At 41.4% G+C, this 144,179-nt stretch overlaps 2 protein-coding genes and 4 long non-coding RNA genes across 7 annotated transcripts; 3 read left to right on the top strand and 3 right to left on the bottom strand.

Moving 5' to 3' along the window:
• Window positions 1–18,170: 18,170 nt before the first annotated feature.
• On the bottom strand, window positions 18,171–20,286 carry LOC134473901 (uncharacterized). The gene is made up of 2 exons (XR_010044381.1): window positions 19,892–20,286; window positions 18,171–19,202 (listed from the first exon to the last, which is right to left on the bottom strand). It is a non-coding gene; the product is annotated as an uncharacterized LOC134473901 (long non-coding RNA).
• Window positions 20,287–60,511: 40,225 nt separating this feature from the next.
• Window positions 60,512–107,483, bottom strand: Ido2 (indoleamine 2,3-dioxygenase 2). The gene is made up of 10 exons (XM_063239733.1): window positions 107,229–107,483; window positions 96,329–96,424; window positions 87,134–87,253; window positions 84,605–84,723; window positions 81,741–81,755; window positions 80,172–80,271; window positions 78,852–78,969; window positions 69,018–69,069; window positions 62,792–62,940; window positions 60,512–61,595 (listed from the first exon to the last, which is right to left on the bottom strand). Exons 1-10 carry the CDS (start codon window positions 107,481–107,483, stop codon window positions 61,156–61,158), a joined length of 1,464 nt encoding a protein of 487 aa, XP_063095803.1. The 3' UTR covers window positions 60,512–61,155.
• LOC134473900 (uncharacterized) lies at window positions 61,529–82,592 on the top strand. Its single transcript, XR_010044380.1, has 2 exons — window positions 61,529–61,665; window positions 82,470–82,592. It is a non-coding gene; the product is annotated as an uncharacterized LOC134473900 (long non-coding RNA).
• On the top strand, window positions 92,836–110,222 carry LOC134473899 (uncharacterized). Of its 2 annotated transcripts, XR_010044379.1 has the most exons (5): window positions 92,836–93,001; window positions 99,939–100,044; window positions 100,531–100,636; window positions 101,472–109,543; window positions 109,669–110,222. It is a non-coding gene; the product is annotated as an uncharacterized LOC134473899 (long non-coding RNA). The 2 variants fall into 2 exon arrangements; XR_010044378.1 differs by having other exon boundaries at window positions 101,472–110,222.
• A 9,217-nt stretch (window positions 110,223–119,439) lies between these two features.
• Window positions 119,440–122,205, top strand: LOC134473947 (uncharacterized). Its single transcript, XR_010044453.1, has 3 exons — window positions 119,440–120,102; window positions 120,606–120,708; window positions 121,258–122,205. It is a non-coding gene; the product is annotated as an uncharacterized LOC134473947 (long non-coding RNA).
• Window positions 122,206–124,696: 2,491 nt separating this feature from the next.
• On the bottom strand, window positions 124,697–135,990 carry Ido1 (indoleamine 2,3-dioxygenase 1). Its single transcript, XM_003464634.4, has 10 exons — window positions 135,827–135,990; window positions 133,834–133,929; window positions 133,606–133,725; window positions 131,388–131,506; window positions 130,548–130,562; window positions 128,822–128,921; window positions 128,305–128,422; window positions 127,182–127,233; window positions 126,414–126,562; window positions 124,697–125,697 (listed from the first exon to the last, which is right to left on the bottom strand). The coding sequence occupies exons 1-10, from the start codon at window positions 135,923–135,925 to the stop codon at window positions 125,348–125,350; spliced, it is 1,218 nt and encodes a 405-aa protein (XP_003464682.1). The 5' UTR covers window positions 135,926–135,990; the 3' UTR covers window positions 124,697–125,347.
• Window positions 135,991–144,179: the final 8,189 nt, after the last annotated feature.

Raw genomic sequence — 144,179 nt, 5'->3', positions numbered from 1 at the left:
GTAAGCACAAGCCACACACTCAGTCCAGAGAAATTTTAAAAATAGCAGACTATCCACCCAGCAACATGTAAATGATAAACAAAATGTGGTACAGGAACACAACGGAGTACCACTCAGTCAGAAAGAAGGATACATTTGAGTCATTTGCAGCAAATGGATGAGGCCTGGGTCCATAGTGTGAAGTAAGATAAATCAGACACAGAGGTTAAATATTGGCCTGTTTCTCTCAAGTGAGAAACCTAAAGTATAAATAATGTCAAGAGCAAAATAAAAGACAGATAGGAGGAAACGGGAGATAGACTTGTGGAGATGGGAAGGCGTGTTGGGGAAGTGGAAGAGATGGAAGGGAGGGGAGGAGAGGGGAAATACAGTATTGAAGGATGCTACGCACACGGCCCGGTTCCCTGCTGTCAGTGTATTTAGTAGTAGTACAAACATAGATATATTGGACACAATACATCTTTTGGCAAAAAGATCTTTTGCAACTTGACATGCTTTTCTTGTGACAATACCATACTCTCCTGTGAAACCGAGAGGGACTGCACTGGGCTTTACCTAAAATAATGAAGAAATTAATAAGTAAATAAACTTGGAAATAGCCATGCATCTTATCCTATTTCTGATTCTTTTCACTGGCTTATTCTTTGAAAAAGCTCCCAGAAATGCTTGAGCTTCAACATTCTTATCTACTTAAGGGAGGACAGGGAAGAGGCATGGGAGAGGAGCTTTTTGCTTTTTCTAACTACTGAATAAAATCTACTGACAGTTATCTTACATAAAAATCAATCCATTCTGACTCAAGGAACCTTGTTAAAGAAAAATGTGATCTTTAAGTTGTAGAATCATAAAGGAGCTGATGAAGAGAGCACGTAGTCCCTAGTGACCCAAGGTAGCTCACCCCTGAGTTGTGTAAGCTATCATTGTACACCCTCAGATTAACTGTGCAAAGTCTTGGATCATGTTGAGTAACACCATTCCGTGCAATCTGTTGGAAGGAAGTGTGAGGAGGAAGGAGGAGGAGGAAAACAGGAGATGGAATATTACAGTTTAGGACGTGGAGACTGGAGGGTATACGGTCACCACCTTTTTGACACTGGCCCCTCCTAACGGATGCGCCAGACTGAGCAACCTTTCTTTCCTCCACTTCTCAAGGTGCACCCATTCGTCTAGGTGCAGCTGAATGTCCTCTTCTATGCTTTTCCCAAACACACTGATCTCTTTTAATTTCTGTCTTCAAAAACTTTAGTCATCTTAACTGCAACCCTTTGGTAACTTAGAAATTAAGCAGCAACAAAGGAACAGGTGCCACCACCTGCTGTGTGCCTCGGCGATGAGGAGATGAGCAGGGCCACTCATGCAGAATGCCTTGCACTTCGTTCGTTTTCTTTTCGAGTGTCTGTAGCAGCAGCGGCTCTGTGTACAGGTGCTCTCTGAATGCTCACCTGGTGAACACACAGCCTGATGAATGCACGGATGTCACAGTTGCCCACAGAAGTGGAAGACGCACAGGAAGAGCCACGCAACAGAGCAAAGAACTGGGCAGGAACGCATTTACTGTGTTCACTCTCCTTCCCGCAGAGCTCTGCCCTCTTCAGGTAGCAAACCTTGGTAGCTTTGAAACAGTCGAAGCAGAGAAAATAAATATTATTTTTAAGGACTTAAAAATAAATATTTCCACAAACACAGAGCCCTGTATTACCAGCCCTTTGTGGCCATAAAACAATGTCCTAGGAAAAAAACCTAAAATAATTTTCTTTTCTTCAGCTCAAGGAAAACTAATCATTAAACATCTTTTTTCAAACAAGTCTACATTTTCAGTGCTTAGAAAGCTCCATGTCCTGTTTATGTAAAACCTTTTGTCCCTGGATGTAAGAAACATTAGCCATCCTGCTGGCCTTTCCATAAATGTAGCCCCATTCATGCCTCACCTATTGTTGAATGTGACTGTCTGTTACCCAGACACCATTGACACAAACCTCGGCTTTCTTAGTGTTTTTCAATTCCATCATGGAAGAAATTTCAACTGTTTGATACTTCACCATGGCTTATGCGCAGAGTTTTGGTTTGGAAAGTATTATTAAATCAGACTTGGAGCCAGAGCTACAATAGGCCTGTGGTTTTACATTGGTTCAATTTTCTGGAGCAGGTCTGTCCCATCGGGACCTTTTAGAGGTCTCTTTTGTTGCCATCGAGCCAAGATTAATAACCGTTTGTATGGCATTTGTTTTCCTGCCTTCAGCTGGCAAAGGCCAGCGCTACCCATTTACTCAGATTCTATCCTGGTTCTGGAGCTCTGCAGAGATAGCATTACCGAAGCCCAGCCGTGCTACCCAGCCTCTGCCACTCAGGGGAAGGGCACAGTGTGCAACTTTGCTCTTGCTAATCTGCTTGGGATGGGAATTTTATGGCCTGCATCCTTTATCTTACTGTGCCCAGATGTAGGATACTTTGCCAGGAATGCATATTTTAAAGAATCTGTCTTAACTATTTGTTTTGAGATAATCTTGGACCTGTGCCACATTCATTTTTTTTATGCTATCATTTTCTTTGTGTATATGGAAAAAAAATGTCTGAAATATGTGAGAATAAGTTTCGAAGATAATGTAGTGTTATTTTAGTGCACGTTTCCTAGAGCCAAAGAGTTCTTATAAAACCAGAAGGCAAGCATTGTACTCCTGGGCTACATACCTAGCCCTACAATTCAGTTTTCTGATCTACAGACCATAGTCCAATATTCTCCTCTTCTTTTCTTTTCTCTTTTATTTGTTTTCTTCTCCTTTTCTGCTCTGTTCTGTTCTTTTCCTTTCTTTTTTGTCTGGGACCAATCACGGATTCTTTTTTGGGGGGTTAGGGAGGACTAACCTGATCTGACTCCTCTCTCCCACCTCTTTCTCCTCTTTTCTCTTGGTGCATGTTTGCAATACAGAATAATGACGCTTGTCTTCTACACATGTACAGAATATCTTGATCACTTTCAAACTTGGAGCCCTCCTCTTCCTCAGGACTTCTCCCCAAGCGCCTTCTCCATCTCTGAGTATAACTTACGGTTTCCTGTGATTGTTCTTTTTATAATATTTATCCAATTACTTATATTTTTCAGTTTATAATTTAAGAGAAAAAAACGGGTTAACTTTCTGAGTCTGGCTTATCAATGAATTTAATCTCATAATCCTGAATTTCTTAAAAATCATCCCTCACTTTCTCTGTCTTTCATAATTCTTGTTTCTTTTGAGAAGTGGTGGCCACTTATCTTGCAAAGTAGCATGTAGTTTTGGATTTCGTGCGGCCTCTGTGTGGTCGTAGAGAGTTTCTAGCAGAAACACTCCCCCACCATCGTTCTCAGGGGTCACGTGACGGCACCTCGCTCTATGCTTAATGGTGAGGCGAGCTCTGTTCCCTTGTTACAGTCTCTCTCACAGTTTAACCAATTGCTGATGTTTTCTAATGCTACTGGAAAAAGGGTAAAACAAAATTTCATAACAAAATAATAGTAGACTAACAATAGTGAATACATGTTTTTATCTTTTTAGTAGCTGCTCAGGGTACAGAATATGGGCATACAAATTTCTACAATTGACATTAGCACAACTCCTTAATGAACTAAGAGACACTAATAGTTAATAAACCTGCATTTTTCTTCTTTTCCCTCCTGTCCTTTCCCTCTTCACCCATCCAAGTTCCCTTTTCCTTTTGAAAAATATCTTCCCATTTCACCATATCTTTTCTACATTTTAGACTATATTCTTTCAGTTTCTCTCACCACAGCAATAATATGATATTTACACCTGTGAGTCTGATTTATATCACTTATGAGTATGATCTCAAGTTGCATCCATGTGCCTGTGAAAGTCTCCAGTTTATGCCTCTTTATGGCTGAGTAGTACTCCACTGTATAAAAGTACACCTTTTTTATCCATTCCTCAGTTGATGGGCATTTGCATCTTGTTTCCAAGATTTAGCTACTACGAGTGGAGCTGCCATGAATTTAGGTTCACATATGTCTCTGTGATATGATTTTTTAAAATTTTTCTTGGAAGATGTCCCATTGTTGATATTTGACTAAAAGAACTACAACTATGGTGACTGTTGAATGGTGACTTTTTAAATTTACATCATGCTGTTCATATTTAATGTGGATTGTAGATTGCTGTGAGTTAAAACTAATCATTATTTATTTACTTTTGTGTTCAGATTACTGAGAATTACATACTGATTCTGGGGTTTCTGCTAGAAATTCGCTTTGTGAATCTGACCACACAGAGGCTGCAGACATCCATAACTGCATGCTATTCTGCAGGTTAAGTGGCCACCACTTCTCAAAAGAAACAATAATTGTGATAGACAAAGAAAGAGTGAGGAATAATTTTGTTCAATAGGACAAATTCAAGTAGTTTTTTGCGTCCTTTGACACAGCTCATCATTTTTTCAACATTTTTTTTAACTTTGGAGCTTAAAAATATACTCTAGGATGACCTTGTATATTTTCAGCCCCAGCTATATATATACAAATTTACATGTATATTTATATTTATTTGAAATTCTATGCATTTGAAATTCTATTCAATTTCAATACGAGACTTACGCTTTCAAAATAAAAAACCTATAGGACTTCAAGCCAAAAATATTTTTTCGTAGATCCCATTTCATCCATATTTAGAAGCATTTCCACAAACATTTTCCACCTGTCAAACAAAATTCAAAATGAGATTTGGCAGAATGTTTCAAATAAAAATTAAATTGGACTTGAAAACATAGAGTGTAACAATTCATATCTGTATGTCCCTCTAAAGCATCATGCACTTGTGGGTGGGGTTTCAGAGGTGGCTGAGCCTAGAATGGGTGACTGGTTCGTGCTGCAATGTTAAGAGTTCGGGGACTAGGGGAAGGTGGCACTAAGTCAGTCCACTCACTGGCCTGGCATCTTCCTAGTCTGGGAGCCTGGATACAATATAAAGGACAGAAAGAGGCTTGTCTTGCCCCTTACTTGCCTGTTTTGCTGCCCTCTGCCCTCTGTATGCTGTTTCTTCTCTGAAATGCTTACCAGACCACCCTGTCTTGGAGCCAGCCAATTATGGACTGAAATCTCTACAGAGTGTGAGTTAAATTAGCCTTTTCTCCTTTAACTTTGAATGCTGAGTGTTTTGTCTTAGCAACAAGAGAAGCATAACGAAGACAGAATTTAGTCCTGGGAGTGGGCCATTGTAACTGTACCTGACATGTAGTTCAGGAGCTTTTGAGAATAGCTTGAAGGAAGAGCTTGGAAGGCTTACAGATGCTAGTTAAAAACATAGATCTGGAATGCCTTAAGTGTTATGTGATGGGAGATTCTGATCACAGCTCAGAAGACCAGAAGTCTGACAGAAATCCTGCCAATAAAGACCAGGCTCAGCATCTTCCTGCTGGGAAGAAGGATTGCATTGAATGTGGGACTCCAGATCATAAGTCTTATGGCTTGGCAGAAAGTTTGTCTGCATTGTTTGTGTCCAGAAACTTTGTCTGAGGCTGAGATTAAAGGCAGCAGACTAATTTTGCAGAAGAAATTTTGAGGCAGTCTAATGTTGAGGTAGTGACATGGCAACTATTGGGGGATTTTAGCCAGAGAATCAAAAACAAAGAGAGCAACAGAATGATTCAAAATTCTATGAGTTTTACCAGAAAGGAAGCTGCAGTGAAGTTGTGGCCTATAAAAACAGAACATAGGAGAAATTGGTCACTGAAAATATTAGCAAGAAAAAGCCACGTATTTCAGAAGACAACAGATAAGATGGCCTGAGAACATCAGAAGAATCAACAACCTCCGACTTTCAAATGTGAAAGACCCCTCCCTGAGAAAAGGGCCCCGGAGCGCTGTGCTCCAGTCTGGAAGCAGCCTAAAGAATGTCCTGGCAATTTGGTTTATAGACACTGTACCCCTACAGGCAAGGGAGAAGGAACTACTGCTTCAGCTAGTGTCAGACTTCGGCATCACTCATGTGGTGCTGGTTCTAGGCACATGCAGAATGCCACATGTGTGGGGTCTGGGAGGTTTCCACCCCAATTTCAGAAGAAGTCCTGGGAGGTCAGGCTGTGTGCCCCCGTGAGGGCAGTGTGTAAATCTGTGAGGGTGAAGCCAAAGGTACAGTGGAGACCCCAGAAGTTTGGGATGTAGATCATAGATTGTCTAAAACTGTAGAGCAGGAATGCTTTAGGATTGTCTGGGGAAAACTGAAAGGAAGTAGAAGAGCCAGCCCAACAGAGAAGCCTTGGGATGTACAACCACGGCAGGTGCTGTAGTGGTAGAGGCACCCAGGCCCCTTGGCATCACATCTCACCAGCTTGCTTCAGGGGCCGGGCTTGGAGCTACAGGACTCAATGTTTGCTCTGCTGAATTTTGGACTTGCTTCCACCCCATTCCTTTCCCTCCCCCTGCTTTTGCCTTTTAGAACATTAATGTCTCTTGTGTCATCGAATTTTGGAAATGTTTAACTTCCTTTTCATCTGTATGAGGTCTCACAGCTAAGAGTTTGCCTTCAATATCAAGGAAGAATTTGTATTTATATATTTTTAATTTTAAAGAAAAAGAAATAAAACAAAATTTCAAAACAGGCTAATAGAAGAGTAACAAGTACATTGCATATTGTTATCTTTAGCTTGGTTACTCAGAGTACAAGATATAGACATTTAATTGTCCAAACAATATTAGTGCAAACCTTTCTTTTCAATGAATTAAGACAAATTAGCAGTATAACAATCTTAACTATTAGATAGATAGATAGATAGATTGCTTTTCTCTTCCTTCTTTTCTCCTTTCCTCCATCCTAATTTCTCTTGTTTTCTGAAACATTTATTCCCATTTCATAATATCTGTTGTATATTTTGAATCTTATTTACTATCTCAGCTTCTTATACTAGAGAAACAATATGATGTTTACACATGTGAGTCTGATTTATTTCATGTATGAGTATGGTCTTGAGTTATATTCATTACCAATGAAAGTCTTCAGTTTATCATTATTGATGGCTGGGCAGTACTCCACTGAATAAAATGATCATCTTTTTTATCCCTTCCTTGGTTGTTGGGCATCTGGATTGTTTCCAAGATCAGCTATTAAAAATTGTGCTGCTATAAACATGGGTGCATATATACCACTGTGCTATGATGTTTTTAATTCTTCTGGAAATATGCCCAGAAGTGAAATAGCTGGGTCACAGGAGACCTCTAATTCTAGCTTTTCAAGTAGTTGATTTGAACAGTGGTTGCACCTGGGCTTGTGCTTTTGAACAATGTCATGGCTTGTGTCTAGATAGACCCCCAAACCCTCAAGTGGTCTGGGGGGCGGGTCTCAGAGGTGGCTGAATCTAGGGTGTGTGATTGATTCAATATGGGACTGCGCAAAGCTAGGATTAGGTGTGAGTGATTAGTAAACCAGTATACCCTGATTGATTCGGCCCTCCCTTAATCCTGGGAGCCCAGATACAGTAGTACATGGGACAGAAAATACTTGTCCTGCTCATTTCTTGCTTGCTTTGCTATATTATGCCCTCCGCGAAGTATTTCTTCTCTGTGAGACCTGTCTGCCATGCCACCCTGTCTCTGAGCCAGCCAGCTATGAATTGAAACCTCTACAAACTCGAGCTAAACAAACCTTTTCCTCTTTAACTTTGGGCATCCAGTATTTTGTCTCAGCAATGACAGAAAACTAACTAAGACATGAAGCTATTGAAGGAAAAATAATAATTTTGTTTGTACTTCTGTACCCACTAAAAACTGTAAAATTCAAGGTCACTGATATGAATATAGTCATGGCAACTGAGGTTGAGAAAAGCAAGAGGTAGTTTATTTACCAATATAGGTTATTTCCCACTCTGAGTCAACTTACATGAGAGAAAATATTGAAGATACTAAGTTCAATATAGGTTCAAATTTTTGTAAGACAAAATGCAAGATAAAAAATAAAATTTTAACTCATGAACTATAGGAAATATTGGAATAATATTTAGAACAGAAATTCTTAAATATCAATTCAGAATAGCAATGTTCAAAAAACCTATATAGCAATTGAATGTGAATATGAAGAAGTAGTTGAAAAAAGACAAATAAATAGCTAATGAACAGATAAATAATGAAAATGTTTGGTTTTTCTGTGATCCAAAAAACTGCAAATAAAAATAAAAGTTACTTCTTTCTTTACTAGACTATCATTAATTTAGAAGTTTAATAATAGAAAATACTGAGAATTATGATAATGTAAATAGGTGTAGTCACTTTTGTTTAAAAATTTAAAATATTTGCTAAAAGAAAATATTTGCATACTTGTCCCAGCATTTCTATTCTCCACATCTGACTTGCAGAATAACTTGCATTTCAGAACAATGAATAAAATAATATTAAGTATAAATTTATTTGATATAGAAAAATATTAAAAGTCTTACATGTCTATCAATATGGAAATTGCTACAAAATGCTCTAAAATAGCTATCATGTGTGCCTTTCTAAGGTATATTATTTTCTGGAATTGAAACTCTAAATGTAATATAATAATCTTCACAGTAAAAAATAATTTATGACACAAACAAATGTATAAGATTTATAGAAGAATATGAATACATCTCATGGTTTTAAATTCCACATGGATTAAGGTATGTCAGAACAAAGGCTCAGTCGGAAGGGAAGGCTTAGGTCAACGGAAGGCTAAAACAGGTTATTGCCTCATCAAGCACCGATGAAGCTGCCGTCAAAGGAACAGAGGAGACAGGGACAGGACAATATCAGAGAAGCACAGGGAAGAGTGCTCAACATGAATAACTGTCTGAACTTCTGTTAAAGGGATAAAACTACCCATTCTTTATCTAAGAATTTATCTACTTTATCTAAGAATTCCAATAACCCCATGTGCCCATGTGGTCACATAGGTCAAATTAGACACTCATATTTAACAGAAGTTTACATCAAATATCCTAAAAGTTTACACTTAGACTCTTAAACAAATATTATTATTAAAAGAACCATCTGTTTATAGGAAAGATGTGCTTGTTAGTTTTCCTGTTGCTGAAACTAAGTACTCAACACTCACCAATTAAAGGAGAAGTATATATTCACTCACGGTTTCAGAGGTCCAGTCTATGGTTTTCTGGCTACAAATTAAAGACATCCTGGTAGTGCAACACTACACAGTTCATGGTGGCCGGGAAACAAAGCAGCCACAGCACAGAGAGGAAGGGGTCGGGGACTAGAACTAGACTCCCTGGGTCACGTCTTCCTGACCTGTCCAGACACACCCAGAAGTGTATGCTGAATCAAGTTGACCTTTAAATCTCACCTTCACCAGTAGAGACTGTTTGCTCTGGTTTTAAATGAACTCCTGTGTCTTCCAGAATTTCCTGAGCAAGAAGTTAGATGAAAACATCTTCTCAGTGTCTAAGGAAGGAACATTCTTCGAAGTGCCTTTCTCAGATGCAGTCAGGGAGGAAAAGAGAAAGGAAAGAAGAACTAGAAAGTCATAGCAAATGGTAGGCCAGTGAACAAAACTTCTAACCCCAGACGACTAAGGGCCTCCTCAAAGAGCACTCAACACTGTCCTGGTAGAGGCACTCTTAAATTCTTGCTAGGGAAATTTAGGAATTGCTGTAAACCCTTGTTGACTGTGTGCTTTCCATTCTTTTCCTTTCTGAACAGAAGTGCTTATGATTTCCCATGCTTCTTCTGGTCCTACCAGTTGGCAGTGTGTAGGGAGAGCTTGGTAAAGCATGCTTTTTGTAATCTTCCTAAGTCTCTGCATCATCAGGGTCTTCACTTGGGCTTGAGAAAGAGATGCCAGCACAATTGCTTAGAATGAGACTCCTCAGCATCTTCCAAAGATTCCGGATTCTGCCCTTGATGCAGTGATTGTACTTTTGACTGGTTTTCTGATTAGAATTTGCCTGGTTTCCTGATTTGAAGAGTGTGTTCTTTCCTTCTGGGAAGGAAAATGGAAGAAAGAACTGTGATGGGTCATTAAGGCTACTCACAAATATTCAGTTCCCTTCCTTCCAGCCATAGAGCAGGGATGGATTCTGCATTCCATCCACATGCTTAAAGTTAAAATCCATTTCAGTGTCCCGTGTTGGTTAATTAAAAGTGAAGCAGAAGTGTGTGTTTTCCCCAGTACAATCTTAAAAGTGCCCTACTCAGTATACATCTTTTCTCTGTACGATGAATCTGTCTGGTCTAGGTTTGTTGTGCCAACAAGAACCCATGTTTTAAAGGCTCAATATTCAGCCCTCAAAGCTAATAGGATGCAGTGGCACCTTTGAGAGGAAGGACCTAGCAAAGGAAGTCAGATCACAGGAGTTTGCCCTAACATAGAGTAGCTCTGTCCTCTTCTTCCTCTGTTTAGCACACTGTGGCGTAAACATTTTGCTGCACCATCCATTCATGCTGTAATATGCACCTCATCACAACCCCAAAACAATAGGGCCAGCTGACCATGGACTGAGCCTTCTGAAACCGTGAGCCAAAGTAAAACTTCCTTCTTCATAAATTGATGGTCCTAGGCATTTTGTCAGTGTGAGAGCACTAACTAAACACAGTCTCAGCTGCAGGTTGCAGCCTCGCCATTCTTGAGTGAGGAGTGAGGCAAAACAATTCAAGTGGCCCTCGGAGCACTCATATTAGGAAGAAGAAATAAACAGTGTTTGGTGCTGCTTATTACTGCTGCATAGCCTGACCTGTTTGACGAGTTCAGACAATGATGTGTATTCTTTGTTAAAAAGTGCAATTAAAGATTATCTGCATCGTTACATTTGTAATAAAGTAAAGGAAGAGCAGGGAGATGTCTAGAAATCAATTAGAAGAAAATGTAGAAATTGGCCAGGGAAACAATGATGAGAATCTGTCCAAACTGTTCTGTAAAAATTTTATGTTTATCCAAAAATGACTAAGTTACCCCTCGGTAGCTCAGGTCATGTAAAAGAGGACTCATTATAATCCACTAAACTGGAAAGACGGGAAGACAGGATATGAGCCAGTTCTCTAAATAACAAGGATTAACTTCTTGGACATTTTCTGACTTAATAGCTCTTGGTGTTTAAAAAATTAGAATGAAAAAAAATAAGTATCTTTTTCTATTGGTACCAGTGACCAAAACTTCTATGTGACATAAGAAAGTTATTGACCTTAGGATTCCTCAATACATAATTATTAAATAGAAAAAGTAAGCAAGTTAATAGACAATTGAACAAATCTATATCATTGATTTGAACTGAGAAAATATCATTTTTATTATGTGCAACACATTTTAATAGTCAAGTAGAGGAAGTTAACACTTCCTGTTACACACATATTACACATAAGCATTTCGTTCTTTCTGATATTTGTTGATTCCATCATTAGAATTGCCCATATGAACCCTGGTCTCCGACTCCAGGGGCTGAGTTTGAAACTTTATTGTCTCGGCTTCTATGAAAGCCGTTGCCTGCTAATTGGGCTACAAATCTTCATCTTTTTTTTTTTTTTTTTTTTTTGTCTTTTTCATTTTTATCGGTACCGGGGATCGAACTCACGACCGCCTGCTTGCAAGGCAGGTTCTTATGCCACTGAGCTAAACCTCCAGCCCCAAATCTTCATCTTTACACTGGAATCCATCTCACCATATCTTTGAATGTAAAATAGCTTGGGCCACTTGCCAGTTAAAAGAAAAACACATGGCTTTAGTTAGAACAGAATCAAGATCAATTCCTTAGCTAGTTAAATGAAAGGTCATTTGTGTATTTATATTTTCCAGGGGAATTTTAGTCAGGTACTGAGTTCCTTCCATCATTCAGCATACTCACTTCTGGTGAGTATATCATGATCATGCATAAACTGTTCATCTTAGCACATACGATTCATTCGGCAAATGCCTAGACACATGCAGGAAGATCAGTTAGCAAAACATAGTATTACTTGACTACTAGAAGTGTCCACTGGAAAGTGAGGAAAGTGAAGTCCAGAGATAAATAAGTCTGTGTCTGCACAAGGAATAGCTCTGAAGGCTCCACTGGAACCTGAGACTGCCTGACTCCAAAGTCACAGCAGGTAGGACAGCAGTGACTTTCTTGGCATCTGCAGGCCAAGCTATAACTGGACAGCTTTACCTAAAACTCACCTAGTTAAAGGCATTACAGTGATTTGTTATGCACCTCTTGCCTTAAGGAGGTTGAGCTCATGGAAGATAAAGTATGTAGCTTACTGAGTGTTAGGGATTCTTGAATCTGGTGATCAAGCAAGATAAACGTTCAGGAAAAGAAAGGTGGGTACAGGAGAAGGAGGGAAAGGAGAGGTGCTGAGTTCACTGTGTGTGGGAGAGGAGAAAGAGAAAGGGAGTCAAGGCAGATTTCAAAGCACAGGCATGTAAACAATGTAACATTCCTTAAGCATGTAAATTTTAGAGAGCTATTTTTATATTCCTAAACCATTGCAGAGGACCTGACGGACATCAGACATAACGAGAAGGCAGAAGGTTATTGTGGATGAGAATAGAAATAACTGGGCATTTTTATTTCACTTAAACAAGATAAACGCATCTTTGTGAATACCGCAGCTTCCATGGCTGCCTCTCTAAGGTGTGATGGTGGTGCAGCCATGTTTTAAGTAGAGTCAGAACTAACTGATGGGGGAAAGGTTGCCAGTGCAATACATTAAAAGGAAGAAAATAAAATTCAGAGTGCCAGGACTGACTCACAGAGGAAATACACACTGGCTTTGAACAAAGAGTATTTGTATGAAAGCATTATTCGAGATACTTTAAAATATTACTAGAATACTATTGGATACTTCATTAACATTGATCAAAGAATGCTTTCATAACTGCAGAATGTCTTCAAGCACTTAGGAGCTAGGTCAAATATAATATTGATTAATATCAGGGATTGTGATTTTTTAAAAAGTCCCAGGGTAAACCTGGTTTTAAAAACTGGGGCAGTCAAGGATTTAGCTCAGCAGACTAAGCGCTTGCCTGGCAAACACAAGGTCATGCGTTTGATCCCTAGTACAAAAAAAAAAAAAAAAAAAAAAAAAAGCTAGGGCAGAAGTGCATTCTGCACAGTTTCCCAGAAAATAATGACACTCTCCACAAAGGCTGCATTGCCTGGCATATCTATGTACATATCCTGGTTGTAGGCAAACTGGGATGCATCTAGACTCTAAATGTTTCTCCTCAGTTCCATTTCAAATAACAATGGGTATAAAAGCAAAAGAAGAGACTGGAGAAGCATAAACTCTCTCTCTGGTTTTGTGCAGTGTGACTGCAGGAAGTGTTGAATACCCTGAAGACATCAAATGGAAAAGCCATCAGGATGAGCTCCGCTGTGAGCTATGGGAACAATTCAGAGGCAATGGATTGTGCTCAGAATGGAAATTTATCTTTGTGGAATTCTAAACAGGGAGAAAGGGCATCCAAGGTTAGCCAAACAGGCTAAGAAGTGGTATTAGCTCAGTATGTGAGCCAAGAGGGAAATGCTTACAGGGTAAACAAGCACCTAAGGCTCTCCAAAGATCTATTTTAAGAGCACAGTTTGCACAAACTTTCTAATCTATTTTACTACAGATAAGAGTAAAATCAAGGCTACCAGTCTTTTTCTTCTGTTATACCCAGGAAATCAGTTTTGTGCCAAACCAAAAATACCAGTTAGGCATTTTCAGAGTGACCGTGGTTTAATTTGGTTTAATACCAGATTGTGATTGACTGATAAACAGCTGTTTACTGAGAACCCACATGGACACAGCCACACACCACCTAGATGATAATTCCTTAGTGGGAATGCCTGAGAATGGGCTGTCCTGGATCTGTTCAGTTAGTGCTTACCTGGAAGAAAAGCACTGAGAAAGAAAAAGTTGTGAACAACCTCTAATTCTCAAGCTCCAGCAGCCTCATTAAAAGTGGTATCAACTTTGGTTTTCAGAGTGCTCCATAGTCATGGACATTACTTCTTGGTTTCCTGCTTACTCTTCAGGAATTTGTGTTTTGCATCCAGTTTTAAAATATAAATATTCAGGAAATGTTAACTATTTTTAAAAAAAGAAAGAAACAGACACACACACACACACATTTTCAGCAATCGGATTTATGATGCTTTTGTTCTCTAATACTTGTCATGTGGCATTTAAAATAAACAAAGGTAGCACAGGAGCACAAGGGAATTTAAAACTTTGCCTATCCCATTGCCTGCTTCCGAGATGTAAACATTACTTTCTAGCTGTTACATATGACATTATAAATTTATCTTGATAAATTTACTGAGTGCGTGTATAGAATTCTTTCCATAAACTGCCATCGAAGTTGGGCCACAGGCTTAAAAACAAGGAATCCAGCCAACCGTGGACTGAAAGTGCTAAACCATGAGCCAAAACAATCCTTTTCTTAAGTTATTTATACCAACTTTTTGGTCATAGCAATTCATGTATTTTTAGTGTAGTTTCTGGGACTCAATATATTCTAATGATATTCCAGTCTCTAGGTATCCTAATTATCATTTTGATTCCTCTTTGACTTAGAAAATACCTAAATACTTAAAATTTTAAAATGTTATGCAAGGTGTTTGGATGTTTTGGAGGGTTTTATAATTTATTTTTAATGTCTGTCACACATCAAATTCTGGCTTAACTTTAGACATCGTAGATTTTTATCAATATTTTCTGTCCCCTAAAAATGACACTTGCTATTGTGATTGTAAAAAGCCTAGGAAGTCAGGAAGGGATATTTCTGGGGGCCCCTGGGGTGGGGGTCTTTCTCAGCTCCCAGTGCCTTCGGTTCTCTCTCTCTCTCTCTCTCTCTCTCTCTCTCTGCCTCCCTCCCTCCCACCCCGCCTTCTGCTCCTGCCTGCCATAGGGGAATGGGTTTCCTCATCCTTGTCCCCAACCCTCAATGTGATGTTTCTGTTTCACCAAAGACCAGAGAGCTAAAATAAACCATTCCTCCTGTGAGCTGCTCATGCCAGGTGTGGTCACAGTGACAAAAAAATGACCAATGCAAACGAGTGCCTTAAACGCGGCAGTAGTGTTTAAAGTGATGAACTGAGTAAACCTGATGATTGTGTGCTTTGCTGATTTTTATATTTTTCCCATTTTTCTCTGATTCACTTCTGACAAATAAGCTGAAATCGGTTAGAGTTTTGCTTGATCAGTTTTCTTTATAATTTCATCTTTTGTCTTGTTTTATGCATTTTGAAGTTATGCCTTTAGAGGTGGATAATCTTAGTGTTGTTTTATTTGTCCGAAGAATTTTTAAATTATCTCAGTGATTAACTGTACCATTCGTGTTTCTGTGTACATTTAAATTGAATGTTTCCTTTAATATTCCTATACCACATAAACTAATCATTTTAGATTAGCTTTTGCTTATTATTTCCTTTTTAAAAATATTAGTATCCTTCCTGTATAATCCTTCCTATAGGTTATGTATAATTTAACTTGTTATTTTTTCATTTATAGGATTTTTTTTTTCAAAATTAGTGGCATGTGTTTGCAGCCCAGGAAATTTATATTCACTTGGGGGTATTGGCCTATATATCATATCCTCATTATCTCAATCCCCTCTATTCCCCAACTACAAAATGTTCACCTTTATTTGACTCTTTAATTTGTTAATAACTGTTTCTCATGTGACAGAAACTGTGATTTTAACTTTGTATGTCTGCCTTATTTCAATTAACTAGAGATACATCCATTTTATTGCAAATCTCTCAACTTTATCCATCTTAATGGCTGAATAAAATCCCACTGTGTATATATACCACATTCTGTTTACCCATTCATTCACAGATGGGCATCTAGGCTTCTTCCACAGCTTAGTCGTTGTAAACGGAATGCTGTGAGCATAAGCATGCATGTATCTCTATAGCACAATGTCGTAACACTTTCAGGAATATCCCAGGAGAAGTGTAACCGGGCTATATGGAATTTCAGTTTTTAGTTTTTTGAGAAATCTCTCTACTGATTTTCATAGTTATTGTATTAGTTTTGCACTCCTACCAACAATGTAGAGGGACGCCTTTTTTCTACAATTTGTTTTTTCTATTATTTGTGACAGTCATTTTGGTTTGAGTAAGATGAAATCTTAGGGTTACTGTGGTCTGCATTTCTCTTACAGTTGGAGGCACCTTTTATGTACGTGCTGCCCACTTCTTTTGTAAGTGTCTATTCTGCCCATTTGTGAGGTGGGCTATTGGTCTGGGGGAGTCGAATGTTAAGTGCTGTGTGCAGTCTGCGTGTCGGTCCTCTGTCAGGAGAGTAGCTAGCGGTTCCCTCCCTCCCGCAGCTGTCTTCAGTCTGCTGCCTGCACGCGTGGCTGTGCCAAAGCCTTTTAATTTCAAGTAGTCTCATTTGTTAATTGCACTATTAGACCTTTGATAAGGAAAGCTTTTCCCTGTGACTTGAAGTGTTTTCTTATAGAAATTTTAGTTTCTGTTTTTATATACAAGTCATTGAGGACTTTATTTTCTGACTAACGAGTTTAGTATGTGTTTATTGTGGTCATGCTTGTGCTTGGAATTGTTTGTAGTTTTTGATTATTCATGTATTTATTGATTGCTTTCCCAATCATTATTGTTAGAATGTCATTCTTCTTCCCTCCTCTTTGCTATAATAGAAGTGTTTTAATTTAATGTTAAAATGTATACCTAAATTAACAGGCTTCTCTTAGCAATAATAAGGAAAGTTAAGTGGCTTTGTCTTCCATAGTATTATTGTCCTCTATGGGAGCTACATACTGCTTCATTCTTCCCTTTAAGGCATTGTTTCCATTCTAATCATTAGTTTTTACAATAATTTTCACTTGTATTTATTCACGTCATAGTAAGTATTCACATTTTTCCTATTTACTTCCTACCTTTTTGTGTCCTCTATTTCTTCCCTGCTGGGCTCACTTTCCACCTGTATGAGATACACGTTTGACAGATCTTTGGGCAGAATCTACAAGTGGTAAAGTTAGCATTCATTTAAAAAAAAATACACTTTATTCTCCCCCTTGAAAGAGATATGTAATTGGGCATAGAAGTCTAAATTCACATGATATTCCTTAGAAAGTTCAAATTTTAAATCATCTCTGATTTGTTTTTGCTCATAAGACATCTAAGATACAAGTTTGACCTACCTGGAACTGATGCTTTGTGGATGGTGTACGTGAGTCATATTTCATTTGTCTATGTGGGAAACCCAATTATACTAAAATATGTATCAAAAAAGTTGTAATCCTATTATGTAATGAGTGGTCACCTATTCACAGCCCAAAATAATATTCTCTGTTCTGTCGCACTGCACTATCCTATTGCAAATATAAAGCAGTTCTTATTAGTATTATAGCTTTATGAGAAGCCTTGAAATCCAGTACAGCAACTTCTGGAAAGATTCTTCTTTAAGGGTACTTTTTTCTTATCTGAAAGTTGTGTTTCTTTACTATTTTTTATTACAGAAATCTTAGAATACCCCAAAAGAAAATAACAAACCACAGTGTTCGATTGTTCCAATCATTGCATGGATTTGCTTAATCCGGGGCCTTCCAAGTCATCTGTGCAGTGTATTGCTTCTTTTATTCAGGCTGTCTTTGGTGTCTTTCAGAAAGATTTAATGCCTCAGAATTTCTCCATAGAAGTCTTACATGTGTTTTTCTTTCAACTTTTTTTTTTCCTCCTTAGGTCCTTCATATTGTTTTATGTTACACTTTACACATAAATATTTGTTCCCAAACATATTTACTAAGCTTTATAACATTTAATTTCTAAACATTCATTGTTGCTGTAGCACATACATGTTGCTTTACTATTTGGCTACCTGTCAAGATGACTTATTAGTTCTATAATTACACATTAATAGTTTTAGACATTCTACATATGAACTCACACGTCTTCTCAGTAACCGCTCATTACTGTCTTTCAGTGCAGCCCTTAGTATGTTCCCCTCTGTGTCCTGTGTCCTGCTGACATAATGCTGCTGACACCTCATGACGGCATATACACCATTTGCTTCATCTTTTAAAGGGAAAGTCCTTGTTTCACTAGTATGAAGTTGCTTTAGGTTTTATACAAATTTCTCTGAAAGGAGTTTTCCTTTGAAGATAATTGGACAGTTCTATCATGAGTGAAGGTTTTTTTATATCAAATGTTTCTCCCCAAATAACTTGAAAAAAACGCATATGACTTTTACCCCTTAATCTGTTAATACGGTAAATGAGGTCAAATCTGGGGCAAACACTTTATTAATCTTTAGCATATAAGTTATTCCTAAAGGCAAAGGAATTCATAAGCACATATGTGGAAGAGTGCAGAGACAAAGAAAAAGCCAGGACAGAACCCTGAGGGAATTCAGGCTTCTGCAAAGCAGGGGTTGCTGGCATCCAATATTGGCAAAGAATATTTGGAGAAAGAGAAGAAATATTAGAGAACCATGCAGTCAAATAAAATATGTATTGGTTGGCAGCAAGATGGTCCTTGGCAACATTTGCAATAATATCTCACAGCATTGGGAAGGGATTGATGGTTGAGCCCAGAGAGTCCACCATGGGTCCAAAGTGGATGCTGAGACAAGGTCACTGAGTCAGTACACGCAGTAAAAGAAACTACAAAGCGGGGATAAATGTTTTGGAAATCTCTTTTAAATGCACTCAAGAGCTTTGACAGTGCAAACTTCTTAGAAAAGTTGTGGGGAAGAGCTGGACTTCAGATTTAACTTAATATTGAAAGTAAAAACCAACTTTTTCTGGCAACATTTTGAGGGTGATGACCGAGGACAAAATATGCCATCTAAGAATTATCCATGGGCCCGGCCTGTCCTCGGAGTGGGGAAGGAAGATGGATATTCTGCACTTTCTGCTACTCTTTATCTTCTTGTCAGTCTGGCAAGAAGGAAGCTCCCTGGACACCACCCTTTGCAATCCCACGGTCAGTACTGACATAGCCCTCTCATCACTGCTTAGATCTGCAGTTCGGCTGTTGTATCTTGAGAAAATGCTTGCACATCTGTGGCCCTATGCCCTTCAAAGAAAAGGCAGGATTTTCTCATATTCCATAAAGATTCAAGAGCTGCGGCTCTGTGGACGTGAGTGGGGGCCATAGCAACAAGGTGGCTTGAGTGAAACAGTTGCTTAGATAAGAGAAAAGCTGTATCATTAACTTGTCCAACTCTGCCCCTCGGCACGAATGTAAGAGGCTTCTACATTTTCCCAGAAACATCTAGTGTCCAACGCTTTGTTTCTCTTGGGTTCCAATTATGGCTTCGGGGAACAAAAATGGAATACGGTATTAGTAAAAATTGGAAACAGTGTCTGAGGAAAAATTTTAATATTAAATAAGTCCTATTTCTCTGAAATTTAAGTATGTTGTTGGAAGTAAAGTGTTATTTACCCTTGCAAAGACATGGGTAGCAGTGTTAGAAATTTGAATAATCACAGTTTCACAAAATTATTTATAAGAAAGCATTAATATTTCACTTTTAGCTAAATAATTTGCATTTATGAAATGTAATAGCATTGACTTCCTTTTCTATTACTGGTTTATATCTATAAATATTAGAATAGTAAGGCCATGTGTGTTAAATCATGATACCTTGTCATCATGATAACAACCTTGAGTTATCCCTTAAGTGACAAGAAACTATGACAACATTTTAAAGGAGAAAAAAGATAGCAGCTGGCTTTGAATGTAAAGAAATGATTCTCAGTGATATAAGGACATATTTTAACCAAGTACTTGGCTATGAAATGTTGAACATATTCAAACAGTAAAACATCATCTATGACAATTGTACATACTCTGTAGTGATTACTACAATCATGTTGGTTAACACACCTATCACACCCACGCAGCACACTAGATTCTCAGAAATTGCTCTGTTTATCACCCAAAGCTTGACCATTATCTCTCTTCTCCTCCCCCAACCAGCTGACTGCAGCAGTCGACTCACATTCTGCCTTTATGATGCCAACTTGAAAGACTCCTGTATTGGGGAGGCCACACAATATTTGTCCCTCTGTGTATGGTTGTTTCACTTAGCATAATATCTTTTTTTTTACTTAAAGAGAGAAAAAAAGAAAGGAAATAAAATTAAAAAAACCAAGCAGTAAAAGGGTACAAATAATACAGAATTTCAAGGAAAAAATACAGTAAGCTATCACTAGTCAATAGGTTACATATTATCATCATCTTTGAAATAGCATGTAAAGTGAACATTCATACAGTGAGATTGCAGACAGTACTGATCAATGATCAACAAAAGTTCAGTAACATGGATTTCCATCCTACACACTCAAACATACATGCAGTTATATCCCTTAGACCACCTTCCTTTCCTCTCTTTTTAATAACAATTACACTTTTTGGTTTTTTTTACTCCCACAATTCTTATTATTTTTTTGGAGAGAATAAAACCTAACGTGGCTACTTAGCATAATATCTTCCAAGTTCATTCATGGTGCTGCAAATGGCAGGATTTTTCTTTTTATGGGTGAATAATATTCCACAGTGTATCTGTAGCTAAGTGCCTTCATCTATTCCTCCGTGGATACTAGGCTGATTTTACCTATTGACTAAGTGGTGATACACATGGGCACACAGACATCACTTTGATATACGCATTACACTTCCGTGATATATGTGCAACAATAGGGCTGTTTATCAAATGATTGCTCAACTTTTTGAGAGATCTCTAATTGTTATGCATAGCAGCTGTGTTAATAATGCACAGTCCAGTCACAACATGCAAGGATTCCTCTTTTCACAGCCTCACCACGCTGGTTATACTGCTGTCTGATGAAAATGACCTTTGCAGTTTCTCTCCCTTATCAGGAAAACAGAGGTTAAAAAAACCACATAGTTTAGTGGTATTTTGGAAACATTAAATGAGTTAAACAGAACACTTGCAATTCTTCCTCGCACTCAGCAGATGCTTTCTAAGGCTTAAGAATATTTACAAATATACTGTAGGGAAAGCAGAAGGTGATTTAGGGCAATCATGAGGGTTTTGTTTTTTAGCTCAACCAATAAGATTAGTGATGATGTTATTTGCCGCAGTCATGGGGCTCAAGGAGTTGAGAGCCGGGAGAAGCCATGCATGTACAAGACAGTGTGCTGGCTGACCTTACCTAAGGGAGTTCCATGCCTGGGATTCTGTGACAGGCGAGAGTGGGAAGAAGAGGGGTCCAGCGACAAGGAAGGAGAAGAGCAATCAGCATGGCAGGAGGGGAACCCGAAGGGAGATGTGAAAGCCACCTGAGGACATGTCTTAAGAATGAGTCGGCGGGCACTCTTGGACTTTCATGAGGTCAGGTGAGATGACAGAAAGTTGACTATGGCATCGGACCATGTGAAGGTCCTTGTGACTCAGGATTAAATGGTTTCAGAGAAGTGCTGGGAGTGTGGATATACTGAATAGACTCAAGAGAAAGGGCAGAGGGAATGTCAATATAAACACATTTTCCTTCATCTGTCAGCTTCTCAAGCTTGTTTTATCTTAAATCTCTTTCATTAGGGATAAGGTCTAATATGTTCCTCATTAGATATGCAGGGCTCAACATATATTGGGTGTTTAACAAGTACTTTTTGCCTAATGAATGTCAAATAAATTAGTGAATAAAAGTGACTGACTTCAAAGCCATGTTCAGCCCTAACACAGCTGACCGTCGGCCTCTTCTTTCCTAGAAACTATGCTTTCTTCTTTCCACAGCTACTTTTCACTTTTTTTTTCTTACCCTGGTGATACTCTGGGATTTGTGAACCAGAAATCACTATTCTTGTTCTCCTGTCATATTTTCCTCCTAGCGCAAACCCTTAGAAAAGCCTGGGGGACAATTGGCTCATTCTGGGATTGTATAGATAAAGGGTAGAAATCATACGACAAAACTAAAAAGAACTCTTAGGGCAAGATCAAATCATGCTATGCTTTAGATCAGCAAGTCCATGCCACCACTGAGTCAACTTCTGATGATACCACTATAAGGTGTGGTCAAAACTTGGTGAATGTTTAAATTTTTAGAAATCATCACAGTAAGAACACATGTTTCCCATAATCCCTCTTAAAACACTCCACTGTGATAGCAACACACTCGTCCCATCATTCTTGACACTTTCTGAAACAGTTGTGGAAGTCCATCCTCATGAGTGTCTTTTAAGAGGTGTTGCAAACATAGAGTGAATTCAGATGTTTAGTACTATCCAGAGAAAGGCAGGCTCATAACACATTACAGTGAGTCCTCATCCAGTTCATTTACTGGATCTGGTACCTGCCAACTTCGGACCCTTCATCAAAGTAAAAATGCCCATGAAAAGTGAACATTTTTAATCCATTCAGGATATCCATGCAGCCAGGACAATGCAATTAAAGACACTTGTGAAAGAAGAATTCCAGAATTGTTTTCAAAAGAACAATGGGCAAATGTGTTTGAAGAGTCTTTTGAGGGGGATTAGTGGAAATAGGTATTTCATTGTAAAGCCATTTTAGATTTAAGCAGTCACTGTACCACCCATTCTTATTTTTATAAGGAAGAAATAAATCCTTTGTTACACAGTTAGCCACACCTGCTGCTGCAAGAAATACCATGCACAGTCTTGGAGAGGTCAGGGATAGATTAACACCTTGTTTTCTTCCTCTTTTTCTTCTGCCCTTCTAACTCCAGCTCCGAGGCATCATGCTGCTTTGGTAGGAGGGCTGTGGGTCTATGTGAGACTAGGGAAGATGAACCTGGCAATATTTTCTAAATATGCATGTGAGTACTGAGGCCCAGAATCACAGGTGCTACATAGGCTTTCCAGGTTGTGTCATAGACCTGCCCCTGCCCGTTGGGAAGTGAAGGCTGCCTTACGTGCAGTCACCAAGCTGAGTCACTAATGAGCACTTTCTCGGAGGAAGTGTCTGTAGACAGGCCAGCCAGTGTTTGTTTTGGAGACTGTATGCCCGGGAAAAAATGAGGAAAACATGCCTGAGACTGAGTCCTCTCTAATGACCAGGTACAGTTTCTGGCCAGCTCACTTGTGAGTATAGGGGCTGTGATTTATTTTCTTTCTTTCTTTCTTTCTTTCTTTCTTTCTTTCTTTCTTTCTTTCTTTCTTTCTCTCTCTTTCTTCTTTCCTTCCTTCCTTCCTTCTTTCCTTCCTTCCTTCCTTCCTTTCTTCCTTTCTTTCTTTCATGTTGAAGTCCGAGGAAAGAAGCGGCCCAGTGTTTCTGCTTAGCAGAGTGGTTCTGTGTGAGTGGTGCAGTGCCCCTCTCGGCTGATCGGCTGATGTAGTACCTTAGAGGCTCAGAGCTGAGAAGCTTCCGAGGAGGAATTTCTCACCCACGGGTCTGAGAAGCACCAGCAGTGCAGGGTGCCTGTGCCCTATGAAGTAATACACTTTCTATTTTGCATTCCACAAAAAACCTGAGGCCACTTGTGCCATTATATTTGGTTGAATATAGAATGGGCATGGTGGAGAGGCCAGGAAATGTGCTTGCAGAGTTACTGGGTGGGGCGCGAGCCTTAGCTGACAAAAACTTCAGGGGAACAGGGACAAGGCTGCCTCCTACAGCCCTTCCCAGCCCCCTCTGGCTTTGCACGATGCGGTGGGGCAGTGGACAGCTTCCGTCTGTCCTGGTCTTCCTGGAGTGCCAGTTCTGTACCCAGTTGCTGAGAGCCACTGGATGCCTAAATGGGAAGCCCCATGAGGTCCAACCCACAGCAAGGTGGAGGAGCTCCTAGCTGGAATTTGGTGTCCTGGGGTAGCTGGCATTTGGGACATGTTTTCAGCCCAGGCTCAGTCACCTACGGCTCTGCTACTGGCTCTCAAATAGCTTAGTAATGGTCTGGAATATTAACTATCACCATTTTTTCTACTTAAGCTTTTAAATTTTTATTTTTCATACTTTTGATTTTTGATGAACATGCATTAATTGTACATATCAGTGTGTTCAGTGTGATGTTTCCACACGTGCGTAGGCTGTGCACTGATCAAATCCAACCTTCCTTTGTTCATCCACACCCGTGCACACCCATGTCACACTCTGCAGACTCCAGCCACCACAAGTCTACATTCAGGCAGAAATCAAGGAACACGCAAGAACCATTCTGTTTCTGTGATTTTTTTGGTTTTTGTTTTTCGGAGGATTTTTTTAGCTTCATATGAACAAAACATGGTACTAACCTTTCTGAGTCCAGCTTGTTTCATGTAGCAAAACACCCTCTATTTCCATCCATTTCCTGAAATAACAAGATTTCATTCTTTTTTATGACTCACTAATATTGTCATATATGCATATATTATATGTATAATATATGGAGATATATAATATCTCCATAAATGGGATATTATATATATATATATATATATATATATATGTATGTATATAGTTTTCTTTATCCATTCCTCTATTCATGAGCCCTTAGGATGATTAAATGTATTTGCTAATGTGAATAATCACATTTTTAAAAGTCACTTTTAATAGAGAAGTGTGAACACTGTAAGAATAGAATAGTAAGAAGGCTACATACTTATTTTTCTTCCGCTAATAAGAAGTGGTGTTAGCCCTGTGAGACCTGGAGCCCAGTGTTAGGTCCACAGCCCACACTCTTTCCCTCAGTCCACCCTGCTGCTAGGAAAACAGCCTCTGACAGGCTCTGATAAAGACCCCCAAAATCAGAGAACAATGCCTCTTGCAAGGTTCTATATATTCCCTAATTACAAAGAAAAGATATAGTGTATAAAACTGGTCAAACATAGTATGAAAACAGGTTAAAGTTTCAGAGTTGAGCCTGGCAGGGGGCTCACACCTGTGTTCACAGAACTCTGGGAGGCTGAGGTCAGTGGATCCAAGTGCAAGCCCAGCCTGGGAAACTTGTCATCTTAGTGAGACTCTGTCTCAAATAAAATAATTTTAAAAGGGCTGGGCTGTAGCTCAGTGAGAAGGCTTTGGTACAATCCCAAGTGTCACCAAAAAGATCCAAATGCAAATAAGGGACTCAAAGAGATATTTGTGCATCCATATTGATAGCAGCATCATTCTCACTTGTCAGGACATATGCAAGCCACATGTCCAAAGTGTATGCTACAACGGAATTTTATTCTGCCCTAAAACGTGAGAAACTCCGGTACAGAGTTATTCCCTGGTTGGATCCTGAGAACATCTTGCTAGGTGAGATAAACCTATCATTTATTGATGCATCACAAAAGAGCAAACAGTGCATGAGGCACCTGGAGCAGTAAAGGTAGACACGGAAAGAATCGCAGCAGACGGGATGAAAGGAGGAGGAATAAGGAGGCAGTGTTTGATGGGTGAGAAGTTTTGGCTGTGCAAAATGAACTCTGTGGATGGGCGGTGGTGATGACTATGTGACAGTGAAGGCTATTGAATTGGTTAAATAGTGCATTGTATGTTCCCTGTGGCACAAATATCCTCCAGGACTCAATTGTGACATCAGCTACACACACACACACACACACACACACACACACACACACACACACACACCAGCGAGCTTTCCTGAACTCCCTTAGCCTGGATAATGTGTCCCTACTTGAGTCGCTGTCATGGTTTATGTCGGTGGCCTCCAGGCCTCGTGCATTTACATTGTGCATTTGTGATGGTTCATTGTCTAGAGCTCAAATTTGGGATGTGAGTGCTACACTGGCCTAGGGATGGAGCCAGCATACAATGTAGTGGTGGGAAGAAGGCGTGTCTCTCTCTCTTGCTGGTTTCTGCCTTGCTGTTTGCAGCCGCCATGAACTGTGGCCCTGCCATGCCCCCCCGCCTTGGAGTCAACTGAGTATGGACTGAAACCTCCAAAAATTGTAAGAAATAAACCTTTCCCAACTTTGGGCTTCAGGTATTTTGTCTCAGTAGTGAGTAAAAAGTAACTAAGACAGTCACTATCTATGCAGCCTTACAGTAACCTGTATTTCCCCCACCCCAGCATGTACTGTACTTTATTTAACTTGGTTTTTGTTGCTGTTGGTGTTTGTTTGTTTATATCCACCCAAAGCTTACCAGCTCCGTGAAGGAATAACCTCTGTGACCTGATACACTGCCTGGCACAGTGCCTGACCCCTAAGGTAGGCAATCACTAATACTGATAGAATAAATAAACCAATGAAGGATCGTATTTCATTCTGTGCAGATATCTGTGCAGAATTTTTCATCTGGCCTTTTATGGGTCCCATGAGGAAGACTAAGCAGATCGTGAGGCTTCCATTCAGCAGCTATAGAAAGTGAAGTCTGAAAACCTCACAAGACAAGCATGTAGATCCACACAGACAGAAAGCAGTGCAATCACCCATGTGATGAAAAAAAAAATTAAATAAAACCTTATAACCTTGACCTGCCAGGAACTTCTCCTGCCTAAAGGCCTTCTCTTGTGTCTGTTGGAAAGCAAACTGCACCAGCACACTGCTGCCTCCTCCTGCTCCCAAACCACCCTGCCCTTGTCCAGAATTCACCTGAGGTGGCAAGCACTTTCCAGGTTAATAAAGTCTCCTCTACCCACATCCTTATGCTTCTTTCCCTCACGACCCACTATTTGTTTCAGCACAATGTAAGGATGTGGTCTGCAAGCTCACGCACCCAAAAGCCAGTGCAGGGAAGAAGCTGATGTCCTCAGGCAGTGGCATTAGACCTCACAGTCTTCTAGGACACATCAGAAGTGCTTCCCTTCTGCCTGGTTGCCTGGCGCGCCTCACAGGGCTGCCCCTAGCTCCCCCAGAGTTAGTGTCGTGCCAAGGCACCTGCTGAGGGTAGCTTTTCTCCACCAGGAGCTGAACCACTGTCCCAAGTCTGCTTCTGATGCCAAGAATTATTTCACAAATCAATCATTGCACTCTGATCCTTATCTGAAGGTCTTCTTTTGTTGAAGATCTGCTTTTGGGAAAACCAATCTAGAAGACTGACAAATTCACTTCAGATAAAGACAGGAGGAAAGAACAGTGCTATTCAGACCACCAGGTGCGATGGAGAGCATGCTGTCCCAGCCTCAGTCTAGCCTGGGGCACAGACTCGGAAACCATTGCTCTGCGCCCACGTGGTCTTCCCACGGCTCCCGGCTCCCCCAGGCACTGACCTGCTGCACACTGGCAGCAGATGCAGAGCCACCGGTTTCCAATCTCCATGCTGGTTCCTTCTGTGCTTTGTTTATCACAAAGGATGGAAATTACTGACCAGAGTCCCCTGGGGAGACAGAAGTTGCGTAAGATCCAGGGTCCTCACTCCATTAGCCCGCAGATAAAGCCAGCGGGGAAATAACACATTAACTCCCAGACAGCCACATGCAGCTTGGACGGCTGAGAAAAATGGAAGGAGGACTGGTCTGCACAGCAGCATGCGAACCACAGGCAGCACCAGATGCCCTTGTGCGCTCTTGCACAAGATGTTCCTGAAACCAGTCTTCCCAGACTTTCTGACATGTGTGTTTATCCAAGAGACTTTCCTCTGAGATCTAAAGGTCAGCTGTGCAGTCCGTGCCAACATCACCACCTCCTTGAAGTGCCCAGGTCCACCGTGTCCTCTCTTCCCCTTTTGCTGGCTGTGAAGATGGTTTTCTCACTGGTGCCACCTGGCCACCAGCTTCCCCTTTTCTTCTCCTGCTGACTGCTCTGCCAAATGCTCCAGGATTCCGAGAAGAATCATAGATCCAGAGGTTCCCTGACCACTGGGTTGCCCTTGATGAAAATATGGGAACACTAGTGACTCCTGTCTTTCCTCCATACCCCACACTAAGTGGGGTGCCAGCCTCTCAGCAGAGGCTCACTGAATGTTGGAGTTCTTGAATGTGGGCACGAATGAATTAATGAGCAGGTGCATAATTCTTCCAGCCTGAAGAGTTCAGGCTTATGCTATGAATATATTTCCTGAATAACTAGCTCTGGACAAAGTGGGTGCTCAACAACTGTGAATTAATGTGTAAATAATGGGCCTGAGAAGACTTGGCTGAGGCTGAATCGCTGCAAGGGCCTGCAGATGTTCCCTGGCATTGCTGGGTGAATGAGCTGAGTTACTGCAACCTCATATAAGCGAATCTTTATGAGCACGCTGAAGAGACTGGTAAGACATCTTTTCAGATGGGTTTTCCATTCTAGAGAGTACTACTTTCCTATACCTTGTTGTATGTTAGTTTTTGAGGTAGTAACGTAAGGCTAGACCATAAGAAAGAGCCAGAGCTGCTGCTGGGATTCAGATACATGCCTTAAATTACTAGCCATGTCCATGTGGTCTTAAATGCAGGCCGCTGGTATCCAAGGGGAGTGTCTAGCCATGTTACCTGTAGGACACTCTGGACCTTCAGTACACGTTATAAAGCCTTCATAAAGTAATAGGTACAACCATTCATTGTTGTCTGTAAATATTTGAAAGTTTCAAAATGCTATATCAAATAATTTCTTATTTTGCTTTATAATGATACTATAGAATTGAGATAGTCTGGTTTTCTACTTTCATAAAGCATTGACTATTTCAGGAATTTGTATAAATAATGTACCTGAGTCAACATTTCTTAGACTTCATAATGATGTGAAAATAATTTACATACCAGTAGCTATTTTTTGAGCATTTAATATGTAGTGAACTTTATCAAATGCTTTATGTACACTTATATATTCCTCAAATGTTGAAGATTCTTAATATTTTTAGCTTATATATGAAGACACAAATATTTATAAAGGTAATTCCAGCAATGTATTTGTCTAGTTGTGAATCGGAAAACATAGTCTCACATTTGAGTCTGTCTGAATTAAAACCCTTCACTGTTAATTACTCTCCTAGCATGTGAGTGGAACACTTGCACAAAGCTAAAATTAGAATCATCATTTAAAGAGAGACTTGGAACAGTAATAACTATCATCACACTGTGCTAAGTGCATTATGCAAATTAGATCACTTAGGGTTAAGCTGTGTATCATACAAATCATGTCTTATCTCCCTCTTATGTCAGTGTAAAAATCTTAGCTCCTTAAGGCCTTGTGACTTGCCCTGGGTGATCAGCAAGCAGGTGATAGGCCTCAAGCTAGCTACCATACCCTTAACATACTCGTGTCTCAGAAGGTGGGGAGCCCATACTATGATGAAGCTGAGTAATCTCCAAGTGTGTTCAGACAGAGGGCACACATCACTGTCAGGCAGGCACACATCACCCCAGCGCACATGATGCCAGTGGAGATCACACGAGAGCCTGGATCCACCACCACACGAGAGTGCTAAGCTGCCTCTTCCTCATTATGCTGTAGGGGTATCGGGGCACACAGCAGCCAGTCTCATCTAGAAGTGAAGAGACCTCCTCATCATGGTCTCTGTGAGGAGAAGTCACAGGGCACTGTGACTCTGTCCAATCAGGACTTTACGGGCAGACACAGTTGCAGGGCAAAAGCTCTGTAGCCACAATGGAAACAAGACTTTACTCCGGGAGGAAAGGTGGATTTCTAGCTTCCCAGCAGGAATGGGAAGATACTCTTCTGATGAAACAGCATCAGTGGGGATTTGCCACCCTCGAAATTTTAAATAAAAGCCAGAGGCATTAATATAATTATGAATTTCATTATAAGATACTTGTAATACAAATACCAGTGAAATATCAATTTGAAAACATTAACAGATGCAAAAAAGGAGGTGACAGAAGCATCTGACAGAGGTTTTAAAGCAGCCGTCACAAGTAACATAACTCAACAGCAAGTCCAGACATACTTAAACAGAAGATACAAAGTAACAGTAAGGAAATAGAAAAAGAGCCTACTGAAAATTATACAACTGAAAAATAATCAAATTCTTAAAAACAGTGGATGAGCTCATAGCCAGAATAGATGAGAAACTAAATAAAATCTAAGCTAGAACACCAGAAATTACCCATTCCATAGTAAATAAAGTGATGGTGAACAAGAGAAAAGAAAAAATATAAACAGAACCTTCGGAATAATAAAAATGAATTTTTGATAAGTGTATCATTAGAATCCTGGAAGATGAGGAGAAAAATGCTAGGGCCAAAAAAAGACACTCAAAGGAATAGCGGCTGAATGCGCTCTACAGTCAGCTGTGAACACAAACTTGCCGACTCGAGAAGCTGCGCCCACCTCAACCTGAATGCAAAACTCCACAGCAGACACACAGCATGCGACCTTCTAAAACCCAGAGACAGAAAGGTTTGAAAAGCAGCAAGACCTGACGTGTGCTAAAGAAGAAAATGAGTAGACAGACAACGGATTTATAATCAGAATATAAGGAGGTCAAAAGGAAGTGAATCACCGTTTAAAATTTTTAATTGTTTATTGGTGTGATTTAGACACCATGCTCACATTCCTCACAGGAAAGCCATGTACGCTGTGTCCTTTTTTCTTTCCAATCCCATTGCGCCCCTCCAACCGCTCTGCCTCTCTACATTTATGAAGCTTTGTTTTCATTTTATCCTTCTTTTATTCTTTTTCTCCTTCTTCCTTTCCTTCCCTCTTTCTTTTGAACCATTTCTTCCCATTTCACTGTCCTGTTATATGCTTTGGTCCTTATTTACAGTTTCAGTTTCTTGTGCCCAAGAAACAATACAATGTTTACACGTGTGTCTGATTTGTTTCACTTAAGAGTATGTGCTCAAGGTGCATCCATTTACCTAGGAATGTCTCAAGTGTATTCTTCTTTGAGTAGTAGTCCATTATTTAAAAAAATCTTTTTTTATCAATCGGAAGTTGATAGGCTTTTGGGGTGTTTCCAAAATTTAGCTATCACAAATTAGGTTGCTATAAGCATGGATATACAGATATTGCTGTGGTATGATGTTTTTAATTCTTCCAAGAAGATACACAACAGAAGGATTACTGGGTCAAATGAAACCTCTACTTCCTAGTTTTCTGAGGAATCACCACACTGATTTCCACAGTGGTTGCACCACTGTGCAGTCCCACCCACAGTGGAGAAAGATTCCTTTCCCCTCAGAATCTTGTCAGCATGTGTAATCCATTGATTTCTCGATAATTGGCGGTCTTTCCTAAGTGAGGTGGGATCTGCGTTGCCTCCATTTGCATCTCTTGAATGACCATTGATGCTGAATATTTTTTCATATGTTTATTTGCCATTTGTATTTCTTCTTTTGAGAAGTGGGTATTCATCTCATTTTTGAATTTGAGTCTTTAACTTGGGGGGCGGGTCTAATTTTTTTCACTACTTCATACCTTCTAGATACTAGTCCTCTGTCCGAGGGACCACTGGCTAAAATTTTTTCCCACTCAGGGTTGTTTTCTCACTCTGTTGGTAATTTCTCTTGCTATTCAAAAGCTTTTTAATAGGATGAAATCCAGTTGTTGATTCTGAGTATTATGTGATCAGGGTTTTGTTCTTGCAATCTTACCTACAGCTAAGTCTTCAAGCGTTTTACCTATTCTTTCTTCCAAAAGATACAGCGTTTCTGTTTTAGTATTTAGATCTTTGATCCATTTTGACTTTAGTTAAGTGCATGGTGAGAGATGTGTGTCAAGTTTTGATCTTTGGCATCTGGGAAGCCAGTTATTGCAACATCATTTATTAAAGATGCTATCTTTGCTTCAGTGAATGTGCTTGGCCTCCTTAACAGAGGTAAAGTGATTGAATTGTTTCTGGACCTTCTGAACTGTTTCATTGATATTCAGGTCTGTTTTGTTTTTGCTAGTACCATGCTAATTTTACCATAGCGGCTTTCTAGTATAATTTCAAGTCAGGGATTATGATACCCCCTACTTTGCCTTTGTTGCCTAGGATTATTTTTGCTATTTTAGGTCTCTTCTGCTTCCAAAAGAATTTTAGAAATATTTTCCCCTAGCTCTGTGAGGTATGCTAATGATATTTTGATTGGGATTGCATTAAGTCTGTGTAGCAATTTTGAGAGTATTCCATTTTCACTATATTGTTTCTTCCTACCCAAGAGCAAGGGATATCTTTCCATTTTCTGATATCATCTTTGATTTCCTTTTTTATGTATAGATTTTTAACTCCCTTTGTAGGATTTTTTCCTAAGTATTCCATGTTTTTCAACGCTATTGTGAAGGGTATGGTTTCCGTAATTTCTCTCTCAGTGAGTTTTTTGTTTGTGTACAGGGATGCTGTTGACTTTGTATCCAGCTACATTACTAAATTTGGTCATCAAATGTACAAGTTATTTTGTGGCATTTTGGGGGTCTTCTAGGTAAAGTATCATGTCACCTGCAAATAACGGTAATTTAACTTATTCCTTTCCTATTCTCACTCTCTTTATCTTTTTGTCTTATCTAATTGCTCTGCCCAGTGTTTTCAGAATGACATTAAATAGAAGTGGTGACAGTGGACACTCAAAGCTTTCAGTTTTTGTTCATAAAGTATGATATTGGCTGTTGGTTTGTCCTAAATGGCTTTTATCAGATGTAGATAAAGACCAGCTATTCCAATTTTCCACAGGATATTTATCATGAATGGATGTTGCATTCTGTCAAATTCTTTTTCTGCATCCATTGAGATGATTGTGTGATTTTTGCATCTCACTTTGTTAATATGGTGTATTACATTTATCAATTTGTGAATGTTCAGCCAGCCCTGCAGTCCAGGATGAATCGCATTGGTCTTGGTGTGTAATCTTTTTGATTACTTGCTGCGTTGTGTTCGCCACCATTTTATATAGCACTTTCCCATCTATGTTCATTAGGAAGACTGGCCTGCCGTCCTCTTTTTTGGTTGGATCTTTCTCAGGCCTTCGTATCAGTATAATACTTGCTTCCAGGAATGATTCTAGGAGTATTGCTTCTCTTTCAATTTCATTGAAGAGTGTTAACATTAATAGCATCAGATCATTGAATTTCTCATAGAATTCAGCAGTGAATCCCTCAGGACTTGTGATTTTCTTTATTTTCAGCTACATTTTTGATGTCATTAATTGATACTGGATTATTCAGAATATTTACGCCTTTTTCATTCAGTTTTGGCAATTCATATGTGTCTAGGAATCTGCCCATTTCTTTTATGCTTTCCATGTTTTCATAGAGTACAGGTTCTTGAAGTAGGATCCATTCTGGATTTCCACAGGATCTGTTGTGTCTCACCTTTTTCATTCCTACTTGTAAGAATTTGAGTCTTTTCTTTCTTGTTTTTGATGAGGCTGTGTAAGTGTTTATCAATTTTAGTCTTACATAGAACCAGTTTTTTGACTCATCGATTATTTTATTTTTTTAGTCTCACTTGCATTAATTTCTGCTCTTCTCTTTATAATTTCTTCCCTCATTCAAGCTTTGGGTTTGTTCTGTTTCTTTTTCTTTTATTTTTTCTAGAAATGGTTCAGCATAAAGTTGTTTATTTGAGCCGATTTTGTTTTCTGATGTGAGAATTCACTGCTATAAATTTCCCTCTTAGGATTGCTTTCATTGTGTTCCATAAATTCTTGTATGTTGTACCTGAACTTTTGTTTAATTGCAGACATCATTTAATTTCTTCTTTAGTTTCATCTGTGTCCCATTGGTTGTCCAGTAGGGTTATATTTAATTTTCAGGTGGTTATGGGTTTTTCATTTTGTTTTGTTTTTGCTTGTTAGTTTGTTTATTTGTGGTTTTGTTTCTTTTACCAGTGATGTTCAATGTCATTGTACTATGGTCAGATAACATGTATGGAATGGTTTCAATTCCTTTGTGTTTTCTTAAGCATTTTTTATGTGTTAATATGTGGTTTACTTTGAAGAATGTCCCATGTGTAGCTTAGAAGAATGTGTGTTCTGATATTGTGGAGTGGAACTCTCTGAAAACATCTACTGAGTCCCTTTGCTCAAAACTTTGGTTTTGCCCTGATATTGTTAATTTTTTTGTCTAGTATATCTATTCATGTATAAGAGGGGGATATTAAGGTCCCCTATTACAATTGTGTTAGTGCTTACTTGATTTTTCATGTCCATTAATACGTGTTTTAAATAGTGGGTACACTGGTATTTAGTGCGTATATATACATTTATATTGCATTTTCCTGTAGTATTTCCTTAACCAGTGTGCAGTGAGCTTCTTTGTCTCTTTTGATTAGTCTGGACTTTGAAGTTCACACTGTCTGCAAATAGAGTACCTGTGCTTTTTTCTGGTACCCTGCCCCATGGAGTAATGTTTTTCATCCTTTGACTATGAATTTCTTTTTGAGTTAAAAACATTTTTTGTATGCAGCATACTGTTGGATCTTGCTTCTTGATTCATTTTGCCTGTTTCTTTTGATTGGTGAACTGAGACCATTTACATTGATGGTTACAACTGATAGGTGTTGGCTCATCCTTGCCATACTATTTTCCTATTGCTGATACCTTATCTTTTCCCTTCTGTTTAATTGCTTTCCCTGCCTCGTGACTTCTTTCTGTTAGTGTTCTTGGAATTGTGGTCTTCTTTATCTTGTTCTAGAATATCCTTCAGAGCCTTTTGGAGAACTGGTTTGGTGGTCATGAATCTCATCAGCTGTTCTTTGTCATGGGAGTGTTTTATTTCTCCATTAATTCTGAAAGAAGCTTGCAGGATTGGAGTTTCTTCTCTTTCAGAGATTGAAATACTTCATGCTTTCCTTGATTTGAATGTTTGTGCGAGAAGTCTGCTGTGATTGTGATGGGCTTTCCTTTATATGTGATTTGTTTCTTTTCTCTAACAGCTTTTAATATTCTGTTCTCGTACTGAATTTCTGGAATCTTGATTATTATATGCCTTAGTGTAGATTTATTTTGATCACATCTAACTAAAGTTTGACACATTTTGCTTATTTGTATGTCAAATTCCTTGACCATGTTTGGGACGTTTTCTGTCATTACTTCTGTGACATTTGCACCATCTCCAGCTTTCTTATTGACTCGATCAATCTTATGTTGTTCTTTCTTGCTTCATCTTGCTGCTGTTGGATTGATTTTTATGGTGCCTTGCTATTTTTAAGAAAGGGAAGCTTTCTTAAATATAGTACTAACTGCAATCCTGTCTTCTAAATCTGACATTCTATCTTTGCCTTTTTTCAATTTGTTTCACATACTTCCGGTGGAATTTCTGATCTCCTGGATATCTGTTTAGGTCTATTTCTTGGCTTCCCTTGCTTTTCTATGTTGGGCATTTATGGCTTCCACCATTTTCCTGAACTCTTGTGTTTTATTATCTCTGTGTACTCTAGATTTCTTGGGCAGAGCCTTCATGTTAGTCATTTTTTTTTTACTTGAGAGATTATTTCTTCCATAGCCACTTGGTTTTTCACTTGTGCTGCCATCATTTCAAAAAGTTTCAGTGTGTGGCTTTCTATTTCTTCTAATTCACAGGCCTCTGGACCTGTCCGGGGTGCGCTAGAGGTCTGAGGTTGCATCTGATTTTGCGTCTTCTTGTTTTCTATTTTTTATTTACTTTACTTTCTATGTTAGTGCTAGTAGAGTTCTTACAGTAGATAACTTTATCATTATTATCATGGCTTCCCTAGGAAGAATCCATTCCTCATGAAAGTCTCTAGGTATAAGTGGTTCTTGGTCTTTGTTTCTATCCCAAGAACCTTCCTTCCCAAGTTACTAAGGAAGGGAGATGCTATCTACTTGACTCCACACTCTCTTCTTTTATACTGGAGTGTGGTGACGGTTATTACCTCAGACAATCAGAGTGTTGTTACTGGTTTAAGAGAACCTGATTACAACATGTATAACATCTTGGCTAGAGTAGTACAATTACCAATGACATCTACCATGGTATAGCGACTGATCAACTGTGGTAAATATTAATTTGATATCTTTAAAAATAGTAGCCAGCTCTATAGTTTTATAAAAAAATCCAACATATACCAGGAATTTGTATGCAATGAGTTTCCTCTTCATAGATTTTTTTTTTTTTTTACCTGCTGACTCAGCAGAGTGATAGAACTGTGGGGGACTGGCGGCGGCTGAAAAGATAATAAGTATGAAATATAAATGACCTTTATTTTGAGAATGCAGGGAGAGACACCCCGATCCCCTGGGGCGCAGCATATCCACCCCGGGGGGTTGGTGATCTCTCTGTGGAACACTTGGAGTGAGGCACATAAGTAGCCTCCATTTGGGGTGGAACCTAAGCGGGCATTAGGGATGCACAGGTAGCCCACTGGTCTTTGTTTGGTGCCAGAGGTAAATTCCTAGGGGTGGGGGAGGTGGAGTCACAGGTAAATTCCTAGGGGTGGGGGAGATGGAGTCACAGGTAAATTCCTAGGGGTGGGAAGATAGGAGCTCCTTGGTTCCAGCAGAGGCTTTTCCAGCTACAGTATCCAGCCTGGGACAAAACCCTTTCACAGAGCACCTCAGAAAACAGTGTCCTGTCACAGCTGGTCATTCCCACCAGTGCCCATGTACTATGGGCTCCCGCTGGTGCCCCAGGTGGTCATAACATCATGTTTTAAATGATGAAAGCAAGGCAATGTTACACATTCTTCAGGAATAAAAGAAAGTAAAAACTTGAAGCTAAAACAGTTTGTCAGCAGATCGCCTGCAGTAAAAGAGTGCTTAAAGAACTTCTTTGAAAAAAATGAAAAAGAAAAGAATACACCTTTTATTTTAGAGTAAAATTCTATCTTGGGATACATAAAGAAAGCAGAGGTCAATGCTACTGGTTTCCTGTTTTTCTTTTGAATTTTATAATTTTGTTGTTGTTGAGTCAAGGCATTGAACTCAATATGTAGGCCAGGCTGCCCTCAAACTCAAAGTGATTTCCTGTCTCAGCCTCCCAAGTACTGGGATTCTAGATGTGTGCTCAGCTGTGTTTTCTAAATTATATTTTTAATTTTCAACAAACATTTTAACACTTTCAGATATGGTCTTCAAAATACTTAAAAAGATATATTAAAAACAAATATATGACAAATGGAGAAAATCAAGGTACATAAAGTCAGTGAGGATTTCTGTACTTAATTTGAACTATTATATTTCGTATCAGTAGACTAAGCAAAGTTGAGCATATAGAGTATATTACTTAAAGAAAACAATAAAAATATTGTACAGAGAAATAAACTAAAAGTACTAAATGCTCTAAATAAAAGTAAAAGTTTAGAAGTGCTCACACAGCCTACAGTAAAACAGAGAAAGACAAAAAAGAGATTAGAAAGACAGCAGAAAATAGTGTAATCTCTGACTTGTTAATAATTATGTTAAATGCAAATGTTACAAATATACTAAAGTTTAAAATGTATCAAAGCTGATTTTAAAAAATACATAATCTTAGTTTGTCCTCTGCTCTAGAAACTCTAAATATAACAATATAAATAGGCTCAAACTAAAACAGTGGAAAAGATATATCATAAAAATTAATCAATAAAAGTAAGAATGGCCATGTATAGTCACACTTTAGGACAGACAAAGTGATCAGGGACAGAGGGGCGTTGAAAGATAAAAGGGTTGGGGCTGGAGATTTAGCTCAGCGGCATAAGTGCCTGCCTTGCAAGCACATGGTTGTGAGTTTGATCCCCAATACCAATTTAAAAAAAAAAAAAAAGATAAAAGGGTCAGTCCACCAAGAAAACACAGCAATATTAACTGTGAATGCTTCAAACAAAGTCCTTGCAGAACATTGTAAAGAAAAAAATTGATAGAACTCAGCAAGAAATTATACGTGTGTGTGTTCACAATTATAGTTGATAATTTTAGGACTCTTCAATTACTCACAGAACAACTAGAGAGCATCAGCAATTATACAGAACTCAACAACATCTCCAGATCCTATATACACAAACAGCTTCCTTTAAACTTGTACGGGAAGGAAAGAAATCAGCATACCCTAACACTCCTTGGAAAGGAGTAGGAAGTGGGGGGATAAGTTCTGCCTCATTCCCAGAGTTACTTTTATAGGTATACATGACATGAAATTGACGGTTTACAACCAGTGAAGCAATACATGGAGTTTCAAGTTCCCACAGAATACGCCCTAAGACTGATTGTGTTCTGGACCATAAACAAGCCTCAACAACTTTAAAATATTTAAAATCATACAGATTCTCTTGACACAATGCAATTAAACTAGAAAGAAAAGAAGAATATCTCCAGTTAGAAATTAAAATGAAGATTTTCTAAAGAATTCATGAGTTGAAGAAAGGGTCTTAAAGGAAGCAGAAAATACATATTGGATGCATTGAAAACAAGAATCTAACATAAGGAAATCTGTATTATTTAGGTAAAGCAGAATACAGAGCAATTTGCAGCACTAACCACTCATGTTAGAAAATGTTTTAAATCAATAATATAAGCTCCCTTTAAATCTAGGGGGAAATTCCATATTTATCCAAAACATGAGCAAAAAAGGAAGTGACTAAGACCAAAAATCAATAAATCTGAAAGCAGAAAACAAGGCAAAAAACAAATAGTAAGCAAGGCAAGCCTGAGTCACGGCAGGAAAATAGATGTTCCTACACACCAGAGTGTTAAGAGAAATGGATCAAACCTACCATGTTCAATACCACATCACTTCTGTATATGAGAAACCCAAACTATGAATAAACACCAAAATATAAGACAGAAACAGGAAGTAAAGAGATTCAAAGCAGATCAAGAGACCGAGGGAGGGGGAGAGAGATGAAAAGAGGAATTTAGACATGCTATGTGCATGCTCTAAGTCTACACAGGGAGGTAAGCACTATGTACCCCACACTTGTACTAATCAAAGCTTTACAAATTGATAAAGTTAACAAACAATCTTCACCAAGACTAAGGAAAAAAGAAAGAGAACACAAATGGCTAAGAACAAGCATAAAACAGGCTACCACTCCAAACCGCTTAGCTAGCAAAAGACTAACGAGAGCACTATAAGAAGACCACACACACACACTGTACAATTTAGGTTGAAATGGGCCAGTTTCTTCAAAAGTGTAAACTGCCTCAACCTCTAAATATGAAAAAGATGACTGGATATTTCCACCGCTGTTAATAAAGTAAACATTTCCTTAATAAACAAACAAATTCAACAAAGTAGCAATTACAAAATCAACATTCAATAATTAATAGCTTTTTGTAAACACAAAGAAATAAATCAGGGAAACAATTCCATTGTCACCATGGCCTCAAAAAACAATACCAAAATAAATAACCAAATTGGTGAAAGACTTCTCCAGTGAAAATTGTGAAATAGAGTTTTGAGCCTCTAAGGAATCAAAGATACTGGGAGAAAGCCTCCTTTCAAGAGTATATCTCTGACCAGTTATGTTTCTCTGGAAAACCCTGCCTTACACACAGGCTAAATAATTTTCCCCTCAGAATAAAAACAAAACAATGAAGACCACCACTGTTAAACATCAGTATAATAAAGCAAAAAAAGAAACTAAGAGGCACAGAGACCGAAAAGGAAAAACGAGAATTGTCCCGATTTTCAGATACCATTGTCTTCATAAAAACTCCAAGGAGTCTGAAAAAGAAATCCTAAAACTAATTAAATGAATTCAGCAAGTTCAGAACACAAGATCAGTGTACAAACATCTGCCAACCGTGCCCCTTGCCCTGCCTCGAATGTAAAGGCCCCTCAGCCACTTAAGCCATGGAACTGTGCAAATCCGGCTCCTGGGGTCCCCGGTGGAGGGGATCGCAACTTCTTTGGACAGGGACCAACACAGGAGCCAGCAGCCCTGGGAGGTGAGTGCAGCAAAACCAGGGCTGCAAATAAGTCACCCAGCAGAGGGGATGACAGAGGAACACTTCAGTCAGCCGGCTGGAAATGCTCACCAATGTACAACAAGAGTAGAACTAAACAAATCTTCTGGATGTGACACTTGGAAATGGTATGGTTAGAGCATCTCCGGAGGGGACAGCAGGAGTGACATTCCTCCATGGCTGCTTAGAGGGCAAGCATCCAGGAGAAGGAAGAGGACATCTTGAATCATGCTGACCACCTGTGTGTGGAAAATGATTTTTGCTTTATAATCTTTTTTTGTATGTGATTTTATTCATTTATATACCATGACAATGGCAAGTTCTTCTTTTGAGCTATTTTCTCTTTCTAGAGGTTCACATGGACTGGTGAAACAATGCATTTGTAAGATTCCGTCTATGGAATCTCACATGAAATGCTGCTCCGTGGGGGAAGGCAGACCCCTTTGGAGCTGTTAAAACTAGATTCCTGCCCTGCTTCTGGGGAAGACAAGGACAAGCCAAGTGCTGTGCCGGGGAGCTTCCAGGGAGGCGGGCTGAACACCGGTCCTCACATCTGTGCATTTCATTTTACTTCTCCATGTGTGCAGTGCACATAAAATACAAGTAAGTCTGCATTTACAACCTCTAGTCTTCCTAGATGTTAGAGAAGTTGCCAGTGTGTGACAAAATTAGAACTAAAAGATGAACAAATGTTGTGTGTTTCATGTTAAAATTCCTAGGAAAGAGCTTCTTAAAATTTGAGCATTGTAAACCACTAGGTTGTGGATAAGGAAAAAGTTCTAGGTCAGAAATTCAAATTACAAGTATTGTTACATATTTAAATTGTTTGCAAAACTGTAGTATATATAGTAGGCAAATTGAGTACTTTGGAAACACCTAGTCTTATTTAAATGTGTAGATGTGTTTGGCACAGGTTAAATCTAGAGGTAGTAAGGTATTGCTTATATTTGCTAAAATTCATATGAAAAACTGTCTTTTGGGAATGAAATTATTAAACCACCTCTGTGAACACTCGTTCAGTGTTTTATAGGAGATGGAGGGGGAACCAAAAGAAAAAGATAGTAAGTTACAGTGTCATGCTTGCGCATTTTTAGACACCGTTTTTCTGTCTGTTTTGTTTTGCAGTATATATAGTACATGTAATCAGTGAATAAGTTGAAACTTTGCAGTACCAAGTCCCTAGATATCAAGGAGGTCGCCAGTGTGTGACAAGGTATTAAAGCCAGCGCATTTTCTACACCTTGTGGTGAAACTCAGGAAAGCTTGGTCTCTGTAAGTGAATTTCAGGTACGACTTTGTTCAGCCACCTCTAAGCAGGATGCCTGCCTGCACCTGTCCACTGGGCTGGAGGCAGAGAGATGGGCATGAGGAGGGAATGGTCCAATGTCATGTGGGCAGGGTTACAAGATAGCTCCAGTGACAGCTGCTACTTCACTGGTGCTGCAAGCACAGCAGACAAGTTCTCATGTGAAAAACCTGATGTAGAAATTCATAAATGCCAATAGATTTCAATGCAGTAGAATAACGCTTTTTGTATGTAACTTTTAAAAACCTGGTGAGAAACGCTGTGCATAGAAATGAAATCAATAAACAACTTCTGTGGTTCAGGGAGATGGAGGATAGAAACCACGAAGGAGTTTTGTTATTCTGTGTGAGAGCATTTCAGCATATCTACTAACTTTATTATATGCACGCCATGTAAGTGTGCTGTTCTGTGTGCATTGTGCATATACTAGATAAGTGCATCCTAATTATATAGTGTTGAGTCTCTAAGTACTGAAGAATTTGCCTTGGTATCACACAAGGAAGTCAGTAAATTTAACATGTTTTGTATACTTTGGGTTAAAATTCATAGAAAGGCTGCCTTCTGAAAGGGACTTTGAAAGTGAAATTGTAATGTCACATCTAAGTGATGCATGTGCCTATATCACATAGGACAGAAGGAACTTGAAGACATAAAGGATGCTAGGCCAGAATCTTCCTGTTGAGAAAATACTTTTAGATCGATCCATTGTTCTCTGTGTACTTGACCTCACTCTACTGTGGATATAGTGGGACAGCTTGAAACAGCTGCTCTTTCTAGATGCTTAGAAGAGCACAAACTATATAAAAGTACACTTTGTGGATACTGGCTTCTTAAAATTAGCACTCAGTGCTGTCTGTTGGAAATGGAATGAGGAAAACACTTCTCTTGCATTCATCCTCGCGACTGTATTTGTGCTGGTTCCAGGAAGGAGGGGAAATGTGAAGCAGGGAGAGAGCGGAAGACCTGGGAGAATGAGCTGTGCGCCCTCCACACAGGCACAGGAGGACCCGAGTTCCACTTTCTGAAGTTTAGGTATCGTTCTCCTAATGAGAATCACACAGCAGTGATCAAATTGATCAGTTCCGGTAAAAAACAGCATGTATAGAATGTGTGGAGGCGGCCCAGGGGCCTGGGGCAGGTGAGAGGGTTTCTGAGTGATGCTGGCCCATGGGGAGGGAGTGTGGGGTGGATTCTGGCATGGGCGGGGGCTCTGCAGGCAGGACAGGCAGCCAGGCAGGCAGGACAGGCAGCCAGGGAGGAGCCCAGCAACAGCAGAATTGGATGAGTCAGTGGGGGGCGTGGTGGCCAAGGCCAGGGCTCAGAAGGCTCAATACACAACGTCCTCATTAGACTGCTGGATTTTCTTACCCTTGCATCAAATAAAACAAGGTGATAGAGAACCAGTGCCACCCGCCTCTCCATACCCTTTGAAGAGACATGTTGTTCTGCTAATTTTAGAAAAGCTGGATGCTTTGTACTCCCTGCTTGTAAGCCCACAGCTTGAATTAACCTCAACTTCACTGAGATGTAGAGATTTTTGCGTATAAAATCCCCTAGATAAAAGAGTTCCTATGGAAATCCACTGGGGTCCCCTCCCCGGGGTTCAGTACCTGGGCTTTCTGCTTAGCTTTACAATAAATGCTGCTCTCGGCTTACACTCTACAATAAGTGATCTTTCTCAGTCTTCTCTTGACTCTCTTCCTCATAATTCTTTCTGGGTCGAGAGAAGAAACCACCAGGCAGCCAGCCACAAAAGGGAAGTGCAAAGGGTATTAGCCTGCACATCTTGGGGAGGCAAGATTGACCATTTCTCTTACATTGCTGCATTTTTTTTTACTTTGCTGTGTACATAATCATATTTCTATACAGAGTCCTAATTTATAACATCTAGTCTTTCTAGGAGTTAAAGGCATTAGGCTGCCGATGTGGAGTTACTGAACTAACAAGGTGTTAAAGAGTCATGGAAAAGACTGTTCTTAAAGTCAGCAGGAAGTTAAATTGTTAGCCTCCTCTCAGAATAACATAGGTGTGCATCTGTCCCCTAGGTGGACAGAGGGGGTGGAGGAAAGGCTCTAGGCCTGAGTGTTCTTATTTAAAAGACACTTACAAATTACAGCCTTTGTTAAGCCTATGCTTGCAGTTTATTCAATGCTACTCCACACAGAGTGAGGAATTCAAGGCCTTGTTGGAAACATCCAGTCTTTTTAGATGTTTAAAAGTACATAACATGTGGTAAAAGTCAAGAGCTAAAATAATACCCTTGAAGTATTTTTGCTCTCTCATAGACTGGTGCATTTGGCATGGAATTGTCACACCTGACGTGTTGGAAAGACACTGGGTGGTGAGGGGGAGAGTGTACAGATGGGGAATTTGCTTTGCTGAGTTCAGATTGTCCAGCCATTGTTCCACATGTGCATTTTAGTCGATATTTCTGGTTATCAAAGAATAAGTCCTAATATTCAGTCTATTTGGAAGTAGAAAAACAACTCCAATATACAAAGTATGACCCAAAAAATGTATGATGAAAGCATAAATTTTTAAAATTATAGTAAAAGACATATTGCCATTAATCATCCTCAAAATCCTCACCCTCACTTCAAAAACAGTCATCCCATCCTCCCTGCCACTTTCCAAAGCAGTGGTGGAAACCTTCTTTCACGTGTGTGTGTCTAAGAGGTGTGAGCAAGAATCTGGTGAATGCACCTGCCAAATGCCAGCCAACAGAGCTGCACGCTCTTAGAAACATCATCATGTGTCCTTGTCTACCTTAGTCACCAAATCTGGGACCTGGTGCCTTTTGGCTGTTGCTCAGAGTCAAAAGGAACACAGCAGGTAAACATTTTGAATCAATTCAGGACATCAATTCAGGCAGCACCGACCATGCAGCTGACGGCACTCATGGAAAACAACTTCCAGAATTGAGTCAGAAAGTGGCGAGAATGATTGGATAAGGGTGTTCAAAGCAAAGGGAAGCAGTTTGAAGGGGACTGGTGGCCTTATGTCTTTTATTGTAATAATTCCTTTAACATTGAAAATTCACAATATTTTTATCATGCCTCATCAATGTCATTTTGATACTTTTCGGGGAAAAACTGTCTTCTCGAAGTGGCCTTTTTTAAAGCCCTCTTTTGGAGCTAGAAGTGGTCGTATCTTGGCTATTGAAGTGTGTAAAGCAGGAAGGGAGGGTGAGAGAAGGGCTCTTCCCAGGAACTCCACACCGAGCTTATAATCTACACCTGCACGTGTGCTTTTGGTAAAGTGTTTGGGCTTATTGTGAACAAAGTTCGTACCCTATTGTGCAATATCTAAACTTTATAGATATCCTGAGGCAAAAATGGATGGTTAAAAAAAGCAGAATGAGTAAACTTTTAAATACCAATTTGTTGTGATTGACAGAAAGGATGCATCTTGAGTTGGGAATTGTGGCACCCTCCCCGGCAGTGTGTAACAGGGCTCATGATTTGGCTGGAGAGGGCCAGGAAAAAGGGCATGAGGAGAGAGGCATGTGATATGTTCAGATTTACATTTCAGTGAGAGCCACTAAGGTAGTCACATTTTCTGGCTGTATTATAGGAATATGTTAACAATTCAATGGCAACGTGCCTTCTTCCTAATATTTTAATAGTAGAGAGCTGATCTACCACACTTGGTGCTTTCTGTTGCTTTGTTTCATTTCAAATTGAGCACTTAAGATGTGTACTATTTTAATTCTAACACCACCAACACATCTATCTAGAGGCCTGTTGTCATTTTTGTCCCCAGAAAAGACAGGATGACAATTCTTTCTCCAACAGATTGAGCGGGTATGTTGTCTGTTTGGTTCTCAAACATACTTCTGTAATTTCAGGGTGACTGTGCATGCCATGTGAGGAGGCCTGGCCTGACCTGAGCCTCTCAGAACAGCACAGAAGGACATGTCCAGCAGAGCGGCTGTGGCGGCAAATCAACTTGTTCTTTGCCACTGGTTTCTGTTTCCTTCAATGACCTAGTAGCTTTTAGAAAATAAAGATTATCGTAACCCCTCCTCAAGGTCATAAAGTTCAGTGGGAAACAGAAATTATATTATTTTTTGAAGAAAAAGATTTTGGGACCTAGAGCTTGACTTAGAGTTCTTAAGCATTAGAACAACACATAGTCCCTAAAAGGACAAAAACACACTGGATTTTATCAAAATTTAAAACTTTTGCTCTCTGAAGAGTCATGGTAATTATGTGAAGGGAGAAAATATTTGCAAATCACACACTAATGACATACTCATATGTAGATATTTGTATAAGAAATATGAATATTCAACAATAAACCAAAAGCACTGACACACACCTGAAATCCCAGCACTCAGGGAGGCTAAGGCAGAAGGACTGGAGGTTCAAGCCCAGTCCCCCAAACTCAGCAATTCAATGCTAATCAGTCTTAGAATTAAAGGAAAAAGAGATTGAAGAGGGCTGAGGCTGTCACTCTGTATGAAGCTGGGTCAATTTCCAGTAGGGGAAACAATCAACAGAAAAATATTAAACGATTCAACTGGAAAATGGACAAAGATATGAAGAGACATTTTACCCCAGGGATGTAAACATGGCACTGGAAAAGTTGATGCTCAGGATCATTGAGTCATTAGGGAAATTAAGCCACAAAGAGCTTCCAGTACATGCCTGTCAAACTGACCAAAGTTAAAAACTATAGCAAAATGCCATGTTGACCAGTATTGCAAAACTAGCATGTCTCTCACACATCACTGGTGAGGATGTGAAATGGCGTTGTCCTTTTGGGATGTATTTGAACAACTTCCCTAAAATTCCAAATACACATTTACCTTACCTAGGAATTTGTGCCAGAGAATTGAAAACAATGCCCATACACAAATGTTCGCAATTATTCTTAGCAGCTTGACTTCTAGTAGCCCCAAACTGGGAACAATTAATATGTCCCACTATAAGGAACTGATTTAAAAACATAAAAAAACTATGTTACACTGATATCATGGAATACTACACAGTGATCAAAAGAAATTAAGCACTGATACATCAGCAGCCTCGATGGACCGGAGGGCATTAAGCTAGGTGAAAAAATCTCCAAAAGCCACCTGCTGTGTGGTTTCTTTTGGTTTGTGGCTTAAGGGAGTCAAGGAATAGAGCTGGGAAATATTTGTTTCTTTCATGTTAGAATGATTTTAAAAATAAGTTTTCAATGAGTATTAAAAACCAACCTCTTCATAAAGTTATTTGAAATCAAAGTGATTATTCCTGGACTCTCTTGGTCATCCTATAGCATTCTTGCTTGGGCATGGATCAAATATTTATGCAGGTGCAATTGTTGGTTTCTTTTCTTTTCATCTACGTGACCTCGTATCCTGAGAGGACTGATTCATGCAGAACAAACATGGCCCATTAGGCAGCAAAAACAGCAGGCAGAGAAAATTTCCTTAAAAGGGAACGTGAGCAGAGCAGGAAGGATCACCACCATGACCGACCTTGGCTTGGCTCTAAGGTCAGTGGGAATGTTTCGTGCCCTTCTGATCCGCCACCCTGCTTGATACCTCACAGTGGTTCTGTCATACTTAGCACATCTGCAAGTTCAAGCCGCCAAGGGGAACCTGACTCCGGAACAAGGGTGCGAGTCTTCCCTGGAGCAGCGGCCTGGGGCTGACCAGTACCCAGCCCCAGCTGCGTGCCAGGGTGGTGAGCAGATGATTTTGGGAACGGCCTGGAAACCAGGCTCCAGCAAGGTGAGACTGGGAAGGCCTAGGACACCAGGAGTGGGACTCTGAAGTCTTTTTATTTAGCCAAAAAGAACCAGGGGCATGACAGGCATGAGAAACCTACTCAGCCTTAGAGAGGTTATAAAATCCGAGAACCTCTGTGCATGAGAGACTGAATAGCCTCGAGCTGGCAGAGGTCAGCACGGAAGCAGTTACAGACGTCGGGCCAGGTAGTATTAAGAACAAACGTAGAGCAATTCAGCAGGTCTGCGCTATTGTTGTTTAAAGCATGACATAATTCACTGGCTAGGAAATCTGTAAATTCAAGGCAGAATTGGCGTCAGGACCAGCGATTTTGAAAACATCACCTAAACTTTCCTCTGCTTCCTTCTCCTCCTCCTCCACTTTCTCTCCTCCTCTCTCTCCCTTCCCTCCTCTCCTCTCTCTCCTCCCTCATGTCCCTTCCCCTCCTCTTCATTTTTCTTCTTTTTCCTCTTCTCTCTCTCCTTCCTGTAAACCTTGGACACTCAGCTTGTTTTCTTAGCTCTTTTCTCAGGTGTATTCTTTCCCCAGGCACCTTCAGTTCTACGTTTTCATGAACCTCTGGTGTCCACACATGTAAGGATGGTCATTTGGCACACATCGGGGAGGAGGCTGACAGGCTTCCTTTGGGTCTCTGCTGGCCAAGGCTGTCTGAGGTGTGGGGGACAGAGCACCACTCCCAGTGGGACCCGCTAATGCCCCTCTCCCTAGGCAGGAGAATGAGGTGGGGGCCCCTCTGGTAATATGTAAAATAGATAAAAGCCGTCTGTCTTTGAGACTGAGCAGCTGAAGAAGGGATGTCCCTGTAGCTCAGACTGAACTAGGTAGCCATTATGGGGCCATATGGGGGACCAGGAGTTGGGGATACAAGCTTAGAATGTTCCAGAAAGGACTGCAAATAAAGAAATGCAGTGGGAGGCAGCTCAGGCAAACCTATTTATTTAGAAGCCTGTCAGGAAAGGCAGGTGAGAGATCACACAATTGAAAGCTTCAATGTGCAGAAGCCAAATTTCCATTCTTACACAAAAGTCAAAGGAGGGAACCACAGCAAGCCTGTCTCTGGACCTGTTAGCTAGCCTTAGCAGTTACTAAGGAGGAGTGAGAAGCCAGATTTCCCAGGAAGAAACGGAAAACGGATTGTGGGAGGTCAACCTTACACCCTCTGCAAGATTAAGAAAAGAAGCTAAAAATCTTGGACTCTGAAATAGCCTGTAGCTCCCTTAAAACTCATGAGTGAAGTAGCAAAAGCAATGGATCAGTAATCCCACTCACCTAAATAATTAGTACCCATGGAGCGGATGATGTTCTGAGGGTTTTTGTTGTTGTTGTTGGTAGCCCTGCTGTGTTATTGCTTCATCTGGAGCTTGAAGCTCAGTGTCTGCAGACAGCAGATGTGGTCACAAGTGCTTTTCCTCCTGAAAAGGTGCTTTGTCACAGGAGGAGTACAAGCCTACTACTTACCTGGTTTTCTGTATGAACTAACAGCTCCTGGAAGATGTCTTGAGGCCACGTGCAGTATTTGCACAGAATACATATGTACACAGAATACATACATATACATATGCATGTGCGTGTGTGTGCGTGTGTGTGTGTGTGTGTGTGTGTGTGCTACTTATTGCATGCCTGGAATACAAAAGATGCTTCAAAATTACCATGCGATTGTCTAGAAATAAGCACAATGAGGATCAGGCATCTGAAGTAAGTGTTCGGTTCTGGAACCATAAACTCTAGTCTCTATTGTTTTGATCTCTTCATAAAACCTGGCCATTATTCTGCTGTGTTACACATACAGGGTTATATGCTCGCACTGATTCAGCCCCTTAGCTCTAGGCAGCAGCCCCATCAGGCATCTCTTTCACTGTGCTGCTGAGAATGTCAGCTGGAGTCTGTTGCTCTTGGTCCAGGATGATACACCAAGCCCGCTTCTCCTCTTCAGAAAACGAACCTAGTGATGGCTTTAGACTTTCAGAGATGAGGGCTAAAGGAGCAGCAACCCAAAACCTGTTGTTGTGGATTGAAAACTGATGGTCAGTTTAATGCTAGCTGAATTAAATGGTGCTGAGCATAGACGTTTCACCTGAGGAAAGTTGCCAGCAAAGATGGAGACATGGAGAAGGAGAGGTTAGGCGTTGAGGTGTTGAGGCATTGTGAGTTCTCCTACATGTTGCTGTTTGAGCCTCTGGTTCTCCTGGAGGAGCTTGTCATGACTAGCTTCCCAGTGTGAGTTCGACCATTGTCTTTGGACGAGCTTGGGACCTTGTTGGTGAGAGTGGCTCCACTTTGGGGGAGCTCCAGTCCTTACACTGAGCATGGCTTCATGGCTCTGGAGGGAAATACGTGTGCCATTTAATCTCCAGGGCAAACTCATCACACTGGCTTTCTGGCATGCACTCGACTCTGCTTATTGTTGGAAGAGCTCGGTACCTCCCTGTGGCTGAGGACAGCTGTGGTGCTTTTCAGGGCAGCTTTGGCCTTTATTATGAGCATGACTTCTTGACTCCAGCATGGAACCCTCAACCTACTAGCACAGATCCTTCACCCCATTGGCATGGACTTTGTGCTTCCATCATTGACCTTTGGGCCTTCCAAGTGCAGATTCATAAAACAGACTGGTGTGAATCCTTCTTCTGGGCTCTAGACCTCCAGTTGGACTCATGGGAAGCATTGACATGGACTCTAAGTTTTCATCTGGACTGAGGTAGGACATTGCTCTGGGATCCAGGCCCTTGGCTAAATATTCTGTCTTTAGTGTTGTGGACAGATTTCCTGTACTTTCTGTGTTTAACTCTAGGTGACCATCATAAAAAAATGTTATAAATTCTGTGTCCTGATTCTAATTGTTCTCCTCACAACCCCTGACTATAACCCTGTTTTGTTTCCCCTAGGAAAATCCTGTTGAAAGCCCTTCACACCACCACATCTGCTTCAGTTTCATGGAATCCCTGTGTCCGGACTAACAGAAAGGATGCGAGGTAGATAAACAGCAAATGCCATTTGTGTTCTTCCCTTTTTCACCTCAAGAAGCCCTGGCAGTGACAGTGAGAGTGGGGCAGTAAAAAAGGGTGACATTAATGGCATTTTTTTTGAGAACAAAAGAGGATATCTGCTTTCATTGTCTGCTCCCTTTTTTCCCTGTGTGAGAACTACTGTAACCATTCTCCCACCTACCCTAATCTGGCTTTCAAATTAAATATTTCTAGAGTAAGTGGAATTATTTACAAAGTATGAATTAAAGATTAGTGTTAAATGGCTTTTACTCACTGGCCATTGGAGTTGCCTTACTCGAAGGGAACTTTCCACCATAAACCACTAGTGCAAATTTGCCAGCTAAAACCATCACTGTGGATTTTTGTGCCTCCAAGTTTTTGCTCCCAAAATGGCACACAAGCTCAGAGATGAAATGCTAGGACAGGAATAACACACATGAAAATACTACATACTTAAACACATCTTCTACTGTTATTTTAAACCCCGAACACTTTTATCCATGCCATCCCTGATGTTTGCACTGCAGGTCTTGGGGTTCAAATCTGTGCTTAATATGAACTTAAATAAGATGCTACTGGCACACACAATAAAAGATGCTAGCCCCAGGCTAATGATCCTCTATCCATAAGTAGGCTTTTATGTGCACAGGGGCAGGATGCACCTTTGCCCCATTTACATCAGATATTTGAAAAACTTGCTATCTTGACTCTAATGGACCCTCTCAGCTTACTTATGTTTTCCCTCACTCCAGAAATATTAAGTACTGTCTTTCAAGGCCTAGATATGCTGGGATGACTTTCCAGGGCTAACAGCTAAGTGGAGGAGGGAGGTACCTAAATGGGATTAGGAGGTCAGTGTGACCATGGCAACAAGAAAGTGTGACAGGCAACACATTTGTGGAGATGTGGAAGAGGTGGTGTCATGAAGGGGCTCCAAGGGCTCAAACCTCAGTTGAGACTTTAAGGATTTATAGGAGTTCATCAGGAAAGGTAGAAATTAGTACTGGGAATTACACAAGAAGAAAGCTGCCTTGAGGGCATATCAGGAATTAGCAAACTCTCCCTTTTCAGGGACAAGGGTGAAAAACTGTCAAATCCTTTGAAAAACTGCATCAAAATGCCCTTGGGAACTCTGCTTGAGAAGGACAACCTAGGGGATTAGTTCTTTCACCAAGCTCAGCCCTCCATGCACTCATATGCTGCTGCAGCCATGCTGCAAGGGGGCTTGGCTACTGCTTGAGCTGAAAGCAGACCTTGACGTCACCTGAGAAATGCTAGTTGTTCAGGCAGACAGAGGCATACAAGGACTGTGACGTAATGGTGATTTCCACATAGATTTTAAACAAAGACACGGAGAAGGCCAGGCAGTGAGAATCAGAGTCCTTGATGAAGCCCCTGACAGATGCCTGAAGCTGTTTAGAAAGTGAGCCAAAGCTGCAGTGAAGAACCTTAGAAGTTGGAGATGTCAGAAATATGGAATATCTGTTGAGGAAAGCCTCAGGCAGTGAGCAGAATCAGACCAAAAGAAGCTATGTGGCCTGCAAGTAGAAAGGCCACAGAGCTAGAGCTAACCAAATTGTTTGGAGCTCACATCTTACCATGCCCAGCTCGGTGCTCAGAGTTCTCAGCAGCCTTGAGTGTCAGAATGGAATATTAATTTGGATTTGTGATCTTTGCTGGAAATACTGGGACTGTAGGGAAGGAACTAGCGCATTTCTGGTCACAAGCAGGATAATTATGTCATGTTGGGCAGAATTATCACCTTGTTATTGTGTTTATTTGGAGATGAAGTATGGTATAAGGAGATGTGATTGGATATCACATTAACTTAATGCCGGTCATTTTTTTCAGCCTGGCTGGATTAAGAGACTCCTGGGAAGGTTCCTCTGTGTGTTGGCTGATAGGTACATTGCTGAGTGAGCTCTTGGTGGGGTTTAGCTGGAGGAGTAGCTGGTGGGTGTGTGGCACTGGGAACTAGATCCATTCCTTGGGGCTCTTCCACTTCTCTTTGCTTCCAGGGTTCCAGAAATCCAGAATCCTGCTTCTGACACTTGTCCTCCACCATGACATCTCTCCCTTGATGTCAGCTCACCATGGGCGAAACTTTTCAAGCCGTGAGCCAAAAGTATGCTGGGTATCTCATTCCATCCATGGAGCTCTGACTAACAGACTCTATGTAGTCTTTAATCCCATTAAAATGTGGGTTCATTAAATAATGTTAACACTCTATCTATCAGTCTCTCCTGGAACAAAATGAATTTTTAGATTTTTTTCTGAGGAAAGTGTTGAGGACCAGGAAGGACACTGAGAAAACTGGGCCAGACAAGAAGGATGTAATGTACTCAGGCTTTGCTGCCCATCCGGATATTCATCTACCCTCCTTCTTTTAAAAATATAACACTGCTTTTTTTTAAATCACAAATAAACCTCTCCAGTTAAAGGAGAGCATTGTCTAGGAATTTGATGTGACTAAGATGTAGCCACCAGAAAAGAAGGTACTTTTTGGAAGTTTCTTTAAGAAGGAAAAGGTCACTGCTTCCCTGTTATTCTTCCCATGGCCTAGGAGACTGGAGTTTCAGAAACCTTTTTTTTTTTTTTTTTTTTTTTTTTTTAAAGAGATCAAGACAAAAACAGGATATAACAAAGTAGATCAGAACAGAACAAAGTAAGCAACACAGTATTTCAACAGAAGACAACCGGTAATTAACAGTGACTACCACGATGTCTCTTTCTTTGACACAGTTGAGTATAACTTCATATACAATACTATCAAATATAACAAAATAGTATAAAAACATTCAGGAGAATGAGAGTGCAGGGCATTCAGAAGCTGCATGGTAGAAGAAGCCTCCTGAGTGCCTCCCTGCAGGCACGGAACAAACTCCACCCCTGATATTTCAAGACATGAAAGGCAAACAAATCTACACCCTGGAACTGTGCTAGTATTATGTAAAATACAACATTGGGTTGGTAGAAGAACTGTTACCACCTGGGGACTGGCAGCACAGAAGCAAAGGTGAGAAGTGGCCAGTGCACAGCTCAGCTGGTCTCCTCAGCCTCGGGATATTGTGTACCTCTACCCAGAAAAGTAGCTGCCCCTTGCCCATATCAATAGAAGGTTTTCCAGCTGGAGTCCTAAATCTGGCTTTTCAAATTCTATAGTATCTCTAGTAATGTGCACACACAGGTTGTGTGTGTGTGTGTGTGTGTGTGTGTGTGTGTGTGTGTCTGGTGTGTGTGTGTGTGTGTGTGTGTCTGGTGTGTGTGGTGTGCATGTGTGCACCTGACCCTGGTCCTCACACCTAGCAGGCAAGCACTCTGCTGCTCAGCTGTGTCCAGCCCTCAACAGTCTTTTGAAAGACTATAGCAATGCCCCACAACAAAGCTGACATGCTTTCAGTGTGACTTAGAAAGTACATAGTTTATGTGGGATTGTAGAAGGTCTTCCATAGTGAACGTGACAAGTGGTCAAACAGTGGTGGAAAAATATATCCCTTAAGAGATGAGAAAGCAGTATGTGATCAGTTCTTAATCTTTCCAAAACCTTTCTCTGACCAAAATTGTACTTCTGAAGGAAGCCTGAGAGAACAGAAATGCAGGGAACTCCTCAGTGACTCTATGGCTTGGGTAAGAAAGCAAACTTTCCCTCCATGCTGTTCAAATGTGCATCTAACAGTCCTTAGACACGAGTAATAGCCATAATAGCCCAGCAACCGGCTCTGTAACATTTGCTCTACAGAAATACTCCTCTAACGTTTTCACATGTATTACTTCTTATAACCACCAGAACCTACAATGTCAGCACTGTTACTGCGCTCAAAATTGACACGGGGTGATTCACAAATGAGTCAAATGGAGGGACCCGAATTTGTACCCAACCAAATGATATAGAAAAAAGGGCCACGGGAGGTGGGTGGATGGGCGGGGATTTGTGTGGACCTCACACTCCACTGCAATCACCACCATCAAATGTATTTTTAGTATGCGGCTGTACAGATTGCATGTGTTTAGTCTACATCTGTTGTTTTGGGTTTTCTATGGGAATTTGTAATTCGCTGGTCAGAATTCTAACTAGTCACTGGATGGGAATGAATAAGAAAAATGATCCATACTTCGTCTATTTCCTTTATGGCTTGTTTTCTAGGTTCAAAGAAGATGGGATTTGGGGACAATGAGCAGTGTAGGTAGCTATCCCACGGTGTCGGTTAGGACAGTGCTTCAGTGACTACCATAATAGGACATTTCAAGCAGCGGTCCATCTGCATGTGTCGGACACAAAACTGGGCTTTGCAATATTGAGTGTGTCATGAGAGTGTGTCGCTAGGCCGGGGTAAGATGGAGGCAATGGGGAGAAAGTTTAACTCAGTGATAATATTTGTCTTTTCCTGCAGACAAAAAGCCCCTGATCTCTGTCAAAGCCCAAGGCAGTGACTCGGCTTTTCCTGTTGGATGTTTCATACGATCTTTGTTCAATGCTCAGTCTTGTTACAGATCTTTTTGCAATTTGTCTCCAGGTAAGCGGTTCTGACAGTAAGATTCGCAGATAACACTGGATACAGGGGTGGAGTGAAGAAGTCCTCCCCAATTAAAAAAAAGTGTTTGTCTTTTTTAATTAAACACAAAAATATGAATTCTAAGTTATATTCACTTTTAAAAGCTTTTGAGACCAAAAAGACCCCTCTGGATTGATTTAATGTGGCTCTGCCTGGAGGTAGGACCGTGGGTGAGACAACTTCTTCAGGTTTTCCCAGTCCTCCGAGGAGAGAGATTTCAGAAAACCAGGGCCAGGCCCTCAGCCCTTGAGAGGAATCAGGACCCATAGCTGTCTCGGAACTTGGGGCTGAGTAGTGCAGGTTGCTATCTCCCCCTTGTGGTCATTTGCCAGTCCTACAAGCATAAGGAAAGTGTCTCATTCCCTGCTCCCTGATGGCCTGCGTGGGCTCAGAGAACAGCTGGGCAGGGGCGTCCACGCCTGCGCATCCCTAAAGGCATGATTAATCTAGAGCACTGCTGAGTCGTGCGTGTTCTATCACATTACATTCGTCATGAGCTAGAAGCCCACTCTCGAGGAAAATTCTCAGACTCAGAATTTTGTGCCTGGCGTGAAGACACAGGGTCCTTTGTGCTTGGCCCCCAGCACGCTGCTGCGCTAGGCTCCCAGAGCCGCCCCAGTGTGCCTTTGACCCACAGTGCGTCAGGCTAAGTCCCCCTGCACACTTCAGGGAGCCCTCCCCTCATGCAGTCACTGTACCTCAGTATCAGCAGTGGGGCTTGGAGCAAACCCTGGCTGAGGACTGCAGGCTCCAGAGTGACCCTCGAGACAATGTTTGCAAAGCAAGCTGGGGTCCTGGGCATCCGGAGCAAATGGTGAAGGAGGTGGCAGTGATATGTGCTCAGCCGAGGCATCTGGGGCACGCACACCAGCGTGGCTAGATTCTCCTGGTGTGGCACTGCCAGCCCGCGGTCCTGGGAAGCCCTTTGTCAGCACACCCAAGCCTCAGCTCTACATCTTGCATCAAAAAGTTAGGAAACGCATTGACATCTATAAAGAAGCCCCGCCCGGTAACAAAATGTGACACAGCTTTTAGCACTCAGTGGGTATGACACGGACGGTCTCTCTTCCATCACCGGTGTCACGTTTTTCTCTGCCCACTGAGACTGACAACTGATTCGTGGTCTTCAAGACTAAGTCTCACCTTTTTGTTCTCTGGGTGACACAAGCGTAACTTTCATGCACTACAGTTGTGAGCCATGGCCGTCTGTCCTTGACTCTGCCAGCAGGTAGACGGCTGTGCTGTATCCCAGGAGGAGGAATTTGAAGTTTTACACGCTGGGTAACTGTGATTATGTTTTCAAACCATCTCTATAATTTTAAATATCTAAAATGAGGGAACTGCATATCATTTATGGAATTAGTCTGATGATTAATTACTGCTAATTGTCACAGTAATTGGCAAAGGATAAATTTTAAATAAAAGAAAGGTAATGCAGAGTACAACTTCAAATAGATGTTTATTTTTCCGTATTTTAACGATACAATAATACTGTGATTGGGGAAGTTGCTGTGGTGCCAAGATGCCTCCCCATGGAGGGGGGCACAGACTGTGGGGTGGGATGCCTCTGGGAGCCTGCTGCTCTTGGGTTCTCACAGAGAGCAGGTGCAATCTCTGATATCTTAAGAAGGAGCAAAAGTCTTTATAGACAATTAAGAGGTAACTATGCAATAGAAGTTGGTTTGATGTCTCTACAGCTGGCTTAGAGTGTGCAGTCCCATAGATTTGTGAGTTTACAAAGAAAATGACTTTGCAAAAATTCATTTATTTTTTGATGATGCCTACACTCAAGAACTTAGGTTTTTAATGTTCCTGGGGAGCAGATGCTAAACTGCAAAAATTAACTGGCACTTGCATTTCAGAAAGCAATCATATCCGACTTCTTTATTAAGTTTACTGATAAGTGAGCAAAGAAAAAAGTATTTCTTCCATTAACAAAGCAAATAAAACATCTGTGCCCGTGAAAATGCAAGACAAAAGTCTACGTGTAAATTTGTTCTTGTGGAAGGGACAGTTAACTTGCAGGTATGGAAAGTTTCATATTCCAGCCAGGCATGGTGGGGCATATCCCTAATCCCAGGATTCAGGAAGTCAAGGTAGAAAGATCACTGTAAGTTCACAGCCAGCTTGGAGTACATAGACCAAAAAAAAAAAAAAAAAAAAAAAAAAAAAATTCTTTTGTGGATAGTAAATTGAATAGGATCTCAGGATTTAAGAAACTTCCCTTCCTTCCTTCCTTCCTTCCTTCCTTCCTTCCTTCCTTCCTTCCTTCCTTCCTTCCTTCCTTCCTTCCTTCCCTCCTCTCTCCCTCCCTCCTATCATCTCTCTCTCTCTCTCTCTCTCTCTCTCTCTCTCTCGCTCTCTCTCCCTTTTCTTCTTGGTCAGTTTTGGAGAAAACACAAAGTGAATTTCAGACTAACCCTGCGGATGGGAGCTCATTTTGGCTTCACTCTGTACAGTGAGCGATCTCTGTGTCTCATGGAGGCAGTACCACGCAGGATCAGCCCAGAGTGGGGCAGTCCGGGCCTTGAGTTGCACATTACAAGTTGCCATGTTTTCCACCTGCTATTTCTTTAATGTTTGTGTATGTGCCTGCTTTTAAAATCATCCTAGGAAGTCTCCTTAATTTCACCAAGTAGAGCCTCGCTGCATATGGACATGAGCTTCATTAGCCTCAGTGTCTCCTCCTCAGCCCTGGTAGTGACGGGCAGCATGGTGGCACAGGCAGTGGTGAATGTGTGCACAGGTGTGACCTTCAAGACCTTGAATTCCTCCTTAGTGAGGTCCAACCTGCATTCCCAAACTCAGGAGCACCATGTTCTCCTTTACATGAGACAGTATTCCTGTGGGCCAGCTATGTGGCTTGGCGGTAGAGCCCAGGTGGGGACAAGGCCGTGGACTGGGTCCTTAGCACCAGAAGGCAGGGGACTGACTGACTCGTGAGGGTGAGTGTGCATTACCTGCGCTGGGCCACAGCACTGAGATGTTTAGATAACTGTCGTGTGTGTGTGTGTGTGTGTGTGTGTGTGTGTGTGTGTGTGCGTGCTTGCGGGGCCTTTGTGGATGAACTTATGCTTTACCTGACTCTGAACAAAGCAGATTGCCCTCCCCAAGGTAGGTAGGCCTCTTCCAATCAGGCATGAAGAGCACAGGGACTGCCTGCCCTCTGGGAGCCAGGAGCAATGCTGCCAGCAGATGGCCAGGGGCCTGAAATGCAGCATCAGCTGTTCTGAGTCCCCAGCGTTCCAAACTTGTCTCTCGTGCTCTCTTCTCCCTCTTCCCTCCCTCCCCCATCTCTCCTGTTACTTCTATTTTCTGGAAAACACTAATATAAGTTCAAATTAGGTAATCTCAAGAGAGCATACATTTGATGAACATTATCATCAAACACGTAAGTAATACCTATTCCGCACAATTAAACTAAACTTTGGCAATAATCAAAATGCAACCTCTCTCAGGTATGAAGAAAACATGCATGTTTTTCCTCACATTCATGAGGACTCTGGGAATAAGACTAAGTTTTTGTACCAGGAATCAAACTCATGACCTCGCTCTTGCCAGGCAGGCACTGAAGCCACTGGGCTAAATCCCTGGCCCCTAACCCTAACCCTAAGACTAAGTATCTTGAAGGAAATCATTTTCTGGAAGCAACAATCGTAGATCTTGTCTCTATTTTCTCCAGGCTGGGTGTTGTCCTTTAATTACTGCAAAATCCTGACATGTGGGACAATACAATTTTTTTTATCACATCTGGATGAAAGTATAATCCCATGCCAGCATCTTCCAAAGCCTAGATGAGAGGCCTGTTCCACTCAGAGCCAGTCATGTCACAAATGTATGTGAGCTTCACTTTGCCCAGAAACGCTGCAATGCAGCTATTATCCTCAATGACAATTGTGTTTGCAATGACTTGGGAACGTTTAACCAGGCCAGCAGCCTCCACTGGAAGCAGACGTCTGCACTAAACAGACAGCACTGGACCTGGACTGTGACTCTCCCACTGTCGGCATCCCCAGCTTGGCTAGCATTCTCATATATGACAAATCCTTTCTGCTTTCAGTCATTTGTCACTGATACCCATACCCTCAGTGCCTAAAAATCTTGGAAACCTCTGTTCCTCTTCCGCACCAGATTATTTACTCTCATCATGGCACCCTGAGGCTGCAAATGGAACTCTAGTTCACTGGTTCATGCTATTTATTACCAAAGACAGAAAGACTCCTGTTTGTATTTGTTGCATCCTTCATCAAGGCTTCATTTGCAACAAGCAAAACATAATCTGTTCGTTCTGAAAGATGGAATTTTTAGAATCCTCTTCCACTCCATTTAAGTCAGCTCTCCAAGGATTCGACGCTGATGAAGATGCAGTCCTCTCCTGCCTTCTGTGGTGGCTCAAGCCTGCAGGAAGCAAAGCAGCGAAGTTTCGTGCTGGCCTGAGGCGCGAGGCATAGCACACTGTCTAGTGCCAGCCAAGGCCAAGGGCTGCAGAAGCTGGCAGGCTGTCCTTTCCGTCCTTAGTCGGACTCTCTGGTCCCTGTCCCCACTTGCTCCTCCATGATCTGAAGAAGCATCTTCACTTTGTTTTGTGTTGTGGCTTGTTCTAGGGTCCCACTGTCCCCTTTCTTCATGTTCTGGGAGGTTGATGCTCACTTCCAACTGCTCTTCTGTCTTGCAGGGGGACCTTGATAAATTCCTCAGTATAAATCCATGCAAATGCTAGCCATACAGTCACCAATTATTTATGTCTCCATGCAGAGACAGCCCCCAGTTTAGGACTGAGGGATTTCGAAATGATGGGAAAACAAAATGCTTTCAGTGGAAACCATGCCTCGAATTCTGAGTCTTGACTGCAGTCAACAGCATGCCATAGGATCCTCTCCCACCATGGGAGCCACTGGGTGCAGCAGCTTCTGGGCTACCAGGGCTCACTATGGATTCTCTGCTGCGGACAGGGTAGCTAAACTGTGCTGTATCCTAGGCTGGGTATATTGAATACATTTTCAACTTAGGATGTGTTTATTGGAATGTAACTCTATTGTAAGTTGAAAAACATCTGCTTAAGCTCCAAGCAGTAATTAGGATGTGTCTTCTTTTACGACTGGTAAATTGTGGCTCGGAATGGCTAAACAACGTGTGCATCAGTTTAAAATGGGATGGTGCTGGAATACAAACTGGTACAAACTCCTGGAGCCCACGATTTTTCTGGGTTTCTGCTCTCTAACACCCTTACATGATAAAGGATGATTTTAGGGCTCTGCAGACTAAGAGTCCCGGTGCTGTGGGGAACACCGTGTTTCCTTCCAGCTAGGATCCTTACCAAACTTGGAGGCCGGCTTCACACCCATTAATTTGCTTGCTGTTTTTCCAGAGAGGACTCCTTCTGCTATCTATATCCACCCGGAAACTGGTCTGATCAACTTGATTTTATAAGAAGTAGGAAACAGGATTAGGAGCTTTTGAAGTAGACTGGCAGTCACACTGTTTAAAAGCAGGGGGAAGCTGGAATTCAAACCCAGGTCTTATTCTTATGGGCGCATTTTTGTCTCTTGGGAATAGCAGCCAAGAGGAACAAGGCTCTGCACCCCCAGCCCTGGGCTTCTCCCCTCTTTCAGGCATGCACTTGGCAGTGCCAGGTGGCCTGATACAGAGCAAATCAAAGGGGAAGAAAGATCACCATGTTTCTACTTTGAAGTTCAAGGTAGACCTTTCAATCTCAAGACAGGAATGGCGTTTGGGAGGAAAAGGCTTTGTGAGTGACAGCAGACAAGCTCTTTAGAGCTGAAGCTCTGACCCAACAACAGGAAGAGAGAACCCTGTTAGAATTAGGGCTCCCCCTTGGTCACCCACATGACACAGGGGTCTTCCTTTTTGTGACAGGTGTTGCATGTTTATCGTCATGCCCCACCTCCCCATCTTCGAAGGACTAAGCACAGGGAACAGGAGACAGCAAGGACCTCCAGTGCTTGCATGCAAGATGCGGCTCAGGTCCTCTCAGTGCAAGCCCCTGGCTCAGCGTGGTACAGGCTTGTGCGGTCAGTGCTAGAGAATGGAGGCGGCAGGGACCAGCACTGGGCAGAAGCCCCGAGCCAGCCCTACACAGACAGTACTCTGAAGAAATATGGAAGAACCCAGCGGTTTTTTACTAGCACTCCAGGACTTTGAGGCATCTGAGAGATCTTCATGCAGGATGAGCTATGCTGCCACCTGCCCAGTGTCCCCATGGGGAGGGGACTTTCAGACAGAGGCTGCTTAGTGACCATGTGTTCACCACTCGTGCCATATTTACATAGGCCTCCTGGACTGCAGATGCCATCCAGTATGCGACCATGCACAAGCAGGGCGGGGCTTAAGTTAATGTCATGTATTATAAATTAGCAGGATTAAAGTCTGGCTTTCTAGTGTTATGTGTTAAGACTTTGAGACAGAAACCAAGATGATAAAAACCATTACATTTATTTGCACACTTAAACGTGAATTTACTATATAATCCTACTTGGCACATTCACTTTCCAGGGGTCAGTTAAGTTATTTTATAAGTACAAACTTGCAGTGTATGGAGAATAAAACATTCTTCTAAAAATAAAGAATTAAAGAAGTCAATAAAGAATTAAAATAGAATCTGCAAAACAATGTAACACGTGGAAAAGTATATCTGGTCCTCATATCGTTAACTATTCATTTTCCCACTGTGACTTCCAAGTTTTGACTGTCCACATTCTCCACCCACACATCTCCATGGGTGATTCCCACCCTCCTGCCACTAAATTCACAGCTTGCAGGGAGGGAAGGCTGCCCTGGAGTCAAAGGAAACCCTGCTCTAATCCTTGAGCAACTCACTAAAGTGAATTTGCCCTTTGAAAATACTGTCAACAAGATAATCTGTTTATGGGAAATCTGTTGGGGGTTTCAAAATTTAGATTGGTTTTCTCTAACCTGGCACAGCTACTCTGTAGGATTCAAAATAGGGCAGTGTCCACAGCTGCTGGCTGCTGGGCAGTGAGGAGCCAGGGCAGGAATAGTTACAGCTACACAAACCCTGTCCAGGGCAGTGGCTCTCAGCAAAGGAACGCATGGTGCTCTACAGAGCAGAGCCCAGACCCTCACTCTCCAGCCCACCTAACCCCTGCTCAGGGTTCCGCCTTGCTGGGGAGAGGGTGGCCCCCTGGTCCTGGAGACATAGCCTGGCTTCCTGAGTCTGATCCCTGACACTCTTCAGGAAGCTCAGGACTGCTGACCCACCGGTGCCTCTGTTTTCTAGAGCTCTGGGAGGTCCTGGGAGATGGCTTGTCCCCTTGCTCCTGGCTTTGGCTGGAGCCGTGATGAGGTATTTGGTCACCATGGTGATGTGGTAGCTACGCAGCTCCACCAGGGCCTCCAGGCACAGATTATAAGCTTCCAGACAGCGGGCATGGCCGGGGGACAGGACATAGTCCCTCAGTGAAGGGGCTGCGTGGATTTCTTCTATGAAGGCCTTATGTGAGGGGGGCATGTAGTCCCTCATTCTGCACAGAAAGTCAGCTGAAACAAACCAACCACAGGAATGCCTCAGATGCGTACAGACCACAGCACAGCCTCTCCAGAACTGTGGGTAAGTCCTAACTCAATCTACTTGATTCAAATGTATATTCCTGATTGTTGAAAGGAAAGAGACAAAGAAGTAAGTGCATCTCAGAGCACTGAGACAGAATTTGGTACAATTTTCAGCTACCACATAAGATAAAAGTGTAAGATACAGATTCCTAACCTGATTAGCTAAATACAGTGATGGCTTTTGTTTCTTATGTGCTTCTTTGTTTTCCTGAAGGGAATGGTAAGGAAGAAAAGAAAGTATGTATGTGGACAAAATATAAAGAGAACTGTTTTAGTAGTAATCACCTGAAGCTAAGTTACTTAAAACTCTGAGACCTGGGGGAATAGCTCAGCATTAGAGTCTTTCTCTGGTAGGAGCAACAACCGCCTGGGTTCAATCCCCAGTGCTAAAAGTTTCACACCAATAGATATGATAGGAGATTCACTACATGCTTAATACTATCTGTAGTAAATCTGTGGGTAATATCTCTAAATACTAAACTCATGGAAAACTATTACAGGTCTAGAGAATTGACTTTTATGGATGAAACTAAACTCTACGCTACTAAGGTAAAAATGACCAGAAGGTCATTTTCTTTCCTAATCCAATTGAAAGCTTCAGGGTAGGAAATGTCTTTGCACAGCTGTTGAGCAGGTAGCTTGACGCAGGCAGGGGAGGACAGTTTCAAGCTCCTGAAATAACACTCGTCCTGCCCCTCCAGTTAAGTGGATTTAGCTGGAAGCTGGGCCTTCCCTTGGGGAATGGGACTTGGGTGGAGGAGTCAGACTCTGGACCAGCCAGCTCCCCACAGGGCCATGTGACATTATAGCGTCCAGCTCTAGCTCCAGGCTTCGATTCAGAAAAAGGAAGCACCTGCCTAAGGATCCAGAACAAAATTACAAGAACAGCTGGTATTAGAGCCGTGCTTGAAGATCTGGAAATGAAACCCAAGAGCCTGCTGAGATGTGCTACTCTGATATTAATTGATTTGACTAACAGATGGCAGGCACAGTTTCTCGCTGATACGGGGAAACTACAGGCGTCATGACATTTTAATTTATACTATAGACTTCATCCGTTGGATAAAAACACCTCTTTGCTCCTCTTACCTCCCTCTTAAGAAGAAACAGAAGCACCAGCTCACCGCTTTCCTTGCTGTGACGCACGCCTAGGAGTTCGTCGAAGGCGTGGAGCACTGAGCTCTGAGCCGCGCTCCCTCCTGAGTACCCCAGGGGCTCTGCGGAGACTCCTTCGTACACCAGGCCCACGGGCATCGCTGGGTTGTCCTTCCATCTGTGTGGGGACAGAGACCGAGAGAGAAGAAGCAGGCCCTAGGAGCGAACTGTCCATTTTCCCTTAGGGAAGCAAGCAGGGAAGGGGACCGTGGCTTCCATGCTGGATTTAGAGCAGAGGACCCAGGACCCTTGTAGGGTGAGTACAGAAGATCATGTGGGGCTCACACTCCTACAGGCCCTGAGGCCGCAGGCTTTCTCTTCCTCATGTAAAGGCTTCTCCCAGAGAAGCAGGGGCGATTCAGGGCTACTGAGGTGGGATCTTTGGCGCATGCCAGACGCACTGAAACAGCCGGGTTATAATGGTGCCATCAGTGCTGACCAACGCCACAAGTCAGTGACCCCGGGAAACCCTCCACTCCTGTACCAATCTCAGTCTTGATGATTTCGTGCTTGCAGTTCAACAAATACACACGCAATCACACGCACTCCTCCTCCGCTCTCTTCTAAAACACGATCGCTGTAAGAATCGTGGCGTGCAGCGCTCAGACCCAGGCAGGGCCGGCTCCGGCGAGACGCCCTCATAGATGCTCTTGGCCGCCGGCACTGCTAACCGGGAGGGTGGAAGGGAGAGCACAGCGACCCCCGGCTCAGGGTCACGGCAGGCCCGGGACTGAGCACATGAGACTCCCCGCCTCCCCGCCCCTCCTCTTCACCCCCTCCACCCCCTGGCTGTTTTGTCTGAGCCCCCTCCTCCCGCGCCTGCTGTCGCAGTCATTTTCCTGGAGCCGGTTCCCACCGAGGCTGCAGAGGCCTCCTGAGCACGCAGCAGCCCACAGGCCTGCAGGACCTAACAGGCGCTCCACTGTTTGCACGCTGCTTGCCCGCTCCTTTCCTGCCCACCCGCCCGGGAGTAGAGCCTCGCTGAGGGTTTCTGCTCCCATCCTACAGCCCGAGGAAGGAAGACTCAGAAAAGTGAAGTTTGCAGGGTCAGACCGCCAGTGAGCAATGGAGCCAGACCTGAATGTCACTTCCCCGGGAACTCCACTATGTAAATTTCTGTTTTTACTGGGAAAAGGAATATTTTTCTCTTATTGCTGAGAACAAGCTACCTTCCCTATTTGGACAATTAAGCCAACAGATATATATATATATATATATATATATATATATATATATATATATTGTTTGTTTGTTTTTGCCTTCTTGCTGTTATTCTAAAAGTTGCTTTACTCGAGAGAAGGGTCATGTCACAATACAGGCTGCTCTACTGGGACAAAGTACTCTATTCCAGGCAGATCTAAAACTGAACTTTACTTTTGCCATTGGAGTCTTGGCTTAATTAACATTTCTATGCCTTCATTTCCTCATCTGAGTAATATCAGTATCTCCCTTTCAGTGGGCAGCATTAGTGTTAGTTATCATGAAAACTAATTAAAATAGCACTTGCCAGTGCCTGGGACACGCTAAGCACTAAATAACTATTGGTCACATTCCTTGTATTATTTAGCGTGAGATGGGATCCTTGCTTTCCCGTTCCTTATTCAGTAACTGCACAAATCTTACTGAGCCTCATGCCCCCAATATCTACCAGATTCCTAAAATGGTTAGGAGAAGGAAGTGGGCTCCGGAAAAGTCTTTGTGACTTCTCAGACGTCAGGACCCTGTTCTGAGAAACTGCTGAGCAGTGAGTGACAGGGAAGAAACACTGAAGACAGGACGGCGGCCTGCCGATGAGCGGACCCCTCGCACACAGGCCATGTGCGGACGATCTCTCTGAGCTGGGGGTGACTGGCCGGCATTTTGGGCCCCTCCTCTACTTCCTTCCCCCGGGGCCACTGCTAAATGTTGGGCTCCTGTACTTCTCTCCTGAACCCCAGACCCAGCTGTCCAGTCACCCGCTGGACAGCTCCACAGAATGAACGTCCGGAGCTGACTTCTCCCCTTTCCAAACGTGCTCCTCCGGGAGTCTTCCCACCCAAATAAATCACAAACTGAGTTTCTTCCATGCTTGAGGCCAAGAAGCTTAGTCATTTTGACTGATCTCTTTATCTTCAATTCCATATGCGATCCAAATAGTAAATGGGGTCCACAGTAACACAGACCTCTACCTCCATCCACCCATCCATCCATCCATCCATCCATCCATCTGTCCCTCTGTCTGTGCAGAATATGACTATTTCTCAGTACTTTCACGACTGCCCTTGTTCCTGTCCCCACCTGAATCACAACAGTGGCTTCTCAGCTGCTTTCCTGCTTGCCACCTGCATCCTCAAATGGCCCACTTTCCACTCAGCGACACAGTGATGGCCTGCAACTAAAGACAGGTCCATCCTTCTTTTCTCACAACCTGCCCATGTTGTCCTTTCTCTCAGAACGGAGGCTAACACACCCCTCCAGCGCCTGGTCCCCGTCCTGAGTCTTCCTCTTTCTCCCTACAGGATGAAAATGCTCCCACCCCAAGGCCATCCCTACTGCCTTTCTTCTGCTTGGCACAGGAGTCTAGGACGCTCGCTCTTTTGATTCCTTCAAGTATCTGCTACAATGTGGCATTCTTGGAAAATAGTAAAAACTAAGAAATGTCAACCACCGCACCTCACGCGCCCTCCCTGGTGCCCTGTTTGTGTGTTCCCATATTGTCTGTTGCAACGCTTACTGTACGATGGGTGTTTTATTAGATTTACTTGTGTACTGATTCATTATGTGCTCCTCTTTTCTAAATCATAAATTCCAGCAGACCAAGCTGTTTCATTTCACTGCTCTATTCCCAGAGCAACAACTGTGCCTGGCACACGGTAAGCACTCACTAAATATTTGATGAATGGATGAAGGATTCAAAGCGTTCTGTAAGACTGGATGATACACCTGGAATGTGTAAAGCAAAATGTATTTCTTGAAAAAGGCTGGCAGGCATCTCAAATGGCCAAGACCCATTAACCCTTTAGTGCCATGAACTGAGGAGGCCTTGTTAGGCACTCTGCATGTGACAGGAATCATCTGCATGCAAGTCTAAGAAGACAAAAGAAAGGTATCTACTTTCAAAATCCCTCTTCTCCAGCTAGGATGAGATGAGGCTGTGGAGGAGAAATTGGATTTCTCTGAGTAGCCCCAGAATCACCTCCAGGCCCAAACCACTGTTCATTAAAGACAGGAACTACTTTCATTTTGAATCTCTGTAGTCAAGGTTATTTTTAGATTTTCTTTTGTGTATTTTTAGTAGCCCCATGAAAAGAAGAAGTTTAAGCAGAAACAAAAAGAGGAAAAACAGCAAAGGGACTGACAATCTTCCTGAGAGACTTGATGAGAGTAGAAAATTAAAAGAACGCTTCACTTACAGATGAGTTCTCTCAGTTCTCAAATCTCTCATTTGTATGGAAGGGAGTATACAAAAAAGTAATAAACCCAGCATAGGAAAAATCATGAGTAAAACAGTGGATTCAGTTTTTCAAGAAGATCCTATCAGAAGTCCTTAAACATCCAATGCTTTTGACCATTTATATCTATCTGCACATTTTGTATTTGGCACTGGCCACTTAGCTGTATGAGAACTATTTTAAAGATTTTAAATAAGGGCAGGCATTTATGTACACTACAGATAAAATGCAGCAGTGACCCTTAACATTTTAATGAAAACAAAGTCATCAAGTGGTGCACATTTCAGAATACGTAGTTCATCCTTATCAGATACCTCTGAAATAAAAAAGCACTAGGTGGGCAGAATTCTAACAGTAGCTTCCTAAGAGTCCCACCCTAATTCCTGGGGTGGTTAATATTGCAAACAAAGACTGTCAGTATGATATACGGCAAGGGAAAGAGGTACAGTTAAGGTCACCAATCAGTTGACCTTAATGTAAGGAGTTACCATGCATTATTTAGAAGAACAGAACCTAATCGCACAAGATATTTAGAACCAGGGTGCTTTTACTGGCAAGTGGTACTAGGAGTCAGAAAGATTTGGAGCTCTAGGAGGCCGCTGCTGAGGTGGAAGGGGGCCCATAAGGGGTACAAGAGGCCTCTGGGAGTGGAAAGCAGAGTTCTGTACTAGTCTGCAAGCAAACAGAGACATCAGTCCCAGGACGACAATACATTCAATCTAAATGAGTTTGGAAGCGAACTTTTGTCCAGAGCTCTGTCCAATAGACAGTGTTCTGAGACACAACTGAGTCTGCCTGGAATTCAGACCAACAGCACTGGGAGGAAACAGGCACATCTTGTTTAAGCCACTCTGTCTGTTGTAACTTGTTATGCAACTATGGAAAACAAATTCAGACTTAGAGACCAGAGTGAAACACAGAGGGGTTTTCCATGATTATGTGCTTTCGAAATCCTAGTCAGTTTCTGTAGGTAGCATAAATTTCCCACATGGTCTCATGAGCTTTTAAAAAGCCCTTGTTTTTCGGATACCTAATCCTGCCAAAAGCATGCAGGGAAAGCCTAAATCCTGAGATGCTCTCTCTGCCCTGGTGCGCACACTTCTGGCCTGTGCCAGTCAGCTTCCTATATCCTGACAGATTAGAGATAGAAAAGGCTGGTTTTGTCTCACAGCGCAGAGGTTCTGACCCATCGTTCTGGAGTGTGACACTTGTGTGGGCTGAAGCAGAGCCACTGATCTCTGGGCACCCAGGAAGCAAAGAGAAAAGGAAAGATCAGGGTGCCTGTATTCCCTTGGAGGTGCCCCCCTGGAGGGTGCCCAGCTCCTAAAGGCTCCCCCACTTTCCGCCAGCACCACATGCTGTTGACCAAGCCCTCATGTGGCCTTTGGGGGCTTTTTGTCGCCAAACCTTAACACTCTTTGCCTTGTTTGTCTTTTCCTTCCAGGAGCCATGTATTCATCACTCACATGTTACTGTGGAAACTTCACTTTCGCTCTCTGAACCCTAAAATGAAGATTCCCCACTCAAACTGAGGTCCACTTAAAGACTTCCCTAAGCCAAAGGGAATATTTCACATATGCAGCTACTTCATCTTGACCCCAGAGGAATATATCAGGGATACAGTCCAGCATTTCCTGGGCCTCTTGCTATTCCTGGGCACAGCTCAGATTCTATTGACCACTCTTCAGGAGTCTTCTAGTAACCAACACAACATGCTAAATAATGTTTTTTGGCATTTCCCACATTGTCCTTCTACTGCCTGGATTTTTCACGTTTCATCATTCAAACACTTTATAAAACCTTTTCATTTCTCTTATTTTATAAAACCTCTTCATTTCTCTTAGTTAATGTGAAGCAGAAGTGAATGTGATTTTAAAATATCAAGGTAGGCTGACTAATATGCTTGGGACAAGAAATGTATGTTCTAAAACAATACCCAGAAATATTAAAAAATCCTCCGGTATAGTGCTGCAGTTAGTTCTGGTGGCTACACAAACTTGCAGAGGATGGTAATCTGTGAGCAATAGAAGCCTCTGCTCACGGTTCTAGAAGCCAGACAGGCAAGGCCACGGTGCTGGCAGGCTGAGTTTGGTGAGGACCCAGGTGTTAACGGCCAGATGGCTCCTGCCACACTCATGAAGTAAAAGGGGACAAAATGGGCAAATAAAGGGCCGAGCTTTTTCTCCTCAGTATCTTTTTCCAGTCCCGGAGATGAAATCCAGGGCCCATAATTGCTAGAAAGTATTCTATTTGTAAGCTATGTCCCCAGCCTCTCCAGCCCCTTTCTGAGCACTGATAACACAGTCACCACTTGAGGCCCCATCTTCCAACAGGGTCACCTCAGTGATTTAAGTTTCAAGTGTGGATTTTGGAAGGATGCATACACTCAAACTATAGCAAGTGGCACTTAAGAATATTCAAAGACTGTATTCACACTATCATCTCCGCCTCTGCCTGCCTGAACAACAAGGGAAGAGAATCGATATAAACAGCAGAGCTTTGTGCAAAGTGTACCAGCTGGGCGTCAAACCCTGAATACAAGTGGGCCTCCAGACAATCCCTCAGAACTCACATATTCAACTCTTAATGTCATTGGTCATGTAGACTGTGGCCCATTTTTTATCCAAGAGCGGAACCAGGTAATTACTTCACTAGCAAAGATCACTTGGTGTGTTTCATACTCTGGGAAGGATCTGTGTGTTTCTCCTCTCAGAAAGGCAGAAAATGCTACAGAAGCCTCATGCAGGAAAGCAGTTGAACTTACCCAGAGAGAAAGATCCGGATGACTGCATAAAATATGTCTGGGTCTACATAATCTGGAAAAGCAATCAAAATGTGAACTTTACTAGAAGCGAAAAGAGCAATTGGTTCCATGTGCAGGCCCCGCTTCTCTCCTGGGGCTGCTTCCTCCATCTGATCAGCATGGAGGCCAGAAGGGGAGCCGCCGCATGACACAGACAGAATGTTCCCTGCGTGGTCCCTTCACTGGCCTCACAGAACTTTTAAACTGTTCCATACGCTGGCCTTTTCTATTTATGGTGCTTCCCCTTTTCTGTACTCACAACTACCAAAAGGAGATAAAGGCCATCGTCGAAAAATTAATCTTTTAAGCAAACGTAGTATGTGAGAGAATGTGGGAAGAGGAGAAAAGAAAAACAGAAAATCCCTCTACTGGTGCTTTCACGGAGAGGAAAATCAAATTCACCAGTGCTCAGGTTCAGGTCCGTGTCATCTGCAGAGGACTCAGGACTGACGTGGCTCTGCAGAGACTGCTGCCCAGATCAGGGGCAGCTCTGTTTACCACTAAGCTTCATTTGCGAGTCCACGCAGGTCACTGAGAGTCTGTGCCCGTGCCCGTCAGGGAAAAGATCGTGCTCTCGTATGGTGCTTGTATCGAGTTGCTTTTCATCAACTTTGGAAGGTGGCTCTTTCTCCTCTTCACACACAGGGGCTCCTCCAACTCCAGTGACCTAGTGCATGTTTATTTTACACACACTCCTGTCTACACCGTTGTGCTTCAGAGGGAGAAAGAAACACCTTTGGAATGACACCTGCTGACAACGGCTCCCTGCCTGAATCAGTTTCCCCTTCCTGCTCCTGCGCAGCTGTCTGGTCCCTCATCTCTTCATCTCTCTGTTATCTGGAAGCCTCCCCTGATCCAGGGCTCACGTCTTCTTTCAACTTTGAGGCTTCCAAATGCAACTCTGTGGGGTCCTGGTCATCCTCTTGGAGCTTTTCCGCTCCAAAACTTTTCTGTGGGCCTACTTCCAGATCTTTCCCTTCTGCGGCTCAGTCCCCCCAAACTGCCAGGTACAATATGCAACATTTCATTGAAGAAACTATGGCTAACAATAACTTAGTATTTTATTCAATTTAACATGGAGCAGAAATCAAATCAGATTTCAATAGATATAAAAGTTTGATGTGAAATAATTTCAATAGATGTAAAAAGATCCTACTCACAATTAAAACAGCCAACTAAAAACTTGAGATAATTAGGAATAGTAGGGAACATCCTTAAACTTCACAAGGAAACTACAAAGTGCCTAGAATACATACTATAGTTAATGGCAAAATGTTAGAAGCAACTCAAGTGTGAAACTAAACAAGAATCAATATTTCCAGTGAGTACTTATTAAAGTTTATAGCCAGAGGAATAAGAAATAAGTTTTTAATAAATAAGAGTAATAAGTATTACCAATGAAGTGTTGTAGCTTGGCATAACTGATGCCATCTTGAGTTCTTCGTTTAACTAGTGCCCTATATTTGCCCCAGGAAAATGGAAAATTACTCAGGGTTTAAGTCCCACGAGAAAAGCAGAAAGAGCTATAACCACAGGAAAAAAAATTAACCTGCTCAACAAAAGAAGCAGGACACAGGTGTCAACCAAAAATTAATGTACGATTCTAGCTAAATTGTTTTGAACTAGCTTTTTGTGGTTCTCTGTTTAAAAGCTTAGTAGTTTTCCAGTTCACAGCCACTCGGTGAGACTCTAAAATGGGTCCATGTGAGTGGTCACTGAGATCATCTAATTAAATTTGAAATTTATCAGTTTGGCTGCTTGGATACCTCTATTGTTTATGAACCCACTTCATGAAGAAAGCAAACATTTCTCAAATGATATGATTTTTATACAGAAAACCCAGAGAATCTCCAGGTAATTACTGGGATTAATTGTAGTGCTTATCAAATGCTGGATTCAAGGTTAATGTTCAAATATCAACTTTAATCAGAAATGAATAGTTAGAAAGTAGTTAAGTGAATAGATACGTATTCACTAAAAATAAAAGTACCATATAACTATGAATAATGTAAAGGACAGATAAGTCCCTTACCTTGTAAAAAAAAAGTTAAAGAAAAAAACAGTAAATGAAAAAGATATGCTCTTGTATATCGCATTCACGGACAAGAAACTCAATATCTCAGTGACAGAATGCACTGAAGAGAAGTGCCCTCTATCTGCACGTATTTCAGGCCATGAGACAAATATTCGGAGCTATAAAGAAATGGTTTGGAATAATCATCCAGGGACCTTTGCTAGTATTTCACGCAATTCTTTGCCTCTCCTTCTGCATTATTCACAAGACACAAAGATGGGATGTAACATAAAAATCGTTTCCCTTTTCTCCAAGTTAACGTGTATATTTAATGCAACCTGGGCAAAATCCCTGACAACGACTGCTTCAGTGGCACTTGCTGAGCTGATGCTAGCAGAGTCTAAGCAGGGCCACACGTGGGCGCAAACCAGAGGCGGGCGTCCATTCTACCTGGAAGAGAGGAATAATATGGAGCTGCAGAGTTACAGGCAGATGGGTCCACGGTGTCAAAGCAGGCAAAGAACCGGAGCCAAGAAGAGAAGAGAATAGACCCACTCATTCAGGAAGTCTGGCATGAGACTCGTAGCATAATGTTTCATCCACAGGAGATTGGCTGGGTTTTTTTCACTCTCATACCATATACAGATAATAACTAGATGCAAATTAAGGCCTTAAACACAGAAGGCAAAACAATTTTTATGAAAATATGAAGAAATGTATTTATGACCCAGGCCTATGGAATAATATTTTATGTAAGAATTCTTTAAACAAACACATTTATAAATGACCGACAGTTTGAATACATTTCAGTAAAGAACTTCTGCTTCCCAAAGCATAAGACAAACTACAACATTTGCAGTACATACAAATCAGCCTCCAAAGTGCACCAAAAAGTCAGGACGTAAAACCTATTGCAAAACTGAGTAATCTCATGCATCCTAAGGAAAGTGGATGCGCACAGTGAGTAGCTGCTCACACGCACACATACGCGCACGCACCAGGAGACAAACAGAGAGGGAATACAAAGAGAGATACCATTTCAGAAATAAGAAAAATGCCACTCGGCCCATGATTAAACTCTATTTTACTCCCATCAGATTGAAAATGAATAATCAAGTTAATGAATGAATAAGGAAATGACAAGCCAACAACAGTATTAGATGTTGGTAAAATGAGATTTCAACTTAGGAAAAGCATCTAGTTCAGTAGAAGATGCACAAGCCTCTTCACTGAGAATTCAACTCTTCGGCCTCTGCCTGGAGCAGTCCTTACATATATACCTAGGAGCTATGGTCAAGAATATTGTGGTGGCCTTGCTTTTAATAGCAAAACAAATAAACAAATCCAAAAGAAACAAACAAAATAAAAGCAAAACTTGAGGAAGGTTGCAAGAAGAAAATATACATTTTTAATTTCTTTCATATAAAGTTAAAAACATATAAAACAATGTACTTTTAAGGGATCCTTTCTTAAAGAGTGAAAGCATACAAAAATAAAAGAGAGTAAGTAATATAATAATCAAGATGGTGACAAACAGAAAATATGTTCTGGGGAATAAAGCTGAAAAGAAACACAAGAAGTTTGCAAAGTGTTTGCTAATAGTCTATTCCTTCACTTGGAAACCAGGCAGGAGAGTGTCTATTTTACTATTATTTTGGATCTTCCACTTATATCTTCTGTTTTGTTTATACATTAAATATTTTATTTTGAAAAAAAAAAAAGGTGGCAGTGTGGCTGTTCGATTTTGAGCTCACAGGGACCCAGTGGACTTTCTATTACCCGCCACTGATCTATTAGGGCACACTAGGAAGTCAGGCTGGGAGCTGGGGCTGGGAGCCATGCAGAGGGCGGCAGGCAAGGACCCTCCTCCACCAGCACCCACCTGCTGAGCTGCAGCCCTTTGAAGGCTTTTGCTTTCCCCAGGGGGGTGTGGCTAACAAGGGGCATTCCGAGAGCAGGGCCCCTATTCTGCAGGGAACTCCAAGAATCACATCACAAATGTGGTTGAGGCTTCTGCATGACTTCCTTACACAGTGGATGACAGTTTCTGCTCATGCAGCCACACCTAGGTCTGTACGAGCCTGGGTAAACACCTTCCTTTCTTTTTAATTAAAAAAAAAAAAAAAGACTAAGGTAAAAGAGGACATAACAACACAGGTCAGAAAAGAACAATTTAAGCAACACAGTGTTTCTCCACAAGACAACCTGACATAACAATAGCCACCACAGTGTCTCTTTCCTTGAAATATCTGAGTATACCTTCATATACTATAGTATCAAACATAACAAGACAGTGTAAAACCATTCAAGAGAATGAAAGTATTACAGGGTATTCAGAACCAACTAACAGAACACAAACAATGGTTTCTATATTATCTCCTTGTCCATAAAAAATTTTGTTTATACTATCACATATAATAAAATCCATTAAAATACAACGTGATAAAACCAATGGAGACAGAACAACAAAAGCTTGGTAGGATTTTAAAACAAGATAGTATTAAATCAGCACCAGCTATTATAATGTCTTGTTTTTTTCAAAATAGCTGTTCATACCATCACAGACAATAAAATCAAACAACCCAGAATAAAACCATTCCAACTAATGAATGAGAACATTATAGGACTTCAAAGCAATATAATGGGGAATCATTCTTACCACATACTTTTTTGTATTCTTACCATGTCTTACACTAGGGAAACTATTCGGTATTTATACATGTGAGTTTGATTTATTTCGCTTATGAGTATGGTCTCAAGCTGCGTCCATTTATTTATAAATATCTCAGTGTGATCATTCTTTGTAGCTGAGTAAGTACTGCATTGCATAAAAATAACACAACTTTTTTATCCATTCCTCAGTTGATGGACACTTAGGTTGTTTCCAAGATCTGGCTATTATAAATTGTGCTGCTATAAACATGGGTGCACATATATTACTGTGGTATGATGTTTTCAGTTCTTCTGGGAATATGCCTAGAAGTGGAATAGCTGGAACAAATGGGACTTCCAATCCCAGCTTTTTGAGGAATCTCCAGACTGACCTCCACAGTAGTCACACCAGTCTACATTCCCACCAACAGTGCAGGAGAGTTCCTTTTTCCCCACAGCCTCTCCAGCATTTGTTGCTGGTAGTTTTCTTGATCCTGGCCATTCTTTCAGGAGTGAGATGGAATCTCAGTGGTTTTTAATTTGCATTTCTCTAATGACCAATGATGATGAACATTTTTTCATGTATTTATTTGCCATTTGTATTTCTTCATCTGAGAAGTGTGTATTCATCTCAGATGCCCATTTTTGGATTGGATCTTTGAATTTTGGGGGTCTGATTTTTTAAAATTCTTTATATGTTTTAGATAGAAGTCCTTTATCAGAGGGACAGTTCACTAAGATTTTTTTCCCAGTTTGTGGGTTTTCTTTTCACTATGCTGGAGATTTCTATTGATGTGCAGAAACTTTTTAATATGATGTGATCCCAGTTATTGATTCTGGTAAGTATTTCCTGTGCAGTTTGATTCCTGTTCATGAATTCTCTACCTACCCTTATGTCTTCAAGGTTTTCATCCAATGTGTCTTCCAATAGATTTAGTGTTTCTGTTTTAATATTCAGATCTTTTTTTTGTTTGTCTTTTTCATTTTCATTTTTATCGGTACCAGGGATTGAACTCACGACCACACACTTGCAAGGCATGCGCTTATGCCGCTGAGCTAAATCCCCAGCCCAATATTCACATCTTTAGATTTAGATTTTAGATTTTATTTTAGTACATGGTGATAGGCATGGGTCTAGTTTTAGTTTCAGCATATGGAGAGCCAGTTTTTCCAACACCATTTATTAAAGAGACTATCGTTCTTCCAGTGAACATATTATCAAAGATAATGTGGTTGAGTGTGTTTGTAGTTGAGGTTCTAATCCATTCCATTGATCTTCAGCTCTGTTTTTATTCCAGGAGCATGTTAATATTACTACTGTTGCTTTGTAGTATAACTCCAAGTCAGGGATCGTGATGCCTCCTGCTTTGCCTTTGGTGCTTAGAACTGTCTTTGCTATTCTAGGTCTCTTCTGGGTCCAGATAAATTTTAGGAGTTATTTTTCTAGATCTATGAGGCATTTTGATGGTATTTTGATGGGGATTGCATTGAATCTGTATAAGAGTTTTGGGAGAATGGCCATTTTCACAATATTTATTCTTCCTATCCATGAGCAAGGGATGTCTTTCCATTTTCTGAGATCCTCTTCAATTTCTTTTTTTCAGTCTATCATAATTTTCCCTATATAGATCTTTCACTTCTTTTGTGAGAATAATTCCTAAGTATTTCATTTTTTTGATGCTAGTGTGAAGGGTGTGGCTTCTTTTATTTCTCTCTCTGTGATTTTGTTGTTAGTGTATAGGAATGCTACTGATTTTTGAGTGCTGATTTTGTATCCTGCTACATTGTTGAATTTATTTATTATGTCTAGGAGTCTTTCAATATCTAGGAGTTTTGGGGGTCTTTCTGTAGAGTGTCATGTCATCCACAAATATGATAATGTAACTTCCTCCTTTCCTATCTTTACCCTTTTTTATTTCTCTCTTTTATCTAATTCTTCTGGCTAGAATTTCTAGTACTATATTGAATAGGGGCCTTAAGATGACGGATTGTGAATGCACAGGCCATGCTAACGCTAGCAAGAAACCAGATGAGAACAGAAATCACCAAGGAAGGTGAATAGAGAAAGAAAAACTCCTACAAACAGGCGGGGGAAAGATGAACCTCGAAGGCCTCAGCAGTGATGATGAAAGCCGAAAACATTATATCGCTACATTCAGATCTAAAAGAATATAGTTGCCTGCGAAAATATTTCTCATATTGGTATGAAATAAGGTATGTTTTAGATGACAGAATTTATCACTAACTCACTAGTGGGAATCCTGGAGGATGTCTGTCAGGCAAAAGAAATACGTGTAAGAATGAGCACAGAAAAGATGGAATGGAAAGTATGTAAGCAGATCAAAATGAACCGTCACCACACACAAGTGTAATAAGCACTGTAGTTTAGCTAGCTTTGTGGTAATTTAAGTTCCTATATTCCTAAATAGCTGTCTATAAAAGATGTACAAAACCTTCGATGTTTTGAAAATTAGCTTCATGTGTGGACAGGGGCATGCATTTTCAGAATAGATACATAAAATTGAAAAAACTGGATTTAGGTGAAAATTGGGTTTAAGATAGTAACCCAAATGACACAGTTATATTCAGATTGCCACATGTAGCTAATGTTTTAGAAATGCTAACCTGATTTCTATGGAACTTAACAGATAATTCCAATGCTAATTATTTTCCAGCTGGATTTAAGCATAACTTCACAAGCTAAAAGGGAAAATTTCTTTGACAAAGTTGCATGAAGTAATCAAAATTAAATCTCAACAGAAGTTCACTACTGTTTAGTCCCAGTTTACTCGTTAGAAAGCCTAACCGAAACACTTATGCCAAATTATTAGAAGGAATTATTTGGCTTCCCAGTCTATTAAAAGGAAAATTCTTAAAGCTACCAATGGATTGAGTGGAAAGCAGAAGTTCTATTGACACAGAAGGAAATAAAGGGGAAATTTCCCCAGCTTTTTTGGAGAGAAGAATATCATTTAATCTCTCTTTAAAAATTAATTTTTAGAGGAATCATCAATAAATATACAAAATAGGTATGTAAATAACCCAAATGCTTGAGAATTGGAAAACATAATGGCAACAGTTGTACCTAGTTGAGCACTATGTCAAGCAGTCAAAAAATAAAAAAAAAAAAAGAGCACATGCAGACCTTGAAGATACTTGATGTTGAGATGAATGTGTTATTTTTAGTGCTCTTATTATGTACCTCTGCCTTATGGCGAGCCAGATTCTGAAAATAGGGTGGTCTGGCTTCTGCAGTCGGTAATGAGTGCTGTGCTAGCTGGGCAGAGGCTGAGCAGCCTGGGTCAGGACAGGGATTCTCTGAAGTCCCAGTTAGGGCTGTGAAGGCGTCATCTGCCTCCCTCTGGCCTCAGCAGGCTGCGGCCCTGAAAGGAAGTATTTGTGGGAGAAAGAGGTGGAGCGCACACGGTTTGCCAAAGCTGCACTCTGAGAAAAGCGATTGTTTGATGAGCTCTATTTTGGGGCCTGACAGCAGCGGGAGGCAGTCTAGTCAAGCTCTATTTATCATGGAGTGGAAAAGGAACAGCTGTAAACCGGAGACAATGCCTGGAAAAATTGTGTATGGTTCCTCAGACCTTGTAGCTTCTAGTGTTTCCTTATATTTTTATTTTTATGATAGACTGTAGTGTCTGCTGCAACACAAGGAGCCACGCTCAGTGGCACGGGGCTCTGTGGGTGAGGGTACAGGGCAAGTGGTGGCGGCTTCTCTGCTCTACGGGTCAACACCACACTGGCCTCAGAGCACTGTGCGTTTTTCCTGGTGTTTCAGTACCCAAGGTGGAAGCCCCCTCATCCCTGGCCTTGCCTCATAAGTCACATGCTGCTTCTTGTCACAAGCAGAGCCTCTGACTCCCCCTGGGCTGTGAGGGGAGTCCAGTGGCCCTGGGGAGCAGTCCACAGAACGGCTAACTTGGGGAAATGCAGACACGCCTGCTCTGTTACCCTGTGAATGAACCTTTCCCATAAAACAGGACTGCGTGGGAAATTTACCGCTGGGGGAGCCCGGGAAGGTGTCCCTGGAACCTCCCCAAGCCATTGGCCCTCCTGGAGAGGATGATCACAACAGTAAAGTGTTGGTCTGAGCTTACAACTTGACCCAAAGATGCCAGCTGGGGAAGCCTGTGCAGTCAGCCGGGATCTGCCCAGGCTTTGCGTCACATGCTGGAAAGGGTCCTGTGCTCAGCTTAGGACCCTGCCCCTGTGCCATCCCGAAGCACCTGCCCCCAGTACTGAATGTGGGATATCTTGGTAGAAACTACATCACCAGGATCACTACCGATGCGACCACAAAGAGCACTACGGCTAAAATGAAAGAAAATGGCAAAATTGCAAATGTACAGTGGAGAGCAGGGAACTGACACAGAACCCACGGGCTTTAGGCAGATATTCTCTAGCCCGCAGTATGGGATGCCCAGTAAAGCCGTTCTGGTCAATACCCAAAGCTCCACATCCCTCACCTCTGGCCCCACTCCCTGTCCTGCTTCACATGAATGTCCCCTTCCACAGCATTCCTTCCTCCCAGGGGAGCAGGGCTCAGGAAAGGGATACTGAGAGTGCCTCTCACTTGCTAATGGATCTTACCCTTCCTCCAACCCATCTTAAAGGGCTGGTTTTTAGCTCTCCCTAAGACAGGAAGTCCAGAACCTGCCAGATTCTGGACACTGATGGTAAAAACCAGACTAAGAGGCGACAGCTTCGCTGACCACATCTGTGAGAGCTCATGTCTGCCCAGCCACAGAGAGCCCACAGCTGAGTTCAGTCCAGTGGGAAGCCACAGTGAGGAAAAAGATACAAAGGGCACCAGAGAGTAGACAGACAGACTTCCTCCCTCCAGCTGGCCCCAGTGGGGAGCTCTCAGGACCCCGGAGACAGCGTAGGCCTGGCTCCTCCTCCCAACATCAGCAAGGCTCCAACACTCCAAAGACATGTCCTCCCGGAAGACAGAAAACTGTCGAATCGCAGCAGAACACAAAGGACAAATTGCAACAATATCTCTAAAGACTGAGCGCATTCTCTGAGCGTACCTTAAAACAAAGGTGATGCGCTACTGCCATCTGGTGGACGAGCGTGCCACCGCCCACTCAGGCAGCCAGGCCTCCGGAATGACCCACCGTGCATTTGTCCCAAGGTCCTGGTGATGTCTTGGATTGAGAGTCTCAGGCGCTGCAGGGCCTCGAGCAGGGCGTCATCATCGGGCTGCTGGATGGCACTGATCACTTGAGTAAGAGCCTAGTGTGGGGGGGGGGGGTGCAGAATTGTTACCCCTCAGGCCTGGGAGGCCGGGCCCAAGTAGGACAGCCACTGGCCACAGAGGTCCAGGGTCCCTTCCTGAACTAGAGCCGCGTGAGATCGGCCTGAGGGCCATGGTCTCCAAGAGCACCACCCGGACAGCACTGGTTCGATTTCTCTGGCTTTTTCCATTAGCTGCTGCCTCCTGTACTGCTCATTCTTTCTCTTGATTTATTACATTATTTCTAATTTTACATCTCCAGCTGGGCAACTGCACTCCAAAACTCTGTCTGATATGAAATCAGATACCTCTGCCACAAAGCTTTCTTTTAGCACAGTCCCTACACTGAACTACATTTAGAAGGCAGGTATTTTCTTAGTCTGTACCTTCCAGGGCTTTAGCCACACGGAGAAGTGGACCATACGATTCACTTTTGGGCTGGAGGTTGAACGGGCCAAGCATGCACAATATACCTTAGCTAAGGCCCACTCTCTGCCTTTTTCAGAGACTGAAGATGTTACACTGACCATAGCGGCCCTGGGCACCTTACTCAGAACACAGTAGGCACACAATATGTGCTCACCAGGAAAGGTGCTAAAGACAGGCACAGATTTAACATTAATATCTTTAGGCACAGCGTAAGTGTTCCAGCTGATTGCAGGTGGTTCAAGATTTTCCTCTTTTACTGGCCTGTGTGGTACCTGATCAATTCCTCAAAATACTCAAGCTTGTGACCCCTTGGGGCTGGGTCACCTCCATGATGCCTTCCACAGTTAAATGTCGTTCATTTGATTTTCCTCTGAGTCTTTGCATAGTGATTTTCTTGGCCAGAAATCTGTCTCTCTCTTCCCTGCTCATCTCTTTCTCTTTCCTGCACATCACTCAGGGGCTAACTTAGCAGTCATTTTTCTGGGGAGTCTTTTTCTGACCGTTCAAGTCCAGATTAAGTTTTAGCTATCATTCTGTGAAACACTGCATTTTTCTTCCCTTTACCCTGCATTAATTCATTTTCCCCCACTAGATCATAAGCTTGAAATTTGTAAAGCCTAAATAGTTTGTCTCATGAACCCTGATTTCCCATGGCCATCGGAGGAGACATTGTCTGCTCCAAGACTCACAGCAGTAAGGACCGGGAGGGGAGGAAAGCTCACACTGACTTCCTGTTTAAAGGGAAAACAAAGACTGTGAAGTGAGAAGATACCTTAATCCCAGGCACAGCGGCTTTTTCCACCAGAACTGTCACCAGCACGAAGCCACGCAGGCTCTCTCCCCCAGGAAGTGACACGATGGTCTCCAGGTTACTTGGGAAGGAGATGGTCACACTGTCAGGCATGTGGAGATGGAGCCCATCCACAGCTCTCACTGAGTCAGATCACTGCTGGGGAAGTAAGCAGGTAGCTGCTCCTGTCCAAGACAGCCACACTCAGGGAAGAGCAAGGGTCAGGTCGAGCCTGAGGTTCACCTGGCCTGAGGACTCTCGAAGGCTTGCATGGCCCTGAGGGTCCTAGACCAGTTGTGGTGCATAGGTGACACATGCAGGCCCTGTCAGCATGGGAGTCAAGTCACCCCAGCCGCCAAGCTTCCCATGAGAGTTGTTTTTTCCCTAAACCCTCAGTATTCAGGTTTGATTGCACTGGTGGTTGACTCTTTGCAGTAAATGGGTTTGGGTTGCAGCTCGGGCACTGGTCTCTAAAAGACTTGCATCTAGACCATTGCCCCGGTGGAGGAGTCAGCTGAAACAGCTCTCAGTGAAAAGTGTAGCTAATTCCTCCGGGTCACTTCATTGTGGTCCTGAGCTGGAGCCCCAGAGCCCCAGTGATCATAGGAAATGGATAAGACTCTTCCCTTTTGAAAGCTGTGAATCTACCTCCTGGAGACACAAAACAGTTTGCCCAAGGCCACATAGCGGGGGGTTAGGCACAGGGTCAGGTAGTTCTGTGGCCAGGACAGTGCTCCTTTTACTCTGACATCTACAGGCTGCCTCAGAGAGGAGGAGCTGGGAGATCTTCTAGACATTGTTGTAAATGATCCCTTATCCTTAAAAAGATCCAGGCATCTCAGCTGTATCCAGTGTACAAAACTCATGAATTAACTTTATGCATTACTTTTGTCTCTAATACTTTAAATCTGAGAGAAAAGAGAAACACACTAAAGCAGAACAAAACAAAAATAAGTCCTGACTGTCACTGTCTCAGCAGAGTTGCATCGGCCCGGGAGCCAGGGCTTCACCTTCCCTCTCCCATCTCCTGAGCTAGGACACCCTTGCCCTGGTGTCCTTTAATGGGCTGCGGCCGGATGGGGGGCACAGGGCCTGGGAGGCAGCCTTGGTCTCTCGGGACAGTGGGGTTGAAGCCCACCTATGTCACAGTGGGCCACTGAAAGGGATTCTTCCCTGGGTGTAACCACCGCCTGCAATTGAGCCTTTCAGAGAAATCACAGGTAAGTCAATCTTCTTCGGGCCTCAAAGAATCACAGAAACTTGGTGAAGTTTTGTTTGTTTCTGTGTATTGCATTTTACTTACTCTGTGATGCACAGATGGGGAAACACAGTAGAATGTTTCATTGCCTAACCTCTACAGGTCAGAGCTAATGGTTGTTGACTTTCAGAATTTTCATTTTTGGCACATTTTTTCTTGTCTTCTTTCAGACAGTTTGAATAGCTGATATTATTCTACACATGTCAATTGGTATGCTTTCTCTGTTATCTTATTATAAGTTTTTATGATTAGTTATGAATGCTGAAGTGACTGAAAGATTTCTGGCAGCATACCTGATTTCCAGAGGGCTGGTCAGTTCACGGTCCGCCACAGAGAGAAAAAGAAAAAGGAGGAAGAGTTCAGTGTGAGCACCAGACATGGGTGACACGCACACTCACGGGAAATACACATGCAGGTGCTGTCATCCACGCTCGCCTTGGGGGTCACAAGTTGGGACTGAATCTCAGCTCACCTATTGGCCCCAGTGTAAGTGGCCTCTGGTTATCCTGATAGATTATTTTCTTCCTCTTATATTTTTGTAATTGCCAGAAGTTCATATTTTCATTATCTTCTCCTTGCTCATCTTTAAAGAGTTGCCTTAGATCAAGTCTTGCTCCCCTCACCATACTTTTTTGTGATATTTAAACCTGCACTGGTGTCACTTTTATGAAATTCTAGAGGACACGTGTAATCCCAGAACTTGGGGAGGCCATGTCAGAAAGGTCACAAGATTGAGCTCAGCCTGGGCTATGTGACAAGATCCTGTCTAGAAAACAGAATGAAATCATCATGGTCAGGCTTCATGGGTTTGCATTGTGCATTTGTGATTGTTTCATTGTCTAGAGCTTGGATTGATGGTGTCAGTTCTACACCCATCTAGGGGTGGAGCCAGCATACAATGTAATGGCAGGAAGAAAGTCTCAGTCTCTCTCTCTCTCTCTCTCTCTCTCTCTCTCTCTCTCTCTCTCTTCTCTCTCTCTCTCTCTCTCTCTCTCTCTCTCTCTCTCTCTCTCTCTCACCAGTTTCTGCCTTGTTGTTCGTAACCGCCATGAACTGCGGCCCCGCCATGCCACCCTGCCTTGGAGCCAACTGAATATGGACTGAACCCTCCAAAAACTGTAAGAAATAAACCATGCCTTTCCCAACTTTGGGCATCAGTTATTTTGTCTCAGCGATGAGTAAAAAGTAACTAAGACAGAAATATTCTTGTCATTGCTGGCATTCTTTGCACTTTTCACTCCTACTGTTCTTTGGCAGTTGTCATGTACTTCCCATTATTTAACCACCTTGGGTGTACTTTAATTCATCTCATTCCTTCATAGTACTGAGATGCCACTAGCCTGTAGAAGACTACAGAAGGTCATTACCAAGGACAACTGGGAGCCATAGGCTGCCTCTGCTCACTACAATTAATTAATCTAGTCCTGCACTCTCACTTCTTAAGATGGTAGCTTTCTCTTGCTATATTTTCAATTTTCCTAGCCCAGTCCAATAGTTTTTTCTTTTCTCTTAAATTCCAATCTAGCTGATTTAATATGCCATGTCCTGACCAGAATAAATCGTACACATATTTATTATTTCATCTTACCCAAATTCTAAGCCAGATTCAATAGCTTCCAATGGTTGCCAGTTTTGTCATTAAAGCACAATTGGTTAAATTCCACAATGGACAATTACAGAAAGCATAACATCCAGAGCGCAACAGTCCTCCAGCACATATGGCCAGATTTCACCTCTTCTGAGGGTATACAAGTTAGTCAGTCCTAAGGCTAAGTACCCTTGAGGGTTTCATTCCTCACTGTCGCCTCCTGTCATTTCCTGCAGCGATGCCATGGCTGCCTCTAACTGTTAGGCTCAAGAAGTTCTCCCCGCTGCCTGACCTCAGTGATTATTTGGCTGTTTTAATCCATCACAAAAGTGAGTGCTATCCATCTCTTGCATCTAAGCATGAAATGCATTTGACTGAAATTCAAAGGGAAATTTACACTTGAGTTTTCTCACTCATTCTGGGTTATGGGTTTCTTGTTTGTGAAAACCTCATGCTAGTTCTAGAGACAAATGCCCCTATTCCTACGACAGCTGTCAAAGGAAACCTAAGTAGAATAGATGGCACTGCTAACCAAATTCGCCTTGCACCACACCTAAATCACCAACTTTTTTTTCTTTTGCATTTTTTGATGTGCAGGGGTTAGGTATCTGGATAAGGCAAGTCAGGGGTCTCGTCTCTGCTCTAGGACAGCTGAGCTGGAATCACCAGAAGGCTCTTTCATTCACATTTCTGGTGCCCATGCTGCAGCCTTGAAGGCTGGTTGCAAAGCAAGGACTGATAATCCCATTGCTTGCATTTCAGCCTCTGCTGGGGACAGGGCTCCTCACAGCGTGGTGGCTAGGCCACAAGAGAGGGTGTCCCTCCAGGAAGCACAGAGAGCCAGTGTCCCCAGTGTGCAGGCAGATTTTAGCACGATGCTCAGCTGCCATGCCCCAGATGCCCACAGCATGACTCTGCTGTTCTCTTTTTATTGAAGTATGTTTGTGATACATGATGTATCATGTATCAAGAATTGGTACATGCATACACCAGTCAACCCCTCCCCCCTCCTCCCACCTCCTCCGTCCTCCACCCCCTACTCCATCTCTGCTCGGTCTGCCTTTTCGTTTCCTACCATCTCTTCTCTTACTCTTTATTTATATTTTAGGTTTCTCATATAAGAGAAACACACCTCTTAATATCCTTAAGCATTCACTTGTGGTCTCTGTGTAGTGATCAGTTGCTGAAACCCTGGTCCTAAACTGATTAGGATGGAGAGTATAGTGGGGAATAAAGAGTTTGATGAAAAAGAATAAGTATGGTTTGACTATGCAGGAGTTTGGAAGTCATGCTGAGGTATCCATGTGTGACAGGAAGTAAGAAAACAAAAGTGGTCCAGGGCGACATATGAAGAGTAGATTAAGAGGAAACTTTGAGGCTTGTGGTTATCGAGCTCATTTTCAAGTCGATCCTTCTTTGGCACCATAAAGGAGATAAACATGAACAGCCCTAATTCTGAAATAGCTGAAAACGCCTGGGACTTTTGTGGGAGGAGAGTTCAATCGCTGAGCCTGTCCTTCACTGGGTTTCAGTGTGCTGAATGAGCCAGGGTCTGTCTCCCTGCCTTACCCTTCTGGGTCTTTTTTAGTCCAGTTTGTCAACACCAAGTCAGCGTGAACCAAGATAGGTGGGAACCCCAGGGTCCTGGAGACTTCCACAAGCGGAATGGCAAGATTTCTGGGCAGTACCTTTGAGAGATAAATGCTGACAGTTAGCACATTTGAGAAAGAATATAGGCGGGGAAATGATAGCGGTAATCTTTTACTCCAGCAATCCTGATCAAGAGAGGACCAAGCACAAATGTGAATTACCTGGTGATCCTTGTTTATGGGACTGGCACAGTTTTCTTGAGCAACCTGAGAGAAATATTGCTCAGGAGGACTTGTGACAAATGTGAAAATACAAAGTTGGAACTCACATTAAGTTGGACAGCAGGAATTGAAGAGAAATATGGAAATGTGTAGGCATAAATTGGGGGCTAAGGAAGTACAGATTGGGAAAACCTTCTTTAGATAGATGCAGAATTATAGTTATAATATAGATGTATAAATAGGTAACTAAGGGGTGGGGTGGGGGTACAAGTGTATATGTGTGTTCCTCAGGGAGACCAGAACACGCTAGGGAGGAAGCGGAGGACTGGACTCTCAGCATGTGTGGTACTCACTGTTGGTCACTTCTGAGGTCAAACCCGGTAACAACCTTTGAATAAGGCCCAGAGACAGGACTTTCAGCCTCTTTCCTCTACTCTGCCTCCATACTCCTCCTTCTAATTTCAAACTGCACTTTGGGAAGTGAAATACAGTCTGCACCTTTTGGTACAACATCACTGAAACACAACCACTTTCCTTAATCCCAGAGGATGCCTGAAGTCACAGGGCCATGTCTGAATCCCATTGGCTCAGCTGCTGATTTTGCAAACTTGCCCTGCACAGATGCTGGCTGAGCCCTGCCTGCCACAGGGCCCAGACAGCTGCTCTGCTTGTGGGGTTTTTCAGCCATGGTAAAGGCCAAATTAATGTAGACAGGAAAAAAATTCTTAAGCTCCTCACCTTCCAGCTCTTTCCCAACAATGACAGGAATACCTAGGAAAAAAGCTCTATTTCTATCTTTTTTGAAGCTCATATTTTTAGATAATGTGAGATAGGAGAGTTTGGGATAGGAAGCAATGCAGAGCTTTAACACGCCTGGAAGATGAGCTTTTCTCAAAGGCAAAGGGTGGATGCAGGTCTTGGGCAAGCGAGGATTCTGAGGATTCTGGGGTGGAGACAGACCAAGGGAGGCTCCTGGAGGGCGAAGGGCTAGGAGCAAGGAACCATGTCTGGGAGCCTGGAGCTGCATCCCCTCTCCCTTCCTCACCTTCCCCTAACTTAGGAGAACACCGTAGGGAGTGGTGTCCAACCTTTCAGAGACTGAGTACCAGCTGCAGCCCCAAACCCATTTAGTTGTGCAAAGTGCCAACACTGCCGTTCAACCCGAACACTGAGGTTTTAGTTTCAAAAAAACCCAAATCTACATTAACATGTTGTGTTAAAAGAAAAACCCCAAAACATGTGTGCTATAGGTTTGCCACCACCACCACCCCAGGAAGCTGTCAGACAGTACAAGGGGACCCAATGGAATGCTGTGTTGAAATTTCAAATGGTGCTGGATCAGATACGCAGTTTGTCACAGTCCTGTCTCAGTGTTTGCAGGAGGGAAAGAAAAGAAATCTTCATTTAAATGAACCCTATGCATTTTTAAATGGGTAAATGATCTGAATGGACACTTCTCAAATGAAGATATGCAAATGGTCAATCAGTACATGAAAAAAAGTGTTCAGGTTTTAACCATGGGGAAATTGCAACAAAACCTTCACTGAGGTTGCACTTCATCTTAGGAGGAATGGCTATTATAAAAAAACGCTGGCAAGGATTTTTTGGAAAAAAGAACCAGTATAGACTGTTAGTGGGAGTGTAATTCAGTACAGCCAGCCACTATGGAACGTGAAATCCTAAAACACCGAACATGTGAACCAAAGGAAATAAAGTCAGAACACAAACCTCAGTGATACCCAGGAAAGGACCAGAAGCACTCCTTTTGCAGCACAACCAGGGGTAACCACGTGCAGGGAGAAACTGCAGGGCTGGCCCCGGGCTGGCCCCGCCCAGCCCTGCTCTCCCGCATTTCCCTGGACTGCGCTTCACCCCCCTGTCCCCGCCCCCGTCCCCGCCCCGTCCCCGCCCCCGTCCCCGCCCCGTCCCCGCCCCTGTACCGCCCCGGCTCCCGCCCCGCCCTGCCCGTAGCCCCGCCCCTACTCTTCGCCCCCGCTTCTTGCCCCGCCCTCCCCTTCGCCCTGCCCTAGGCCCCGCCCAGCTCTGCTCTCCCGCATTTCCCTGGACTGGGTTTCGCCCCTGTCCCCGCCCCTTCCCCGCCCCCGTCTCCGCCCGTCCCCGCCCCCTTCCCCGCCCTGTCCCCGCCCCTGTGCCGCCTCGGCTCCCGCCCCGCCCTGCCCGTAGCCCCGCCTCTACTCTTCGCCCCGCCTCTTTCCCCGCCCACCCCTTCGCCCCGCCCTTGCCCTGCGCCCCCCCCCGCCCGCCGCCCCCCCCCCCCCCCGCTCACCTGCATTGGTTGCCGCTCTCCCTCCTGCCACACGAAGCCGGCGGCCAGCGCGCTGAGCAGCAGGTGCGCCAGGCGCCGCGGGCGGTGGCCGCGCAGCAGGCGGCAGCTCAGCAGCGGCATCTGCGGGGAAGAAGCGGTCAGCAGCGGCCTGGTGGGGCGGCTGCGCTCCCTCGCTCCGAGCAGGGTACCCTGGGCGTGGCCTAGCGCCCCGGGCGGAGTGGGGCGGGAGAGGAAGCCTCACGGCGCGGTGCCCGCCGCGTCCGCCAGGGGGCGGGCTGCTCCCGCGCGGCGCCACGCCGGCACTGCCCAGGCCCGCTCGCCGGTCCGCTGCGGCGCCAGTAGGAGTCGCGGTTCCCTGGGGAACTTTCTAGCGGCCGCAGGGAAAGAAAGCAAAAAAGGGGGGAAAAAACGGGTAATTAGCTTTTAACAACGTATTTTAAAGTCATTGTGTAAGAAAATCACGCAACAGTAAATAATACGAAAATACTAAGTGCCCTACAGTGCTGCAGGAACACTTCACCTTGGGATCTGCCCCGGTGTGAGTGTCAGGACTCGGGGCGCATTTACATTTTCCCCCAAGAGGAGGCTGAGGCCGGGGATCGCTGCGAAGGGCCAGCCTGGGCTGCATGGTTAGGCATAGGGAGTTCAGACCAGCCTGAACGCCATAGCGACTCCCTGTCAGATAAATAAATGTAAACAAACACACCCAAAGTGATAATGTGCTTCCAGGTTAGAGAAGCACTAGCACCTGCCCGCGCATTGCAGCGCTCTCGGCCCCACCTCATCTAGCAAACATGCAGCCAAGAAACCGCTGAAGAGGGTAACTCGGCAAACAAACTTAGGAGAGCTGCAGTCTTTTTTCCCTTCTCTATTCAAACAAAGGCGAAATAGGGAGAGAGTGAGGCGTACCCCTCTATTTCCCCCACGTAGCCAAATTGGTTGCCTGTTTCTGTTTCCTTAGAGAATGGAAAATGTGTGCTTTGCGCAAATACTGTAGCTGGGTCTCCTCATCTCAGTGTAAATCACGGCTTCCTCTGCGGCCCTGGCAGGAGCAGGCTACATGCAGGGTCCCGGCCGGCTGCCCCGGTAGGAGGGCAGCGGTGGGCACGTGGAGTGGGGGAGGCGGCGGGGGCCTCAGGTCCAGTCTCGTCCTTCACCAGGGCTGGCTGTGGCTTTTGGCACACTTTTCGCTGGAAGCAACATTCTAGTATTAGAAAGGGCTGCCGGTTACCTTTTCCTATAGGCCAGCAGGATTTTCTCACTAGACTGGGCTGCTGCATCATAATGATACTTTTTAAAAGTTTATTTTTTTAAGTTACTAATGTAATAGAAAATCATACAAATGTCAAATACGGATCTCCACGTAATATGTATATACTTTATAAGTAAAATTGGTGTCTCAGCATTGATAGCACTCTTTCGATATTATCTTTTTTTTTTTTTTTTTTTTTTTTTGTCTTTTTCATTTTTTCGGTACCAGGGATGGAACTCACGACTGCCTGCTTGGAAAGGCATGTGCTTATGCCACTGAGCTAAATCCCCAGCCCCTATATTATCATTGTTAAAAATGTGATGTGTCTACTGCTATCTAAATATCTATACATTTTAAATAATACGGTCGTAAGGCCTAATCAATATATACATATGCTTTGCATATTAAATACTGTTGTATTTTCTAGTAACAATGTAGCATAGACAGACGCGCGCACACACACGTTGTCATGTGAAAGCTGTACACTTTTCAGTTACTAAACAGATTATGGAAATTAAAGGTTTCTTTTTGGCTTTCTTGTTTATTTTGCTATCATGATTGCTGCAAAAAGATGAGCCTCACATATTCATCTGTGCCCTTTTGAGTATTTCTACATGATAAATTCATATTATTGGAACTGCTGGATTAAAGTATATGCACGAATAAGATTTTAATGGGTCTGTAAAATGCCCTGCTGGAAAGAGCTCTCCGGAATCCACTGATTCTCTACATTTTAACATTTAATTTAATGCTGTGTTAAAGTTTTTAGTTTAGTTCATGACCAATCTGATCCCCAAAAACAGATTTGTCTTTTTTTATGTTTGTGCTTTTGTGTTTTGTTTGTTGATGAGGCTGTATTTGCATATTTATTATCAATTCAAATACTTCTCTGTGTAGTGTAAGCATCTGTGTACGTTGTGCCTGTCTTTTCTGGTCTGCTTTCCTCGGAGCGACTCAGTGGAACACATTTTGGATTATGGATCTGAATCTTGGAGGATACAGTTGTTCTAAATTTTCCTTAGTTTATTGTTTGCGTTTAAGAAGTTATTTTGAGCATTACCTAAACATTATTTATGTTGCCAATGGACAGTTTGAAAAGATATGTAATTAGAGAGTTATTATTAACAATTTTTTTCAAAAATGAATAAAAAATGTTGATTACATTTTATTCCTAAACTAATTTGTTCTAAATTATTAGTGCCTGAGGATATAAACATATAATCACTCGCTCCTTATGATAGGATATTAAACCTCACTAATTGTTATCAGTGATATTGGACTGGAACCAGAAATGGCAGGATTATATCCAATGAAAAGATAAAAAGATACTACACCAACCGAACCCTTGTCCTTGTTAGCATTCAGCTAATATTTTCTAACATTTTGGCAGCTTCTGGACTCTGATCCTGATTTTTCCTTTTGTTCTGCCACCCTTCCTCCCCCCTCCCCTAACCTCCCCTCCTCTCCTCTCTTCTTCTCTCCTTTCTACTCCTCTCCTCTCCGTGTCTCTTCCTCCTTCCCTCTTTTCTGTCATGGTAGGAACCAAACCCAGGTCCTTGCGCAGTCAGTCCAAAAAGTGCTGAATCGCACAACTGAATTCTGAGCGCCGGCTTCCATACTGACTTCTAGGATCTCATATTTTTAAATACAAATCTTTTTAAATTAGTTTTCACCTTTGTATGTGATAATATCATCCCCAACTTTGTGACTTGCTTTTTTCCTTTTCTTTCGGGCTATTTTGGTGAATATATGTACTATTTGAATGGTACCAATTTTATCCTAAAAACCTGCTAATTTCTTGTTTTATTAGGGAACTCTTTAGTTCCAATACAAGAAGCCGGTTCCCTAAATTTCCTTCCAGAAGTTCCACAAATTTTGTATTTACATTTAAGTTCTTAGTGCATCTGCAGTGAATTTAGCTCGTGGCAGAAGTTGCAAACTGGCCCTTTTCTCCATCAGCTCTGTCCCCCACGCTGTCAGTTCGCCTCTGAGGTGTCTTAGGTCTCTGTGGATATCTGGGTCTCCATGGAGCTTCTGTATCCATTTTTTGGAGTTTCCTTTGTTTATTCCTGCCCTAATAATACCATCTGGCCTGAATAGAAAAATTTTACCTTGTTATTAAACATATATTACTTTTCTTGTTTGTTTGTTCTGTAACAGGATTGGGTCAAGATGATTTTACAACTCTCACTGAACTATGTCTTAAGTTGTGTTTATAAGGAATATGACATAGTAGGGTGCTTCCCTAGTTTACATGAAGCTCTGGGTTTAATCTCCAGTCCTTGCCTCTCCCCAAGGCTAAGAAATGTGAGTTTAACACATTAACACCGGCTCAGGAGTGTAAGTACCAAACACATGCACACACATACCCCTTAGTCCAGTGATCCTTCAATCGCAGTCACATTTTCAGTGATTGTTTAGAAGTAATCATAAAATTTATGGATTACCCCTGAAATACCCCTGTTTCCTTTCCCTAGTTCCTTTATTTGATTTGTCCTCCTTTTATTAGATTTATTAGATTCCTAAGCAGTTGAAGCAAAGTCATGCTTTCTTATTTTTGATCTGAGGACTAACATTCCATTTTGTCCTCAGGGACAGACAAAAACAACTCTGTATTCTAAAAGCTCTTTTTCCTCAAACTTCATAAATGTTCCTTAGTTGGCTCAATGACATCAGCACGAACAGATCTGTTTAGTGAGGTTTATAACCAATGCGTGCACTGGTTGTTTGCTTGCTTACACGGATCGTTCAGCCCAGCCATTGGCAGCTCTCTGGTTTCTTCCGCGTTCTGTTCCATCTGACAGGAAACCAGCCTTCACGGAGGAACTGCCTTTTTTCTGGCAGGACAAGGTGTTCTAGGGTTCTCTTGTATTTCCCCAGATGCAGACCCAGGAAGCCCTGATCCTTTCTGTCAGATACATCTGGACACCGGGTTTTCTCATTCTTCCTGGGATGTCATCACCCTTAGATCTTCACAATGGACAGAACCAGAAAATGTGTGCATGCAAGATTAGGTGTCTATGTGATGCAGTGTCTATGTATACATATTCATAATACATAGAGCTAAACATGACTTCGTTCTGCTAGTTCTAGTCTGGCACCACAGGTTGGTCTTAGCCTCCCTGCCCCTTGTTAACCTGTAACCTCCCCCCTCCTGGTGAAGCACTCTTCATATCCATGTACCTGCTGGTTCAACCTCAGGACGAGACCTAAGGCAGTTTCAAAATCACTAGCTTCTAACTCATGAAAAGCAGCTTATAAGTAGATTTGGTGATTTTGTGCAGTTCATCTTTTCTTTAGCTTTCCTTGTACTCAAACCCCGCTTTCAATCTCTCTCTCCCCTCTCCTCTCCTGCTTGAAATACACCAAACTTTTGGAGTCCAGTGAGATTCACTCCTGCAGGCTTCGTTCCATCTTGGGATCTCCCATGATTCTGATTTGTATTTAAAGTTTACATCCATATGAGTCCATGTTTTATAGTGTACAGTTCTATGGGCCTTGGGAGTGTGGAGAGTCCTGTGTCCACCACCTGGACCCATTCAGGGAAACTCCCCCATACATCGCTGTGTAGGAGCTGCTCCGTCCCTGTCAGTCAGTGGTGACCACTGATCTAATTTTTGTGGTGATAGCTGTGTTTTCCCCAGAGTGCCATCTGAATAGAATCATGCAATGTATAGCTTTGGCTCTGAAATGCTTAACTGACTTTAGTATAGTTAAGGTTCATTTTTACAGTTATGCAAATCAATAGGTCATTTACTTACATCACTAAATAGTATTCCACTATATAACATGGCTTTAGTTCAATTTGTTTGTTCCTCTGTTGAGAAATATATGAGTTGTTTCAACTTTTTATTATTTTTATTTCGTTTATCAATACTTCACATACATGTTTTTATGTGGACATAACATTTTAATTTTCTTGGATAAATCCTTAGGAATGCTAATGCTGGCTTCTATGCTAAGTCTGTGTTTAGCTTTATCACTCTGTCTTCCAAAGTGCAGTGCTATTTACATAATCACCACCAATGAGAAAAAGGCACCGGTGCTCTGTGTCCTTTCCAGCAATTCTAAGGACAATGTTTTTATTATTTTTATTTATAGGAAAAATCAGACCAATTCCCTAGTGAGTCCTCTAGCCCTGTCTTTTCTAGCTCTCAATGCAAGCTGCAGGTTTGGCCCCAAGACATCACTGACTCCCTGGTAACCAGCTCAGTATGCCCGGCCCTGTAACAGGCAGAGACCGCATTCTCCAGCGAGCACAAGGCCTTGTCTTCAGGCTGAGCTGCGTGGACATAGCACATACCTTCCTGTCCCCCCGTGGAGAAGACATCAGTGCAGGACTCCCTTGGCACACACATATCCCCACCCCTGCCCTTCAGGACAGGGTTTACTGGACTGGCCCAGCTCACAGTCACCACCCACTGAGCCCTTTGTTCCACCACATTGGTGACAGTAGCAACCCCTACTTGAAGGAAGGAGTCTCTTAGGAAACATCTTCTTTGCCAACAGTCTATTCCCAGCCAGGGCCAGCAGTGCTATGAGCTTCTGTCGCCGTCTGTGAGCTGCTCTGAACCATCTAGGCAGCTGCTCAGAGGTCCAAGGCCCCGTGTGAACTGGTGAGTCTCAAGGGCACTGTCAGCAGTGGGCGGGTAACTTTAAGGCAGGGTGTCCTGGCCAGAGATAACATTTTGAGGCTTCGTTTTCAAACAAGGGATTTACCTTCTTGTTGGTGTCTGTAATACCAGGGCCCACAGCCACCATTTCCCTTTGAGTTCTTTTGCATTCAACTGGAGCCCACTCTGCCATGACCAGAATTTTGTTTTTCAACACTAAGGATTGAACCCAGGGGCTCCACATTGAGTTTCATCCCCAAATTTTTTTTTGGGGGGGGTTGTTAAATTTTCCAGATTGAGTATGACTTTGTAGCCATTCTGCCTTGGCCCTCCATAGTGCTCCCAGAATGGACATACCTGGCCATGTTCCACACAAAACACAGACTGTCTTTAAATTTAGCATTCAAAAGATATTAACTTTGCCTCTTAATATTTAACATCGCAGGTAAAGTTATATGTGATTTTCCTTTAGTTAAACTAGTTTTTGTTTTTATTGTTCGCTAACTAAGAATGACAAAATTTTCTTATTAGGACAGACAATTTAAAATTTCACCAAGGTATTTATATTTCCCTCATCCCACTTCCCACATTATCTTTTTGATACAAAAGCTCAAATGGTTCTTGAAAATTTTCATTCTTGCATTTAAGTTTGAAATTTTTCTTTTTTTCTACCCCCATTAACTTTCTTAGGGAACATATTTCATATAGGATTTAGACAATTTATCTACTTTAATGTATTTTCTATTTTTGTGACTGTTTGCAAGTCTTTGAGTTTTGCTTTATGTTTATTAAGAGAGTCCTTAAATTCCATTTTAAAAACGTTTTACTGAATTTATTGAGTTTCAATTCTTCCCGTGTTCCTTTTCTTTCTGCCAGAAATGTGACTTACTGACTACGTTGTGTGTCAGCCTTTATTAATGCATGAAGGCAGCATACTAGACACTGGTTAGAAAGCATCAATCTTACTTTGGTTATTTATTGGAGGTCACTGACTCTGAATGCCCATTAGACCACCCTTGTCTTTTTTAATCACTCATTACCTCTATATTGTTTGGCAGCTTTGGTTTATCCATACTTATTCACAAGGGAAGTCGGTTTTATCAAAAACAGTGGCTAATATGGATCTCCTTGCTACATTTGAACGTGCCCTCCTGGGCAATGTGAGTGGACAAATCTAAGTCAGTAAACAGATTTTCTTTCAGAATACAGATTGTTGTATCAGAGCTCCCAGAGCAAGGTGGTTGGCCTGAACCTACTACAAGCTCAAACCTTAAACTCACTTATTATTTATCTGTAGCAGGTGAAAGACTGCAAAAGGCAGATGTTTGCTTTGTTATTGTTGTTTTTGTTTTGTTTTTTGTCTTTTTCCTTTTTATCGGTACCGGGGATCAAACTCAGGACTGCCTGCTTGCAAGGCAGGCGCTTATGCCGCTGAGCTAAATCCCCAGCCCCAAAAGACAGATGTTTTTAGTTAACTGCTTTAGTGCATGGTGGTAAAAATAATAATAATAGTTACTCTCTCTTCATAAATCATTTCCAATCAATTCTCAGTATACAAATATCTCCAACTGATTCTTTAGTAGTAGAAACAAAATGCAGTTTTACCTCGTGTATATATTCTGGTAAGAATCCTCCATCCTCATACAATGTCTGCTGCTGTGTGTGTCTCTGTATCTACATGGGGCAGCATGTAGACTCAGATTGCAGTGTACTGTAAACCAGCAAAATTCATCTTATCTTGATCACATCTGCAAAGACTATTTCTAAATCAGGTCATTTCTACAAATATGAGTGTCAGTTTTAGAGACCCACTATTGAATCCAGCACAAATGATAAGTGATTGATTTCAAGGTTGTACTACAAGGAACTCCAGCTGAGCCAGCCTTTCCTGCACTAATGGCAGCTTAATCAGATAAAATCTAAGGAAAGCTTGATAACAAGGACCACACCATTCACAAGTTAATTCTAATTGACCCCGCTGCCGATGGTCTCGGGCTACCCTGTGCTAACTTTCTCTTTCTCTGCTTTTCTGGGATGGGAGGGCAAGGTTCATGGGAGTCTGCTTTGGCCTTGTTTAAATGTTTGATATGGGTACCAGAAACTTCTTTGTGAATCTGATGCTCATTTTCCTTAAGATGGTGTGAACGTCATGAGGTTTTTACTCTATCCTGTCCACGCTCCTGTATTGAGAGATACTTTTCTTTCTTCTACTTTCTCTATTTATTTGGTCGCATCAATGAAAACCTTTATGCAACAGGCAAAGGAATTACTCTGTTTCATTTGACATTTTCACAGACACTGAGGACGGTCTCCCATTCTTTTGCAATTAGTTTCTAATCTTGCACCTTGCACAGAGCAAGACTTTGGTGAGTGTTTTAAGGGAATTTGTTCATGTTTAGTAGCTATTATTACATGATGCGTGGTCCAGTGCTTGCATACAGAAGAGTTCTGGGGGTGTGAAACCTCCTGAAATTGCACCCCTGAGACTGCGGCCTGATGACTGCAGCCACAGAGCAGGAAAGGAGGAAGCGACAGACCCATGCTAACACTGACAGACACGGTGCAGTGACCTTGCTAGAGGTCGCCCGGTCATCAGAACAGTACTATGGGACCAGAACTTCTCCCATTTTTAAAAGAAGTGAAATTGAAAGGCAACATGGTTATTAAGTGAGAAAATGAAGGAATTAATTTCAGTTTCTCAGGGCAGAGAACTTTCACTGTTCCTTACATACTCAGTATAAATTGCTCATTTTGTTCTAAGGTATTCATCGTGTACATAACAATACCTAAATACTTATATAATAGTTGCAGACGTAATAACCTACATAAGCACCCACAGCCAAACATGACTTTATAACTCAGAAATTCTTTTGAGTCAGATGCTCCATGAGACCCTCAAGAGCACCAGGAGGGAAGCCTGGAGTGGCAGCAGGGCACTGACCAGGGACTTCAGATGAGGCCTCTGAAACTTTCCATCCTTTACTTTTCCCATGCCACATCTTTTCCATTAATTTATTTCCAATTCCTTTCCAGATTTTTTTTAAACAAACACTTCATGAGTGCTTAGTAGGTTCCAGGTATTGTTCATGCAAGCTCTGGAAGCTTTAGGGAAAAGCATGAGCTGGCAGGATCCACTGTGCTTTCAGGAAAGCCAAGGCAGAAGGGTGGACAGCCCAAGGGCCAGGGTCAGTTCCTGGGATCAGCTGTCCCACTTCTGCGTGGCTGAGGAAGGTCGGTGGTTCAGAGACAAAAATAAGGTAGAAAGACAGAGCTCAAAATAAGAGAAAAAAAAAAAAAAAACAAGCAAAAAAAAAAAAAACATACACTTACCCTGTTCACACGAGCACGGAGCTGGTGACTCTCAATCAAGTGAGGAAGCTTGGTGGCAATTTCCATCCAGGGCTGGTAATAATCAGGAAGTTCTTTCTGCATTTAGAATGGAAGAATCTCAGTAATGTTGGCCTCTCCAGGAAGCACCTTCGAAAAGTAGCAGCCTTCAGATTTCAGTCTTCAGGAGGCCTGAAGACTCTTCCCTTGGATGAACACAGAACCAAGTGCTAGGCCTCGTGCAGAGCAATGCAAGGGACAGAGGACTCAAGCGCACGGTGGGCAGCCTGACCCCAAAGCAGTGCAATGTGTCAGCTTTGTGTATAGGCTGAAGATTTTTCTAAAAAGTAGGACTAATTCTGTCAAAGAAGGACTAATGTGGCTTCTCTAGTGGGACTTTGAAGGGCGGTAGTGCAGGCAGAGCGGGCAGCAGAGGCACAGATGTGGACACCTCGGACTGCGAGTTACTCAAGAGAAACGACTGGCGGACGATGAGTCAAAGGATTCAGATCATTTGCTCTTTGGGCAGATTTTATTTTTTTCTTTTGTGTAATATGTTGTTACAATTTGATCGGGATGATAATCTGTGTGTAAGATTTTACTGCCTAAGTCACCTAAGGCAGCCTATGAAATCCTCTTTAAAGACTCTGCTTAAACGATCACAGTGAATTTGTATTTAGAAGATGAGAGGGAATTGGTGTGATGACTGCAAGTGAGCCTGGAGCCGTAAGAAAATCTTTCCTTCAAATTGCCCCATGTGTGGATTCCCCTGGGTCCATGCTTCACACAACTGTAACTCAGAGGACAAAATCTGTTTATGAATCAGATTTCATTGGAAGCCAGCCGCTCTCACTTGTTTACATACTGTCTATGATGTTTATGGATCAGAGCAGTCAGTGGAGTTTCGTAGCCCCACAGCCAGCCTCTGACAGACACAGCTTGGAGTTAGTAATCCTGTCCCCAAAACCTTCACAATCCTGCTCCAGCCCAGTGACCTCGGCCTCCATTTTCCAGGTACAGCCTTGACACTGAATGTAGTGCTGAATGGGTGACAACACAAACTGGGATAGAAATGCTGGCAGAGGTCAAAAAGCGAGTGCAAAGATAGGGAACTTAGTTTTAAATTTATTAAAGGTAAAGTACCCCTAGAGCCAGGCAGGGTGGTGCATCCTGAGATCCCAGCTACACAGGAGTCCAAACAGAAAGATCACAGGTTTGAGCCAAGCCTACAATTCTCAGTGAGACCTTATCTCAGAGAGAAAAATTTTAAAAGGAATGGGGAGAGCGCACTTAGAGTGTAGCTGAGAGGTTCAGGGCTCTTGCACATGTAGAAGGCCCTGGGTTTCATCCCTATTACTGCCAAACAAAATTAAAATAAACAAAATCTGCCTAACATAACGTTACAACTGTACTGAGAAGTTTGAGGTTCAGTACAAAATTTACATGAGACTGTAACCACAGATAAACTGAAAACAAAGTGTTTAGGTGTTTTCTAAGATTTTGCAAATCGAAACAGGAAGAAAGCCCGGGTTGGCACACTGGGGAATATTCGCAGGGCAGTTACAGCAATTGAATCCGTGAATATAGACAAAAAGAAAGTTCTACTGCTATTTTCAAGAGGGAAACATGCAATACGGGACAGAGGGGGGAATATTTAACATAGGACATGATGGAAGAGGAAGAGGCAATAAAGACTCGCGTGGGACCTTGGGCTAAAAGCAGTGAGAGGAGACTGAACACTGAAGCTTTGCATAGCTCGTCTCAGCACTTGGAGTCAGGTCTGGGCTGGGTGACTGAGGATGGGGTGGAAATGAAGTCAGCAACCGAGGGGGAAGAAGCAGATGCCACGGAAGGCATCTTGAGGACCCGTGGAAGTGTAAGACTATAAGGCTGGAGAGGCAGAGATGCATCAGCACCCACGGCTCCTTTTTCTAGGCATAGATCCCCTAGGGTGCAAGAGAAAGCTGGCTTCAAGCTCCTAATTAATTTGTAACTGGGGTAGGTTGCATAGCCTACCAAACCCTGAACATTGTAGACTTTAATCTTTCTCCATTCTGTCTTTGACCCTGAAGCAATTCAAGACAGATGGTGCACCTTTTACTGACTTGGACAGCAAGCTAAACACCCCAGTGGCACACGCCGTGCCTTCACTGTGGACTTGGGTGTCAGTAGGGAGGACGCAACACCGAGCTCATGCATCCGCTTTGCATCTCAGGTTCTGGGAGGCACAGGCTACCCCGCTTCCCAGGTCTTCTCTAGAGAAAGAAAAAGTTAATAAGCAGGTCTGTGTCACTGTCTTCAGCAGGACTCAGCTATAAGTACAGAAATGAAGGAAGCTGCTAACTAAGCTAATGAAACTGGAAATTTATACAGCAGTGGCAGGACCAAGATGCCAGTGAGAACAGAGGTAGCAGCTTGGGGGGTAGCTCAGTGGTACAGTGCTTACCTAACTTGGTTAACCTTCCCACACACACACAGACACACATGCACACAGCTGGACACACACAGACACACAGGCACACAGGCACAGACGCACGTGTGTGCATGCTCGCTCAAAGACAGATCTACGGAGAACTAATTGTGAGCTGACAACGTTTTCCATCTCACTTCTACGATGCATGTTTTCAAACAAAAATTTGAATTCAGTGGCAAAAATAAAACCAAAGATGCAGAATCATGGTATTCAGAAATGGCCCTTGAAGTGAGCCTCAAGAACAGAAGCTATAGTTAAATTATCACCTCTGTTCTTTCTCTCATGCCTAGGTAAGAAATCACATGAAAGCCCCCTGGAATTTTGCTGCCTGGCTTGCACGACAAGTCTTGAATACCTCATTTTATTAGTTGAGAATCTGGACTGTACTTTTTCTGTAATATCTACTTTTTCTCCTTCTTTAGATTTCTTAGAGGAATGCTTTTCTTCTTCCTTTATTCATCTACTTGCTTTTTAAAGTCTAATGTTTAGACTTCTGTGTTACCCAACTTTTAAAAAATGAGATGTTAGTGAAATGGGAAGAAATTGTTCAAAATGAGAAAGGAACTAGGATGGGTGAAAGAGGAAAGGAAGGAAAGGAAAGAGAAAAATGTAAGTCAGTTCTACTATTGGTGTCCCTTAGTTCATGAGAAAAGAAAATTTGTGCAAATATTGAGGTTTATGCTCATATCTTGTACCACAAGTAACTACTTTAAAGCTAATAACATGTAGTATATTCTCCTATTGGTTTGTTAAGAAATTTTGTTTTACTTTTTTTTCCACAAAATAAAATTTTCAAATGAGCCTTTGGAAGTCTGGTGTGCAGCCTAGCAGCACCTTGGGTTTGTCAGACAATCAAATTCCTGGGTTCTGTCCGGGTATCCTGAACCAGGCACCAAAGCAGGACCAACTTTTGTTTATCATCCCTCCAGCTGACTGACGCACCCTAAAACTGGACTCTGGTGAAGAAGAGCAGCTCTGCACATAATCCAGAAGGGAAGAAAATATAATTGACAACCTCCCCCCCTTTTTTTGCATCCAGAATCAAGCCCAAAATTTCAAACTGGCCAGGAAGAGACTGTGCTGCTGAGCTGTATCCATGCATCTTGCTACAATCCATTTTGCATGTTTTCTGCTTTTTAGCTTTTCCTCTAGACATGGAAGAGGATCGTGAATTATGTTAAGGACTTTCTGTGGCTGGATTTTGTAAGTCACAGTGTGAGAGACAGGACAAGGGGAGTCTTACCAGGTAATGCCCCTTCTGTGTCCTTACATACGTATTTACGACCTCTGTTTTAAAGCAGAGAGTTCCAATAGGCTACTGATATTCCAAATTGCTTGTAAGTTTTCCTCTGTGGTTAACAACTTGAACAGTCAGCCTTATACAGATCTTTTTGATATTTTTCTGATTATTTCCTTAGGACAAATTCCTAAAAGTGGGTCTTCTGGCTAATGTTGTATACATTTAAAAAGTTGAAAACCACTTTAATTTCTTACAGAAAAATTATAGCAGGTGAGTGATAGAATTTTCGGCATGGCTAAAAAGATAAGAAGTATAAAATAAAGGTGGTCTTTATTTTAAGAATGTGGAGAGAGACTCCATGACCTCCGGGGTCTGGCATTCTCTCTGCCCCACACGTGGTGTGGGGACATACATACAGCTTAGGTTTGGGGTGGTGCCTAAGGGGCATTAGTGATGCACAGGTAGCCCACTGGAACTCATTTCTCACCACAGGTAAATTGCCTAGGGGCAGGAAGATGACCTCAAGATAGAGCCCCCTTGAATCTGCCTCCCAGGCTCCCACCGGCTACAGTGTCCCATCTGGGGCAAATTCCTTTCAGTGAGTATCACACTTACAAAGTACAATTTAAAAGTATGGCTGTTAGAAATTTTTAAATTCATTACAGTAATCCCCTTCCAAATGCTCCCCATCACTTTGGACACACATATTCCATCATTCTGTCACTTCTTCAGCAGTTCTAAAAGTCCTTTCCTGTCTTTAGTGGGAGTGATGAAAAATACAGGGCCTGCTTCTGCCTGCTGCCAACTACTGCCCAATAAAAAGGCGGGCGTGTAAAAATACGGGGCGTCCTTATTAACCGTGTTCACTGAACACGGCAGCATGCAACTCCTGGCTCTTCAGTGAAAATGACCGCGAAGAGCCAACACTTTGAACTGATTCAGAACACTGAAGCAGCCACAGGAACGCAGACAAGCAGTTTGGATATCAGCAGGACAATAAATCTGTGCTGCTGGCAACACTGGCATTACTAATATTTGTGTTTTATTTTTTAAAGATATGCCTTATAGTAATTGCATTAAAATTTTGCAGTTCTTTTCATAATTACTAAACTCATTAATATACTTGTCTCAGACAATGCTTTTAAAACTGTAATCAATACATGTGGCAGAATATTCAAAAGCATTTCATGTATAAAGCTGAAAATAAAAGTATCTTAATCCTCATCCTCCACACAGATGGCTAACAATTTGCTACCCATTCCATTTTTAAATTTTACATTTCTGTGATTGCTAATGAGTCGGGAAATATTTTCATCTGCTTTGGTTATATGTGTATGTGTGTATTTGGAATAGCACTTCCTAATGGAGTATCGGATTCGTACTTGGAAACTTTATCTGATTCCAACCTGATTTCTTTTAACGCTTTTTTCTAGTTTTATCCTAGATGCTCAAGTCTTTCCTTTACCTGCACCAGTATTTGAAGTGTTATGAGCTAGGAATTATTATTTTATCATTTCCAAGTTGAAAGACAAGAAGCTAAATCCCAGAGAGGTTGGATGAGTCTCCCAACATTTCACATCTGCTTCTCAGCAAGGTCAGCGCCCCTTTGACTCCAGGTTCAGGGTGCTCCCTCATACCTTTGTAGAATAAACACCGGGGAAAGGGTGGTCCCTCTTCCAAGAACAACAAGTGACCTCAGAGGACGTCATCCCTCAGGAGACCAAATGGAATAACAGGAATGATAAAATCTCTTTTGCTTTCCTTTTCTTTTTTTTTTTAATCAACTTCTCATTTTACACTTACTTGTTTTTGTAGACTTTTGCATTCAAATACAATTTTCAAGAAGCTTAAAAAGTGACTCATTCAAATACCAAAAGTGTGTCAAAATATACTTAGCTCATTTGTGCTGAAATCAGCAGGATAGAAAAGATGGTTCAAAGAGCACTTGAGACGCTAAGAAGTTTTGAGAAGATATTTGAAAATAAGTTTGCCAGATTAAATGCATGACTGCATAATGTCTGTAACACAGTATGATCACAGGTATGAGGATTATTTTTTCTCCCCAACAAAAATCCTTTGCACCTCAGAAATTGGCAAATTAATATGTTACATCAGGTACTGTCTCTTAATCAACAACAAGTAACAGGGGCATCTTTTATGGTCACTGATCCTACAGAAAGACTATTAGATCGTGCTTCAATGATATTCACAAGATCTTTTTGCTTTAATCTGGATGGCTGAACATATTTGCAATCTAAAGTATAACATTTTTTAAAGTGCATTTTTGCAGAAACAGTAGACATTTGCTAAATTAACACTTGCTTAACTGAACTTTTTTACTAAGAAAATAGCACACTGAGGGTTAAACATTAGAAATTTGAGCCAAAAAAAAACCCAAAAAAACAAAAAACAAAACAAAACAAAAAAACCCCAGACAATATTAACAGGAAAGGTGGAGAATGGCAGGATATTACAGCAAAATAAAGTGAGGCAAAAGCTAGATAAGCACCATGAAGGACCTTGTATAATATAATAAAGCATTTGAGCTCGGCCTCAAGAGCACTTGGAGAGAGCTAGAGAGCAGAGCATCACGGTCGGGATTCATTCTAAATAGTTACCCCACCTGGTGTGCAGTGTTTTTCAGATGGGCGGGAGTGGGACTAAAGAAACAGGGGAACAGGCAGCAGACAAGGGACACGACGGCCTCAAGGAGTGTGGAGATGGAGAAACCAGGTCAGCTAGGAAATATGCTTCCGAGATGAAGAGCTCATTCACCGAATGAGCCCTACATGGCAGAGGCAGAGTTAATCGGGACCCTGCACAAGGGGGCGTTCCCACGGGCTTCTTCCTATCATGCTACAGTACATGTTTAGGGAGTTCATAACAAGATACAGGAAAAGCTGTATTCTTAATTAAATATGAGAGATGGCAAATAAATTTCCTTGGTGCATTTGAAAATTTCATTGGATTTTCATTTGGGAAATTACAAAATATCGATTATTCATCTAAATGTAGGGAACTTTATTGACTAAAAAAAGCTTGGAGGAAATAGAAAATATAAATTAAAACTTACCACCCTCAGTGTCTTTCATACAAATATCTAGGATATATTATCTGATAGCTGATCTGCTCCAGATCACAGATAATGATGGGAAGGCTGCTAATACATCTCATAAAAAACATAACAAGATTAATCCTTGAATTAACAATGCTAATTAAAGCAACAGTACACTACTTCTGTGTCCCTGTGCTTTTTTGACCACTTTATTTATTTTTACTTATTCTAAATATTACATTTTAAAATTAGGGTTTATTTCTATTACTTCTTTGTCAAATACTAATATTTGTTTTGGTGGTGGGCCTGAACTCAGGGCCTTGGTCATGCTCGGCAAAACTTTTACCACCAAATGATAGCTCTGACCCATTCTTGACCACTATGCATTTTACATCGTCAGTCTTCCTCTTTATCCCTTTCATCCTGTAAAGTCAGGCCTGGGATCTCAGGACGGTACTTTTAGGGACCATTGCTGCAGCTGCCGCATCATCCTTCCCCTTGATCTTTTCCCGACACCTTCTGCAGTGGGCTGGTGCTAACTCTTCTAACAATAGGATACCTCTACTTAGAAAGTTCAGACTCAAGATGAGGACTCCCCTGAGTCGCCTTGTTCAAAATTTCAGGTTTAGCCACCCGCTCTCACTTCCTCATCCCCGTTTGCCTGTTTCCCCTTTGTCTACTCTCTTTTCTTGGTTCCTTAGCACTATACAAAATTCCATCCTTCATCCATTCCTCCTCTTCTCATCCTCAGATGCATTTTGTGAACTATACCGTATTAACTATTGCCTGATTTGCTTGTCTTTGTCTCTACTGTGGTACCATTACTGTTTGAAATTCCCTTTAGGCATCGATCAGCCATGCCCCCAGGAACGCAATCATTTTTCAAAGAAATATCTTAACTCTTCCTATCTACAATTTCTGTTTGGAAAATATAGCCTGCTATGGCAATTAACTGTCTGTTTTCTTCTAACCAACTGGCATCCACTACTTCTGTCATGTACTTTGAATTTTTACATGCACTGGTTTCTGAAGAGCTGATTGCTCACAGTAAAGAATAAAGTTCTAACATCTTCACAGCTATTTACATCAGTCCTTTTCTTCTGCCCCAAAACTTCACGCAAAGCATCTCCTTCACATTTGTAGGCAACTGCTTCCCAGTGTCTCCCAGTGCTTTGCTGAGCCACGCCCCTTGTTTGCTGACCTCTGAGTGTAGCCCTGCCTCTCCTCCATCACTTGGGGGGCCTCCTGCATGGGGCTCCGCACTGAGGCAAGCTAGCCTACAGATTCAGAATTAACTGGGTGCAGTTCTGCACTGGTATTTTAAAAATCTGCCCAAGGAACTTTGGTGGGCAGTTCAGGATCCATTCTCTAACACTTACTGTGCTGAAAAGAAACTCTAAATATCAGTTGCCTCTACTGAATGTGTTAAAACCAAATTTCAGAGGCTACCATTTGCAATCTCTCTGTTTGGTTCCATTCTATTCTCCTACTTTGGTTCCTGCTCTCCTGCCAAACTAATTTTTTTGTGTTCTTTATCTAAAGAGAAATTACCAGCATTCCCCCTCACAGGCACACATACTTGCACGTACGCATGCAAGACATGCGGTCTAGTAAAGGGTTTGGGGGGCTATTCACAGGTAGGAGCCTGTGAGATGTCAGTTTTTTGCACTGAAATGTCAGAATTTGGAAGTACTTGAGTTTGTGGAAACAGTGGGACAGGATATTTAGAATGAAGTCAGTCTCCTCCTTCTAAGCCAGAGTATTTTCTTCTTCATTAATGACCATATTTTCTTCAGAGAGACGGTCACGTATGTCTGTTGTGAGAAGCCCAAAGGTCAAAAGGAAGGAATGCTGAAAGGACAGCACGGAGCCCTGCTGAGGGGAAGGAACAGGGCGTGCCTCGCAGGAGCGCAGAGCCGCTGGCTCTGACAACCCACAACCACTGCTGTGCCCAGTTGCAACACTGCAGCATGCAGCATGCTGGGAACTGAGTGTCTCCTGATCTCTGAGGAAACCTGGGCCTTTTCTTGTAAAAAGTTCTTGCCTTCACCCTCCCTAGAAAAGGAGATATTTAAAATCCACACATGACTGAAAGAAAATCAAAACTGAAAGAGAAGATTAGCATCTGGAAAATATGACTCTGGCAGGGTGGAATCAGGTAATATTTTTTTATAGGAGCTAAGCAGTGGGAATTTTTTATAATGGAAATATATTTAGTTCAGAATGTCCCAAACACTTGATGTTGTAACTGTTTTTCTTCTATTTTAGATGGTACAGAAAAAGAAAACAACACAGAGGGGAACTGGACCTTGTGGCCCTGACCAGCTTAACCCTTTTGCAGTGTTATTTTACTTAGTTCAGGTCACACATTTCATTCCAACTAGGTATGTTGGCCTGTTTGGAATTAGGTGGTTTGCCTGTTTATTTTACCCAGCAGTCTTTAATTGTATGCTGTTTGTCTCAGAGCAAGCTTATGACAGGCTGGAATTCAACCTCAGTACAAAGTTTCACCACATCCCAGAGACCAAGAGTTCAGTTTGGAAGCTCTGTTCTCCTGGGACTTGGGTTATCTGGAAAAGTTGCTTCTGCGGTGGCACCCTTCTTTTCCTGTGAACTGGGGAGGATGATGTTATTATTCCTGAGTTAACACAACAAATTATATACACAGAGTGGAATATTCAACAGGTCCTGCGCTAGGGGCCTGGAGAACTGACCTCCAGTCTTTACCCTGGATCTGTGACAGTGCCTTTGCATCTGTGAATCATAGTAATGCTGTGGGCACAGCATGAGAGCCCTATCCAAATAGATTGTGAAAACACTGGTCAGTTGTGACTCAGGGCCAGGAGGTATTAAGTATAAATTAGGGTTGCTGACTCATTCTGGTTTGCCCAGGACTTTTCACAGGGAATCCTGCTCCTCAGGAATCCACTCAGGACCTAGCAAGTCAAAACAGCATTCCATTGAGGGACCATAGGGCAGCTCCTGATCCACCGACAGCAGGGAACCGCACTCTGTGAGTGGACCTCACAGCCAACTGCTCCCTAGAGCGATCAGCAAACAGTCCTTATCATCATTTAAATTCCCCCATAAATACCTCTAAAGTAAAAATAATTATAGGAGCAGATAGATAGCAAAAGTTCAGTGAATTCCAGATCAGTTATCAGTCACAAATAAGTGGATGCATTTGAATGGAGTTTTTCTAATAAATAATTAGAATGGCCGCAAAAGTTATCTCAGCTTTTTAACTGAGTGGCTTTGTCCCTCATGTGGAATGTAAGGAGAAAGATGCCAAGGGTCCTGAGAGTCAGTTCTGCGTCTGCTGTCAAGATGACTTGGGGAAGTCATTCTTCCTGGACTTCACCTAGCCCGAATCTGAAAAAGGGCGCGGGAGTGGGTCTGACAGGCTTCCAAGGGCTCTTGCAGTTTTAGGGTTCTATGTCTCAGAGCGCATTTAATAATAATAATTTCAAAATGCAACATTGATAAGAGGTGGCCAGTAAAGCAGAATTGCATGACTGGTTCCACTCTGAGTAGAATTAAGAATTTGGTTCTTTTTGTTTCAAAGTTTCATTCCCTTCTGAGAAATACCTGTTACCATCTAATCCTTTTCAGCAGCTCTAAACAGGCTGAAGGTCCTGCCAGCTCTGTGGGGTTTTTTTCCCCCCACCAGCAAGTTAAAATAAACTTTTACATTAGGATGCCAAAAGCAGTGATTTGGAGTGTTCAAAGAATAAACTCTGCCAGAAGAACTTATGAGTCAACACATATTGAATGCAAGGACTGGATCTGTACAGGAGGAAGCCTACCTTCTCACTGTGGAAGGAGAATGTACCTGGAAACATCCACATCACCATTCCAAGGACTATTTGTCTGTATATTTTATCTTTAAGCAGTCTTTTTCTGGGTAGCTATTTGGTAGTATCTTTTTCAGTTTTGAAGCATTGCATTTGAACAGTCCTCAGAGATAACTCTCACTTCTTCTTTTTTTGTGTGTGTGGCAATTAGACCCTGTTATTTATAGTATGTTCCTTAGATTAACAATGTGTATCTGAATTACTACATGCACTTTAAAAACAAACAAAAAATCCAAATCTCAAGACATCTATTTAGACATGGCCCACAGCCCTATCCTTACCAGCGGATTTGGGAGAAGAAAGCCATATTCTTCAGAAATGTGGTATCTTCCTAAACACAGTGGCAATGTTGTCTTCAAATTCTGTCTCTCAGGCTCCATAATTTTGTGATAAGTGCTTGCACAGAAGTTGCCACCACAGAAGCAAGTTTTCCAGATAACCCAAGTTCCAGGAGAACAGAGCTTCCAAACTGAACTCTTCAGTGGTCTCTGGGGTGTGGTGAAAGTTTGTACTGAGGTTGAATTCCAGCCTGTCATGAGCTTGCTTTGAGACAGAACTGAGCAAACAATTAAAGACTTATGGGTAAAACAAACAAGCAAACCACCCAGTTCCAAAAAAATCCCTCTTTTCCTTTCTTACACACGCAGAAGAGAACATTGTTTTTAAACCCAGAGACAAACATGTTCAACTTTGGGAAAGGGGAAGTGAATTAGACTTCTGTTTATGGCTGATCAAACCCATACCCTGACCTGATTCTGACCCATGCTGAACTTTGACAACTGTGTCAAAATTACTCCAAACCAAGTACACTATTGCAAGTAGAAGTTGCATTCAAATAGTAATTTCAGTGATAAGTAGAGTGGAGAGGGGAATCCTAGTGGTATATCAGAATCATATAACAATTTTTATTTGGTTTGGAACACAGGGTCTAAGGTTATGATTGTTTCAACTTATTTTAAGAAATGCTACTTAGTAAGGTTGAGAAATCTTTCATTGCATTAATAGATTTTTTCTTTTAAGTTTAACAATGGTTACCAATGGGCTTGAAAACAACCTAAACAGATAGTTTGATTCCACCTTCTATATTAAAAAAATTGTATTTAATTGACACAGTAGCTGTACTCAAACTACTTTCATCAAACAACTTTGAGAACCAAGCGTCAAGATGAGTATTCTTACTTTTGAAGTGGGTCCTACCAGGCTCGTTTGGCAGCTTAGTAAACAGAGGTAATGCATATGAAGCAGCCATTGCAGTGTTATACTGTTAACAGAATGAGAACTGGGATCCAGGGTGCTGATTTGCAAGCACCGTTCTGTTCTATCAGCTGGCTAATGTGGAGCCCAGAACAATGGTTTCTAGGTCAGTGATCTGCCCTGGGAAAGTCAGAGTACCCTGCCTTTTCTCAGTGGATCTTGAACTTAAATCTTAATGTTTTAAATGAGTTTATTTGGAAGCAACTTATTCGTCCATGTTTGTCCTTCCTTCTTTTTGTATCAAGGAAAACATAACAACAGGAAATACTAAGATATCTCATCCAGGTGTCCCCAGGGGTATTTCTCTTCTGAAGGCCATATGTCAAAAGCAGCCTCACCTTACACCATTCCTCATGGGGCTTCTAAGATATTCTCAGTTACCTGTTAACCCTCAGCTCAACGTCCAGCTAGTCTCTGAGTTCAGTTTCTCCTGCCCCTAAATTCAATTTTTAAAACTCTACAGGGAGCCATCCTTGTGATCCATGAAAAGTTGGAGAAGCTATATTTTCAAGGCAGCATGATCTCATCCATTCTTTTCATCCTTTTAGGAAAGCATTATAAAGCCATAAAAATTATAAAATATTAGACCAAGAAAGGTCATTCTAAATAACTGATATAGGTCAATACCCTGTCACTCACACAGAACCCAAGAGTTCTGAATCAACTTACGGACTATCATCCTGTTAAAGCATTATAAAGCCATAAAAATTATGAAATATTAGAACAGGAAAGGTCATTCTAAATAACTGATATAGGTCAATACCCTGTCACTCACACAGAACCCAGGAGTTCTGAATCAACTTACGGACTATCATCCTGTTAAAGCATTATAAAGCCATAAAAATCATGAAATATTAGAACAGGAAAGGTCATTCTAAATAACTGATATAGGTCAATACCCTGTCACTCACACAGAACCCAGGAGTTCTGAATCAACTTATGGACTATCATCCTGTTAAAGCATTATAAAGCCATAAAAATCATGAAATATTAGAACAGGAAAGGTCATTCTAAATAACTGATATAGGTCAATACCCTGTCACTCACACAGAACCCAAGAGTTCTGAATCAACTTACGGACTATCATCCTGAGAGCTGGCACAGAATTGGACCACATTCCCGACTTGCACTTTGTGATGCAGGCGTATCTCGCAGGTTAACTCTGGAGGAATGACCTGGGAACGGATGGGTCTTTCTCTGTCATCTGCCATCTGGATTCCCGTTTGACAAGCAGCTTGAAGTTATAAGCCTGCATTTTCACACCTGGAGGAAATAGTGGTGTAATTTCACACATTGTGTGAGCAGTGAGTGAAGCACTGTGGAGGCAGGACCTAACATAACAGTGAGTGCCTTTTTATTTTCTTCTCCTTTCCCACTCGTTCTTAAATCTCTTCTTAATATTGTGTTTTTAAAATTTTCTGTTCTATCTTTCCTGTTTCAGTCACCGACTCCATTTTTACTTTTCAGCTTTGGACATCTGGATATTTGAGTGTTTTCATAATTTTCTCTTCGTCTTTTTGACATTTTTTTATATGCTAAGGACTGAACCCAGCCCTATCCCCCACCACCTCATCCCACCAGCACCCTTTTTTCCCAGACAGGTTCTCATTAAATCGCCAAATTTCCCAGGCTAGGTTTGAACTTGCAGTCCTCCTGTCTGAGGCTCACAGAGTCCTGGGATGACAAGTGTGTGTCATCGCTTCAGGGTTTATACACATTTCCACTGGATCTTTGCCATCAATCCTATCCCCAGTTTCTCAAATCTGTATATTAGATCCTTGTCTTTCTTACTCCCAAGTAGACCCATGTTACTTGGAGGCCTGTGAATATTTCAGGTCCTGTCACAGAAGTGTTCAAGAGCTCCTCAGTGTCAGCCAAATAACATTCAAATTGTCTTGAATTGGCATGAAACTATGCCCATGATCTAACCCTTCACCACCTTTCTAACTGTGCAAAACACCAGTGATCAAGCTAGCAAAAAATTATTGACTGCTCCTGAAGTAAAGTGCTTGGATATCTAACTTTGTCTCTTTATTATTAGTATCTTCTGTAGCAAAAATGCTTTCTATCTGAGTGTGACTCATCTTTTAAAACACATTTCAAGCACTAATGCACACGTCCATGGACCTCTTTTCAAAACTGCTCCCTGATTAAAAGATAATACAACCAGAGATGCCCTTTCATACTGATTTTCAGTTTGAGTTGGCTTGATTAATACTGATGCAATCACCTTGTCTTTTCTATTAGACTTAACCCCCATCTTAGTAATTTTTTTCTCATTACTGAGACAAAATATCCAATACCCAAAGTTAAAGGTTTATTTTGGATCCCAGTTTGTAGAGATATCAATCCACATTTGGCTGTCTCCATGGTAAGGGAGCGTGGCAGATGGTGACTGTAGAAGACAAATAGCAGCAATAAGCAACAAATGACAAGAAATGGATCTCTTTCTGTCACTGAGCTGCCCACTCCCACGGTGGGTAGTATTCACACCCTTACCCCAGACATCACATCTTTACTCCCTTTAAAAATCCCCATCTATGACTGACTGCGTGAATATCGGAGAGCCCTACAGTGCTTTCCAATCTCCTGCCAGGTGTTATGGCACATAGAAAAAAGAAAGAGGACGAGACAAAATATCAGTGCAGCAGGGATCTGGGATGACCAGTTGTTTTTGAGAAGCAAAAGGCCACAAGGAAGCCAGAACCTTGGTACTACTGATCACTGGGAAAATGACAGCTGAATGCACTAACAAGTGGCAAGGCAGGCAAGGCTTTTGTAACAGAGGGAAAAAGCATTCTTGCAAAAAGAATGGAGCAGCCAGATTTGGTTTATAGTTAGTGAGTAATTTGCTATGTAGCCAACTCGAGAAAGGAATTTTCCTTTGGAGTCATGTAGGCATCAGTCAACATGTTATCTCATATTTTAGCCCCATGACTAAACAGCTCATCTATCTGAGCTCAACCACGGCTGTTGATGACAGACAATGCTAGTCTGCCATCAGCTGCTTGCTTTCATGAGGAAGCATACACAGCTTCGGCCATATTCACTAACTAAACTGAAAGCCAATTTAAGGAAGTCATTTCTACACAGCATGCACTGTTCCCAAGTAAGCACAGACACATGGGCCTGGGGGAGGCAGTATGGTAGTCCTCTACAGGAAAGGTTTTGGAGAGATATCTAGATACAAACTGTAACATTCTGCCCCACAAAGACTCATGCACATTTCTTTATGCAAAAGGCATTTTATCCATCACTAGGAGTTGTCGATTTCCTAACAGTTTGAGCATTGCTGAAAAGTCCAATTCCAAAGTTTCCTCCAAGATTTAATGCAAACTCTTAGCTGCAAGCCCTTGTACAAATGAAAAGAAAGTTAAACACTTTCAATAGTCAGGAGCACAAGGTAGACACTTCCATTCCAAAAGGTATAAAGATGGAAATAAAGAAATGGAAACAAAGCAAGACCAAAACCCAGCAAAGCAAACATGAACTCTTATAGTTTCCATATTCAGGATCTGAGGCAATCTGTGGCAAAGGCTTGGGTGACTCTACTCTAGTGGTACTGCTGGTGGTTGTAGTTTACTCACCTTTTTCTTGGGCAAGCTCTGCTCCTTCCTTGCAGTTTTCCTCAGAGAACCTACGCTCTTGGCTTCTCCAACCTTCTGAGGTCTCTACTGTACCACTGGCTTCATACACAGCTTTACACACTACCCTACCAGGGGCACACGGCCTGACCTCCCAGGCTTTCTGAAATCTGCATGGAAGCCTTCCTGACAACATGACTCCTCCATTCCACATGTCCCTAAACAAGAAACAGGTGGGTGATGTCAAGGCCTGCTGCCAGCTGGAGCAGTAGACAGGCTTTATTCACTTTTGGTATTGTGGTCACATGCCAGTGAACCAAATCCTGAGGAAAAGCTTCCCTAGGCTAATGCCATTCTGGAACATGATGATCTAGGACTCTCTTCTCAAGGCAAAATCTTTCATTTTTGCAATTCTGATGCTGCAAAGGATTCTTGTATCCTCACATCATCTTCTCTATTGTCTTCTGAAAGATTTCACTTTTTCTTGCTAATCTTTTCAGAGACCACATCTTCCTCTTCCTCTATTTCATTTTTGAAGACTGCAAATTAACTGGAGCTTCTTTTCTGGCCAAACTCATATGTTCTGAATCATTCTGCTGATTCTTTGCTCTTGCTTCTCAATGTAAATCTGTCTAAAAGTCCCCAACGTTAACCATTTCATGGCCTCAATATTAGACTCTCTGCTACAAAATTAATAAGTCCACCCTCCATAATCTCAGTCTCAGGCAAAGTCTCTGCACGTAAGTAAAATACAGACAAACTTTCTGCCAAGGCATAACACACATTGTAAAGAGTTCCAAGGGCAATGCAGACCCTCCTCCCAGAAGAAACCTCTCTAGCCTGGTAGTCTTCTGAACTGTGATTTTACCAGAATCTCCCAAAAGTACTGCCTCAGGTGTTCCAGGGCTGCTTTCTCAGATGGCGTTTCTGAACCTTTCCAAACTCTTCCCACAAGCCAGTCCCAATAGCTACTCAACTACATGGTCAGATCCAGTTGCAGCTGTAATGAGCAGCAGGAGCTAGAGATCATCCAAGCAGGCTTGTATGGGGGCGATGTGGCAGGAGGTTTATTACACCTGGATGTAGGCGGATGGAGTGAAAAAAAAATGTCTGGGGAGCAAAGAAAAGCAGAGCCTTTTATAAGGCCTGGAGGGAAGGGGTCATGTGAGAAAATCAGGCAACAAGCATCACATGAGAAGGTCTGTAACAGACATTTGTGACCAAAGATTTCAGATCATCCAGTTCAAATGTATAGATGCTATTGAAAGAAGAAACTACCTCCTGATGGAAAATCAGGCATCCGTGGGTTAACTGTACAGCTAAGCTCTCCAAGAAAATTGATGTCTGGATGCAGCTATAATATAATGTCAGTGGTGCATAACAGACTTGGAAACTTTGGCCAGAGTTCTCCCTTTCTTTCCCGTTCATCCCCCAACAACCATCTCACTTCTGCTTCTGTAACCATACCTAAAAACAGCTTACCAATACAAGGTTGACCCATAGATAAGAACAGTATAAAAGTAAAAGCAAGACCCTATTCAGGGCTCTCAGGTGGACACTAGTCCACCAAGGGATGCTGACAAATAAAGATGCCCTTTTCTCCTACTCTGTGCCTGGGTAGCTTTGTTCAAGGTTCCATTTACCTCCTGCTTCATTATCAGATGTTTGAATTCTGAGGAGGTCTCATATCCTGCTTTATCTCTTCTTTATGACACCCTGTCCCATTTGACTGGGGGTGGCCACTCATTTTACAGTTTCCTAGTGTCTGCCAATGACTGCGTATTTGCTGGATAGTATTGTTTACTGAAGACAGTGAGGGATGCAGGGAAGGTTGAGACCAACTCAAGCCTGACAGCAGCAATGACCTCATTTCTCCAGAACCAAATCTGTCTTAGTTACTTTTCTCTAGTTGCTGAGACAAAACACCCCAAAGAAAAAGGATGAAGGTTTATTTTGGCTCATGGTTTGTAGAGATTTCAGTCCATAGTTGTCTGGCTGTAACGTAGGATGGCGTGGCAAAGGAGCATTGCAGAATACAAGCAGCAGCAGCAGCAGTAAGCAACAAGGCACAAGAGACAAACCTCTTTCTGCCCCTCATGTTATATCAAGGCTATTCACTTCCAGAGCCGAAGCACTCACACCCAAAATCTTGCATCCCTGATCCCAGAAGCACATACCCTACATCCAATCACCTCTGAAAAGCCCCACCTATTCTGTATGAGGCTTTGGGGGACTCTCTAGATACAAACCACAACACATCCTAAAGATAAAATCATAGCTAACATCTTGGTATTTTCTTATAGCAGTGAGCCCAGTGTCTGTGACTCCATTGTTTGGGAATTTCATCATGGATCTCATATTTTTAGAACAAGGTGCTAGAGATCACATAGAACTTCATACTGGTTTCTGCTATACCGTTTTTTAGACTGCTCAACAAACTTACCCTGAAGAAAGGAGAAAGGAACTTGGGCCACAGCTAGGATGCTATCTGGCTGCTCATTTTTTTTTTAACCAAGGGGAAGTTAGTTGACTTAATTGTTTTCAGAAACTTCCTCTCTGAGCAGGATAATTGGAACTGTCAGAATGCTGGTTTCTATTCTCAGCTCTCCCATGAGATACAGAACCACACAGAGGAATTTTATTTCTTTTAGGGTAAGCATTTGGGTCTATTGGAAATGGAATAGACAAGACTTGGAAAATGAAGAAAACATGATTACTATTAAACTTTTTTGGGCATCAGTTATGTTCACTGATAATAATTTTAATTATGGTCAGTTTCATTTTCTAAATTGATAGAGTACAAAATCTAAATGGTTAAAGGGAAACAGCCCACAATACTGGCACACTGAAACTGTTCTTTTCCAGCTCATTAATTACTCCTTTGTTCTTAAATTCAATGGGAACTTTCTGATCCTTTCCTTGTTTCACTGTGTAGGCATCTGGCATTGCTATTTGCTTTATTTTTAATCTCTCTTTTCTTCTTGATATCTTGTGTGACATCTAATCATTCTGATTATAGCATCTACCATAGACTGTGTTACTCTACACCCACAAAAGCCTGATCAAGTATTATTATTATTATTATTATTATTATTATTATTATTCAGTTGAAGACATCACAGCTTAGAAAAGTAACATTAGAGCTAAATATACTTTGTTCAAGTGACAAAACAAGGACCAAGTACATACAGTCTGATTTTAAGCTGGCACTTCCCACAACTAGGAGCATGGCTTCCCTTCCTACATTTTTTTTTCTGGTTGTATTGTACAGAAGTACTGCATATCTCCACAGTTCGAGCCTGAATTCCCTGTCTTCTCACTCTTTTATGCCTGGGAGACTCATGCATTCAAAGACTTTGGCCGTCTTTTCTTGGATGATAACTGTCAGTTTCTTTTTCCAACTGGTGTCTTCTCTTCTCTAGACATGGAAAGCCTCTCCTAACCTGGATACCTTCACTTGGATTAGAGGTCTCAATGAAATATCTTAACTCGTTGAACATGTTCTATATGTCTTTCATTAAGGCAGTTGCATAAACTTAAAATTCACAGCCCTTAACTGAAGGCCTTGAGCAGAGAGTCCACTGCCTAGTAGTAGAGCTAAGCTGAATTTATTGCTTACTCTCTTCTAAGAAAACACACATTCCTTTTACAGTCCACATTAATAAATGATACCTCTCAGAACCAGCCACATAGTTTAGGGGGCTTAATAAGGTATGGAGATTTAAACTGACTTGTTCAGAACTATTAAGAATTTTAGCTCACTAACAGAAAAGCATGGAACAGGGGCTGGGGATTTAGCTCAGTGGCATAAGTGCCTGCCGTGCAAGCAGGCAGTCATGAGTTCGATCCCTGGTACCGAAAAAAAGAAAAAGACCAAAAAAAGAAAAAAAAAAAAGCATGGAACAAAGCACTGACCCTTCTGCACTGCAAACCTTGGCCAGGCACTCTTCACTGACCACTTTGAAATTTTCTGTCCGTCTGATCCAGAAGTCTTAGCACAACAGGCTTGTTACTCACTGAGCTCCTTGCTATTTACTACTGGGATCTTATAATCACCACCCACTTACCTTATAGCTGATTTCTCAACTTCAAACTGTAACTTTTAGTATTTCCAATTACTTCCTACTTGAATTTCTTGTTCAGCTCCGTAATTGTTATCCTGTATTTACTATTATACCCCCATGCTATCTATCACTTGCAAATTCTTTCTAACTATTCCCAGAGTTGCTTAAATATTTATTTAAAATTTGCTATCCATGTAAGTATTATTAAAATATAATAAAGTCATTTGTTGGTTTGGAATCTTTCCTTTTGAAGTTAGTCATGGTTTGCCTGCACTTATCTATCCATCCCTGTGTGCGAGCACTCCAATTACCCATTTTATTCTTTCACACTTCCGTCATCATGAACTGTGTGTACTTCTCCAAATCCATAGCACTTCTGCTGCTGTGCTTGGACATTCTTTATCTTTTTGGAATTTTCTCACCATGCTCTGCTATTTGCATCTCTATTTTGCACTGTTTGAAACTCACTGAGTCCTAATCGAGGCTGTGTCACTCTTGCAGCACTGACTTCTGCTGCCTCATTTTCCCTTGGCCGTGCTCAAGTTCGGGTCAGAGGTGGCTGTTGTATATTCTGTACCTGCTGTTTATATCCACACAGTCCTTACTCCGTTGTGCTACTGTAATTCATTAGTGTAGCTGCCTCCAGGGGACCGCTTAGCATTGGGTAGCTCTGTCCCTATTATTTACTCAGACACTAGCACTGTACTTTATGCTTGCCTGTTAAATGATTATTGAACAAATGAGTGGTCAATGTAGAGACGTGTACAGGTCATATTCCTTTAACATTCAGTATTTTAAACAGATTGGTAGGTACTATGATGTAAAAATCAAAATCTCACCAACCTATCTACAGGAAACCGAGCAATTAGCAAAACTAAAAAAGAGAATTTTAAAAGTCTATGGAAATAGAGTTGAGAGAGAATTCCTTACAAGTTAATACTTCATTAGAAGGTGCACAATCACTTGAAACAGTGATTTTCAGTAGAAATGGGCAGATGGGAGGGAGCTGTATCAGCATGAAGGAGCCTTGACCCCCGGATGCTCTGATGACCCCTGGAGAGATAATGAGTGCAGGATGTGTGTTCTTCGAAAGCCAAATGCTTCAAAAGACAGGTGTTTATGATCCTCCCCTTTCCTTTTTACCCTGCTACAACACTTTTGAAAGTCAGCACAAATCCATAAAAGCAGTTCTCCTACTGACTTAACTGATAGGGTTATAGAAAATAAACAAGGGCTGGAGATATAGGTCAGTGTCACAGTCCTCTGCCTGACAAGCACGAGGTTGTGAGTTCAAGCCCAACAACTATGCTGAATGAGAATAATCTTTAAAACATGTTAACATAGTCATGGCATCCAAACCATTGCATGTATGATCTAGAAAAAAATGTACTTTTGAAAGGTACTTTTGAAAACACATTGACTTGCTTACTGTTTAAATTTCCATTATGATTAACCTAGTATATAAATTAATTTTTTTAGTGAGTAAAATTTGCTCAACATATCTGGAAAGTAGGGAAGCAATAAAAGTACAATTACTAGCTCATATTTTCTTAAAGAAATAGATGTCAGTATTTACACTATCTTGAAGAAGAATCTTGTCTTCCTTTAAGCAGTGTTTGTACAAAATCGTTGCTGTGAGGAGGAACCCTGTATCATATGACACAACGGGCAGATTAGGAATGCACACCAGTGCTGGGGCAGTGGAACCACTCACGGCCACTCCAGGTAAAGATACCATAGTTCTTACTAGGAAACTGGACCCACGGGACAGAGGAGCTGATAGTGCCAGGTTATCTTTCTGTGGTGATTAGGTAGAAGAAAGTAATTTCACTGGTATTTTCCTCTTCTGAATTTGGGTTTCATCTTTCAACAAATGCAATGAGCAAGGAGCAGAATTATTACAATTTCTTCTTTTAAACTATTAACTTTCTTCTCTCTAGATTTAAGATTTCTACATTTTTGCAATCACTGCAATTAAATTTCCTTTATTGGTTCCATCATAATTAGAACCTCAAAATCAACATCAGAAAAATTTTCTAGCAAGAGGCATTTATAGATAATTTTGGAGAAATAGCTTACAAACTGAACAAATCAGGATACACATTCTTATTTCCTGAAGGGTCTTTCTGGTAGATTGTCCATCCTGTGTCTAAGCGAAAACTTCTTCTGTAATTTGGCGAGTACACAGTAATCATATTTCCACTACTGAATATGTGAAGAACGCCTTTAAAAGTTTCATTCTCGCATCCTCTGAATGAACTAAATATATTACTGTTTTCTTCTGTTCAGCTTGATTTTTACCTGTAAAGAATTAAATTAGATATAACACTTCCTAGTGTATACTTCTAATAACCCAGTGGTAGCTTTACATCTTAACTTTACTTTTCTTAGAAAAATCTTGGCATTTTATAATCTGCCAATGCTTTTTGATTTATTTTGTTATTGATTATGTCAACATCAAGTGGTAACTTTTTAATAAATAACATATAAAGTACACAGCTTTTGGATCAAACATTAAATCCTAGTGAATATGTATTTGCACCCTTGGAGAGATGCAGTTAGGACTTCCACATAGATTAAACTGATCTTTAAATGGAATTTTAACTGAGTGGTCAAGGCAAAGATGGATATCTTGATGCTGATATTATAACTAACATATTAGAATATATGAGTTCTTGTTGTATCATACCTGATCGTGAAGATAGAACAGTCTAGTGATCATCCTGTATGTGAAGTATTAAGTTTCATTTTCGGGGAAGGCTTTCATTCTTGGTCTTTAGATATCTGTTTGTTTCTCTGCTATCACATGTTTCTAATACCAGATATACATAGTTAACATTTAAAAAATATTTATAAACATCCAAGGCAGAGGAATGTGATCATTAATCTTACTGACAACTTGACTAAGATGCACCTAGCAGACTGGTGAGGCACATTTCTAGACATACCTTTGGGATTTTTCCAGAGATTATTGATATATAGAGCACCAGAGGTAGCAGGGTATGAAGGTCACTGTGACTGGGTGGCACCATCCAAGAGACTTGCAGTCCAGACGAAATGAAAAGGAAAGAAAGAGAAAGTAAGCCTGCGTTTTGAAAAGCTCCATTCTGCTTGGCCAGAATAATCTTTTCCTATTGCTATTGCCTGTAGAGATTAGTCTAATTTCTTCAGCTTGAACATAGACTCGTGGCAATGACTCTTGAAGATCGCAGGCCTTCGGTCCTGAACTGGCATGTCCTCCTTGGTCCCTTCTGTTCTGTGACTTCCAGTTTCTTGAACCGAGCAGTTACTAGTCCAGCTCTTCAGGGCACAGGCAGCCATGTGAACTATTTCCTCCTCTAGCACTATAAGGTTATCTAATCAGTCATCTTGCATATTTATACATATTATGTATGATATCTATATCTATATCATCTATTCTGTTTCTCTAAAGAACACTGACCAATAAAATATTTTCACCTCGTGTGCCTCACTTTCTCATTTATCATTTTGAACAAAACTTCTAAAGCTCTGTGAGTGGGCTCAGCTGCATAGACATAAGCAAATGATTCCTTATCATGCAGCTTGCATACTTTGAAAGTCTTCATCTTCCTTTCAATGTCATCATCATATTTCCAGGCACCAGTGTCTGCACCCATTAGGCTCACGTCCCCAGGGAGTATTCCTTCTGGCCAAGACTCTGTATCTATACTGTCCCGGATACCTTCCAAGTTCAGGGAAGTTTTTGAGCTCCCATTCTGAACTGTTGTGCAATTGCTCCACATGATAATTGTGGGGACAAAATGGATCTTCTTACCACCTTATGTCCACTGTGCTCTTATTATTACAATGTAACAAAAAGTGAGCTGGGAACTTAGGGAGGTCTCATTCAATGAAACATCCAATTCTTTGCTAGCAAAGGTAAAAAAGAATAGAATTCCCTTATGAGAGACAATTTTGCAACCAAGGAGATTATACTGTGTAATGGTTTGAAAGATTTGGGATCAGGTCGCCTGGCATGTTTGCAATCTTTCCATCTGTATAACATAATATCTGACATAAGCAATTTAAGGAGGAATGAATTATTTTGCGTTATGGTTCCAGAGGTTTCAGTCCATGGTCTGCTAGCTCTAGTGCTGTGACCTGAGGTGAGGCAGAACATCATGAGGGAAGGAGGAGGTGGAGAAAAACTGCTCCTTACATGCAGCAAGGCAGAAAAAGGATAAGAAAAAGCCTGAGTGGAAGGACTAAGAAAGAAGATGTATCCTTCAAAGGTATGCCAGTGATTCAGTTTGTCTTATTAGGGTCCAGTTGTGGATAAACCTCTGAAGTGTAAATCCACTGAGGGATTAATCACTTGATGAAGTTTGAGCTCACATGAGTCATTCAGTTCCTCAAATCCCATCAGCTAGCAACCAAACTCTCAACACGATGGATCCTAACCACATCTTCTCTTTTCCATAGATGGGTGGCATTTGAAAAGCCCTGAAATCTATTGGATACGAAAGTCACTGTAGACAAAAAGTAGCTAGTGATAGTATTTTTCCATTGCTTACTGTGATAATTAATTGAATTTAATGTATGTGAGACTTTCACAATAATAACAGATAATAAGGTGTCAATGTTAATTTATACTTCAGAAAAATTGTCCTACCAATAGATAACATATATTAGACTATTCTGCTGCACATTTGCAGAATTTATGCACTTATGCCTATTTCTTAAATTCTAGGGGTCTAGTTCAACAAGTTACATAATTTCTTGTTTTGTTTTACAGGAACTTTCTTGACCTACTGACATCTCAGTTGCCTCATCTCTAAAGTGGGAAGGATAGTGACACGTACTTCACAAAGTTCTTTAGGAATTAAATGAGCTAAAGTGTAAGTAGGTCCTGGTGTCATCCCTAACAAAGGGCCTGCTGTCTTACCAAAGCTTTCAGATCTGGATTCATGCCGTATGCAGAGTTTTACATCTCAGAGCTGCCAACAGTCTCAGAAACTACCAAGGGTAGATAGGGATCTGGGAAAATTTTGTTCCATCTCAACTTCTAAGCTGTCAAATCGTTACTGTCATTTAAAGCAATCCTGTGGAAATGAGAACATTTCTGTATCAAGCTCATTGTCGAACTCTGTAAAAGGTGTTTAGTTCACAGGGTTCATAACTGAGCTATAATCTTCTTAGTTCCGTGAAGCATTATATTTAATATGTTAGGGTGAGAAACAATAGGATATAAAAACACAAACTGAACTTTAAAATGTGCAAAAGCCAATTCTAGAAGACAGGGGAATAAAATAGTTAATTTTATGATGCATGTTTTATCTCACTTTCCTGGCTTAAGGCAAGCAACATATAGAAAAATACACCATTATGAACATACATTTGGATAGATGATCGTTAATTCCACTAAAACCATCCTATGATTTGAATAGGTTTGTCCACGGAGAAAACCATGTTGGAATTCAACCCACACTGTAGCGTATGAGGCAGGAAACACAGTCTGACTACAGTGTTTCAAGGTGAGCCATTCAGAGGGGGCTAGAATTAGGTAAGGTCATTAGGTTGGAGCCCCATTACTGAGTCCAGATAGCTTCCGGAGAAGGTGAAAGAGCAGCTTCCTGAACTCCTTCTCTCCTGCCCTGCTTTCCCTCTGCCTGCTGAGGTCTCTGGCAGCAAGAAGGGCATCACCGGTTGCTGATTTTCCATCCTGGACCCAGAGGACGCATGAAAACACATGTTTCCCTGTAGCTTTCCCAGTGTTATCTTGAGTGTCTCCCAGAAGCCATATGCCCAGGTCTTGGACTGCAGCCTGTAGTTTTCTGGATGCTGTGAAGCCTTCAGGACATGAGAACCAGTGAGAGGGACCCAGGGACCAGTGACCATGCGTTTGAAGGGAGGATCAGTAAGCTGACCTCTTCCAACCTGTTTCCCAGCTACCATGAGCTGAATAGTTTTTCTCTGTCCCACAGCTGCGTAGCTACCATCACAAGGATGAACACCTTTGAGATCCTGAGCCAAAATAAACTGTTCATTCTTTAAACTGAGAATTTTCTCCAGCATTTTGTCACAGTGATCCAAAGCTGATTAACACACACAGCTTGTGGTGTTTTGCTATTAGCAACTGAAAACGAATTGAGGTGATGGGAATCTGGTTACTACCTGCTATGTCTAGATGAGATCTTGCGTAGCAATGGCTGTCAGCTTCATTCCCTGCTGACCACTCCACTCATGGAGAGGCCCTCCCTGCTACAGGCAGAGTCCATGTGGTACAGGGTGTGATGCAAAACCTTCTTTAGAGACCTTCACTTTGTATTTTTCAAACCAGACATGCATTCATTGGAGGAAAACCAAGCTCTTGCTCTCTATTATTTGACTGAAAAAGGAGGCTCTGAAATAAGCATCCATACCCACTGTAGTAGATTTGGAAGCTTATCTGTAGTGCATGTCTGTGACAATGATCCTGCTTCCTTCTTCTTCCACACCCCTTCTCTAACCCAGGTCAGAACAGATGTAGGGCTCTAAATGTGGGGATACAGGACCTTGCTCTGAGATCAAGATGTTCTGCTTCTCAAGGTGTTCAATGTGAATTATCTAACTGGAAGAATAAAATCCCTAAAACACAGCTTCTTAGTGCTTTGGGGGCAGAAAAATCAGCACAGATCAGGAAAATACAGAAAATGTCTTAACCTGGAGCCAGTAAGTGTACTTGGCAACGGGCTGGCCGATGTGAAGTTGGGACTTTGTAATTTCTTAGCACTGTAGCACGTTCTACCACTCATTCCTCACGGTAGTCTCGTGAAGCACGCAGGGCAACTCTCTAAGTCACTATTCTCACTGCTTAGAAAAAATACCTGACGCTCAAAGAGGGAGCTCACAGTTTGTAGAGGATTCAGTCCAAAGTTGGCTGGCTCTGAGGCAGGGTGGTGTGCAGAAGGGAGACCCAGCCCGGGGCAGGCAGCAGGGCAGCCCATAGCAAAGCAGCACACGCCGAGACCAGCCTTCTTCCCGCTCCTCACACTCTGTCCCCACGTCCTGCCTTGGGGGCAGGGAACACTCACACCCAGGGCGGGCATCCTTAACTCTGGCATCCCCATGTAAATCAGGCCCGGTATCACACACTCAATCCCAAAATCACATGCTCTAGATCCAGCCATCTCCAAAAAGCCTCATCTATGACAGAATGAGGATTTGAAGGGGACATCTAGATAAAATCCATGACAGCAAATATTATTAAACTCATCTTACAAAAATATAAGGACTTCCTTAAGGTCACAAAATTGATAGATGTCCAAGGTAGATGCTACAAGTCTATCTCCAGACTCTCGGAGATTTCCCTACTACATCAAACTCTGAGTGTGGTGGCCTTTTGGATTGTCCTTTTGAAGCTACTCGCAGGTACATTTAGTTGTATGTGTATTCAGTATTGGTGTGGTTTAGACCTAGAATGCCCCCCACCAAAGCCACAAGAGTCAGAGGTGGGCTTTTGGAAGTTGATTGGATCATGATGGCCTATACTCATCATAAATTAATGCACGGCTGAATGTGCCCTCAGCAGGTGGAGTCTGGTCTGCAGAGGCATGAGCCGGCAGGGTGCATATCCTTCCACAGCTCCTCCCTCCTCTCATCCTTTCCTGGCTGCTGTAGATCTAGCACTTTTTTCTCGGCTGTGCCCCTCTACCAAAGTGCTTCTGCTCTATACCAAGCTGTCATGGGCTAAGAATGTGAGCCAAAGTGAGACCTCTTTTCTCTTAAGTTATGTCGTTTTGTCTCAATGATGAAAAAGTAGCTAGTGTGGGTATATAATATATGTATTTTTACTATAAAATTTAATGATATTCTCATTGCAAAAACATCAGCAAGAAGAACAAAGAATAAAATATGACCAGCCATGTATACATGATTACTGTTGACATTTACTGGATTTTCTAGGGAATCAAGTAAAATTGTCCAGTGGAAAAGAGCATATTTGAGGAGCAATGTTATTATGGTGCTTAGAAGTTTGTGCACATTTCCTACCTGAAATATTCCTGTTTTATTTTCCATCTTATAACTGAAGTTTTCATGAACTCAGAGTGCTGGCTAATCCCAATTCATGAGACCATTGTGAGGTATTTCTCCTGCTGCTTTTATAAACACCCCTCTTATCTGGCCTACTATTTTTAATAGTACATGTTTCCAGTGCATAACGATTATATTCCCTGTGGTGGTTGGTACATAGATATAATCCATCTGATTTCTTGTTTTACCCTTTTCTCGTACCCCTTTCCATGCCCTTCCCTTCATTCTTATTTCTATTGCCTTTTACAAAAGATCTAACTTCATTTTCCCATAATCTATCTTTTCTTTTGTTTTTTTTATTTACATTTTAGGTTTCTCATATAAGTATGTGTGTCTGATTAATTTACTGAACATTTTGATATTAAGTTGTTTCTATTTTCCTACAAAGGTCCCAAGTGTCTCCTTCTTATGGAAGAATCGTGTTTGTGTCCTGAGAGATCCTACCAGGTCATCTCAGCGCCTCTCCTCACTCGAAGTCCCTCTCCCTCTCCCTTAGTCTGTGCTAAGCAGAATGGGAAAAAGATGAGTGTTATCACGAAAATAAGAAGTTACTCCCACTTGGAACCACTTGTATGACCCTAAATAAGTTACTTTACTCTCTGAAGCTACAACTTTGTCATATTTAAAATGTAGAGGTTGGCTAGGATGATTTAAGTTTCCCCCAAGCCCTGACACTATAGAATTCCAAAATTGATAAACTAACCTCATACTGTGAATATTCAGTGACCTAATTTGCCAAAAGAAATTTCAAAGGTGGCCCTTCCTTCTTAGGCTCGATTCATGTATTCATGCATTTGTTTTTTGATATATTCATTTAACAGGTTTTCAAGTGTCTTTTATTAATATTTCTTTTAAAATTTTATTTCAAAGGGAATAAAACAGAACAATTGAAAGAAACAAAACAGGGACAAGACAGAAGGAAATCCACACTAGTAATTATATTTCACATTGTTAACCTTCAAATAGTTACTCAGATGGCCAGCTTTAAGCACCTTATAAGAGCTGAGTCTGATGAACCATAAGGTCTCTGGCATCCTGGAGCTCACTGTATCTCACAAACAGGCAGCAATGAGAAAATACGATGCTAACATCTTCAAATCCAGGAATTTATTAGCCCTCTGAGGGTTAGGGTGAGGAGTAGATTTCCTCTGGAGGGACAATTAATTAGAATTAAAAAGGAAGCAAGTTTTGCTAGCTATTGTATGATTTCTACTTATATAATTTAATAGTTGTATTTCAATAGTACAGCTCAAAAGTATCTAATATTATCTTTCACATTCTTGCTTAATTATCTTTTCACAATTTCCTACCAAAATTTCACAGAACACAGAAACGGTTTAAAATCTTTTACCCCACATCCCCAGCACATTTTTCATGGTATTAATTCACAAGTTTGATATAATGAGCAGTTACAGGAACAGGCGCAGATTTCTGCGAGTTGCTGACACCCTTGCTAGGGTTGAGCTAACGATCCTTCAAAAGCGACTGCATGGTTTTCATTCTGACAGTTTTCAGGACACTCATGAAGTCTGTACCTCCCGTTCCTCTGTGTTCCTGGCCCACTTGCTCGGTTTTCTCTTCCCCAGACTGCATTTTTGCGGGATCCAGAATGTAGGTCTTCACTATTCCCAAATGGTAGTTTCTCAGGGAGACCAGAGCTTGTACAGAATTATCATAAGCCTCCTTCAAGTCAGCATCATCGCTGGAGAGGACAAACTCACGGGCTGACGGGCAGGTCTCCAAGAAACGGAGGAAATCCTGGTGTGCAGGGGGCATGTATGTTCTCATCTCCTTGATGAACTCAGCTGCAGGTCCTAAAGGGCGTGACAGAGACGAGTGGTCAGCACGCCACAGTCTTCCCAAGACAGGGCAGCAAGAGGCTGCCGCCTGAAATTCGAACTGCTATTGCTCTTGCTACTAATGATGGCATTTATAGAAACTATTATGTTTTTGAAAATGGAAAGAGCAAAACTCATCTTTCATAATAAGGATTTTCCTCTGTGCATTCTTTCTTATTTTCTATTGTATTTGCTTTTCCAGCAGGATGGAGACAGAATGTGCTTACTCTGGGCTTGCCAGCTCATGACACTGAGTCTGAAGGAGTTAAAGGTATCCTTTAAAAATGTATTTTAATTAAGAAAAAGCATGTTTTCATTTAGGTCAGTGCTTTGCCCTTTGTTAAGCAGAAGCTTCAGAAAACAGAGGGAAATAGAGGGTTTTCTCCCCGCTTTCTTCAAAGCTCCAGAAGGAACATAATAAATATGCTCCTTTGGGGTCCTGACTGCTGACCCCACCACTGGTTCCCGACCCCTCCGGAGACACTGAGGTCTCTGAGTTCCCCTCCTGACCATAGCTGGATATCTTTTGCAGGTGACTTTCTTACAGTGACCATACATTTTCAGAATATGTGGCACTGGCTTCTTCAGAGGTAATCAAGTCTTAGTTCCATGCAGAAAGGAAAGTGGTTTTCTCGCAAGAAGGTAATAATTGCTTTAATGCAAAAGGTAATTATTTTCCATTTCCCACTTACCTCCACCTGTGGTCTGCTGTATGCCCAGAAGAGCATCAAGGCACTGAAAAATGCTGCTCTGTCCTGCGCTGCCTCCTGCAAATTGCTTCGGTTCATCCCAGACACCCTCATATAGCAGGCCATCAGGCAGCTTGGGGTTGCCTTTCCAGCTAGGCGAGAAAGGAAAGAAAAACTCGTCTTTGGGTTAACTGTTAAATTTCAGAAAATTTCCACCAGAGGTTAAGAAAAAGAAAAATGATTTGTTCCATACTCCGTATTAGTTTTTATGTATGAGAATAATAAATCACATATATTCTCAGAAAGGAACCTCATCTTTGCAGTAACACAGATCATTCACTCTTTAAATGACCCCTCCAGGGCATTCTTGGCTGAGTAAAAATAGAAAACACCTTCGGTTCTTTCTCTGTGTGTATTTTAGGGTTTAAATGGTGATCTAAACCCAATAGATATAAGGTGAACTAAAACCCAATAGGACCACCAGTAAAAAACTACCGGTCCAGAATCACAAAAGAAAAACATTTTCAACTTGTTTCTGGCTCAAAAATTATCTTTAAAGTGAAATAGAGGCTGACAGTATAGCTCAGTGGTAGTGTGTTGCCTAAAATGTACACGCCCTGGGTTTTATCCTCAGAATGGCAAATGGTAATGACAAAAATTATTATCACCAAACAAAATCAGAGACAATCAATGTTCTCTAAAAAAAATTTTTTTGGTGTGTTCTCTTCCTATTAATAGAGAGATAATGAATTTAAGGAAACAGATACATACCCAGACAAATATTTGCGAAGAACATTGTAAAATAGATCTGGGTCCACATACCCTGGAAAAAGATGGAATATGTTCAGTTTAACAGCATCCATCAGGGACTCTGAAGTGGGAAGAGTAGGCAGGACTTCAGCAAAGGCCACAAGGAATAAAGCACCAGGGCCTCTGCACCTGGGAAGTCCCTAGAGCCAGGCCTCATTGCCCTCCACTGCCCATCACTCGAGGGGCCTGAGGCACGGGGAGGGGCAGGGGATGAAGAGCCACCTGACCACTACTATGTGCCATCAGGTCAGAAAACTGTCAGCAATGCGTCACTTCAGGCGCTTGCTGTCAGTAGATAAACTGGTGCTGGAGCCAATTCAGGACAGAGGTGCAGCTCAGTGATAATGCACTTGTCCAGCATGCATGAGATCCTGGCTTCCATCCTGAGCACTGTGAATAAATGCTAAATTAATTAATCAATTAAATCCAGTCTCCCCACAGACCACACCCCAGGGCCGCCTTCCCCCCACATCACACATCTGATCTGAAGGTATGTTTCCCTGCCAAAGAGCAAACCACAGTAACTGCATGCCCAGAGGTAAACACTCACATATATGTGAAATTTATCATGTAGGGTGCATGTAGCTTTTTGTAAATAGCTGTTTAGGAACTTTTGGTAGCTTATTTAGCTGTTAATTTCAATAACCTTTGGACTCAATGGATGTTCTCCATTGTTAGCAAACTTGCAAAGAAACAGAATTAAGAAAGTCATGTTTATCAAAAGCTGACTTTCTCGGAACTTAAAATTGCCTCCCCTTCGGTGGGCTTCTTCCTGGGTCGTGGTAGCAGATAAGGCAGTTTCTTCAAATACAGTAGACTCAGGTTGGTTTCTGCCTTCCCTGTTTCACCCTAAACAACTTGAAGTGTTTCGTGATGTCTCTTTGAGTTTAGGCTCTTTTACCTATAAAATGGAACTAATAAAGTCAACTACACAGGAAGTATAAGGATTTTCTGACAAAAAATACATCCGTGAGAACACCCTAAGTAAGTGATAGTTGATCTTTGCTTCCCTTTTTCAACGTTCCGCACTTTGGCCACCCAGCAGCTGCGGTGCGAGCCCGCCTGCTGCCTGCCAGACACTTGCCGTGGATCTCCTCGAACACTTTCCGGGCCTTCCTCAGGCAGTCGGCGATGTCCAGCAGCGCTTGTCGCAGGCTTTCCTTGTCCCGATGCTGCACTGCGCTTAGGATAGTGGGGACTCTCTGAAAACCAACAAACAGAAAAGGCAAATTCATAAGATCTCGTAGCGCTGCACACTGCCACTAGAAAAACTTTTCTTGTCTTAATCTACAGATTAAATCTATGCTTTCATCTCTATTTCTAAAACTCAAAGCCACTGAACTTAACATTATTAATAACAAAGTGCATTAAAATTGTTCTGTCTTATAGAAATTTCAAATTCAATTCTAAATATATGACCTCTAGATATTATATTTTAGGCAATACCCCAAAATGTAATATTTCTATTAGATGATCTGTTACCTCCAATTAAGCAATCTAATGTTTTACTTAAGACAAAGCCAAGACATGTTAACTACAGAGAAATTGCTAAACACTGTGCATGAAACTGACATAAACTCCATAGATGTGGATAAACATACTTTAACTGCAGAAAAAGCTGCTGTCTCCACCAGCAGAGAAATCAGGAAAAAACCTTTACTGCAGTCTCCACCAGGAAATGAAAACAGAATGTCCATATTCCTAAGAAAATTGGTTAAAGCAAGCAAGAAATTTAGTATAGATGATGATATACATGTAAAGCAACTTACATTGTCATGAGCTTTTATTTATCCTATTTCATTGTCAAAGTTATTTTGTAAGAGGGACAGGGCACACCCTTAACATCTCTACTATATGTTTAGGAATATTAAGAATCAGCAAAAGGGGTCAGAGTGTTCTTAGGTTGTACATAGTTTGTCAACATGCTCATCACCAAAAGAAAACAAATGGGAAAAAAAGAAAACAAAAGGAAGGAAAAGAAAAAGTTATTAGGCCTTTGTCTAAAAGCAGATAATTAATCATAAATCAGATTAAACTGGGACTTGGAATTTTAATCCAGAACTTGTAACTGAAATTCCCCAAGACTGATCTGTTTGTATTATCCTATTAACTTTTCACAGTGTATTATGATAGATGTAGACTCATATTAATAGATGCAATTTTTTTTTCTTTTTATCGGTACCGGGGATCGAACTCACGACCACCTGCTTGCAAGGCAGGTGCTTATGCCACTGAGCTAAATCCCCAGCTCCCAATAGATGTAATTTTGAGGTAAACTTTGAAGGCGTAATCTTTTCACTTAAACACATATATGTATGTTCATATATGTATCTGTGAAGACCATTCAATTTCTCAGTGCTTTACAAGGCAATTGATGGAGAAATTCAATTTTTCTTTTACTGAAGCTGTGGCACTGGAGCAAACATGGTCGTGGTTTGTGCTCCACACCTGATGCTTCTTTGCTGCATGGTCCTGCATCGTCAGTCTCTGTCTCTGGGAGAGATGATACTGTTACTTTGTCTACAACTTGTTTATTTAAAGGAACTCTTTAAACTCCTGATTATAGCCAGCAAAGTTTCTACATTACCTTTCTATTAATGTATTCATTCATCCCTTTCCTATGCTGTTATCCTCATCAGTAATGATTTACACTCTCAGCTGTGACCCTTCAGCTCTACTGATACACAAAAGCTACGCTTTCATGATCTCCACATTTGCAATAGATTTTCTCCAAGCTCTCATCATTTCTACCTTCCAGCTAATTTCTCCTCGGTATTCTGGACTCCATTTGAATAGCTCCTTTAGGGACTCCTCCTTCTGAGTCTTTGATTTGAACAGAGCTCCCAATCTTCCTACCCCTTTTCCTGATCAGATGACATTATGCAATTTTCTCCCCATTAGTCTGTCTTTGCCCAGACAGGATATGCATATAATTACCTTAGATTCCTGAGCTCTTATCTATGTTTAATGCATAGGTTATAAGGATTGGGTAAAAAATGACAGGAACATAGTTACTGATTGACATTGCTTGCTTGTTCTGGCCACAGAGGTCATTAGGTTACAGATACACAGATTTATTTTCAATCTGTATTTATGCATATTAATTGCATACATATAAATATTTTTGAATGTATCTGTAGTTGACAATATCAGAGAGTCATCAGTATTACTATACTCATAGACATTGTTAAGGATCTATTGGTCCCTTCTTAATTAAATTATTTTTTGCCTGAATTCAGTCAATCATTTCAAAAATACACTTGAATTACACTGATAAAATTAAATGATTAATAACAAATAACAATGAAAGGAGAATCAAATACTTACTCATAGGTCATTGGTCTTATGAAAGCAGCCATGTCGTGATGAAAAGAAAGAAAGGAAATTTAAATTCACATGAGATTGAGTTATTGATATCAAATCAAATCCTATTGCTTTGTTGGAGCTACTGCTTTTGTTAGGCAAAAAAAAGGACAAGAGCATTTTCTGTTGTATACAGCTGTACTGCAATCATTACAACACGCACACCTAGATCCACAGCGCACTGTGGCCCTCTTGCCCCTGTACCCTGGCAAATCCTAACATTAAGCAGATCTTGAGCAGTTTGCATTGAAAGCCCAATTGTTCCAGCCTGTCCTGCCCAAGATGAGATGATTTAAAGGTAGGTGACTATGCAGAACTAAAGGAATAGAATCTCAAAAGCACGTCAACCAAAAGAAGCTAGACACTAAAGAGTATGCACTCTATGGCTCAACGGTGTAAAATCCAGCATCAAAATCTACTGATTTTTTTGTACAAAGCCGACTCATTTTTGCTAAGACAAATTAGAATGTAGTTACCTAGAGCAGAAAAAATAACTGGATAGAAATGAGCCCGAAAGAATTTGGGGAGATAACAGAGATATTTTCTATCTTGCTTGGGGTAATATTTACCTGTAGTTCAGAGTCTAATTCACAGTGAACCCAGGGTCTCTGCGTGTTGCAGGATGTGCTAACTAGGCACCTCTCTCATTTACACACAGTACATTTGTAGTGTCAGACACAGTGGTTGAAGAAACAGTACCCAATAACAGAGGAGCTGTGCGGCTAAAATTAAACCAGTAAACGGCAGGCCTTTGATGGCAACGGCCGTGCGCCCTGGTTCCTCCCGCCGACACAGCGTACATACCCACTGGGGTCCTTCTTCTTCCAGTTCGCCAGCACGCAGTCTGCATAAACCAGAATGGGAGGCAGGCCCAGCTTCTCGGAGAGCTCGCAGTAGGGCACAGCAATGTTGCTGGGCAAAACCTGCGTAAAGCATAGCTGTTAGGGTCCCCCTGAAACATCTTCTTCAGCTTCTTGGCTGCCAAAACATTCTATATAATGGCACTCTGAGACCAGTTAAATGCATTTTTCTTTCATATTTCATAACTTACCCCAATAATTATTAAATATTCACGTTGTGGATTTAGATTTGGGGGGCAAAATTTGACCATATGGAGGAAAAAGAGCAAAGTAACCCGGCACACTTTACTTTCCAAAGCCTGTGTCTTTCCATTCCTGGTGGCCTTATTAGATATTTTTATTCCATCATTCATCCAGCCACTCTCTGAACACTTGTTAAGCAATTGTTTTATGCAAGACATAACATTTCCACTGGTTAAAAAAAAAATCAGCGTTCTCATAGACACCTGAATTACCTGTAATTAAGAGTTTGGACATGATGCAAACTGAAAGTACAAATAAAATTCTGTTCCTGGTTCTCAGTTCAGAAGGAAATTCTTTTGATGACTCTTTTTTTTTTTTTTTTTTTTTTCTTTTAATAAGCTTCACTAGGGATGATGTCAGTGCCTGGCTGCCAAGGCTTACTCTTACCGGAAGGAAGAACTTCCTCTTCTCTGTTGTTTTAGTAAGAAGCTACACACATTCTGATCTCCATGAGCTGTGCTAGTGTTTTCCAGCTTTCCTTTCTGTTTCAAGTGTCTCTGCTTCTCACCACCACACCTGCTGCACCCATGATGCCTGCAGCTGAGCTGGCCATTCTAGGTGAGACTGTGATCTTGCCTCTGATTTGTTAGATTTTGAGATTAGAGTATGTCTTCTCTTTTTTGTATGATGTGGAATGTGGGTGAAGCAGTTTGAAGATTATAATAAAGTATAAGATATTCCCCGAGCAACTTCTTCTTTTCTAAATGTTTGGAGATGATTCATCACACAGGGAGCATGTACTAATCTGTCTTTAAGCAAGATATGAATAGAAAAATACCTACATAAGATAAAAATTACCCTTGTCAGAAAAGACAGACTTTCCTAAATAGCAGGAAATCCTTTCAGAATCTGTTTAATTTGTGATTTAAAGTTTAAGTACTATAATCCACAATAGTTTCATATTATTACAGTGGACAAATGAAATATGAGATGCTCAATAAATTTGCATGTTTACTGACATGGTAAAAATTTGCTTATCTGAATTTCAGATTTAACTGGACCTCCAGTTTTTGTACTGGCCTAAACTAGCCTTCCTGCACAGGATGGGAATGGAGGCACCAGAGCTGCGTGGCTGGGTAGACAATGAACACAGGCTGGCAGTTCAGATGCACTGGAATTCTGCCGTCCATCTGTCCTACACCAATCCCTAGAAGTATAACTGAAAAACTTTTGGTTGGTTTCGCAGTAAAACTCCCATCAAGGCTAACAATTTTTAGCAGCTATAGGCTCCTAACTGATACTATTTTATAAAAATGAAACTATGCCTAACTCCAAAATGCATAATATAAATACATATATAAAGATATTTTAAACTACATATTTTATAATTAATGCTATTTGATGTTGATAGTATTCAGTGAAACCAATATGTTTAACATATAAGCCCTTTAGCCTTAACTAAGGAGAGTCATTCAAAGATATTTATTATAAGTGTCTTTTATTCTAGGAAAATATTAAAAACGAGTAAAATATCTAGGAACTCATTGAAAAATTATAGTCTGAATGACAAGGTTTATTGCATGGCACCTAGGAAATACTCGCCATGTAAATTAAGTCACAAAGAAGCTATATATGTGTATGTACAAAATGGAACGATTGTGCTATGTAAGTAAAATACTAAAACATAGTAATGATAGCAGGTGACACAGTAAGTCAGTGAGTGATGTTTTCTTTTCCTCTTTTCTCTCTTGTCTAAACTTTTAAAGCACAGTTACAGTGCCTCTTGGAAATATTTTTTGTTATTCTTTTTCCTGCTATGAGAGATCGAACTTAGAGCCTACCACGTGCTTGGCAAGAGCTCTGCCTCTGAGCTGTCCCTTCTTCAACTGTGAGTTTGTACAGGAAGTGGAAACTACATCTCATTTCTGGTAAATGAAAATCCATCCTGTAGCATAGGAAACATCTGTAAATCTCCAAACCTTCTGGACATCGTCATCCCCCCGGTTCCACACGTAGGCCATGGTAATGCAGCCCAAGGCTAAGTGTGCGAGGCACTGCTGCTCATATTCCTGAAGGTCATCAGTGCTGAGCATCGGGAGCTGAGGACAGATGGAGAGATTTCACCGCCGTCAGTCTTATGAGGACTTAATTTCCAGCCCAGTGACCCTGTGAAGAAGCTATGTGAAAGGCAGACAGATATTACCAACCTTCTCGACTTCTTCACGAAGTTGGCCGGCCTCAATCAGTTCCGTCAAGTTTTTAGCAGTCAAAATCCAAGCATTATATTTCTCAGGAAGCTCCTCCTGGAAAAAGAAAAGAGAAAAAAAAAAAAAAACTAGGAGTTTAATTTGCTAGTGGAAGTCATCACAGACTGACGTTGGTCTTCCACCGACAGCCAGCCTGGCCTCTCCCTCTCTTTGTGCAAACTGTCCTGGCAAGCACTGACTGTCCAGAAGCACTGTGCTACCTGAATGACAGGCAGAGCTAAAGTCCTTCTCTGAGCCCTCCACTTCCTTTCTTCCAGCTCCTCTACTTGCCTGATTTCAAGTCAGCTCACAAGTTCTCTTGAAATCTTCCTTGCTGCTCAGCACGACAACAGTCTCTGCCAGTAGAAATGCTATGATTATACCTTTTTGTGCTGTTATCTGCTACTTTATGTTTCTTCTCAGCTTGATTTAAAATTCTTTGAAAGAGAAATGAGATGTATTAAATATCACTAGTGGATTAGGTACTTTGCACAAGGATATTTTACCTATTTCTCATTTACTTCTTCTAATAGTCCAGGAAGTTGTCTCTCTGTCATGAATGAAAGAATCCAGGCTCAGAGAGTTTATGTAATTGGTTTTGTGTATCTGGTTTAGTGCAACTCAAACATAAGTATCTTGAGTCATCATAGTGCAAAGCCTTTTTATATCTCAGTGTCTGATGGCAAGGATTATGTTATGCTATTAATTATATATATCTTGCAAGATCTAGCATATTACTGGACACACAAGAGATGCTATAATCAGAGAGTCCCTTTACCCATGGAGATGAGTTCCAAGACTCCCAGGGATGCCCGAAGCTTCAAATAAAGAATCAATCCACATATATTGTGGCTTTCCTGGACTTGCATCATTTCATAAGTTGAATTCCTTTTCCATCCCTTCCATACCAGGCATTGTGATTATAAATTTTGCAGTTTAAAGTCTCACAGCATAAGTTTCTTTATCCTTCACAATTTCAGATAGATTTGTTCTTGCCATTCATGATTTTTCTGTCTTTATTAAATCAAAAGTGTCTATCTTTTTCTCTTAAGGAAGCACTTTTTGGCTTCTCTTTGGAATATCTGTGTGGTCAGAGGTATCACCACTCTTGTGTCTCCTTCTCATGGCACACGATTTTGCTTTAGGTATGTGCTATTCCAGCTGCTATGTCACTGCTCCAAGCCTCTATGTCTTACAAGCTTCTGGTTCTCCCCTGCTGGGATACAGTTCCACTTACTCTGAAATGAAACAATTTCCTTCTTATTCTGGTCCCCCTTGGTGGAGGTGGATCTGAGCACTGGACAACTCTATCTGGCCATCTCACTTCTGACAAATTGATTGGTATGAACTTTTCTGGAATTCAACTTAGGGGATAGTAGTTTTTAAGACAAACATCCCCCCACATACCCTGTTTTTTATAGCTAAAGCTTGCAGGAAAAAAAGGATTTTATACTCTTATTTGAATCACACACTCAATAAACTGCAAATATTATTAATATAACCCTAAGTTACTTGAAGTGTCAACTCATGAACCTAGTCAAATTAGCTCCAAATGCTTTGTACAATTTAAGATGTATAAGTACAGACAGAGGCTTCCCTGTGACTAGTGGCCTATTTACAACATTGGCATTTTCAAATTGCTCTCCAAAAATGCACTTGTGATAAACATCTCTAGATTCCTATAGTACGATTTTTTTAAAATTGAAAGACTTTTCATAACTTTATCTCATCAGTTTCTATTTTTTTGTCCTAGGTGAGTAAGAATTACAAACTTGACTAAATTTTTAGGAATACAAACTGAAAAACAGTAAATGAGACCCAGTTGTTTAAATTCTGCTTCCAGTTGGCACTAATTTATCCATTGCTACACTACAGTTGTTCAGTAGAAGTTAAATTGCTCAGGTAATGAATGAGAATAAAACACATCTTTCCACATTTTACTGCTGTCTCTTACCAGTGGATTTGGCAGAGCAAAGCCCACCTCTTGGTCTATGCGGTACTTCCTGAAGATTTCCCAAGAGCTCTCTGTAGACGATGTTCTGTTTTGAGCCATGCTTGCAGACTGCTGTCCTGGCCCTCTTCAGCCTCTGCACAGTTTCAGAAAGCATTTATTTTTTATAGTGACTGTCAGAGGCAGTGACTAAATCTTAGTACGTAAGCAGGGAAAAATAACTTCCACTTTTGGGATAGTTTCATTTTCTACTTTCTGTATTTGGAGCTTGATAAACAATAAAACCACAAAATCATTATCTGTTCATCATATGAAAAAACTGAAAGTTGATAATTACATTCACCTCATTCACTCTTCAGAATATCATTGGCCCAAAAGTATTTGCCTAAAAGTAAGAGCTGTGTAGAAGTGTCCCAGAGATGTACAAAAACATCAATGCCTTGTGTCAGCTGCATTCAAATACAACTGGTGAGTAGTACACACTAGGAATTCTAGCACTCTAGGAGCCTGAGGCAGGAGGATTACCATTTTGAGCCTAGCCTGAACAACTTTGTGACTTAACAAGACTTTGTCTATAAATAGATACATCAATGGTAGATATAGATCAGTGTGTAGACTCTGGATCTGTCTAATTTCCAGTACTACAACAAAACAACAGACTTAGAAAACTTAAATTTAAAATAAAAAAGAACTTGTCACAGCTATATTACTAGATTACTTTGGAGACCTGGCCAAGATCCCCAACTGCCTGTAGGAGAAGTACGGCAAAAGATGAAGTTAAAGACAGAAACAAATTCAGTGATTCATAAAGGGAGGCTGAGAGGTCAGTGTCTCAGACTGGACAAAGACAAGACCTCTCCGGCCAGTCCCCCTTTTACTGAGCACATCCACACCTCTAGTGGGGGCAGTGAGTGACTTCCAGCACAGCAGAGACCATTGCTGTGGGCTGTTGATAAAACAAAGCATTCTTGCTAGCATGACACAGGGTTAATAGTTTGCCCCAAGTGAAGCCTTTACTGTGGTTACTACATTGCTTTGCAGATCCTTGTCATCCTCAGATGGTCTTGTCTTGCTCTGTGAGCCCCACAGCATCAGAAGCCAAAGACGCTTGGGCTGTGGCTGGGAGATAGTGGGAGTTTCCAGGTTCCAATCCAACCTACAGGGCAGGGCAAAGACTGCTTTAAACAATCTCTAGTCTCAATTTATAATTTGTGGTCCCCAACAAATTACCATTTAGTTCTTTGTCTTTGGGCTTTCATTTACATTTCCAGAGATGTTCAAAAACATCAATGTCTTGTGTCAGCTGCATTCTAATACAACTGGTGAGCCATTGAAGGGTCCCAAACTATAAATATACAGGAATTCATGAAGAACTGGAATGATGAACCTCACTACTGCCCCAGTTTTCTAGACTAGACTTTTCTGTGTGTTCAGTACAGTGGCATTCTCTCTTCATTTCTAAATCATCACTTCTCGGGAGCTGTCCTGCCCCTCTGCTATGTTTGGATTCCAGGCAATGAAGAGGCAACTGCCCTGCACATTTGGATTTTCTAATCTGTTCAAAGCTGAAAACAAGAATAAAACAATTTGAAAACATTTTTTTTTCAAAATACAAAATGAAGATTGCATTTTCCCAGGTACTTGCAAGTCTGTCTTCCTTCAGAGGCATTGTTTGAGTTAAAAGCAGTAAAGCAAAAGCAGAGGCCATGTCTGCAATTGAGAATCAAGAGCAAAAGGAAAAAGTCAGTGTCCAGTACACAGGGAAGCAAAACAGAGTTTTCACCCAACTTACCCACCCATAAGACAAATTATTAGTGAGCCACACCTTAGAATAATAGCTCTTATGCCTTTCTCTTTTACATGATGTCTCTTCTGGGAAAAGATGGTTTTACAAGAATACTACATCTTTATAAAAAAAAGTTAGGAAAACTGAAACCAAAACAATACATAAAGAGAATACTTCACTAAGCATTGTTCAAATAAATGAATCATTGTGTGGAAACATTGGGAACTAGAGCCAAGGGGAAAAATACCAAAAAATGTCACAAAGGCCTATTATACAGCCATAGAAGCAGAGATTTGACCATCATATTGAGAACTAGAAAATCTGTGATTCTTTCTATAACTTTTCACTCTCTGTGTCTGAATTTTTCTACATGTATTTACTACATGGAATAAAGTTAGATGATTTAAGGTTGACTTTGGAAGCAGCATACTTCAGAACACCTTTGATTTTACTCCTGCTGCTTATCTACAGAAGCAATAATCCTTGACTGGTCTTGTGATAGCTCAGACCCTGGAATAAAATCCAAGGAAGCAAGAAATTAAAATTTAGGGAGCAAAGACTTTATTTTAGGCCAGGCCTGGTGACGCATCTCCGGGAGCCAATATGGAGACTGCTGCACCTTACAGCTAAAAAGGTTGGGTTTTAAAGCTGAAAACCACAGGAATATTGGGAACTTTGACCCAGCTTGATAACTTCCTTGTAGTTAAACATTTCTTAAGGACAGCACATTGTATTGCAGATAGGCTGAAGGGGGTGGGGGTGGGGTTACAAGAAACTGAAACTTGAAGCTTTTATGGGAAATGGAGACTTAACCTAAGAATGGGGAGAGGAGGAGGATTTACAAGGAGCTTAAACTTAAGTCTTTACTAGTGATGGAATTTTAATCTCTATTGAAATGGCGCATACAGAACAGGAAGGAGGAACATTGGTTAGAACTAGGTTACAACAGTCTAATTTTTCTAGCTTTTTAATGTCTAAATTCAACCTCCTTCATATTTTCTAAAATGTATTTTTGGTAGATTTTATTTATTTTAGATAGGGTCTTGCTATGTAGTTTAGGTAAGCCTTGAACTCACTTTGAGCCTCCTGCCTCAACTCCCCCAAGTGCTGGGATTATGGGCAGGCACCACCATGCTCAGCTATTTCTAAACTGTATTTTGTTTTTATTGTTTCTTTGTTTTCAAATTCACAACCTCATGATTGCCAGATAGGTGCTACACCACTGAGCTGTCTCCCCAACCCCTAAACTGTATTCTCAATTTATCTTATTTTCTTTCTTCTCGATATCTTTTTAATTGTAACCACATATCCTTGAATGCAACTCTCATCTGGTTATAGAAGAATTTCATAATTTTATAATCTCCTATGGATGCTTTCTCTCCCTTTTTGCCTTTTACTAATGCCCAGGTTATGCTGGGGAGGGCCTGCAGAGCAGAGCTTAACCTTTTGATCTATGGATTCCTAGTTCAGGGTCCTAAAACAGACTCACTATCTGAGTGTGTTTCCCTTGTTCACATGCCCTGGGGTTTTCTTTTTGCTATGCTGATATTTCACAATGCGTCCCCCTGGCTACCAACTACATTTCCAATTGTCCAATGAGCATCTCTATCTGAAAACCATGAAATTTTGTTACTGTGGACATCATTGCCATCAGCAACATTAGCATTAGCACCATTAGCAGGATATCTGTGGAGATACTACATCCAGAGCCACAATAAACACAAATTTATTTATTCTTCAATATTATTCTCTATGATACATTCATCTGTTTCCTGACTATTATGTTATGTTAATTTATAATATGTCACTTTATTTTTAAAGTGAAATACTTCCCAGTTAAAAATGATCTAGCATATGCAAAAAGCGTTACAGCAGTCATCAAAATACCAACATCAATAAACATGTACCATTAATATTTATGTGATTAAGCATTAATAATAACCAAATTTTATTGAGACCTTACAAGCTTAAGACATTTTCTAAAATTTTAGGTTTTAGACGAGTTCTACAGGTCTTGGGCCAACCTGTGCCACCCCCAGTAACCCTCTCTCAATCTGGGGAACTGGTCACACAGAGGCAAGTGTTCGTGCACCACCCTGAATCCCAGGTGTTTAAGATCATCGCCCAGTGGTCAAGGAACTGCTCAGATTCCTGCCACACTCGACCAGCGCTAGCTCCTTAGGGTTTCAGCCTGCCTGCGCCACCCCCAGTGACCCTTTCTCAATCCAGGGAACTGGGCAGCTGGAAGTCAGTGCCTGTGCACCATCCTGAGCCCTGGGATTTTAAGATCATCCATTCCAGTGGTCAAGAACCCTCCCAGCTTTCTGCCACACTCAATCTGCTCCTTAGGTTTCCAGCCTGCCTGCCCCACCCCTAGGGATACTCTCTCAGTTCAGGGAACTGGCTGGCCAGAGGGCCAGGGGAAGCTTTGGAACAATATTTGAAACAGGGAAATATAAAAAAAAAATGACAAAAAAAAAAAGACCAAAATGCAATCTCAAACCTCCAGCCCATACCAAGAAAGCTTAGTAGCTATGTACATAGAAGAAAATATATGCAATACACCTAAAACACATCAAATAATAGCAGTAAATAACTGCAGTTATTTACTGCAAATAACTGCAGTAAAGAGGCAACTATGGGAAGCTATAACGGAATTCAAACTAGAAATAATCTACAAGATAAAAGAAGATATGATAAAAGTAATGAAAGATGCTAAACACATCTAAAGAAGACACAGTTAAAAAATTAGAGGAACAAAACAAAAAGATGGAATTCTTGGATGAACAATATAAGAAACAAACAGAGTACATGAAGCAGATTCAAAGAGAATACAGGAAATCAAAAGTTCCATTGAAAGCTGTCAAATCCACCTTAACGAACCTGAAGATAGAATTTAAGACCTCGAATACAAGATTGTAGCTAGTGAACAGGAAAGGAAAGATCTTTTAAAAATAACAAGGAATCAGGAAATAACAATTCAACAGCTGCAAGATGATGCAGAGAAAAACAACATAAGATTGATAGGGATAAATGAAAAAGAAGGGGACAACACAAAGGATATCAAGAGGATATTTAGAGAAGTAATAGGTGAAAATTTCCCAAACATGAGAATGGAAACTGACATCAGGATCAGTGAAGCATATAGAACTCCAAATAGCCATACCAAAAATAAAACTATACCCAGACATATAATAATCACCATCCCAACATAAGATCCAACATAAGAATAGAATATTAAAAGCTGTTAGAGAGAAAAGAAAGATCACCTATAAAGTAAACCCTATTAAAATTGCAGCAAACTTCTCAGCACAAACAATAAAGTCAAGAAGAGCATGAAGTAAAGTATTTCAGATCCTAAAGAAAAATGATTTCCAACCTAGACTAATGTACCCTGCAAAACTGCCCTTCAAAATGGATGGAGAAATAAGATACTTCCTTGACAAAGAACAGCTGAAGAACTTCATGATGCCAAGCCAACTCTGCAAAGAATACTGAAAGACAGTTTAGATACACTTAGAAAAAAACCACTAAGCAGAGGAGACAAACAGAACAGAATGATAAAGATACAACAGCAAAAAGACAACATGTCAACAATAAAGCAATATATAACAGTTATAACCATTAATGTAAGTGGTCTCAATTCACCAATTAAAAGAAATAGTCTGGCAGAATCGATCAAGACCCAACATCCAACCATATGCTATCTACAAGAAACACATCTAACCCAAAAGGATACTCACAGACTGAAAGTCAAAGGATGGAAAACAATACTTCATGCAACAGGAACCCCCCAAAAAGTGGGGGTAGCTATTATGTTTGCAGACAATGTGAACTTCAAAGCAAGAATGATCAGAGGAGGTAAAGAAGGTCATTACATGTTATCTCTTCAACAGGAAGAGATAACAATCTTAAATATATATGCACCAAATTCCAAAGCAAGTATTAATAGAAATGAAAAACCAAATCAGCAATAATGCAATTATAACACAAGACCTTAACACACCATTAACACCAGGGGACAGACCAACCAGACAGAAAATCATTAAAGAAATAGCAGAACTGAATCACACCTGTGAACAAATGGACTAGATAGACATATACAGAGTGTTCCATGCAACAGCATCAGAATACACATTCTTCTCAGTAGTACATGGGACCATCTCTAAAATAGACCATATAATAGCCCACAGAACATATTTAAATAAATGGAAAAGAGTTGAAATTATCCCTTACATGTTATGGGACCATAGTGCTTTGAAATTAGAAATTAATGATAAAAGAAACTGCAAAAATCCCAGAAGCACATGTAAATTGAATAACACACTCTTGAGCAATCAGTGGGTCACAGGGGAAATTAAAGAAGAAATTAAACAACACCTACAAGCAAACAAAAATACAACTTACGAGAATCTGTGGGATGCAATGAAAGCTGTCCTCAGAGGAAAATTTATTGCACTGAGTTCCCACATCAGGAAAACAGAACGAATACAAATATATAACCTAATACTACACCTCAAACATCTAGAAAAAGAAGAGCAAGCCAAGCCCAAAGCCAAAAAATGGGAGGAAATTTTAAAAATCAAAGCAGAAATCAATGCAATAAAGACTAAGAAAACAATCTAAAGAATCAACGAATCGAACAGTTGGTTCATTGAAAGAATAAATAAAATTGATAAGCCCCTAGTCAACCTTATTAAAAAGGGAAGAAAAAGCTCAAATTCATGCAACAAGGAATGAAAAAGGCAAAATCACTATCAACTCAGTAGAAATACAGAAGATCATCAATATCTGTTAATCAGTACCCTATTCAAAATAGGATTATGAAAACCTCTACTCTCATAGATTGATGACACAGAAGAAATGGACAGATTCCTAGAAACATATGAAGTACCAAAGCTAGGAAAGAAGATGTAAAACTGCTGAATAACCCAAATTCTATTAATGAAATTGAAAATGTAATTAAGTCCTTACCTACAAAGAAGTGCCCAGGCCCAGATGGATTAACTGTGGAATTCTACAAGAAATACGAAGAAGACTTAATGCCCACACTTCTCAAAATCTTCAATGAAATTGAAAGGGAAGCAATCCTTCTTAAGTCATTCCTGGAAGTAAATATTACTCTAGTACCAAAACTGGAGACATACTCAACTAAAAAAGGCCAATCTCCCTAATGAACACAGATGCAAAAATCCTCAATAAAATATTGGCAAATAGGATGCAGCAAATTATCAAGAAGATTATACACCATGACCAAGTCAGATTCATCCCAGGTATGCAGGGATGGCTCAACATATGTAAATCAATAAATGTAATCCACCCTATCAATAAAGCCAAAAATAAGAATCACATGATCATTCTTATAGATGCAGAAAAAGCTTTTGATAAGGTCCAACATTCATTCATGATAAGAACCTTACAGAACATTGGAATAGATTGTCTTTACTTCAATATAATAAAGTCCAACTATGACAAACTAACAGCCAATATCATATTAAACGGCCAAAAGCTGAAAGCCTTTATCTTAAAATCAGGCACAAGACAAGGATGTCCCTTATCAATGCTCCTTTTTAATATAGTACTGGAATTACTAGCCAGAGCAGTTAGACAAAAGAGAGAAACAAAAGAGGTAAAGATAGAAAAAGAAAAAGTTAAATTATCATTAGTTATAGATTACATGATACTCTACATAGAAGACCCTCAAATCTCTATTAAAAGACTCCTAGATATAATAAATAAATTCAGCAATGTAGCTGGATGCAAAATCAATACTCAAAACTCAATAGCATTCCTATACACTAACAACAAAATCACAGAGAGAATTAAGAGAAGCAACACCCTTCACACTAGTATCCAAAAAAATGAAATACTTAAGAATTAATCTCATGAAAGAAGTGAAAGACCTATACAGGAAAAATTATAATGCCCTGAAAAAGAAATCAAAGAGGATCTCAGAAAATGGAAAGACATCTCTTATTCTTGGGCAGGAAGAATAAAGATTGTGAAAATGGCCATTCTCCCAAAACTGTTATACAGATTCAATGAAATCCCAATGAAAATACCATCAACATGCCTCATAGATCTAGAGAAATCACTCTTAAAATTCATCTGGAACCAGAAGAGACCTAAAATACGAAAGACAGTTCTAAGCAGCAAAGGCAAGGCAGGATGTATCATAATCCCTGACTTGAAGTTATACTACAAAGAAATTGTAATAAAATCAACACGGTACTGGAATAAAAACAGAGCTGAAGATCAATGAATAGATTAGAAGATACAACCACAACTACAAACACACTCAACCACCTTATCTTTGATAAAGGAGCCAAACACGTTCACTGGAAGAACGACAATATCTTTAATAAATGGTGCTGGAAAAACTGGCTCTCCATATGCCAAAAACTAAATCCTAAACTAAATGCCTATCACAATGTACTAAAATAAAATCTAAGTGAATCAAAGATCTGAATATTAAAACAGAAACACTAAATCTATTGGAAGGCAAATTGGGTGAAAACCTTGAAGACATAGGGGTAGGTAGAGAACTCATGAACAGGTATCAAATCACAC

Source organism: Cavia porcellus, unplaced genomic scaffold, assembly GCF_034190915.1.
Source record: "Cavia porcellus strain 051 isolate PalLab524CR breed Dunkin Hartley unplaced genomic scaffold, mCavPor4.1 scaffold_29, whole genome shotgun sequence".
Classification (NCBI taxonomy): Eukaryota; Metazoa; Chordata; class Mammalia; order Rodentia; family Caviidae; genus Cavia; species Cavia porcellus.
Note: the sequence above shows the minus strand (reverse complement) of the source record. Positions and strands in the feature narration are given on the sequence as shown.

Excerpts from the sequence above, each read along its gene's own strand:
- Ido1 (XM_003464634.4), bottom strand. The coding sequence starts at position 135,925 with ATGGCTCAAAACAGAACATCGTCTACAGAGAGCTCTTGGGAAATCTTC. Across the intron at positions 133,930-135,826 it reads TTGCTCTGCCAAATCCACTG|GAGGAGCTTCCTGAGAAATA; the intron begins GTAAGAGACAGC and ends TTCTTTTTCCAG. Across the intron at positions 125,698-126,413 it reads ACAGCAGACCACAGGTGGAG|GACCTGCAGCTGAGTTCATC; the intron begins GTAAGTGGGAAA and ends CACGCCCTTTAG.
- Ido2 (XM_063239733.1), bottom strand. The coding sequence starts at position 107,483 with ATGACAGGCTGGAATTCAACCTCAGTACAAACTTTCACCACACCCCAG. Across the intron at positions 96,425-107,228 it reads TTCTTCTCCCAAATCCGCTG|AAAGAACTTCCTGATTATTA; the intron begins GTAAGGATAGGG and ends TTCTAAATGCAG. Across the intron at positions 84,724-87,133 it reads GAGAGCGGCAACCAATGCAG|GTACTGCCCAGAAATCTTGC; the intron begins GTGAGCGGGGGG and ends TATCTCTCAAAG.